The sequence below is a fragment of the Solanum lycopersicum genome, chromosome 2 (genome assembly GCF_036512215.1).
Source record: "Solanum lycopersicum chromosome 2, SLM_r2.1".
Classification (NCBI taxonomy): Eukaryota; Viridiplantae; Streptophyta; class Magnoliopsida; order Solanales; family Solanaceae; genus Solanum; species Solanum lycopersicum.
The window spans coordinates 64,786,229-64,925,416 of record NC_090801.1 but is presented as its reverse complement, the minus strand read 5'-3'; the positions used below and the strand labels follow the sequence as shown (position 1 = coordinate 64,925,416).

The window sequence follows — 139,188 nt, the reverse complement described above, 5'->3', positions numbered from 1 at the left end:
CCTCTTCAACTTCGAAAAGTTTCCATCCTACTGTAGTTTTTGAAGTTAAATTTTATTAGCAAAAGTAGCACAAGAAGGGGACAGGTACTCATATGGAGCTTAGGAAGTGAAGTAAAGTAGCAGTCATATACAATCTTCATATAAACCCCCTAAAGCTAAAATACTTGGACAGTGTATTTTAGTCTATGAACAGCTGCCGACTCATCTTCAAACACCTAAAACCCCTTCCTTCCTTCCCACCCAGCCCACAGAATACATGCTGGCACAGTGATCCACAGAATAAACTGTTATTTATTCTGTTTTAAGAAAGTTCAGAATAGGACCCCTCAGTGGTACTAATGCATTTTCACTTTAATTGTATCTCTTTAATTAATTGAAGTTTGAACTCCTTATTTTTGGTCTTTCTAATATGGTAAACTGCAGTCCACAAATGCGCTACTCAGGAGCCCAGTAGTGGTCCTTTCTCACTTGCTCCCTTGATTAATTAAATCCCAAATTAGAGGTTCAGGGTCTTTACCACAAGGTAATGCTCCCTGGTCTACCATATCCCAAATCCTTTGCAATACTTGTATGCTTTTCCTTTGAGTTGCACTTAACATTTCCAAATACTTACAATCCATGTGATAATAGATCCATATTAACATAGGTAAATCATGCAAATCACAGTCCATAAAAATTACACAATAAACACCTTCACAGATGCATGAATACAAAATAATGTCTAGGAGGAAGATTTGAAGGAGTAGGGTCCTAGAGACAGCAAGAGAGTCAAGAAAGTAGACAAGTACATACTCGGATATATGATGTAGGGTTCAAATTACAGCGGTTTATGAAAGCATCTACAGCTGCAGCATCTTGGCCAGGGAGAATATGAAGAACATCACCAACCTCGTACTGAATACTCTGAGATCACAAAGGAAATCATCAAAAGGATCATATGAGGTGAAAGGAGTAAAAGAGAGATTAGAATGTACCAGCACTTACAGATGAAACAGCTTCAAATTCAAAATGGCGGACATCTTTCCCAGAGCCAGCCTTACTTAATGGATCATTTTTAACCTACATCAATAAGGTGAATAAAAAAAGAATATATCAATGCCTACATCACAACCATCACCTTTGAAGAGAGAGATATAGAGATAGATAGATACAGAGAGTTATATATTCAAACAAGTGTTGGCAACATCTTTTTAGTGGGTTTTTGGTGCCATATTTCTGCAATAAGGACTTCTCACAAGGAAAAACAGTGCATAGGTTAATGAAAAAAATAATATTCCTCAACTGAATGACACTAATTATGATATATTCAGGGATGATATCAATTATATGTCATTTCTGTTTGAGCTCAGAGATGCTCAGAATATATGCTACTCTTCTATAGAGACACTAACAATTTTTTACAATCACTTTTTCTAGGTAAAAATCACAAGTGAATCCACAACAAAAATCTCTGTTTCAGGAGCAGGAGCTATTCAACTTCCACATGCGACAGCTACAGTACATAGGTAAAAATCACAAGTGAATCCACAACAAAAATCTCAGTTTCAGGAGCAGGATCTATTCAACTTCCACATGCGACAGCTACAGTGCATACATTGACACATATCTAAGAAATGTATATAGAGATCGTGTACCATTTTTAAGAAGCACTCGGGACTGTACTTTCCAGAAAGTTTTCCTGGCAGTATGAAGCGCGTGCTCTCAATCTGCATTTCGAGAAGCTTGACATCTGCAAATTCACAGGTTTTACCACCACTACTTGTTGAAAGACCACTACAGAAGCCTTTAGGCCAAAAAATCCATACAACAAATAAGAAACACTCCAGCTTATTCAGAAAAACAATTAGCAAAAGCACAAGAAACAATAATTAGATGCACTCATGCATCAAGATAATAGAAAGAAAATGATTTTCCAAAGCTCATTAGTGAGAAGATAACAAGTAAAAAATTACTGATAGTCCTGAAGGTGCAGAACAAACTACAAAAACTTATGTATGAGTTCTACTTATCAAAAAAACAGAAAAAGTATGTATGAGTTCTCTTTTGTATCATTAAAGGGTTTTTTTTATATACTTTTCTTATAGGGGATAATTTCTCCATAAATCCAGGCTTATATATGCTTTCATGCACTGAAATTTTATTGACTGTCAGCCAGAACTCTGAACCTACAATGACCTGAAGTTTAAAGCAGATGTTGATTCCTCAAGTAAAATTTAGCAAGTTACCTGGGATGGATGAAAAGTTTGAAGTCCCTTCAGCAACATCATGATAAGTAATCTGCACTTTAGGTTGATCCATCAAACTCATATTTGAAGTCATCAATTCTGGACCTTTAGGAAATAATTTCGGATCTTTTTGGTATAATGCTTTCCACAAGGTGGACATCCAAGGATCCAGAGCACCTTCATACCTGCAAAAGGAAATTTGATGCATCAATTCAACCTTTGAATAGAACAGCGGCTAAATAACAAGACATTCTTTAGGGCACCGATGATAACCAGATGAATGACATGATAGAGTGAACACACATAAGGTGATAGACAAAGAGCAGTTCCTAAAATTCTTTTTTATGATAACTGAGAAATCCGGTCTGTTCATCTTTGAAACTCAGTGGATAATGAGCCTCCCCTCTACCCTCTTCAACATCCCTGCCCCTCTAACCTGAAATTCTGCTAGAGTATTTGAAAAAAATTCAGAAGGAACGAAGAAAGAGGAGCACTCAACATAAGCAGGTGAGCAGCCTCTCCGAAGCAGTAAAGCCATTGTATTCCTAAAGTAAAGAAGCTACAGCACATGTAATCAACTTCAATCACCTAGAGAGCAAAAACTTCTGCATTCTTAAATTCCATTACCTACAAAACTAGGAAGACTCAAGATCCTAACATGCAAATTCTTTTAGATCTGTCTCCTGAAGAGTTAGATTGAAGAAGTTTAATGCCATTCAATCCCTGTGATTTAGTTGAATAAATATTTAATCGACAAATAATCATCCTGTATATCACATTCGATTCTCCTTCTTAACAATTGCGAAAGATAATGAAACAACACGCTTGTTTCAACAGAAGGAAACAGAAAGGTGCTTTTGATTATTTCAAAAAAATTATTTTTCACCCTTCGGAATGGCCCAGTATTTGAGCTTGGGACTTCCATGTTGGAGGTCTCAAGTTCGAAACCCCTTGCCAGCGAAAGCAAGAGGTTTGCCTTCTGGGTCGAGCTGGTGCGGGTTACCTCTCATATGTAGTTTGCGAGCTATTACATAAGAGCAGGGTTTTACCCTGTGCGCACCCAAAAAGGGTAACGGCTGCGCGTTCCCTTGTCGTCAAAAAAAAAAAAATTATTTTTCAGTTCAACAAGGTGCTTTGAAGATACTGTTAACTCAATCCAAATGATCAAGTTTAATTGCATTTTTTTTAATTGTTACTGATTTTGTTTTACTTTTGGTGCAAGGAATTCATAGATGAGGCTGAATCATCACTGTTAGCATTTATGGAATTGGAATTCCTACAGGAGTAGAAGGGAATACTTTTGCCTTCTGCTATACCTGTAAAGAATTGTTATCACCGTCTTAGGGAAGTACATTTTAATCCTTACATTCTCCACACAAAAGAGGCAAAAGAAGAGCAAAAAAAACAAAAGATGATGAAACAGCAGAAGAAAAGAACAAGCTAAACAGGATACGTGATGAAATTCAGACCCTATTTCATTATGAGTGGTTTCCTGATTCAACCAATCTACAACAAAACATGTGCATTATCAGTGCAGAAGGCCAGATCTTGATGCAGGAATCGCGCAGATGATCAGGCAAAATAAATCTACTATTCCTCTACAAGATTAAAAGTTAACAATACCCTGAAGGGTGCTGATCATCTCCCAGACCTCTTTCCACCACTGCTGTCGCACCAAGATCTGAAAGTCTTTTGTCAAGTTTCTTTGCAACGAACTGCAGCAATAAAATCCATACATCGCCACTCAAAGATGGAATACATAATTTCATAAAGCTAAGTTTTCTAGATTAAATATTTGCTAGGGCAACAAATCAGTTGACAAGCAATAAAGTCATCTAGAAACACAAAGCACAGATATTGACCGAATCACTACCTGTCTTTGTTATAAAGGGAATGAATATATCTTATGGAAAGACAAAGTTGAAAAGTAATTTCAATAACATATCTGATGAGCCTAAAACACCATAAGACAGGCCAGATTATACTCCCTTCGTCCGGTATTGTTTTTCATGTTGCGCTTTTTGAAAGTCAACTTGACTAATTTTCAAAGTTGAATTAGATCACATTAATTTGATATTTTAAACAAAAAAATTAGATATTCTAAAACTACATGAAAAGTACTATAACTTGCAATTTTTTGCATATTAATATGATTGAAAAAATACATCTTAAAATGTTAGTTAAAGTTTTTATAGTTTGACCCTAAAAATAGAAACCATGACAAACAATACCGGACTGAGGGAGTATTTCAGAAAAAGCGAAAAAGCTGGAGGAGTAAAAAGAGTTGCAAAAAGAAAAGTAGGAAGATTAAACCTTAAGGGTTTTCTTTCTGCTATTACCATTTCTCCTCAGAGTACCATTCTCTTTCCACAGTTCTGGGGCTGTTCTGTCAGTACAGTTGACGTCTCCTAATATCATGTTTTCTTTTTCTTTTTCCCCAATTCCCCCTTTTGTCAACATAAACTAGTGGTGCACAGTTAAATAAGAACTGTCAAGAAGGATATTCATTCTTAGAAGAAACAATGACACCTCTAAGTGTCTTAAAGCACATTAAAGTTCTTGCATATCTGACGATAGGCTTCCTTTGTCGCAAGGGTGATCAAGAGTGATATCCATATTTCCCTCCGGTATGTTTTTTTTTGGTTAACTATGAAAATTTCTAGATTTTCCTGTTTTGATGATTTGCTGGTTGGACTTGATGATATTCCTTGTTATGATGAATTTTGATGTTCGAAATACACGTGTGGGCTTAAATCCCAAGTGGGGGATAATTACCTATTTCCATAAGGTCTTTATATGATTATATGTAGCCATGGTTTTCTTTGAATGTTATGAAGGTGAGTAGACCTTGTTAGAATCGACCTAGTTGTATGGAGATGTCTCTTGAAAGCATATTCTTGTTGTATGCATGGGCATTGCAAATATTTAAAGGATGTAGATAGAAGATTACATACCCCTGTTCCTCCTATGTAGCAACAATGAAAGCATGTTAAAACATAAAAGCCTAGTCAATCTCTGACGAATCATTTTTGCGACTTCTCTGTTCCATACAGTGCTTTACCACTTTCTTCCATTATATTAGTTATGGATTTCAGCTGTTTGAAATGAATATATTGCTGGTGACAGTTCGTAATTTGGTGAAGGATTAAGATAGTAGTCATCAACCATTTCGCTGTTATAAATATTAGAATTAAATTATTCACCTTACATTAGTGCATAAAATTTGAACTCTTGTTAAGTCACAAAAGCTAATGACATTGGTCCTAGTCATAATCTTGTATTCTTTAAGAGAATGGTATAACTGCATATTGATTACATGATTCATTAAGAACCCATATCTGGACTTTGTGCTATGGGATACCTATCAAATTGAAATTATAGACATCAAGATTCTCTGGGCGAACTGAACCAGTCCAAATCTTCAAATCAGAATGAGTTGCTTTTGGAAAATCTTAAGCTAAAATAGCAGATAAACAATGAAAAGTAGTATTAGGTAGAGCGAGTGTGTACATTATATTTCTGGTAGCCTGAATCACCCAAACCAAACACAGCATAGTTGACTCTACTAAGCCAGGTCTGGGTAAGATTCCTTTGCAAGAGAAACTTCCAAAACACCTACAAGAAAAGGCAAGAAAAGAAAAAAAAAAAAAAGAAAAAAAATAACAATTATGTAAGTGTTACACCTACAAGAAAGACCAAGGAACTTATAAACATACAAGAAGGATAACAAACAAACCTTAATCGAGTCTGGGTTTTCCCCTTGACCTGTAGTTGAGACCACAAAGATCACAATTTCTTGGTCCGGTAGAGAACTCTAACAAAAAGAATGAAAAACTAATTAGACGTGTAATTGTTTCTGAAGCAATGAGAAGAGGAAAGGAGAATTACAGGGTCAAAATCATCAACAGAGAGCAACAAGACGGGGCATCCTCTACGCTCAGCTTCACGGCCAAGACGCTCAGCGGCGTCTATAGCATTACCAGTCTCAGATGCATATAAAATTAATAGCTTCTTTGGCTTCTCCTCCATCACCATTGATCAGTTACTGCAGTTGAAGGGTCTTTTGGAATTCAACAAGATACTAACGGAACGATAGTCGTAGTCTTTACGGGCGCTGCGCCGTCATATGCTCCGAGGAGCTATTGAATATTGGAAACCCCTTTTGTTTTTAATTTAATCATTGAACCCGCTTTAAACCGAATGAAACCTGGTCTATGTGAAATTTAAAAATTAAATTATTACTAAAAAAAGGAAATGAGTTTTTTTTTTTTTTTAAATAAACTAAAAAGCAAATAGGACATTCTTTTTTGAAATTGAGGGAATAATAATTTGTTGCTTTAATTTATTTTTACTTTATAAAATTCATTTAATTTTCTTTTCCGTGTCATATAATTTTTAAACGTTTTTTTTATTACGTCATAAACAATTATAGAAAAACACCATGTCAAAAATACTAACGCTGATTAATTTCCAAAAGAGCCACTGAAAGAAATTGGGTTTTCATTCAACTCCTAACCGAATAATGGTGTGTGCTGTTCTTACGTTTTTCAAAGTTTAAAGGCGAAATATCTAAGAAACAAAATGGCAATGAAGTAATAATTACGTCTTACGTTGATATTTTTTTTTAAAATTGCCTTAAACATAGAGGAAACAATCGTTGTGTTAAAAACATGGCTCTGTCAAATGACTTGATTGCATATGAAAATTTAATGATACATCTCTGATCTCTCTATCAAAAAATCATTAGCTGATACACAATATTAAGCACACTGCAGTACATTCATGGAGAAGAATATCTTTACAATTAAAAAACCTAAACGTCACGCAGCACTAAAATAGTTCTTCTAGGTTCAATAAATATTGCCAAACATTGTCAACAATTATACTAACTTTACATAAACCTTTGTGGAGACCTCTCCTGATTTTGGTGTCCCTGTATTTTAAACTTCAATATACAGCCTACTGGACCATTATAAGCTTCAACTGTTTCCTGCTAATCATTTTGGGTCAAAAGAGGCACTAGACTTTTGTAGGCAATTTTAACGTGGTCATCATTTTTCGTCTTCGTCACCTTCTAAATTTTTAGGAGACTGCTTGGCCAATTCTATATTACAACGCTGGTCTTTGTTCTCTGCATTTCTCTCTTTATGGTGATCAAGTGTAGTTTGTTCAAAATCTTTAGGTAACCGCTCAGACAAATCTGTATCGGAACATAGGTCTTCATTTTCTGTTTTTCTTTCCTCATGGTAATCCTTGGGGGAGGCCGGGTCTTTCATATCCTTCTCCGCATGCTGATCCTTGACCGAGGTTATATCTCTCATATCCTTATCCTCATGGTGATCATCAAGTGTAGTTTGTTCCAACTTTTTAGGAGACTGCTCAGACAAATCTATATTAGAACATTGATCTTCCTCATCTGTTTTTCTCTCCTCATGGTGATTCTTCAGCGAAGTTGTGTCTTTCAAATCCTTCTCCTCATGGTGATCCTCGAGTGAGGTTGTGTCTTTCAAATCCTTCTCCTCATGGTGATCCTCGAGTGAGGTTGTGTCTTTCAAATCCTTCCCTTCTTGGTGATCCTTGATTGAGGTGGTGTCTCTCATTTCCTCATCCTCATGGTGATCATCAAGTGTAGTTTGTTCTTTCATGTCTTCATTGCGGTCATCAAGTGGCATGCTTTGTATTTCAGAAGGTTGAAGATTAGGCAAAGTACCTTTATTTGTTTCACTAGATTCCTCTCTACTTCTCTGATGATCCTCATAAAAGGAACCATGTGCTTTTACATCTTCAGCATGTTCCCCCACTTCAGAAGACAAATTGCCGCCTGTTCTCTTTTGGACCTGCAGGTTTTCACATGTTTCAGGGCCTTCTCCTACCTCAGACTGAGAATCAGGCAAGATCACATCACTGTGGCGTAACACTGCTCTATCCTTCTCCATGTGGTGAGCATCAGATAACTTGTCATCACAGAAGCCATCTTTGGAACCATTAAGATCCTGTGTCTGGTTGCTGCTATCTGCATTGCCTGACAGAGTCTCATCATCACTAGCCATTTGATTTTTAGCAGTAATTTCTCCTACCTCATCCTCAGGTATTGAAATAGTTTCTCCCTTCAAGCCACCATCTGAAATTGTATCAGTAGTTTCTTCTACCTCATCCTGTGGTACAGAAATGGATTCTCCCTTAAAACCACCATCTGAAATTGTGTTTTCAATTGAGCGAGAATCTTGGAACTCAGTTTTAGTATGATCAACTTCATCAGTAGAAGGAAAAGACTGAAAAGTATCCCAATCGTCTTCTTCCTCTTCCTCGGAATTGTCCTCCACCTCTTCACTGCAAGGAGCTGAAACAATAATTTCCTCTTTTCTATTTTCCTCTATTTTAGCAGGCAGTTTGATAATAAAAGATGGTCCAGTGGAATTGACTTGTTTCTGGTTCTGGTCTTGCATCACAGAAGCACGTATTATATCCTGCAAGCATAACATTCATTACTATGAATAGCCTATTGGTTTCTGCTAACCAAAACTGTATTAACTCATATTGAGCCACTCAATACATGCATAAAACTATAAAATCCTTTAAAGCCATAGTTTACTGCCAGACTTTAGTGTTAAGAGAGGAAAATATCTCCAGCTAAAACCTTAATGCCAGATTTCGCAGTCAAAATCCCGAAAGAAAGGAAAGGGCTGGTGGACCCTGCATAAGAGAAGCACTCCCTTGTGACAATCTCTGTGCTACTACTGTTTTGAAACATCAGAAATTTTTTGATGCGCTTTCAAATATAACTGTATTCCAATCAAGTTCCAAATTCATTTAAGACAACAAATTAAACAATGATCAGAATTTTGTCCACCCAAAAAGAAACTAACCACAATATCATTTAATTAATACTAAAACAAGTTATGAAAGTAATACTCTCCCCTTTTCAAAAAGAATGTTCTAGTTTGACTTTGAACGAAGTTTAAGAAAGGAAAAAGAGACTTTTAAATCTTGTGGTTCTAAATTAATGTTATGTCAAATTTACTAAATTGACCTTTAATTTTGTGGTCTTAAACATGCCACTTTGAAAGTTCAAGTTAAAGTGCTGCTAAAAAAGAAAATGGGTCATTCTTTTTGAAACATATTAAAAAGGAAATGAGGTCTTTTTTTTTAAACGGAGGGAGTCCAAGGTTCTTAACCTCTACAGTTACCTTTACGTGTCAATGTTACACTATCAGAAGAACTTGAGAGCATCAAGAAAGACCACATATTTATAATAAAGTTATAACCTGCAATTGTTGTCTTCTGATCATTGGCATTGTCAGTAAAACCTCCTTGATACAAGCAGATGAGTCAGGGAGTTGAGCCAGTTGTGTAACCAATTTTATAGCTGTGATCTTTAAATCACGTGCTTCCTACAATGTAAACAAGAACAATCAGCCAGTGAAGAAGGCATTAAAACCTTCAAACATAAGTTTTATATATAGCAGAACCTGAGAAGAATTCTCTGACGTTGTAAAAAGGAGAACAGCTTCCAAAAACAGATTCATTAGGCATTTCTGACACTCATTAGTTCTTGAGAGTGTCTGGAGAAGCATTGAAACCTTCAAACACTCCCCAGCAATAGCCACCACTTCCCTGCTCATAGGTGTCTGCCATCCAATAGAAAAGTATCAGGTTATGCAAGAAAGCGAAATTCAAATCTATTGTCCACCCCAGCCCCTGGCGCCAAATACAAGAATTTAACTTTTACACGTGGAAAATACATAAAACTGAACTTTGTCTACCTTAAAGAGTTTCTGGATTACAGATCCAAGGTCTTCAACAAGTTCCCCAACAAAGAATATGAAGAATGAGTAAGACTCCGAATTGATTTTCCTTGTTAGCACACCTTTCAGTATTTGCAACCCAATTGCTTGGACCTGCAGTAGACAAATTATGTTCGCTAACCAGTGAACAAAAAGTATCATTTGAAACAAGATCTGCTTACCTGAATGTCAGGATCAGTAAGAGCACTCCTGAAGCACCGGGTGGCATTGCATATCATGGCATAAAATACTGGCTTACATCCTTGGTTTTCTTTGAGAAGTTGAATTTCAAAAGCTAATTTAGCAAATGAAGTAGTCTGTTCAAGAGAGAGAGCAAGCTTCAACAGCAGCAGTTTATGCAAGTTGGACCTCTTATTCTCAAGCTGATGAATTCCTTTAGTGCAATTCTCAGCCAAAATAACACTCGTAGTCAGACAAGTTCTTGTTATTGTCATCAAATAACCAATGCTGTCATTTCCAAGTTCAGAGATATCTGTATTTAAAGCAAATAACCATCACTCAAGTACGATAAATAAGTTATTGTGGACTACTTCAAGATTGGAAATTAATAAATGGAAAACTGCACTCTCTCTAGATTATGGAGCTCACAATCTGGCTCAAGAATATTTTTTTTTTCATGTTTCCAAGAATTTCCAGATTTGAAGGATCTCTAGTTTGGAGCCTAATTTCCATTAACTGACAAATTATTTAATGCTGGATTGACAAGAACCAGAATAGAGTGAAATGGATAGAGGAGTTGTATAGCCGACCCTGACCAATTTGAGATCAAGGCATATTTGATTGATTTTTTCATGGGAAAAGAAACACACATTAAATAAACTGACTCCATGCATTGGGGAAAGAGTTTATTTTGAGTACTAGACTGAACAAGATGCTAATTAAAACAAGCTCTAAAGCTTTCTTTGCAGCCTAATAATCTAAAGAGGAAGGACCTGAATTATGAGAATTGCTTACCAGTAACATATGTTTTCATTACAGAAGTTAGACACTGGACAAAATCATGAACTCTTGAAAGAGAAATTTCGGTTGAAGCCCTTTCAATGCACTTGTAACCAACCAAAAGAAAAGCCAAAATTGATTTCAAACCCATCTGCATGAAAACCATAGAAAAATGATTAATTATCAAGAGATAAAAAATTGAGACGTGGAAGCAGTAGAAGCTTAAAAGTATTTACTAGAGACCACAAGGAACCCTCTGTAAAACATGACACGCACCTTTGGCTCATATTGTTTTAAAAGTGTTGGTGCTGTGGTAAGTAAGGCAGAAACAGTATCGTCCCAGCTTAAATGGTATTGAGAAGTTGCACTGACAAAAAGAAAGCAAGTTAGTTCAAAATTACTTTTTGTTACTGTTCATGAATAAGGTAATTTGACTTCATTGAAAAGAAGTGGTACCTTGAGAAGGATTTAAAAAGAAGCGCCAAATAAAGTTCTGATACTAAATACACAAAACTTTCAGTCTTTAGGAAATCCAACGGACATTTCTGCGCAATCTATCAAACAAACCGAAAGAAATAAGAAGTTAAAAAGACAGATCTTTATGGGGCTCTTATGCACATATAAATAAGCAGTTGAAATAAGTGCCTGCATCTACTATAAGAAAATACATCCAAGTCAAACCATAAAAGAACTTTGCAATTAAGTCCTTTAGATTACACAAAAGAATATTTAAAATAACAACCAAAAGGCCGTAGATGAAAGGAAATCATACGCAATGCAGAAAGTTAAAGGCAACAAACATAAAACCAGGGTGCATATTAATTTCATTTAAATTGATGGAGAAACCCTTCATTAACTACATCTTGAATGTAATAGCATGATCATGACATGAAATGGGATGTTTTACCTGTGATAAAATAGAGATAGCAAAATTGTCCCACGTATCTTCAACAAAAATGGAGAAAAAGCAAACCTGCATCCAATTAAATTTTGAGCTTTGATTAAACTTCGCGAAAGGCACATCAAATGAGAATATCTAACCTAACACTTCCTACACCATCCCAGTGAAGAAACCAAAATGTTAATCCACCGATTTGCCTGCTCCTTTTTCACTAGAATAATAATTTAGCACTTCCCTAAGATTCTCCCACCCACCCACCCATCCATCCAAAGAACTGCATCAGAAAAGATAAGAAGGAAATGAAGTAGGATTTTGGGATACTAGAAGAATGGGTAACTTCCCTAATCTACTGTGCGAAATGCATACTCTAGCTTCATAAAATGGGTAACAGGAACTCCAAAATCATAGCTCTGGTGACTCCATATTACCATGTAACTAATTGGTTATAGCTTTCATTACTCATTACCAAGTAAGCAATTTGCACAAACCCACAAATAAAACACATGTCAGAAAATTTCAAGATTCAATCGCTAAAACTAGCATTTTAAGCTTGATGATAATCAAGGTTCAGAATTAGAATGTCAAAAGCTGAAGAATGACAACATTGCTATTCTCTAAGAAGGAATAAATTGATCATTGGCAATATCTATGTAAGGTTTTGCATAGTTGATTACTTATATGATGTCTACAGAACCTTAAAATGCACACCCAAGAAATATAACATCCATAATGTGAATCAGACAGAACAAACAAACAAACTACATTAGAGCGAGTTAGCATGAAGAACAAGACACTGAAAGTACCTGCAGCACTTCTTGACAGGAATCCATAGTGAGAAATCCTGCACTAAAGAATCTCTCCGCTAACAGGACTTGAAACACAGGCAGAGCAACTTCGCACAACTCCAAAGCAATTGACTTTACTTCATCACTAACACAGCGACCACTTAATATGGTATTGACAGAGCCAATATGCAGCCTAGATTCATCAAGAACCGAATCTTGCCCCTGAAATAGAAGAAGAAGAGCAAAGCCCCACAAAAATTGAAATTCTTCTGAACCCAACTCAACCATGTTATAACCCGAAATTAAGTCTGTAATAGACTGTTCTTCAGTTTCTGAGGATCCTTTTATGTAAGTGTTCAAAGGAACTGCATCTAATGCCACCGCTTGCACGATCAGTGGCCAAGCTTCTTCCAGACATGCCATCAACTTTGTTGATACTAGTGTAGACTGAATCCCATCAAGAAATGGTTTCCACTGCATGTAGTGCATATAGGAACATGGAAAAGAAATTGCCAGAATTAGAAGAGAGAGAGAAAGAAAGAGCAACTACTTTAAGGGCCATTTGGACATGCGATATGAAATCAATTATAAAAGACAAACATAAACCGAACTATGAGCTCACATTTTCTTTAGGAAATGATTGAGTCCTAATATAGCTGTAGTCCTTCAGAAGACAGAGCCAGTAAATTCCAAGAATTTTTGAACTCTCAGAGAAAAGAGGCAATAAAGCTAAATATTCATCAGTAATCTCCTTTTGTTGATTTTTCAAGAATGCAAAGGTGTAACATTTCAGAGAGGCATGTGCTGTAAGGAGTCTCACTTTGATCTGGAACATTTGATAAATATGTTAGAGAAAAGAGAAAACAGTTGTACGCAAATATTTTGGACGTGAAAGAACCAACCTTGCACGAGACCCATTCTGCAAAGGATGGATAGTAAAGGTCATTGAATTCATTTAGAGGACGTGAAATCAATGAAAATATCCGCTTTACAGCAAGTTGATCTCGACTAACAATTTTACATGTCAATATCTGCAATATTCACACATGATCCCGTTTAAACTTGCATCAATTAAATTACACCACTAGATGCATGTATCTAAGTATCAACAACCTTTGTGGCGAGCTGCAAGCCTGCTTCCAATAGGACAGGGCCAGAGGATGAGTCCAATGCAGTTCGAACTGCAGAAACCAATTGGGCCTGAATGGTAGTGATATAACTAGCTTAGTTGAGCTAATATCAGTAAGGATTTTGCGTCATTTTGAATTGTGCCGTTAAATTTAGTTATTTAAGATATTGAAGATAGTTGCTAAGCAGGATAAAACTAAAAAGAATGATCCAAGGACTTACCTGATACTGTTCCAGAAGAAGGTGACCAGGAAGCTCAGGGTCCAATGTTCCAAACTGAAATTTATAGTAACAGCACAAAGTTGATATGTGACAACAGATTGCAATTCAAATTTCTTTTAGAATCAAGTGTTTCATGAAAGAACCAAAAAAATAGAAGTATGTTATTTTATTTAGCCCCAAAAATCAGGTGCATAATGACTGGCTTCATCAACTCCAATGATCAATTCGTAGATGTTCGAATAAATCACTGTGAGTCCAGAATTAATTACATTTGGTGACAAGCTAGGAGCATATACAATATGTATGCTCCAACATGAAGACAAGCGTTAAGAACGTCAAAGAAGGAGGAGAGATGGAAGTTTGTCCAAACATGCATTTGGTGGACAATTTGGAAAGAGATGAACAATAGGAGCTTTCAGAATGTACAGAATAGCATTCAGAAGATAAGAATGAATTGCTTGGCTCATTTCTATTCTTGGTGTAAACAAGATATTTTAGCTAGACCAGAAGACGTCTTTGATGTACTAGGTTGTTTATAGGCATCAAATTCTGTAAGATGTAATACTTTTTTGAAGGGGTACTACACTTTTGCTTATAGTATACCTGTGGATATTTATAGACTAATGTTACCAGCCTAAAAGTAATGTTTATAATCCCTGTAATTGTATAATCAAGGATTAAGAGTTATTGTATTTTCCTTTTCCAGATCTCTTATAAAAAGTTAATTAAGGGGGTGTTTGGATTGGCTTTTTAAAAGTAGCTTATAAGTTAAAAGTTGAAAGTCATAAGTTCGTCATACCCAACTTTTGACATTTAACTTATTTTTGTACTTATTTGACCTAAATGTAAGTGCTTAAATGCACTTTGTCTTTCTGAAAACACCTCCAAAATTAAAAAAGAGCTTTGAAAGCCAAGAGCTACTTGAAATAAGCCAATTGATATACCTTCTTAGAGCCCGTTTGGATTGACTGAAAAAAGTACCCTATGTCCCAATTTATGTAACACTTTTCGTTTTTTCGAGAGTCAAACAATTTAAGTTTGACGGGGAATCTTCAATTTTTTTGAAATGAAATTTGTCTATTTGTAAACTACATAAAAAAAATATTATAAGTCACAATAGTTGATAATTTAAAATGTTTTAAAAATTTATGAAAAATTTATGGTCAAAGATAGACTTATTTGAATTTCGAAATCTGAAAAGTGCCACATAAAATGGAATGAGAGAGTAGGTTTTAAGTCAAAAAAATAAAATGTAGGGAGAGGGCTAACTTTTTTCAAGACATTTGAAACTTATTTTCAGTTATTTTTAACTTTGTCAAATACTCCCCAAGCTTATTTTAAGTTATTTTCATATTTGTCAAACACTTCATGACTTAAAAGTATGTTTGACCAAATTTTAAGTCAATACAAACACCTCTAAATCCTATCATGCTTGAGGAAATAATCAAGCGGGCATCTGATTTCTTTAAACTTAGGTGTTGTCCTGAATATTACTATAATTTGTTTAGCAATGGTCTATAAAATCTGAGCTATAGAGATAAAAAGGCATCACATTGTTGTAGTTCATATATATGGACTTACAAATGATAAAACTTGGACGCCAAACTTACAGTATTACCTAATAGATAATGCTACATCATTTGAAATGACCATAAGGGAAAAGTCTAACCGAATAACTGAATGAGTACCTTGTCAATAATTGTACTCAATAGAGTCACACCAACTGGCCGCATGTTCTCAAACTGAATTGTGCTGATCTGTAAGATGTAACAGGAGAGAACCAATTTATTTCCCACACCACAGCGGATTATTATAGCATAAGTGCAACAAGGGTTGACGTCAAGTATAGCACCTGATAAGCAAGGGAAACTAGTTCTTGCAATTGAAGAACCAGCCAGTCTCCAGAGCTCGATCCACTGGCAGGCTGCTGTCTAGCCAATGCTATATCAAAATGCACTGGATTCTTTCCAACTGCTGCAGGAAGATGACTCAAACACCTAAAATTCAGAGAAGATTATTCAGAAAGATACATAATGTCAGAGAATAACAAATAAAACAAATTTCTTAACAAGACAGTAGTTTGAAGATTAATGCGCATTAATATATAGGAAAAGATTCTCTCCAAGAGAGATAACAAAGCGAGAGCCAAAGAGAAGAACAAGTAGGGACTAGGGCAATATATTAAACTGGAACTAGGAGAGGATTCTATTTAACTGTAATTTTGAGAGCAGATAAGCTTGCGGATAAGGAGAACATTGTATGCAATTGCATCAATACACCAATCCAAGATCTTGATACACTCATTAAGTAAATGAGCAGAAGCAGTTCTGAAAGGCTAATTCGATGAAACACTTATTTGGTTAACTGAACTAGTTAACTACACTTATTCCTATTGCCTTTAACCTCATTTTGGTAGCAGCATAAAAATCTGGGGTATCAAGAGTTACAAGTCCAAACAGACTGCCTTTTTATTGTCAAACTCATAAAAGAAGTTGACATACAATATCACCTTTCTAGGGCTATTATTGCAGATTCTTGCTAGAAACCACCAAGACGAATACATATACATCTGGAGAGGGACTAACCAATGTGCAAATTTGAATGAAGGTCACAAAAATGAAGAAGAGCTGCTAGTTTGGGAAGATGCATTGAAGGATATGAAGTTTTTGCTCCTAGCAAATTTAAGCAATGTACCTTTTGAATGATTTCAGTTAAGTTCTTTCAAGTGTACCCAAAAAAAAATCATGTGCGCTACTTTTCCAAAAGAAAAGTAATAGCCATATATCCATCCAGACATGCAAGACAAAGGATGAGGTAATAACAAGGTACAGCAGGATGACATTAAAATTCGTGTAATCTTATCAAGGCGACAACAACTTCCATTGAAAAAAATACATTGAAGTGGGCACTGAACGTAAAGAACTTTAATACTATCTAACTAGCAACCTATAGTGGTAATATTGGACACCACAATAGCAGAAGATAGATGCCTTCAATATTCCATTTATTTCATTTCATCTGCTTCTTTGGCATTAATGATTTACTGTCTCTGTTCTTGGCATTTCATCGTCCTTTTGGAATTGTTTTATATTTGATCATGACAACTTTGTTGCCTGATTATGCGAGTTTGAATTGTGGGTTGCAGGGAACAAGGAAGATTGAGATGATGTCAGAAGAAAATGCTTACAAATGGCATACAGGATAGCTACAGTGCGAGAAAACTAAGAGGGGAGCATAAAACCAAAATTGCTCAGAGAGAGGGATAAGTGTAACATCAGTCACAATACATCAGGAAAGCAACACTCACTCTGCAGCAAAAACTCTTGTTCGATATCTGAGGTGCTTGTCCCTAGGAGGATAGACAATGGAGTGATTGTTTCCATAACCTTGAAAGTTTCGGTTTTGGGAGCTCGACACCATGTTCTCATCATCATCCCCAGTATTCAATCTAGTGTTACCATCCAGACCGCTTGAAGAATCATTTTGTGAACTGTCACTTGTGCTGATCACTCTTGAGGATGAAGAAAGAATCTACGCACAAACAAATAATTTAAGTGAAGCATTCTGATAAAGAACAAGAAAGGGGAAGCTTAACAAGCGATGTGACAGAAAACAAAAATGCTAGACAGGCAAGGTATAGATTGCACAGACCATAAATGCTTGACACAGACAAGCAGTCATATGATAACTGCTCTAACTTAATTTTAAAAAAGTAAAATGGTTTCATCTGATGACTGCACTCTTTTAATCTTTAGAATAGCTTAACTAGTTCTGGAAGATGCCAGCCAGATTGTGAATATCAGGGTGATACAGATAAAATATTACCATGTTGCGGCAAATTGATAGCCATTGTGATGGCTGTGATGGACATGACGCATAAAGCAATCTCATAACTGTTGTTCGTGCTAAGCTTCCAATCCTGCAAAAGTTCAAAGAATTCTAAGTAAGTGCAAGATTAGAACACAAAAATTTGAAAGCATCAACTAACAGGTAAATGGAAAAAGGTTAAGACAATTAAGCAAAAAGGTATAGCAAATAAAAAAACAAATGTAAATCTGTCCAGGTAGATTTGTATAGAGCACACAGACAGGCAAAGCTAGCAACAAAAAGAGAAATACAGCAAAAGCACTTTCATGGGGTAAAGACAGAAGATGCATGGTTATAAAAACTAGTCTAATTCAAATAGTTACTCCTTAATAACAGTTTATGATACTATCAATATTTTGGGAGTCAACTATTATTTCTTTGACTACAATTTTCTAAAAAATTACACCAGTAAAAAATTTGGAAGCTGGATATGTTGTCCTTGTATCTGAATCTATAACTCATATATCCTAAAAAAGAAAGCAATGCCAGATGCTAGACCTAAAAGTAATAAGCCAACCCAAACAAACAAAGAGAGAAGAAGCAATCACCAAATTAGAGAACAATCAAAGGGAGATAAGGTTTAGGACCAGCTTGTGTAGGTATAATAAACTTACTCAGCATCAGTTTCCTCATCCAGCATATGGAACAATGTATCTTCTATATGTTCATTCATAATGGACCCCTGCATATAATCAAGCACCTGTATTAAGATATAGTGCAAAGCAGACAAATCGGAACTAGGAACTGTAGGATTGAATTGAAAATAGATCTACTAAAATTTCTATATTTATTGTTTTCTTCATAAAGATCTCAAAAGCACAAATTATTTTTCTCATCTGAAGAGTGCATTCTTTGCAGTATGATTTTCACATGTTGTGTTTTCCATGTGGAAAGAATTATGGGAGCAGTGTTTTCTTGCCATTCGAATGTCGAACAATGAAGAAGTCATCAGAAGTACTCAACAAAGCCTCCCTAACAGGCACAGAAGGATTTCAACAAAAATTCAAAAGGTAGGAAGCATATTAACTTGGCTGATGATTTCAATGGGCTCTTCTAGATACAGGAATAGGTATGCGGAAATGACCAGGGAGAAGCAAGGAGGGGGCTGCCCTCAGATCCGAGGCAGGGAAAAAGTTTAAAGATTATGAGTTTGGAAGTGTGTGAGTGGGTGGGGGGTAGCGGAGGTTGTATTAGTAGAAAGAAGAGGAAGAAAGAAGGGCAGGTTGATGAGTTGATTTTTTTTTATCAGGTAAATATATTGGTAGAAACTTGGTCAAAATAGACGTATACAAGGGGTATACGAAAAGGTAAAGCATCTACAAAAAGATGTGATTTTTTACAAACATCCAATCATCTATACAACAGGGAACCCTCTGTGCGCACCAAAAGAAATTAAGGGAACAAAGACAGTCCTCAACTTGGAGAAACTCCACTCCACTCTCCTTCAAAAGCTCTGCTGTTTCTCTCTTTGGAATTGAGTTGATTGTATATAGACTAATCAGTTGAAATCTCTTATTGTTTACATGTCTTGAGGTAACTATTTATTTATTCACAGTCTTACTTGCTTTTGATAGGTCCTAGTAAAATAACACACTTGACTTAATTCCAGAAATGATCATGAATGAAAAAAAAAGACGAAGGAATGAAATAGCTCAGTGCAGCTGCATTGAAAGATTTCTGCAGCTGCGTAAGCAAAATAACACAAGTTCCAATGTTAGTGCAGCTGTGCTGCAAAAGTGTGAAGTTCTAAGGCTACGTCAAAACTACAGAATGACAATGAAACTGCACCAGAATATACCCAGAAGGTGCATAGAAGGCCAGCGCATATGTGCTAGTAACGGCCACACATGCACCATAGTTCAGCAGAAAAAGGTTTCTTCTGATTAAAATGTTCCTAATTCTGACGGATTCTTGGGGGGACTATTTAAGGACGCTAAGAGAATGCCAATGCATTCTTCCAGAGTCATATGCTGAGGAGAACGTAGAGGGTATCTCCAAAAGAGGAGATGGAAGTTTGAAGAAGATGATTAAACTTGTTAGATGCAAATGTTTTCATTCCTTTCACCTATTCTGGATTTAGTCAATGAATACTTGCAATCTCTTGCTGTTTATAGTTTCATAAATGGGATATATATTTTTAAATATGGCTTAAGGTATCTTCAAGTATTTAGATTTATAAAGAAGTATATTTTATTGCTTATACAACATTTTTCAGTTTAACATAGATTTTCACAGAGAAGTTGTGTTATAAGACTTTACACAATCAATTTGATTCATGAATAATAGCTTGTCTTGATTAGTATAAAGCAAGCTATTTAGTAAACAACAAAGAGGTTAAAAGCATAAAAACTGTTTTAGTTCTGTTCATACCCCTAATAACTTGCAAAACTAGCCTTAAGGCATCAAAATATCTAAAGCACAGGATGACACATACAGGTCACAGACAAGTACTTACTGGATCCTTTTCAATGAGATGTCTCAGAGTGGATAGAGCTAAACGTCGCAGTGTTGGCTGTTGAAAATGAAATTCAGATGCTTCAGTACTCAAAAGACTATCTAAGAAAGGAGTCGATCCCAGAACCACCCGCCCATTTTTTCCATGATAGAGAAAGCATTACCTGTCTTGAGGATAGAGTTGGGAGCAGTGTTTGCACATTATGATGCACAGTAACAGCTTGTGGTGCAAAAAGAACTAGCTGCTGAGTGAATCGAACATTCCTTCAAATTAACAAGTAAAATAAAATAAAATTCAAATACTCAAGAAAATCCATATGAATATTACAAAACAAGATGAAGCAGGTGTAGTCAAATGAACTTTCACGTGACCCTGAGACCTAAACCACACCGGCCTCAAAACCATTTCTTTTTATTTGGTTATAGATTCAAAAAGGGGACAAAATATATGGAAAAAAATGGCCATACTCATAAAGTGTTGCAGTCTCTTGCCGAGAGCTGACCTCTGCAATGACAGACTGAAGGAAAACACATGATTAGAATGAAACTGGAAAAGTAAATTAGAAATCTAGTAAACATAACAAGTACAAAAAAGATCTAGTGAACAAAAAAGCGATGCTACTACTGAAGTGAAAAAGCCACTTCAAAATATTGAAAGACGTATATGCTATAAACTCAGTAAGGAGTAGAAGATGCATTCCTTGCATGTGTTACCCATGGAAAATATTTTATACCTATTAGATAAATTGTTATGGATATCATGATAGTGATAGTGATCAGCGACATGAAAACACAGTTCCTAACCTTGTAATAAAAAACAAATTAAAGAGCTCTGTATGTTAAAAGAATGCATGATAATAGGTCATTTTGTCTAGTACTCCAACTTTTAGTAGATTTTCAATAACACAATGAAATATGCCAGAACATTACTGAAATTGTAAATATTGATTTCATAACAAATACTACATTATGAATCAGATATTTTTCTCCATTAAATTTGACTATGTATAGAGAAATTTCAGAAACATGATGAGTTTAACGAATGTCTGGAGACTTATGATGCAATTGTAACCACAATGTGATCCTTTCATTTATCAATGACATATACTTACTTGCACATATGAGACCATAAAAAGGTAGTATAGAAATGACGTATACGTTTCTTAATTCTAGAACCTTATTGATCTCAGAAAGTTCACTTAACACAAAACTAGCTTTCTAGCATATGCAAGTGAGTTTCAGGAAGTTACTTGCACTTTTGTTTCCTATAGGTATTGCTGGCGTCTTTTATATAGATCAGTAATACAGTTTTAAGCTTATAATTGAATTGGCTAACCTTACAGCGCGTGAAAAAAATGCTGCCAGGGGAAAGTTCAGGACCAAGGACAGCAACAATAGCATTTATAAGGCGGCCCACTGCCTGCTGCAGGTTAGTCGAACCAATCTCATTTGACAACAGAATATCCATGGCAAGGCTAAGTGTCGCCTGAAAGTAAATGAAGATCGTAACTTCAGGCTTAAACAAAAAGTTGAATTAGAATTTAGAACCTATAGGTGCCAAATAACAAATCTAGCCTTTCTTGCTTTTCACATCAGAGGGTAACCTCTCACTGCAATATGAACATCAAAAATCAAAACAGAAATAGCTAGTAAAAATGAAACTATAACATATCAGCAGAGAAGCTTTTAAAGGCCTAACAGTGAACTCAAGAAAATTGCTGAATCAAAATTCATCCTGATCAGACTTCAATAGGAGGAGCACAAGGAAGGATGATGATCACCCACTCACAAATCTCAAGATGACACAAAATGCTCTGGATAACATAGCAATAAATAGTAGAATGGGCAATAGATGCAGATTGATTGAAGGTAGCCAAGTAAATCTGAGAATATGGATACCTGAACATGAGAAACATAGGATAACCCAGCCGCCTCCACAGTCAACAGTAGACCATGCAAAGACCAAATTTGTAAGCCAGTGTTTGAACTTTTAGCCAGAGAAGGAAATGAATTAACAGTAGCAGGAACCAAGCTTGACAATGCAATCCCCCCTGCGCTGTAAGAAGGATTAATTGAATAAGGACTTCAATAACTAACAAGAAACAATTCAAACAGCATACTCAGACAATATAAGTGCAGGAAGATAATTTTAGTTTTGAGAATGCTTTATAATCATCAGACAATCAGCCATTGCCATTACACCTTTATTCACCTTAAATACTGCTTTGCACATCAATTTAATTTGCTGCTCATGGACAATCAGAATTATGGTGCATTTATAGTTGAAACATTCAGCATAATTACCAACATAAAAGATCTGTTCATTGGATGGAAGGGGAGAATGAAAGTATACAGTAGTTATATTCATGCAAGAAAGGTAAATACTAAGTTGCACCACCCAAGCTTACCTGCGATGGATGCAACCAAGTGACAGTGCAACCGAACCAGCATAGTATGAATCTACAGCTGAATTTATATCAGCAAGGAGAACTCTTGTCTGCAGTGATATGTAACAGTTAAAATGATGAAAAAAAGATGAACACTCATGGATAATTGAGGTTCTTAGGGATTCAATAACACTAGTTGTTGCATGACGCTACTAGATGCAACTCGGAAAGCTATCCTAGAACAAGGAGGTTATGAAAAATACAAAATGGAACCAACCAATCTGGCAGTAAACACATCATTTCCTAGACGAGCTAATAGACCAAGTCCTTCAGATGATGCCCTGCGTTGTGAAGCACAGATGTCACCCTCAGCCAGAATGTTCTGTCAAGATAAATATCTAAAGCTAAGAAACACTGAAAAATGTAAGGATATCAATAGCACCATAATAACATTAAATATGGTGAAGAACCTGAAAGATAGACTGTGCCAACCCAAGTACTTCCAGTGGTAAGGGTTCAGGACGTAAAGCAAGCAAGGCCTGTGAGGAAGGCAAGCACAAGAGACGCAGATGTAAGGAACGAATCTCCAGATAAGCCAGAAGAAATCTAAATATTTAGATCACCTTCAGGCCAGATAGCAGGCCCACACATATGTTTGTAACACTGGTACCATGCCAAGCTTGTTTCTTTCCAGCTCTCAGACACTGCTCAACCATTTCTAGAAGTGAGAGCATTCCCCCGACATCCTGAGTGGAACAATGACATACTAAGTTGCAAACTATCAATGCCTCCATATCTACTTGCCTAACATATCAAGCATATTCACTTACCTCAGAAGCAAATATGTTGCCAAAACAGAGGAGCTTCTGATTTACTAACATTTTGCTTATAGTCTCCGGCTTCATGATCAGTAACATGTATTAGTAATGGATATCAAACAGGGGGGGAGGGATTGGAACCTCTTCATGGCTTGTGAAGTTGTACGGCAAATCATATTTTTCCTAAAAAGTCAACCAATTCATGAAAGTTCTTTACCTTAGGAAAGCTCGGAAGCTCGTTAGCCCATACACATGGTACCAGACCATCTTTTCCACCTTGAAATGAGCGAAGTTCATCCTCAAACAAATCCCTAGTTGAACAATCAACAAGATGAATGACTAATTTGTACACTGACCTATAACTTCCAAGTCAGAAGGAGACAACATTTGGTATGATGTGCACATCATTAACCATATCATGATTGCGAAAATAAAGTTAATCCCCCAGAAATAATAAATGATCGATAGAAAGAAAGGAACAAGTGATTTTAGTCTAAGTACCTGCCAGGGTTCCAAGGACCCAGCCAAGCATCTCTTTTGTCTAACAGCATCCTCAAGCATGAACTTTCCTCACATTTGGAAGCTTCCCTGTCCCAAAAAGAAAAAAATAATGAAGTAGCTCTTCAGAAGAAATAAAAGAAAAGGGGAACATACATGCCCTTGTAGAAAAGAAATGGAATGACCCCACCAAGGAAGTACATAGCTGTGTCACAGCTGATGAGCTGAATCAAACATTCACCTATAAGGAGTTCCACATATCTGAATAAGACGGGCATGGTCTCTTCGATATATGGTTGGATCTGAAATTGACTGATAGGCTATTAGTGTCTTGATGATAAATATGTCTGATGCCTGTTTGACAGTCATTTGGTCTTTGGCTGCCAACAGCAATATATATGATAAAGCCCTGTGTTAGCAAATTCCACAAACATAAGTTGCAGCTTATCATGCAGAAAGCATATATAAGAAGATGCTTCTTTCACATGTATCATTACCTACTAAGGTATAGCAAAACTGGTTCAAGTAAGATCCCCTTGTTCACAGCACCAGCAGAGACAAAACTCTTTATGAATGCTGTCAATGCATCCACTGCAGCAGACCATACACTACCAAAAAAAATGATCTTCACAGAGTCATAAAACAGTCTGACTTAACAAAACTACATGAAGGTTTTTTTAATTAAATTTCACAGCACCACAAGTGATATTTGCTTGGACATATTTTTATGAAGTACACAATGCTGCAATGAAGAACAAAACGAGACTTAAGTATAGAAATTATATTAATGCATACCCAGTAGAGTGTCATATATTATCTGTTTTACTAACAATCAGATTTCAACAATAGAAATGCAACTACACCTCAACACAAAATAAGGTGGGCAAGATATATGAACCATCAACATCCATTTCATAGCATTTAGGTCACTACTCAATTGCCTTTAGGAACAGATTGGAGATTCTCTCAAAGTAGGATTCTTTGAATTCCACACCTATTCCTACAATGCAATACCATCTCCAGCCAAAATTGAAGACTCATGAATAATGCTAGTGTGTCAATAACATCCAAACCTAAGAAGCTAGTCGATATCAGCTCTACGGGTAATTAGATTACATAGTGTTCTTCGATTTGCTAAGTTTGCATGAATTCCAAGTAACTAAAAAATCCTTTTTGAAAACGGAAAAATCTCAAGGACCAGTGACAGACTCATTCACTCTTACAAGGAAGATTCACTGTATGGTATCTCCTACAAAACAAATATGAATTCTTCAATCTTGAAGTTCATTTGTTTATCATTATTTTCTGGCTAGTGGCATGCTTGACAGCAAAAGGCCTGGAAGATATATGCAGCACTTATAGATGTTAACGTGTCTCAAAAGAGCACTATAAATCACTCATAGTTATCGTATCCATCCGCCTAATGTGGGTTAGAGTTGTGAAACTTGCTCATGCAAAATGTAGGACCTACGCTGACTAAAATGATATTGAACAGTAGATGCACACAAGGTCACCGTTCCATTACTCAGACGTCATTTTTCCTAAATTCCTACCAAAATATTAGGAAATATTTCTGTAAAGCTTAACACATCTTTCCTGTTTTTTTTTTTGAGAGGTTAGATATGTTATTTACACATGGCAGATTAGGTATGTAAAATTAATATAATTGGACATGCCTAACATGCCATGTATACGCTCTTTTAAAATGGTAATAAATCATTTTCGATAAGTTTTACATATCTAACCTTATGTTAGATTGAAGATCTTTTGTTTCACTGATATGGCGTTCTGGACTTCCTTGGAATGCAGAAGCCCATAAAGAAAGAATATCAAAAACTTGATCCTCAAGTTCCTGCATCGAATGAAATAAGCACCATGAGAAACAAAAGAGGAGAAATTGTATTCTACCAACAAACCAATTACTGTACCTCTTTTGGCATGCACGCAAGCAATGAGGACAACAGCATCCAGCCAGCCTCCTTTTCAACAGCTGCTGCCATAGGATTCCGACTTGATTCCATTATCATTTTCTTAGACAGTTCAAGTACTGATCTGGGCAACCTGCACAAGAGTCCCAAAGAAAAAAACAGGATATAGATCTTTTGGAAAAAAGTATGAAAGGACATGAATAGATGATACTTCTACCAACTATAGAAAATGCATTTAACGGGAAAGATAAGGAAGCTGAGAAAATAGACCTAGCAACAGATATGATGATAAATGAAGGGAAAAATCTATCATCCTGTCAAATCCGTTTTCAGATACTATTTACCAGTAGTGTTGCTTCTGGTGCACAATACCAGAATGAAAGAAACAGGTTACTCATAGAGAAATGGATTTTGGGAATAAAAATACAGCAGAGAGAGGTTCAGGAAATAAACAGCTGAGTAACATTGTACAAGTAGGACAACCAAGACAATGATACAACTGTTATCTATTGCTCTTCAGATCAATAGCATGCCTCAACAAAGTAAATCTATGTATCTCAAATTTCAATAACAGCTAGATACAGATACAAATTGAAAAGGAGACCTCACTGAGGAATAAGTTAATCTACAGCCAAAATGTATGCTTAACATATTGTTACATATTGTTTTAAAAAGAAAAAAAAAAGCCAATCTGCTAAATATTGTTTTTTAATCAATTAAACGCATTTTCATTCGTAAACATAGCTAAAAATCTGGTTGTATACAAGGGATATACCAAAAGATCAAGAATCTAGAAAAAGAAATGATTGCCTATAAACTCCACCTGATCTTCTATACAACTCTATGGGTGAACCATAAGATAATAAAGGACCAGAGGCTCCTCCACAATGGAACAAACCTTAGACTCTACCACCGCAAAAGCCCTGCTAAATATTGTTTTCAGTAAAATTTCCAGCAATACAAAGATTTAAAGTATGCTCTCCAATAGGGGCTAAATGTTGTTTCCTGTCAAATAAAAATTTCCAGCAATACAAAGATTTAAAAAGTATGCTCTCTAATAGGTGCTAAATACTGTTTTCTGTCAAATAAATCTTCTCACTTATGCCATACAAAGCTATTATCGGCCTTAAACAAAAGTTCAGGTTTGAAATGACATAGTCCAATATATAGCATTATGTTTGCAATAACATCTTCTGAAGTGTTGTAATACTATCTCAAAATATTCCACTAATTAATAAAGATCGTGAACTCCAAAGTTCTCATATAAGGCCAGACTAGTTGTTCATTCTTGGATGACATAAAACCAAATAGCAATTCAAAGAGATACGGAGGAAAATATGAAGCCGACGCTTTAATAAGAAAAACTGTCCACACAAAAGAATCAGCTCAGCAGATGAGAAATGTTTAAAACTTCTCTCAGTTAAGTGCATTGGAGCATTCTAGGAGTTGGGACTAAACAAAATTTCCCAGGAATTATAAATGGGAAGCTCTCGTATTATAAAGACGAGACTAAGGTAGATATGCTAATAAGTAAGGAAACAAAGGCAAAACTTTCAGAGATTTTACAAACTGAAGAAATATACATAACTAAAACTAATCAATGGTCATAACTCGCATGGGAACTGTAAAAGGTTATGATCTTATTTTCTTTTTTCTTTTTTTTTTTTGTGTGTGTGTGTGTTTGGTGGGGGGGGAGGGGGAGGGGGGAGGGGGGGGAGTTGAGGGAGGGAGAGATAAAGCTTAGAAATAAAAAAAGGAAGTCATTACCGAGATGGATAACCAAGAGGCAAGCTTGGAGAAATAGACACCAAAGCTGCCAAAACTGCAGCCTGACCATCTAGACACTCCAGCTCATACTTTAGATTAGCTCCCTGTAAATCACACAGAAAAATAGTCCATTAAACCGATTAGTCCCTGCATAGAACGCAATGCACAACTGGGCTTCAGGAGGAGAGAAAATGTCAGGCATGGGGCTTAGCTCCTTTGAGAGAAAGGAATAGGCGAGCTTTTGAAGGAGCGGAAATGAATTACTGCAACTGAGGTTTTGTTTTGGTTTTTGGCCAACTTTTATGCACCTACGAGATTCTTAGTGCAGATGATGGGAGATCATTTGCATAACCATATTTTCCTACTAGGTCCTCCACTCTTTGTATAGTTTCACCACAAAAAGAGTAACAACAAAGGAGAGATGATGATGATGATAAACGAATCACTAGCACAAACAAATCTTCTACCACTCTTACAAAATAGAAGGAAAAAAAACCCGTTCTGGTATTTCGTTTTAATTGGAGAATTTATCTAGACTCTGAGCAGTGGAATCTTTTAGTTTAGCTAAACTAAGTAAAGAATTCCATTAGATTCACTGAGTTATAGGGAAAACCCTAATTCAAGATGGAGAAGAATGTAATATAAGAAATACAGACTCCTCAGCGACATAATCAAACAAAAAGTTTGCTCCCTAATATCACGACACACTTCAGCCCGCTTATCCTTGAGCAGGGAGAGATCCTTTAAGCAAAACATAGAGAATACAACCAAAGACAGTAAGACATCCAAAAAAAAGAGCAGCTAAATCTTACTAGACTTCTCAAAAAAAAAAAAACAAGGAGCTGACCCAAAAAATTTACCTCTTTAATACAACTAAAATCACAAAAAAAAAAGTACAAAAGTGGCAATTATTAATAACTGCCCAAATAGATTCCTGAGTTCAAATGTTTTTTCTTCTGAACAGTACTTCGGACTCGTAAGGTTGACACCATATATTCCCGTTATGCTTATGTTTTAATTCCAGACAGCAAGTGGTTGAATTATATGCTGAAAGGTTCATTCAATCCCAAATACATGTAAGTTTATATCTATGGTGTTACTACCTAGAATAAAACAATAATGACGACCATGTTGGGGTGGAATCTTAAGGGTCCATGCTTATGATGGTAAGAGAAGGAAGTGAATGGAAAACAATAAGCCAGAATTTCATAATCAGACTGAGAGATGTATTAACCTTCTTATTATTTTTCTTGTTTCCTTCTTATTCCTCAAACCAACCATCCAGACAGAGAACTATAACCTGGTCTTTATAATTACATTGGGTATGTTTTTGTTTATAATTAAGTGTGAAGGCACCACGATGCAGTTTCTGCATAGGATCTTGAATATGTAAAAATAGAGTAATACAGAGAACTGAAACCCATATAGGCTTAGTAACACTTCTAATAAACGTTGCCACTATTTTCATTTTCATTCAAAGATATTTGAATGGAAATAGAGTTCAAAATGTTAAATTGGCTTGCATATTCCATTAGAAGAATGGAAGAAAATATTAAAGTAATTTTTCTCAAGAATATATATATATATATATATATATAGAGAGAGAGAGAGAGAGAGGTATACACACTAAAGTAAAGATTAAAAAGTTAGATTGAGAAAATATGACCGTGAAAGTTTATAATTCAAATAATTAGATAAATCTGAATTCTAAAAGTAGCATAAACTAATATTACTGATAAATGTAAGAACATCTCAAAATAAAAACAATGTCATAAGAAATGAAGCAAGGGAAGTATACGCAGAATCACAATAATTAATAGGTGAACCAAGACTTCAGTACTAAGACAAGGAGGCAAACCAACCTAAGTTCCATTCCAGAGAATTCGAGACTAACATCTTTACATTTAGCAATTAGCGATGTGGTTGGCTGGCCTAGTGTATGGTCTATAATCACAGTTTGCAAGACATGCATTACCTATTTCCACCAAGGCATGCAGTTTGGAGTGATTGGTTAAAAATGTTTAACAGATACAAACATCGTGACAACCAAAAAAAACTGAGAAATGCAAAATTAAACACAACTGATAGAGACAGGACAAACTAAAGAATTGTGCACCATGTATTTATTTTGGCTTTACCTTTTCAAATGAAATATTATCTCTAACTGCTCCAAGCATTGTTATTGCATAAGAAATCAAACCACCAATACATGTAGGATCAACCTCAGTTAATGCACGCAAGGTCAAAGCAGCCTCAACACGCACCTAATAAAGCAATAATCAAGGGGTCAGAAGATGATTAGGCAGCTAGACCACCTATGAACTAAGTAAATGACGGATTCAATAAAAGACCTTGGGTGTTCCAACTTGGAAGTATATAAGCAAATATTACAAGTCCAAAGACATAAACAGGATCCCTTACATCCTTCACTTATGGACTAACTCAACCTCAGAGCTAGTCCGTGTCAAGAATATTGTAAATAGGTGAAATACCTAGATAGCCCCCCTAACATTGCCACCAACTACAAGAAAGAGATCTTAGTTTACCAAGTGACCAAATAGACACCTCTTTTTTTTTAAGAAAAAAATACACAAATATACGCCTTCGATTGCATATGTGTGCCTCGTACATACCCGGATCTAACCTAGTACCATGTGTGTGCTATCTTAGTGCTGGTTTTCTCAAGCAATAACATTTTTGTTTATTTGTCATCATAAGTTACACCTATTTAGCACCAAAATAGAAATAAAAGTCATTTCTGCAAAGTAAAAATAAATTGCATACTTTGTTAGACACAACTGGCTTATGGCACCTGATTTATACATTTTCTTTATGTATTTGTCCTTGAAAACTCAAGTCCTGAAACATGCTAGTATTTATTCCCATATCAAGGAAACCTCAACCTAGTAGAAGCTTACCAATGGTGCATGATGGGAAACTGCAGAAACAACTGTGTTATCAAGAACATCCTTAAATTCAGCAGGAACCTGCATAACGAGCATACCATTTACTAACCAATAACTATTTCTACAAAGCAATCTAAACAGACTAATCATAGACCAAAAGCTTCTTCAGGGAAAAAACGTATGCAGAGGCAAATATGAATTTCGCTAAGTGAAGCAATAAGCTCAAATCAATTCATCCTAGAAGCAGATAACTCAAAGACCTAACACCTCCCTGCTTCAACCCTGTTGAAGAAGTATATAGGTGAATATCAGCCAAGCAAAGATGAGTAATAACATCAGCAGGCAGATTCTTGCTCAACATATTATAGTTTTCAAGCATGGGTAGGTTAAGATGAAATTCCCACTCTCACATAGAAAAATCAAACCTCCCAATGCTAAAGAACTTAATTAACTATCTGATAAACCTCATGGAATAGCTAATGTGGAACGTAAAATACATTACCCTTCAAATTCATTTTCTTAATTTCCATGAGACCCTCCAGCAGTTTTTTGTGAAAACTGTTTACGTTTCCCTGGACTCTAGCAGTATTTGTTAAAGCAACAATCTGGTAAAAATCTATCGAGTATCAAATAATTCATAAAGTGATAAAACATAACAGGCACACTTTGAGCATAAATCAGGTGTACAATAGGTCATAGGTTTCTAGATGAAAATCCGGACAAGTTCACAGGTTAGTCTATGTATTCAGACTTGTATTGAAAAGTATACAGAGATTAACTTGATGTCTCATTAATTTTTTAATTCAGTAAATTAATGTTAACATTTGTACATAAGCTGCCATGCACCTCTATTCATTTGGATTGAGCACAGCTGTTGAAATGGACATTAACATCTTGAACGAGAAAAGCTACTAATACATATAAAAAGTTCATCCACTCTGATTGTGCGTATAAACAGATGCAAGAAAAGCAACTCTGTCCACAATTTCCTCAGTTTAATTCTTGGATATCGTCATCAATCCCAACCTCGCTGTGAGCTTACTGACCCATATAATATTGACCACAGCGAGATATATTCCACAAACAGCATATTGTGGTGAACTCAGGAATCTAGTTGTGTTCAATTAAGTACAGTTGAGACTTGAGATGAAGGATTAAAGGTTCCTGATATGAAAGATTGGCTAAAGTTTTTTTTTGGTGAAGTGAAAGATTGGCTAAAGTATTGATGTACAGTACATGTTATTGGTAAAAAGAAACATGTGTAAATAGATGCACTAGAAATAAGAAACAGCATTGATGAATGCTCCCAGGAATATTGATTTATACATGAAGGGCATTCCCTACCTTGTGCTGTCAGATAATACAACACGATGCCAACGAGATCCAATAGTTCTTGAAGGAGAAGAGGGATCAAAAGTATGCAATTGCAAATGACTTTGGAGGTTTTCACGTAGACTACACATGACACTCACTTGTAGATGATTGTGAAGCGCGTAAAAACAATCTTCTCTCAGTAAAACTAGTGTACAACTTGTAAACATGATTTCTCATTTTCTGGCAAAAAAAGGTTTCATTACTTATCAGTAAGAAATGATCCCATGAGTGCAAAAATGTCAAAAGGCCATAGGTGGTACAAGTTTCCAGTCTTGAATAAACCAATCAAAATCAGGCTGCATAGAATCCCCAACCAGAGATAGTAAGTAGACCAAGCAAATAGTCCATGTGTTAATAAAGTGGCAAATAACAGATGAACATATGCAAAGCAGAGAAAACTGTCCTTCACCTCCCCTAGAGTTTTCAAAGCATATGACATGGTCCGCAAAGCAGCAACTCGCATGGAAGGAGTAGCATCAGGAGATTGAAGCTGCAGAAAGCAACTGTCAGAGTATATCAGGTGACAACACACTGCAGAAGATCCATCTAAATTACCACCAAGAACTTCAACAAAAAAAATTCAGAAAACAATTCACAAGGGACAACCTGTTTGCCCAAAATAACCAACAGGCCTCTCTGAGTAGGTTCGCTCATTTGATCAGTTATGCCCACTCGAAGGATGTATAAAATGCAGGCCTTCAGTTAATCAATTAAATTGGTGAGGACATTGAGTCAAAATCTTGAAATCGAAAAACATATATTACAAAGCAATGAAGATGACAAAACACTGCAATAATATTTAATGTAAAGACCAAGTGGATACGAGTTGAATAGACACCAATCTCAGATTTTGGCATTTTGAGATGAGAATTTAGGAACTTACCTTTTGGTGGTCGTACCACACTTCCCTTCAGCTTTTTTTAACAAACAAGACATCATGCTTCAAAGTTCATTAGCTATTGGGAGTTGGTGAGTCCACACTAGAGCAAAGTTGGTATGAGCAACTTTGTACATAAAAACATGATTTTTAAGAGATAATATGTAGTAACATAGCATAGATTTTTTATTCTGTTTACAAATCAAATTAGAATGTCCATGGAAATCATAAGCATTTTGATTGATGTTTATATCCATCAAATTCAAGTTCCACAAATAGCATGCAAAATGATCAGATTTCCAGAATTATCAACTGAAATCTAGGCTTCAGTCAAGTATCTTACAGATGTAAATTTTATTTTATATACTGACATCCATAAGACATTTTCAGAAGCTACGAAGAAATTGTTGATCTTAAGCATTCTTAGCTCATTTGACGTAATGATGAGAATTCTCTCATTCAGAAACAGCACAAACGCGTTTTATGGAATAGTAATCTAGTGCAAATAAATAAAAACGGGTGAGGGCCTGAGGGGAGGGCTATAACCAAGATTAGTTGTACATTAGCAATTAGAAATTGAACGCTTCATCATTTGCTTCCTGGAGTGGAACGAACAATCTCCTTCACTTCAGCAGCAGTTAAAAGGAAAATATAGCAAGGAGACAAGTTGACCAACTAGTTAAATAAATATGCCGAAATTGAATGAAAATTGTGGAGTAAGAATGCACTACATACCAATGCTTGAGCATCAAACGAACTATCAGCACGAAGCATGTCCATTACTAGAAAGATGTACTTTTCAAGCTCAGTATCAGGGTGAAGATACTTCAGGCGGATTGCCTGAAAAGAGGAACTTATCAATGGTATGTTCTGCTTACATATTTTGCATTAAATTCTTCTTGTTTTTGGTTTGGACGGAAAGGGGCTGTAATAAAAGATTCTATCATATAGATTGCACCAAGGAGCTGAGATATTAAAAGAAAAATAAGCACATCAACAGACAACTTTTGTTTTTCTAGACAAAAGATCCAAAGACAGTCTCTATATTTGATAAAATACAATGTCAATATATTATATATGCACAAAACTTTCATAAGACAAATTTGTCCTCCTTTTCCCAGCTCCAGTTATCGAGGAGGTGGGACATTAAACCCTTTTTATATCAAAAGAGGACAATGACTTCCTTGATGACTACAAAAATATGCACATAAAAAAACATGCACAGACATCCACGTGCATATGTTAATTTGATATTCCAAAACAGTATAAATTGTTTATCCACTATCCCAGGGGGGAGGCAAGGGAAAGAAAGTTCAATATAATAGAGGATTTATTGATTCATTGTACCTGGAGAAAAGAAACCCACGACAAGGTTAGGCCAACTCGCAGAACTTTCGCCCGAGGCCCACTAGCTGCAATTTATCAACTTACAGAGACTGAGATATCACTGAAAAATCTACCCAAGATTTTCATGCAAAAGGAATACAAGCACTGAAACAAAGAATCATGAAGCATGATAATTGTGTGGGAAGGAGAAGGACAAACACATGTCAAGTTACAGTTTGCAAACATAAGACCAAGAAAGATATCAATCATGGAATATTTTAAATCTGACTTTTCAATGAAAATTACTTTATTTATCAGACAGTTAAAAAAGATGTTTCAAAGAAAGCTAAAAAAGATGTTTCAAAAACAATGGATTGGTCCAAGAAGGGATCTCCTTTGGTTGTGGATTTGTATCTAATAAGGATACTGTTGTTTGACCTAGACAGATCCCCTCATCATTACAATGGAGGAGCAGGACAATCAACTTTGCCATTGCTCAATTATTATTATTTATGACAGATGAGCAAACTGAGAACTGCAACGAGAAAGAAGCTCTCTATTTCTTGTTTGAAATTGGATACTAGTAGACTTTTTTACTAAAACATGACTAAAACTAGTTGTGTTCCTATAAGACAATGAATTCCCTCAGGGAAAGATGCATCGGAAAATGAGACACCAGTATATATTGCGACTAATGCTCTAAATCAGGAGCACATGCCACCTTTCCACATTCTGATCCCAATGATTGATGCGTTTAAGACCTAAGTTCACTGCAATGACTTTTCGGACAATTGAAATATATATATTACAGCTTAACTGAAAAAGATAAGGGGATGATGTTATATGTACCTTTTACAAATGGAAAAGTTAAGTGTCTCTCTAAACCCCCATCAAGTTTCTTGGGAGTAAAGTGACTTTTTCCCCTTGGTTGTACCTAATGAGCATAAGCAAAGTGAGAACAAGCAATATAGATCTTTTAAAAACACTTACGCTATATTTATCTCCTTCTCCATTTTTTGCCCAGATTTTGTTTCCTTTCTTTTTCTAGGTTCCCTTGTCTTGGTACATTTCTCTATCTATTACATCATTTTACTTCTTTTAATGAGATCATGTTATTTTATCAAAAGCACTAACAACCTGTGCATCAGGATTCAGCCCAAGACCAAGCAATGCTCCCAAAGCTTCGGCGAATGCATCCCTTATGGACGATATAGGATCTTCAAGGGCCTGCAAAATACAGAGTTAGAGATTCAGTTTTTACTTCCAATAGGGTGAGAAGAAGCATCCCAATTAAAATGGAAAATTCAAAGGAGAAGAGAAATTCACCAACCTTGACGCAAGAAGAACAAGCATTATCAAGTTCTCCAACCCCTAATCCTGGCCCTCCGATGCTCGCCAATGCTTTTAGACATCTAGCTGCAGCTACTCTAACAATAGATGATTTGTCCACGACCCCAGTTCGCATAATGATACGAAATGCATCAGTATATGCTGAGGCAGCAGCACCTCCACCAGAGCCTTCTAAAGCATTTTGAAGCATCTGTAAAGCTTCTTCTCTAACAAAGTCCTGAATGAGCAAGTTGTAATATAATATAATACCAAGTTTGAAAAGCTAAACCGCTTTCTTTTCATAAGTTCTTTTTTTTTCTAAGTCAAATAAACATTTGAAAAAGCTAACATGAGCTTAAAAAAGAATAGAAGATTTTGTGCAACATATGGACAGACCTTCAGAGGTTCCAGCCAGAAACTCTATAGTGTGTCAATTCAATTGTTATTCAAAAAACATTGATAATATCAACTGATTTAAAAAGTAAAGAGACATACAAAGACCTATTATGCACCAATGCAAAATACTCAATAGTTCTCCATGAATCAACCAAACTCTTTTCAGCTCCCTTAGCCTATAATGACAGCTCACATATCTCAATCTCCCACAAGTGCACCAGTCACCAGTCCTAAAACTAATCCTAGGTTGGACATTTTGATGTGCATCATAGCCATAACCTAAGGATCTATTACATTCTTTTTTGCTTGAGAAGGAGAAATGGTGTATTTAAGTGATCCATGCAGATCATAGCATTGAGGATGTAGTAAGGCTTCAAAGTACTCATAACCACAGGCTCTTTTTCTTTTTCTTTTTTTTGAAAATTTTATAAAGAGCCCAAAGTAGAACACATGGGGCAAATAAAATAAAACTTTAAATAGAATCTGCAACATTACTGGACTTCATAATCTAGTGCATTTGTTACACATGTTGATAACAGAAAATGGCAATTTGTTGATAAAATACCCATAGATGCACAAAATGTCCACTGATGTCAACTCCAGAAAACCATAGAAGCTCGTCTACTGCGTAATCATATCTGATCAACTCATGTCTCAGTCCTATTACAGTAGTAGTATATACTAACTTTCAGCTACTCATTTACTCAATTATCTGCAACGGGAGTTATAATTTGGTTGAGGCTGGATTTATCAAAAGCAAAAAACAACTTTCAGGAGGTGGTCATCTTTTCTTTGGTACCCAATTGCTTTAAAGGGATAGCAATTTAAGAACCCAATTTCACCAGTATCCCTCTGAAAGGACCCAAATCAAGTTACACAACCAACAGAACAGCATTAACTAAAATGCCTTCCTGACTCACACAATCTGAGGAAGTTAACTAGATTGTATTGACAGAATAAGCTCGCAATTTCTATTCCTAAACAAAGAGATTCATGCATGAACGTACTTTGGATGGGTAATGAATGATAAGGAAATCTCAGTACCTCATTGAACTTCAGTAGTTTTGTGACAATCGTGGTTGTTTCAAGTAAGCCTGAAGTGATTCGTCTCCCAAAATAGCGATACAATTCTCCCAAGCACTCGGCAGCACCTAAAATACAGTGACTCGGTATAGCAACTCTTATATACTGAAGGATATCTCATAATGCATATCAAGCAAAATAACATCACAAGGCATAGATCCTACATATCAATTAAAACGAAGAAAACAAGATGTAACCTGAAAACAAAGACACGGAAAAATTGATCCTACTTCCATATAAGATAGTTATTGGCTTGTCAACTTATAAAGCTCAACTTCTCCAGCAAAAGATAACATGGGCATATTTGGGTGACTAATTACAACAAAACTAATATGGAATTCTAGATAAATGATTCAATTATATGAAGCTACAACAACTAGATAAAAACTAAAAAGGAAATTTATCATGCAATAAATGATCCCAAGTTCTAAGTGCAACTATTAATGAGCTAAAGCATAAACAACAGAAATCAATTTTTTAGTGATTATCGACGTACCCGCGATTCGTTGAGGCTCGCTCTTCTTTCCATCAGAGAGAAATCCCTGCAAACTGCTAGCCCTGGAGTATATTGAAATACTGTCACCTTTTTGTATAACCCTTGCCATTGCCTCTGAGGCCAAATGACGCACCGGTTTCCTTGCGCCTAGCACAAGTAGAGAATAAAGTGCATCCTCACATTTCCTTTGACACAGCAGTATAGAATCCTGAAATTTAACAACTTTAGGTATCCACTAATTCAACTCCCCCAGCCCACACACACACGCCCCATCTCACAAAACCAAATCTATATCATGTTAAACTGGATCAAAGACGATTCAGATAAATTTTGAAATTAATTAAAGAATGAAGTTCAAATTAGACAAAATTATGCATTCATTACATCTAAATTTGAGCGGAAAATCAAGAAGAAACCCATTCCCGCCATATTGGTCAACAGAAAGAAGAGTGAGTTCTACTGTGAATACACAATGTCCGAGTGTATTCCAAGAACTGAGAGTATTCCAAGAAGTTAAAATTTTGCATGTCAATCAAGATCTAGAGGCGAAGTGAGAAAGAGAGTGACCTTAGACTCTTCAGCAATGGCGGATATGAGATCCGAAAGAAGATCAAAACAGAGGAGAGCGTCAGGAGACTTGTGAGACGCTGATGCCACTATTGATTCCAACTGCGCCACCAAGACTCCAAATCTTGATAGTGGGACGTCATCTCTAACGAAATTCTTCGCCATTGTAACCAAATGTTTAGGGTTTTAGTAAGCAGACAGTATTCTTCATTTGAATCGGAAAAATTAGTCGCAGAGAGAATGATAGGGAAAGGCTATGGCGCAGGAAGTAGTGTACGATTTCAAGAGCAGTCGGCCCGACTCGATGCTAATTTATACGTATTTTACTTTCCAAATATAACATTCTCTATTTTTTATTCAAAAATTTCTCATTATTAATTATTATATTATTATTTTGATTTCATTGTTACCTTTTATTTCAATTTTTTTTTCTTTTTTCCAAATAATCATCCTGTATAATTTGCATATAATATAAAATTTAAGTTTTTTAACTTTTTAATTTAATATTAAGTTATTTTAAATTTCTATAAAAACAACTAAGAGTAATTGAAAAAAAGAAATTAACAAGCATAACTGTAATTATAACTAGAACTTCTCCAAATCATATGTAAATTTCTTTTTCAAATATTGTTAAATCTCCAAATGACCTACCACATTACTTAATTATTGTTGTGATTTTTAAAATTATTATTTTATATATTGTATTGTATTATTATCTTGTATTTAAATTATTATATTATGTGTTTTTTAATGAAAATTTTTATCTTAGCATTTAAGTTTTATATATCTTTCGTAATGAAAATTAATATTAACGTTAAACTGTATCACAAGCGAAGAAAATTAAAAAAAATCAAAGTATTATCAATTCGAGATGAAAGTAGTATATATAAAATAAAATATTATTCAAAATGTTATATTACATTTTATAAGAAGAATCATTAATACTAAAGATTTAATTCATAGTCTTATATGACTGATAATATGATAATTACAAAATAATAGAAATAATAATATAATATCTAAAGTAAAATAGAGAGGATGAATAGTAATTGAAGAGTAAATGGTAAAATAGGGAGTGGTTAGAGAGATCATTCTCTATGTTACTTTTGAAAGATAGAAAATGGAGAGTAAAATAAAATAGGGTTGAAGATGATCTTAGTGATTCACCCGTACGCGATAATTTATAGTGTTTTATATATATGCAGATACTTATTTCAGACTTCATACGCGCTAATTTTATAGTACTTTATCCATACGCAATAATTTATAGAATGTTTCATTCACACTCGGTAATTTGTAAAGTTTTATTCGTACACAGTAATTTATTATAGAGTGCTTCAAGTAATTTATAAAGTGCTTTGTCTATGCACAATAATTTATAAAATGTTTATTCTGTAATTTATAGAGTGCTTTATATATATGTGGTAAGTTATAGAGCGTTTTATCCACACACAATATTTATAGTGTTTCACGCATACACAGTAATCTATAGAGTGTTTTATTCATACGCAATAATTTATAAAGTATTGCTCCATCCATATGCGGTAATTTATAGAGTGCATCATCATACGTGGTGTTTTATACATATGCAATAATTTATTATAATTTATATTATTTTATTCATACGCAATAATTTATAGTGTTTTATGTTCTTTATCATATTAGATATTTATCAAGTTTATCAAATATTTTTTATGTTTATTCTTGTAAGAACTTATTTTGATTTTTCTAATATCTTTGATTGAAACCTTCTCATGAAAATATTGTCAAGGATTAAACCCATTCTAAAAATCAATTCTTATGAAACGGGCTAAATTATTTGATTACAAGCTTAACACAAATGGATGCCCTAAGGGTAATGTCTAAGAGGTCATAACATATTGAGAATTTGGTCATGGCTATCATGGCTTTTAGATCATTTTTGGGAAATTATATCAACAATTTTGGAGAAATTTCAGCTATATAGATAATAATTCATATAAATTAGTACATCAATAATGGAAATTTGAACGTGATTATCAAATATAATTTTATGATTGTGATCAACAAGAAAATGACTTTTTATCGGTAAAGTAGGAGCAATATAAAAAAGATTGAATGCATATTTCTCATTTATTGGGGTGAATAAGTGAGAGATAAAAGCCTGATAATTTATAAAATACTTTGTCCATATGAAAATATTTATGAAAATATGCGTAATTTATAGAATATTTTATTCATACATAAATATTTATGAAAATATATAGTAATTTATAAAATGTTTTATCTATATACATATATTTTGAAAATACATGATAATTTATAGAATGTTTTATTTATAGGCAGATATTTATGAAAATACAGGGTAATTTATAAATTGATTTATCCATATGCCAATATGGATATTGTAATTTCTTTTTTTATTATTATTTTTTGTTTGCTTTTTTGTCTTTTTTTTTTTTTTGGTTTTATCTCTTTTTGTTTTCGATGCTATAAATGGATTCAGTTTTTGTTTAATTTTCTTTTTTCTCCTTTGCTCTAATTTTATTTGGTTAGCTTTTTTTTCCTGTATAGATGTAAGCCTATTACTAAAAAAATTATATATTTATTTTCTTTTTAAGATAATATAAGTTATGTCTTAAAAAAAAAATTGATTGAAGACTTTTGATTTAGGAGAAATTTTCATCCACAATTTAGGTGATATCAAATATCTAAACACAAAAATACTGTAAGTTTAAGTGATCATATAAATTCTTTAAAATTAATTTATAATTTAAACAAATCTTTTGTTGTTAAATATCCACCTTTATGGATATGATGATGAAAGAAAATCATGATCTTCACTTTATCTTGACTTGATATTTTATTTTTTTATTTGTATTATCTTCAAGATTTTTAACGTCAAATAGAATTTCAAAAATATCTATAATAAATAATTCTTATAAGTAATATCAAATGCTACAAATTCAAACTTTAATAAGTTAAACATGATAAAAACTTAGAATAAAAATTACTATATCCAAAGAAAATTAGAATCTAACTAGTAATTATGATATAACATGGAGTACTAAACTTAAAACATCAAAAGATGCTTAGTTGAGTACAGAGCATGAAGTTTTTTCGTCCACTTCTCATGTCATTCTTACTGCATTAAAGGGTAGTTATCACTCAAAATATATTCCCATTTAATCATGTGATATGAAATTATAAAATAAAATTAAAGTTTTATTTATAATTATAATTTAGAATTTTTATATTGTGTATTTTTTATAAATATGAAATTTTTATAATTAGTTGTAAAATTATTAAAATTATCTTAATATTTATACAATTCTATCAAATAAGCATAAGTTTATAAAAATCACATAACACACTATCGCAAAGTTATTCTTAAAAAATACAAGATTTATCGCTCAAATCTTAGTTCAATACAAAAAATAAATTTGAAATTTCTTTTTTTATTGATTCGATATAATCTTACCACAATAGTTAGTCTTGTTCACTCAATATAATGATAAAAAAATATATTTTTTTACTATACATTTTTTTTATTTATTTTTTTTATTTTATTTTTTTGAATGAAGTAGTAATAAATTTAATTGGGTAAATAAATTGAATAAAAAAATGAATTTGGTGATTATAGATGGTAAAATATGAAATGATTTGAAGTAATAATAAACTTTATATTGATGAGAATAATTGGTACATGAGAATGGTTTAAAAAATGTTGATATAATTTACTTTATTTATATATGAAATAAATTAATGGCTAGTAGATATAATTATTTTTTACAAAATATAAATTTATAAATTAATTTTTGTATTTAAAAAATTTTTAAATTATAATATAATACACCCTTTATTTAAAAAAGAATGTTCCTATTTCATTTTTAGTTTGTCTCGAAAAATAATATGAGATGAAATCAGTGCGAGTGGGACCATATTCTTGGATACAAACTACAAAGTTTGTTCATTTTTTTGGACATTGAGGATGCATCAACACCCATTTTACAAAGTTGTTTCACTTGTCCTTGTTGTCATAAAAGAATGAGAAAAATCGCTTTACTATAGAATTTGATCAAAATAATAAAATAAATATATATTTTAAATTATGTTATTTTATTTTTAAAATATTTTTACGTTTTAGCTTTAATATTTTTTAATTAAAAAATGAAAAAAAATAAGTTTATTTTAAAATATATAAAAAAATTAATAGACTTTTTAATGTTCTGGCTAAATTTTTTAGCATTTAACATTATAAAAATTATTTTTTTAGAAAAAAAGGTAAAAACGTAATTATGTGTCTTGATAGTATAACTTTTTCTCATTCATAATTTAAGTTAGATAACAAAATTAAATTTTGAATAAATATTGTTATTATTTTCTTTATCTATAATTACTTGTTCATTTACAAAATTGATATATTCATTAAAAAAATAATGTCTGACATAGTAAAATTATCAATTTATTCCTATTAATTATAAAGTAAATAAATTAAAATTTTCAAATTATTTTTATCTTTTTAAAAATATATTAATTGAGATATAATAGGTTATAGAGTAGTGAATAGAGACGCACCAAATATATTTTCATTATGCATAATAATCTTATTTTTTTACTAAAAAGTATCCTATTTATATATTACAAAGAGTTGGAATTACTGGAAAATATTACTATTTTCTTAATCAATAGCTACTAAGTGAAGAAATTAACCATCATTCATACCGAGTCGCTACCTCATCATGTTATAGAAACTTGAATAAACATCAAACACCAAAAAAGAGTTACCTTGAAACCTAGATAAAAATATAAATATGTCACTCTAGTATACATATTATTCCACAACATTAATTTTCAGACTATATATAATAAAAATAATTAGATCATTCAACATATCCAATCAATACTTACTTAACTTATTGATTATTATTATTATAGATAAAAGCCTTGAGATGTGTCATCATATCTTGAGTTCTTGGTTGAGAGAGTGGTGAATTATGTAGAATATGAAATGCATGTCCTACACCATTATAAACATGTTTTTCCACTTTAATTCCAGCTTCCCCCAATACGTTACACATTTCCAAATTTCTATCTCTGAGTATGTCCATCTCCGATATACAGATCAACACAGATGGAAGTTTTATGTTATTAGTATCACTCAATCTCGGGTTACACCATGGATGATCACGATTCGAGCCTACTGGCAACGCGATACGCCAATAAGTATCGGAAGCAGATAAATTCAAAGCAGAGTACGGAGGTTGAACTGAATATTTTTCTGAATAAGTCCGCGATTCGCCTCCGAAAAATGGTTGGATTAAAATAACCCCTTTTAGACATAAAGGCTTGATATTATTATTATTATTATTATTGTTGAGCCTAATGGCTACGTGATAAGCAATGTTAGCACCAGCACTGTCACCACCAATGAACATATTTGAAAAATTGCATTTACTAGACCACCAATTTTGTTCCTTGGGATTTAGTATAGCTTGATTTTTTAGCCACGTTATAGCGTGGAACCCATCGTCGTAAGCAGCAGGAAGACGATTTTCGGGTGCTAATTGATAGTTAACAGATACAATTACAGCTCCGATTTTTGAAGCAAGAGTTGATAAAAAATCATGGTAACATTTCCATGCAGCGGAGCCTAGTGAAAAACCGCCTCCGTGAAAATAAACGAGTAAAGGTAATTTCTTATTATTGGTAGGAGGATTAGGGAGGTAAATTCGTGACCATAAATTGTGAAAAATGATATCTTTTGATGTAAGATGAGGGAGGGAATTATTAGGTGGGACATTTGGGATAATAGGTGGTCTTTCAATGTGGCCATTGTTGTAAACTTTAATGAGACCTTCAATTTCTTCAACAACAACTATGTCATGGTCAATTTTTCTTACGTTGTTGGGATTTTGTCTAGGATCGTATGAAATGGTAGTAACCATTTTTATTTTTGGTTTTTTGAGAGGATGATGGTATATGTTTGTAGTGAGTAATTTGGTGATCTTTGTTGAGGTTTGGTGTCCTTTTTTATAGAGAGGTTTGATACCCCAAAACGCCCAACTAAGTAAAAAGTGATAGATCCTATGGCACAATATAGAATCTTTTTGGTCAAATATAGTTAATATATATATAAAAGGTTTGAATATGTATCAAACTCTTAGAAAAAAAGTTATAAAAGTTTCCTTCATTTTCTTTCGAGTCAAGTTTGATTCATCTATGTTAAAGAAAAAATTCATTCATGTTATTTTTTTAATTTGGATTTTGCAAAATCACATTTACATATCAAACAACCATTAACGCTTTTTCAGTTAAAATTTTTAGATCAAATATAATCTTTTGTTTTTCGTTCTTTAAGAAAACCAAGAAAGAACACACAAAGAACATTTTCAATTTTCAAATTTCAAAGTTCTAAAAATTTTGATGAGATATTTGAGTTTTTTCACTTTTTAAAACACTAGCATAAATTTTCATTATATTTGATTTTACAGCTCAATTGTTCAAACTTGCCTGCCTTGTATATTGAAATTACTCGATTTTCGTTACGTTAATTATCAAAATGCACGGGCTGTAAGTATTCATTTAGTTAGTTAGAGTTATCGAGTTTGAATTCAAAGAATAGAATGAAATTGTTTTTCGTAAAGAGTATTTTATCTCTTAGTAGAATTTTTCAATATAAATTTAAATTAATCGATTCCTAAAACGAATATCAAATACTGAAAAAAGAAATTTCTTATTAAACACCATTAGAATAAGTGTGATAACAAGCACTCCTTCCATTTCATATTAGATGAACAATTTCTACTTGACACTGTGATTAATAAATTAGTACTAGATTGATCAATTTTTCTATTTTGCTCTATGATCATATTAATTAGTTTCATGACTAAAAAAATTCTTAGATCTTCAAATTTTGTATAAACTCCCAAAAGTCATATAAATTATAGGGATAAAATAAAAAAAATTTATTCTATGCTGATTTAGTAAATGATCAAATAATATAAACGAGTCAATTATTTTTTATAAAATGTACATCTATTATGGAAAAAACAATAATAATAACTATTTAGAACAAGCATATTTGATAAACACAAAGTTAAGTAGTTGCTATGACAAATTAAATTGCAAAAATATAAATAAATATATATATATACAGGAGAAAAATATGATAATATTTTTCTTTGGTCGGAGATACGGAATAAATACCATGGGTAAATTACTGTGCGCCCAAAGAATGTCGGCATGTAGATATATATACACACATATATTCTTCTGTTTTGTATCTCAATTCTAAAGGCTTAATTAAAGTTATTCCTAAAACGTGGACTAATTTCTGCTTAACAGATTTTCTTAAAAAATAAATGGAATAATCACACACTTTATTATGATAATGACTAATTAAGTAGGTGCATCATATTAATTTATCAAATTAAGATTGGAAAATGAAAAGTTATATATACACCACTTGAGAGTAGGTACAATATATATATATATATATATATATATATATATATATATATATATATATATATATATATATATAATTCTTTTTTAAATTTATATTTTCGACTTTTTTTATTGTGAATAATATATATTGTTTATAGTATTTCATTTTTCTAGTACTAATTGTTTTTTTCTTTTGAGATTTGGAACTATCTTTTCTTCACTTAATGATTATTTGTAAAAGATGATGAATAATATTTTTCATAAAACAAAAATAACTCACCGGAACAAAAACGTTTTCTAATCCAAATTGAAGTTAAATTAAAAAAAAAAGATAAATAAAATAAAATGAAAATTGGAAAAGAAAAAGAATGTCGAGAACCTTCCATTTAACACCTCCAGGGCCACCCAAAGAGAAAAAGGAAAGAAAACAACAAAAGGAAAGCCTATCTGTTTCAAAATTCCCCACTTGCATATAGACTTAGATCTTAACCATAACATTAATCCGTAAAAAAAATTAATTTTGGATCTAACTCAATTTAAAAAAATTAGTTCATGACAGAAGGATTGCATAAATTAAAAAAAATATTCATATTTTTACAAATTAGTAAACCGAAAGGAAAGAAGAGCACTTAAGTTTTAGGCACATATAATGCATAATTCACTACTAGCTTAATTTGATTTACGATAACAAATAACCTTTCATAATAAATTTGATCATATGGTAACTAAAATAAATAAATAAATAACAATATTCTAATTGGAAAAAGGTCTAAAATATCCTTAAAGTATTGGAAATGATACAAAATTACCTTCCATCCACCTATGGCTCCAAAATACCATTCTCACCCACCTATGGGTCAAAAATACCCTTGTCATCCACCTTTTGGTTCAAAATTGACCACTTATTTAACGGTTTTATATTTAAACTATTTAAATATTTTTCTAAAAATACGTGGTGCTCAACTATATATTATAATTTAACTTATTAGTATAATTTATAAATCAATCCACTACCCATCCCATTAATAATTAAATCTCTCTAAATTAATGAACCCGTCACATTATTAATGCAAGCTATTGCCAATTGAGTGTTTAAAAATTATAGAAGTAAATTATCATACATTCAAGTGGCTAAATAAAAATCACCAATAAACTTAAAAGTTTGACTATGTTTATCTTAATTATTTTTACGTCTCAATTATGTGATGTTACTTCATACGTAACTTTTTTTCAAAATAATATATTAAAGTTTTAAAACAAATAATAAATATTTATAAAATTATATTTAAAAAAAGTGCATGAATCAATTCGGGATGTATTACTTCTTTACCTTTAATCATAAATTTTTAATTCTATTCTAAAAGAAAGTGGCCTCCTAAATAAGCGGCTCAACCTAAATTTAATTAGGGCTCCGAATCGGACTCGAATAATTTTGAATGTCATTTTCAGAAATCTATAATTTCATCGTGTTTTAGTAGTGTTTATGACGATTTTGATATTATAATTGGATTATTAATTGGGTGAGGTTTAGTTAGTAATGAGTGTGTAGTGGGTTGGTTTATAAATTGTATTAATAAATTATAATTATAATCAATAATTGAACGCCAAGTATTTTAAAAAATATTTAAAGAGTTTTATTTTAAAACAATTAAAAAAGTGGTCAATTTTGAACACAAAAGTGGATGACAAGGGTATTTTGGAGCCAATAGGTGGATGAAAAAGGCATTTTGGAGCCAATAGGTGGATGAATGGTAATTTTGTATCATTTTCAATACTTTAAGGGTATTTTAGGCCCTCGTCCGTATTCTAATATGATATATCCAACCAATTAAATTACGATAAGATTATAAATTGTAGCGTATACAAAAAGCGTGACAAACGATTAATAAGCTAAAGAAAGACTAAAAAGAAACCTTATTTATCCTTAGAGATACAAGCATGCAACTATGCAATTGGGACAAGTGATGAGTTAGTCAAAAAGACAAAAAAGTTGCAAATATTTTAAGATATATATATCGTAAAGATTGATACATTCTCAAAGGTCAACTGAAAATTAATACGTGAAATTCTAAAATTCTGTGTCCTTTATGCTCGTAAAAAGTTTTTTATTTTCAAGATTTGAAATTTATCGAATTGAAAAAAATGAAATAAAGAGTACCGTAAAAAGTGGAAAAGGTGTGTGTTTGATAGTTGAATTGTACTTTATTGATGCATCGCATAACCGCACACGGCACATCCTGTAAGTCTTTGTGATTCTAGCAGCAGCCCACATTACATCCATAGTAGAATAAAATCTTCAGCTTGGACCTACTAAATTTTTTTAAAGGTTATTTGGTACAAGCCAATTTTTATATTTTGTGAGTGCCAATTTGGCAACACTATTTACGGTAGATAAGAGGTAAGCTTTGTTTTTGGCGTTGTCAAATGTGGAATTGGGTGGTTCAAAAAAATTATTCTGCCAAGTGCGAATATACGTACATCATATTTTGGAACTTATCCCATTTCAAATATATAGATAGATATGGGCTAATAATCCTACAATGTCAACGTTGACTATCCATCCTTTTCAAATCTCATATACCTTTCAATAAGATTTTTTATTTTTGGCTAAAGACAAAAGGGTTGACAAATCCATTTACTCCACCTCTTACGCAGGGGAACAAATGCGCATTTTATCTTCGTCTGATTGGAGGTATTAGACAGTCCTGAGATTATTTATCCCACTATTTTATACCTTAGTTAGAATCAATAGGTCTTCAAATTGTTCATTTGAAAAAATTGAAACCCTTCTTAGTAATGCAAACTTAGCCCAAGATATGCCTGATTGGTTTAGAGTATAATAATGAAGTATACTACCTCTACCTATATTAAATCCAAAATTATTTTCTTTTAACACTGACTTGCAATACATGAATTACATCCAACATTAATTATCCATGGTTTTTGGAGTGCCTTCATCAGTTATAAATTTATAGAGAATAGAATACAAACACTGACTAGTAAGACATTGATTAAACATTAAATTGACAACACAAACCTAGATATTAGTAAACAAACTTCTATTTTGCTACCTATGCATGACTATCTAAAGTCTAAACCATACAATCTTCAACTGTTTAACCAAAATGTCAACGTCCCTAGAAGACGACAAAAGGATCAAATGTACAATCAATACCCATTAACGATTTTACGTTCATCTTGAGAAGCACTCAGCACATACATCCACTGAATGAATTTATGATCAAATGCTTGGTCACAGAATGAATAAGGACTCACACAACTACTAATTTGAGATTGAAAAAGAGTTTAGTAGGATAAATACAAGTACTGAAGATGTTGGATATAAATTATAATAATGGTTCTAGTTGTGGAATACAAGACATGCTAAATAGGCAACTGATAAACAAAATCCTCCACCATGAAAATGAAATTCAAAACTCTTAATACGTTTGACCTGCAGTGGAGATAACGCTCACTTCTCAGACAACCACCAACTACACCCATCCGGCCTGTCCATCTTTTTAATTTCATTCTTTCACCAAGAAACACCAAATGAACACCATGAGAAAAGGAAAAGGGAAATCACTGTCCTACGGATATTAGATGTACATGAAAGAAAGCTAAGTTGGTTTCCGCATATTACGTCCTGCGCGAATTACTTCGTCAACAAGTAGCAGCTGAGATGCTATGACAGGGCTGCAAAGGAAAAATAGATTATTGATCAGGTGCAATACAACGAAACTCGCCTATTGTAGGGTTGGCGAATTCAAAGAGGAAAAGGGAAAAGAATACCAAAAGCAAGTAACAACAAATATCAAGCTCCCGTTCTCACAGAAAAGAAGATTTCACAAAGAGTATAGATATTGAAACATGAATCACCACATGCTCATACAGCAGAATGTTACAAGTAATAAGTAAATTCCACATACCCAGAATTCACAATCTGACGCTTAACAGCATAATTGTCAAATATCCCTTCCATCTGGGGATCTATAGGTTCACCAGTGTGCTGATTTAGTCCAACAATGTTTCCCTTGTCATGTTCTCCCTGCAAAAAGATGAGCTGTCAAGATGATAGTTGAATTAACTATTGTTGCATTCATGAACATGGAGCAAGAGACTAATTCAGATACCGTCAGCGCTATAATCACATCTTGAGTATCAAGGCCTGAGTTCTCAGCAAGTGTTTTAGGTATCACAAGGAGGGCATTAGCAAAAGCTTCCACACCAAGTTGGGCACGCTGAACAGATAATTCGTCGCAGGCCAAAGTATGTCAGAAGATGTACACAAATATACAACACCTGAATATATCTTGCAGAGGGAAGTATTTAGGCAGCAATAAACTGTGGACATACCCCTTTAACAGTTTTCTTCACTTCGTTGATCAGGTATTGTCGAGCTGCAACTTCAAAGGCCCCAGCACCCTTAAAAATGATCACACAAGAATATACCTCAGGAACAGGAGATGCGTTACTTCGTTCTCATGATATAAGGAGAATACACTACTTTAGAACAAATAAATGCTCAAACTTCATTACCAAATATAGGCACATGCAAAGCATCATAATTCTATGTACATAAATTTCGGCCCAAAGATAGATACGACAGTCAAAATAATACGCAATCAAAGAAAAAGCCATCAAGTGAGGGCACTTCTACATGGAAATCACACAAAATATTCATTTTCTACAGTTCCAGGTATCAATGGACTAACATACCAGTATAACTGCTTCATCTTCAATGGTATTTTTGACTGCTCTCAGTCCATCACGAACAGCATCTTTAATTTGTGCTATTGTATGGTCATTTGGCCCTAAATAGAAAACAACGGAGTTTAACAGAACAATTCCTCAAACAGTGACATTACTGGACCACCACAGCAAAACAATAGAGTTCACATGAAAAAACATAAAACAAAAACCAAAATAAGTCAAAATACCTTTTATAAGAATAGTGCAGGAATGAGGATTTTTGACATTTTCTACAAATGTATACTTCTCTTCGCCAAGAACATGCTCATACACCAGACCGGCCCAGCCAAGGCACTCAGGAGTAAGGTCATCAACAGAGTTAACTGCATCACCACCACATGCCAAAACCAAGCGTTCCATGTTTCTTCTCTTCGCTCTTCGAAGAGCAATTATCTAGAACATGAAATGAAAATGATACTCCATTCAATGGAAGATGAAAATAAGATTCTTCTAGGCCACCGATCATTCAAATGAAATGTTTATGTCACAAAATCTTAATTTTGGAATCTCAAATGCTATTATGAATGACAATGCATTAACATTTATTAAATATAAAATGAGAATTGCATAAAAAGAAAATGGGGGAGAAACGTTAAAAGGGATGCAATTGTATTTAGGCTGTCAACTTAGGACAAAAAAACTTTATGAACTTATAACAGGATGTTCAAAGTTTATAAGCTTTACTTAGAATTTAATGGACTGACTTCTATGAAATTCACTATCTTTCATAGAGCACCGTTTTTTGTAAAGATTTTAAATGGTGTTTGCATTTTTTTCATGATCATTCTCTAATTTTTGACACTGTAAGTCATATATAGGAGTATGGTAAGTTTCAAATTGTAAAAAGTAGTTAAGAACCATATCAGTCTTACAGGATCATAATTTTTTTTTTTACTTTTTTGCATTATATAATGGTTTGTTATTGTTTTATATAACAAATCAAACACTCGAATAATAGTGTAACTTTAAGATGAAGCTCAAGAAGATTACCTAGCTGTTCTGTATTCCATACCGATATCAAAGAAAAAACGTAATGATTGGGACAGTTTTGAAAAGTTTAAATTTGATTATGCGCACTAGAATAACCAAAAAATTGATATTGATATGGTACAATTATTTTAAGATACCCGACCCAAGTCATACCATTGACACCCCTAATTGTATTCAGGCTTACAGTGACCGACCTTGGTCTACTTGGGACAAAGAAACTTCCGGTAAACAGTCAAATATGAGAATACAACACCCTAATATTTCTATCGACACCAATCCTTGCATATATGTGGGATGGCAAAAGCATCCATGCATATGTTCATCCCCATCATAGCTGCTCCATTTTTAAGTTAGAAATTCATACAAATGAATTTTTAATGACCAAGAACAGTTGCACAGAAGTTCCAACATGGCAACAGAAGGAACCAGTGTGTTTCTAGGTAGAGAAAAAATGCAAAACCAACTTGAAGAAGCCACATGCTTTCAACAACAAAATAACTCAGCTTGATAATTTATTAAAAACTGAATACACAAGAGCGAAAACAACTTACTCCTTCCCGAGCGAGAAGGTCAAGGGATGTTGGATCAATCCCTTTCTGATTGATAACAACAAAGTTGTTGTCATTCCCTGAACAAACCTACAACAGAATAAAGGCTGAAATAAATATTTCATAAAATTAACACATACATGGCAAATACTCCTAATTAAAGTGCAGACCTTGTTTTTAAGATCAATGATCTTTTGCACTCTCTCATCAACTGAGCGCCTTTCGGCAGCAACCATTGCCTCCCTCTGCTCCGCATTCGAGTAGAAAAACCCTGCATTTACTTCACTGAGAAAGAGAAGTATGTCAACTATGTGAACTCAATAAGTTCAAGCAATACATGTAATATGAAGCTGTGATGAACAACAATCACCTCTTCTCATATTCCAATGATACATTACAAGTCATAATGTAACAATTCTCAGCTCGTCTTTTCATGTCTGGATGTCTTGAACCGTGGTCGAGCACAAGACCCTCAACCTGAAAGCAGAATGAAAACATGAGTACAGCAACATGTTTGATCTGTACTCGCTAAGTTCAATTTTCAGTTTTCACTGTCCAGAACGGACGGGTCTGTAGTTGGCACATTTCTAAAGGAAACTGTCCTAGGTTGGGCTTTAATAGGCTGACTAATTGGAACAACACCAATTTGGTACTCTTCCAACTTCCCTCATAGATTGCTTGTTCTCTGTTATTTTCCTTCCATTTCCCTTTATTTTTCTGCTGCAGATATTCTAGAATTCAAGATAATTCTTTCAGGCATTCAAAATTAAAATTAAACAAATGGTTAGTAAGCAAAGAATGAATTGAACTTTGTATCTTTTGGATTTTCAGGAATGATATTCCTGTTGCAAGTAGACTTGGCATTTCAGTTGGAATTTATCATTATAAGTATAACGATGACAATTAAACATGTGTTTAGATAATGGGTCAAAGTGTCAAATGATATTCCTGGTTGACTGGCAAAAATTGTGAAAAAATGAGAGGAAAGGGTCAAAGCAGTTACTGGATGCAGTAACAAATAAGAATGTTCAATTACCGAGGGAGAAGGAAAATTTACAGTGTAGCCATTTCTTGAAGTTACATGCCTCCTAAGGAGATCATACGATTAAATTCATGTATTATCATTTTATCAGTATCATACTCTTTAATCTAATGCCAAACAATGTAACACACGAATTACTCTGTAAGAATCAACAACAAACATTCAGAAGTTATAAGTAGCATTTTACATACCAAACGAGTGTCAACATCAAACTTATGGCGCATGTGCATTATTTCAACCATAAAAAGATCAATAGCTTCTTCAGGCTTGCGGATGCAGAGCACCTGTCACACAAGTTGCAGGAATTCTAATAAATCATCAGGAGACGGGAGAACTCCCGGAGTAATACAACAACAAAAGAACGCCAACTTCATAAAGATGGAGAGACAGATAACAAGTAAGCAAAAGCAAATTCACAAACATGTTGTATGTTCCCATTGTTCTTTTCTTTTCTTTTTTTAAAACAAATTGGTCTAGATAAAGTAATAGCAAACTCCCTCTGTCAGAACCATAAATCACTTTCTAAAATGATATTATCAGCCTCACTTGATCCTTCCCTTCAGGATCATGTCCAAATGGAACAAACAAGGATAAATAAGGACCAAATAGTCTAAATAGAAATCTATAAATGCCTAGAAGCAAAGAGTAGCACTCACAGAGTTCGCAACAATGTCTGTCAGTTGATCAGCCAGAGATTCATACAACTGTGCAAGACAATAAATTGGTATAAGCTCTAACAATACAGAAAGGGCATTTACGCAGAAGGATTGTAATTTACATCACATTCAAAGTGCAAAAGAAACCTTTGTTCTCAATGTTGTTCTTGCAACCATCTTCAATATCTCTTTATCTGGCTCGTCACCCATCACTACAGGAGTCTTAAATTTTTCAAGAAATTGTAGTGTTGCTCTTTTTGCAATTTCAAAACCATCAACTAGCACACGAGGATGCATCCCTGCAAAAAAGTTTCAAGCACTCACAACCTAAATTAACTAAAGGATACATTTGAGGAGGAGACTGCAACAGTCATCTTTGGCAGGGGCAGGTGTTAAGTGGGTGGGTTAGGTAGAATTCAGGCAGGTCAAAATGACCTGAGTTAATAAATGGACGGTTTATTGATCTGTCCAAAAGCTACTTGGGCTGAAACGAAATGGGCTAAAAAAGGGATCAAAACCCAACTCGACCAATTTTTACTAAGTTCTGATTACTTGGTGTTCCTTTAATAATTTTTTAGCACCTAATAAAGTTATTATTTTTCTTTATCATGGTTATATATAACATATCAAAGAAAAAAATGTTTTTTAGAAAATATTCGACAAGATTTCTCATAGATCAATTTGGACTAGATATCAACCCAAATTTAGATGGGCTGAAATAGGCCGAGCTAATAAATGGGCAGGTCCAGACCAAACTTGAGGGGTTGGCAGGATTATGATTTCATGGGCTAATTTTGTCACATCTAGGCACAACAAAGAAATGACCTGAATATGATAACTTAACAGATCACCCAAATATTTTTCAATAAAGTTAAAGTTAACAGATCACCCAAATATTATCATTTCCCAGATCATGAGTATGAACAGACGAGCAAAATGTAATCATGAAATAGTTAGCTGCAATATTTGGGTGACGTTTTATAATCAGATGAATGCTGAGCTTTTCTTAATAGTATCTCTTATATATCACCAATGCCAAAAGAAAATGCAAAAAGTTGCTGGGAAAGAAATATATGGCAAACCTTCATCGATGCAACGCTCAGATTGTTTCATGAGCTCCCCAATGAAAAGCACAGTAGATGTTGTTCCGTCACCACTTGTATCATCTTGAGCAACAGCAGTCCTAGCAATCATTACTGCAGTTGGGTTTTGTATTTGCTGCAATTTTATAAGCAGAAAATTACCCATACATCATCAAATTCATCAGAACCAATCGTTTTAGTAGTTTAAAATTAACATCATCAAATTAATATTCTACATATAGCTACATAAAATGAACAGCGAAGATTGTCCACATAATCAAGACCAGCTTCCATCCTAAAATTTTGTAATTGTAATACATTGCGCAGTTTCAACTTCCATTAGAGCTCTAACAGATGAACCACAAAGAAAGATGTTCAATGTAAACAGGACAATCTTAAACATGTGCTATCATCAAATGTAAAGGTGATATGCATTAGCATTTCTGATTTTCAGTGTGAACAGCTAGTCTCAGAAATTGCCCAGTACTTTTGCATTGTGGACAAGTAAGATTAATAGATTATTATCTGGTTTATCCTCCATCATAACAATAAACTGAATATCCTACTAATGTGCCAGCCCTATCCCACCTTCCTCTTCCAATCGCATTTAGTGAGTTGTCGTAACTCTTTTGGACTTCTTTTAGAGAACTGGTAACATTAGCTCTTTTGGACTTATATATGCAGCACATATTCAGACATCAGTTTCTTCACTTTTTCTGGATTAAATTTGACAAATTTATAGAGTACTTTACAAAATATCATCAATCACAATCTTTATAGTTATAGATTTTTCTATATGGGTCCTAATCTCTAAAGTTATCGATATTTGAAAATGTTTAGGCAAAGTACTATAGTCCTCTGGAACGAATAATAGTTCCGTGATTTTTTGCTATAGAGGGAGTAGCATTCATCTTGTTACTGGATCGATTTCCATCAACAAACTTAATTCTACATCTCAATACCATCCACACCAATATCAAGTAATCTTAAGGACACTTCAAGTACAACATAGACTGCAATGTGTAAATTATACAGCAAAATATCTAAAAAAAAAAAAGTACTCCACCGAATATAGCTGAAAAAAGATAGAGTAGTACAACAAGGAGAACTCACCATCTCCTTCAGCAATGTATTTCCATCCTTGGTAAGTTTAATGTCACCGGCACCACCAACAAGCCTAGCAATTACAAGTACACAAATCTCTATAAAATGACCTATACTAAACCAACATACAAAACTCAGAAAAATAAAAAGTGCAACTCACATTTTAATGGTGCCCTTAGGGCCGAGATTGGTCTTGAGAACATCCTGCAAACCCTTGGCGGCATTAATGTTCATGTGAAGCGCGGCTGATTTGTTGAGTACCTCCGCATTTGGATTCAAAACCTTTACAGACATCTTCACTTACTGCTATGGAGTTTTGGAGGCTAAGCAGATCGCTGTAAGAATGAGAGAGAAGCGTGGGGGCTGGGTTGGGTTTTGAGGCCTTTCTGGAAGGGTTTTGTTTTCTTCTTTCAAACTGAACCGGTCCGGTTTACACATGCACAACAAAAATATATATGTATATATAATTAAATAAAATGAAACAAATCATAAACACTAGTCCACTATCCTAACCCTTATATACCTAAAATAAAACCTCAAACAACTAAACTCTAAACTTCGAATTTTAAGCTCGTAATGGTTAAAAAAAAAAAATTAAACTCATAATGGTAAGCTTATTCTACGAACCCTAATCCTTAAATCTGAATTCCACAATTCAAAACTTTAACCACAAACCTTATTACACAAGAGTCTCCCCTTATTTTATGTTTTTTTCTAGATAAAGGAGTCATCGCTTTTTAATTGCATAGTATATCTAGGTTTTCTCGAATGAGTAGGTTATCCTTAATAGGACAAACTTATGAACCACAGTAGAATCTGAGGTAAGGTTTATGTTTCTCGTCTTATATTTTGCTTATGAGGTAAGATTTATGTCGCCCTCTTTGTATTTTTGCTTGTTTTATTTATGCCAAGATCTAAGGGGGTTGCTCAGCCTTTAACCCTCTCATAATTGTTTTTTTTTTTTTTAAACAACAACTTAACCTTAAACTAAAAACTCAAACACTGAGCCTTAAACTTCAAACACAAAACCCTTAATCCTATTCTACGAACCCTAACTCTTAACTTTAAACTTCGAACCTCAAGAACTAAACTCTAAACCCTAAGTCTCAAACTTCAACCCCTAAGCCCTATTCCACAATCTCAGTCCTCTTAACTCTATACGTGAACATGTAATCCTAAACCTTAAACTTTAAATACTTAACACTAAATTCCAAACCTCCAAACTCAACCCTAAACCCTATTACATATAAATATAACACCAGCTAGGGTACTTCTGTTCCTTTTTTATATACATGATCAAATTTTTTTTTATAATTTTTAATTTTCAGTTTTTTATTTATTTTTTCTTTTGGGTATTAAATATCCTTCCATAAAACTAGTTAAGTAAATTTTTATTTTCATGATCAACAATATGGTCATTAAAAAGATGAAGTTCAAACTTTGAAATTTTAAGAAAAGAAGAGAAAAGGACTTAATCTTATAGTCAAACACGCTTGGCCTTAAACTTCAAGAGCTAAACTCTTAATTCTATTCACCGAATTCTAAATCTTAGCCCTAAATTTTAAACCTCATGGTACGAACTTTTAGCCCTTAACCCTAAATCTCAAACCTCAACCTTAAACCATATTCCACAATCCTAATCCTCCAACCTTAAACCATATTCCACGATCCTAATCCTAAACCTTAAACTTTAAATTCTTAACCCTAAATCTCAAACCGCCAAACTCAACTCTACCCCCCCTACTATATAACTATAGTACTAGCTAGGGTACTTATGTTCCATTTTTTATAGAATCGAATCTTACTTATAGTCTTTGATTTTCAGTTTTCTATTTGCTTTTCTTTTGGACATTAAACATCATATTGACTCATTTAAAACTAGTTACTATATATTTATTCTTACTTTCATGATCAACAATATGCTCATTCAAAAGACGAACTTCTAATTTAAAAATTAATTTCTTTCTCCGTAGTTTCATACTGTCTTCATTGATGCATGAACTCTTTTATATACCTCAATTTATGTGATTATACAAAATACGTTATTATTGTGTTTATCTTATAAAAGTAAATGAAATTGTGTACAATATCCGATAATAAATATATTACTAAAATAATCAATATATTTTTGTGTTTACATTACCATCACATTTTACTTGTTTGAACACAAATTTATTTTAACTTTAATAAAAATAACAGTACAATTGAAATTGAAAAAAAATCAAAATGACTTAATAAAAGAAATGAGTCAATTTTTTTTTTTAAATTTATACGATTAAAATTGAGAAAATTAAAATGACTAAATAAATGAAATGAATTAATCTTGTTTAAAATTTATTTGGATTGAAATATGTTAAATCAAAATTGATGAAATATATACTAAATCATAATCCAACACACCTATAGAGGAGTTGATTTCATCTTTTTGATGGTATTGATGCATTGCAGTGTAACTGGTTTGTGAAGCAGTATCTCCTTTGATTTGAAGATGCCAATACGGTCTATAGGATTGTAAATTATTTTGATATATTTAATATTTTTTATTTTTTAAGAAAATGATTTAATTCATAATTTTTTTTTTTAAAGGAATGGAGTATATCTATCAGTACCAAATAAACATCCTTAATTATCCTATATTAGGCAGAATATTTATTGATGAACTTTATTATTATTATCACAAATCATAACCCTATATTATACACATATAAGTTAGACACAAGAAATTATCATTTATAATGAATTAGATAACACATTATCCTAAAATCACAATGCATATTTTAGTAACAATTATTTATAATTCAATTATATTATACACTACAGTTTGTTAAATTACCATTAGTTATAAAGATTCATAAATATAAAAATATTTAAAATAGATTAATAAATTCTTATGCGGAGTGAAATCTTTTGAAATATAAATAAATTCTATGACAAAATATATATCTAAAATTCAAGTCCCTATTTGGATTTCATCTTTGTTTCACTACAATATTTCTTAAAATATTCACTAGTGCTTTTTGATTAAACAAAAGGATATGAGAAGGATAGAGGAGCAAATAAGCAAATAGGTCACTCAATAATTAGATAATTAAAATAAATCGTTCTTTAAACTATATTAAATACTATATGTAGTAAAATAAAATATTAAAATATAAAGTTGAGTCCCCCAAGCAGCAATAATTAGAGAATGCATCATAATAATTTATATATTAGGGGCGCCTCCACTGTCCTCTCCACTCAACCAGTCCACAATATACAGATTACAGAAGAAGCCACCATTTTTACCGATTCTTGAAAATCAAGACGGGAAGCTCTAAAATATTCAGAATTAGCTCTTCAGCAAACAGAAAACTGAAAGCAGTCAGCCATAAGTATATATGGCTTCTAGAAACGCCGTCATCGCTTGGTACAACAGCTGAAACTTTTCTCACTAGTAATTATTATGTTTAATTTATTGTATATATGTGTTTAATATTCAGGGGCTCTGGAGAAGATGGTCAATTGGGTATTGGAAACAATGAAGAGAAAGAGTGGGTTTGTTCAATTAAAGCTCTAGAATCTGAAAAAGTTTCGTCTGTTGTTGCTGGAAGTAGAAACTCTCTTGCCATTTGTGAAGATGGCCGAGTATGTTCTCAATTACTCTTTCACTCTAGATTGGATTATTAGTTTATTACCCTTTCTTCTTTTTATTGATTAATTTTTCTTTTTTTTTGGGTGTGATTTTGGTTTGTGGGTGTGTTGAATAAGCAGTTGTTTACGTGGGGTTGGAATCAAAGAGGGACATTGGGACACCCACCTGAGACAAAAACTGAGAACATTCCTAGTCAGGTTAAAGCTCTTGCCAATGTGAAAATTGTTCAGGTAATATTATTAGTATGCCAGCTTTAAATTTTATTTGTGCAAGAGAATTGCTGGAGTTTATTGGTGTAGGTTTTATTGGATTTCTCTGATTGCAGGCGGCAATTGGTGGCTGGCATTGTTTGGCTGTTGATGATCAAGGCAAGGCTTATGCTTGGGGTATGCCATTGCTTTATTTCATCTTTATCCACCATTTTGTCTCTAGAACAAGAGGGGTTACAAAAGTATTATTGTATTCCAAATTTATCAGTTTGCACGACTTTTCTTTTTCAATAAAGAATACTAAAAAGAAAGGATACGTTTCATTTTTTTTTTAACTTTGCTAGATTATATTCACACAAAGTTAACATCTTTGAACTTTGTGCTTTAGTAGGTTAAGACAACAAGGTCTCACCATCAAACTACTAGTTAGGATTGACTTGTATGATCCTCCACACACATTTTGCCTCTAGTTTACCAGTCTGCTTTAATAGTTTAGTTTTCAAAATACTGGATTCTGGTGGTTTGGAGCAGTTATTTATTTTTTCAAGTTCATGATCCTTGCAGGTGGTAATGAATACGGACAATGTGGTGAAGAACCAGAAAGGAAAGATGACACTGGAAGGCCTGTAAAGAGAGATATTGTGATCCCTAAGCGTTGTGCCTCTAAGCTTTCTGTTCGTCAGGTGACATTCTCGTACTGTTGATTCATTTCATTTGAGGAGCCGGACGCGTGGAGTTACTTTCCTTGTTTTGTTGGTTGATGATTCTGCAAAGACTTTTCCTTTTTTCCTTGTTGCTTTTGGTTCTGTATCCTGATAAATGCTCACCGAATAATGGAGATGCAGGCCTATTAACTGCTTTTTCACTCCGTATATTTATATTATTTGCAGCAATGTTTAATCTGTTGCCTTTTTTGCCAACTAACTCCTAATTTCTTTACATAACAGGTAGCTGCTGGTGGTACACACTCTGTTGTTCTTACAAGGGAAGGACAAGTATGGACATGGGGTCAACCATGGCCTCCTGGTGACATGTATGCTCTATTCTTATCATTGGTCTCTAGCAACCATGATATGTATAATAAGTTATTTTCTTGTTTAAGAATTTCACTAGTGCTGCACTAAACCTTGCAGAAAGCAAATTTCTACTCCTGTCCGTGTACAAGGTCTTGCAAGTGTGAGGTTGATTGCAGTAGGGGCCTTTCATAACTTGGCTCTTCTTGATGACGGAGTTCTAATGGCATGGGGTAATAATGAGTATGGGCAACTTGGAACTGGGGATACCCAGCCAAGATCACAACCCATTGCCATTCAAGGGTTATCTGGTCTCACTTTGGTTTGTATTAATCTGTTCTTCTTGTCATTTTGATTATGATTTTGTTTGTAAGATGATTTGTTCTTGATCATTTTGGTCCAACTTCTTCTCCTTATATTTCTCTTCATTTTCTCAATAAGTATTTCTGTGCGTTGAACAGTTGTTCATCATGTTAAAGGACCAGTTGTTCAGTCCAGTTTCTTTGGATATATCGCCTTACCAACTAACTTACTACATGAAAAATACAAGCCCCTAACCAATTCTAAATGAAACTGGCCAAAGAGTTATAATGAGTATATAAGATGTATTAATAAAAGAAGTATGTTAGATATTTCTATTTTCATGTCCAGGTTGATATCGCTGCTGGAGGATGGCATTCTGCAGCTTTGACAAATGAGGGGGAGGTATGTCTTGTGTTTTAATGTTTTATATTAGTTCTGCATAATATCTTTTGCTTTGTGTCTCATGTACTTTTTTAACGGCAATCAGTATATATGTTCCTTCAAGATAAAATACACCTCCATCTGAACGTTTTGCATCTGACCATATGTCATTGTTATGGTATCCGATCAAAAGATCTACTGATCCCTTTTTTCTGGCTTCCGTCAAACCAAAGTGAAAATACTTTGATTATGGTGCTTTTCTCCCCCTTCTATAAATCTTTTTAGTTTTTACATTCTAATAATATAGTTCTATGAAGTTGCATATAGTAGGCAATATGCATTTGTTGATTAGAATACATCAGCTTTTTCTCTTACTTTCTTGGATTGCAGAGGAGGTGGTCAGTATTCTAACAAATAACCATCTCGTCCACAATACATTACACTATTTTTCCACTTGAAAAAAATTGATATTATTGGGTTGTATGGCGGGTTCCGATGTGAAAGGCCGGTTTCACTCCAAAGCTCTTGAGATGTGAAATGTTAAAGCCTGCTTTCTTTAAAATTGTTATGTTTGTTATTTATTATCTGCCAAATGATCGAATGTATGATCATTGTGCTTGGTTAGCAAAAAGGTCCAATATGAGGTCTATTTGGCAGATGAGTTGTTGTCAAACTTTAGTTCCGTACTTTCTCATTGCCATCATGTCGGAAAGATTGCTTATGGAAGGAGTTCATTTTGATCACTGTGCAGACCTGGCAACACATTCTCCCAGTTTGCTATCTTGTGCCTTGGAAGAACCTCTATACAGAATCATATTCTCATGATCTTTTGTAGTCAACAACCTCTGTCAACTGTGTGTTAACTCTGCTTACTGCAGGTTTATGGCTGGGGAAGAGGAGAACATGGTAGACTTGGATTTGGGGATGACAAGAGTAGTAAAATGGTGCCGCAAAAGGTTCAACTTTTAGCTGGGGAGAACATTGTTCAGGTTAGTTGTTTGTACCCTTCATTATTAGTAGGTTTCTTTCCTGCTCATCACTATGGAAGTAACCGCCCTGTGCTTCATCCACTCTCTTTGTATAGCTGATAAAATTGCAAAGCCATGGAATATAACTTGTATGTCCAGAAAAATGAAAACTTACACTCATGTTCATTATTTTTAGACTGATTTTTTTTTTTTTTTGATAAAAGTTTATTTTGGACTGAATAAGAGGGGTCTGCCTTTGCCAGAATCTTATTTGAGACTGAAATATTAGCTCATCATCTAATTGACACAAATGTGGCAAGAAGTTTCTAGAATTAAAGGGACGCTACTTGATACAAAATTATGTGTAGGTTAAAATATTCAGAAAATATTGCAAGGAGTATTCATAACTGTCAAAGAAATGCAAATGAGAAACGCGGCCAACTTAAAGGCTGAAATAAAAGACTCAGACTTGGACTGAAAAAAAAAAACGTAAAAAGACCAGAACTCTGAGAAAGAACACAAGTAAATCAGGGCTTATAAAAGTGGAACAATGCTCTTTTCTTCATCAAATTCAGCTATTTCTTCTTCTTCTGATGTTTGAGTAAGAATTGTATATTTTCCATGTAACTCCCCCAGTGGAAAGGTAGGGGAGCCTTAGCAATTTGTTAGGCACTTAAGGTTACAGTTTATGGAGTAATAGTTTTCATTCATTACATCGCCGCCCCAGTATGTCTCGTCAATTTTGGGGCATACTTGGTATGCATTTAGCATTCTATATTTAACACTTGTGACCAAACCGATGGGCACAGCCAACAGATCAAGGAAACGCGTGCCTTAAAAATAAAAAAATGCAGGAAATCAAAATAAAATGTTCTGAAACATGGCAGGTTGTATGACCAATTGGTGTCTGATTCCGGAATGCAACACTTAGTATCTGTGCTTGTTGGTTCATCAAAGAGTGTGGAATTAGACTAATCTGATTGTGAATGCTCATGCTCATGCTCGCGACACAAATCTGTTTGAATATATGCGATCTTTATCCACCCTTCTCTCTGTAGTTTTTGGATGTGAGTTCTCTTTCTAATGATGCAGGTTTCATGTGGGGGAACACACTCTGTTGCATTAGCGCATGATGGTCGAATGTTTTCTGTGAGTTCAGCCCCTATTTTCCTTCTAATCGTTCAAGTTTGCATAAGTTAGCGTCATGCTAAAGCCCATTTTTGACTTGTTTATAATCTTCAACTAATACATGTAATTGTCTTGTCCTAAACTTTTTCGCCTATTTGTTAAAGCAACAAGCATTTGAATAACATTCTTGTGGGCAACCCGCAATCTCTTTTTAAGCTTTCGGAAAAAAGTTGAAATGTGAGTGTGTTGAACAGTAGACCCCATATTTCAATTTTGGAACATCCATGATCCATTTCCAAGGGACAAGTATATTAGAAAATTATTCTAAACGTTAGATAAACTGATTGGATATACAGGCGTTTGGTGTAATGGTAGACTAACTACATCATGGATAATTATTCTGTATTACTGTGTCGGAGATAAAATAACAGCTGACTAGCTATTTGTAATGTGGCAGTTTGGGCGGGGAGACCATGGACGACTAGGATATGGTAGAAAGTCGACGACTGGTCATCCATCGGAAGTTCCAATAAATATTCCGCCTCCAAGTGATGTCAGTAGCGCAGAAGGAGGGCGTTGGTGCGCTAAACTGGTCGCTTGTGGTGGCCGCCATACTTTGGCGAGTATTGAGTGGCAGACATTTGAGTCTGAGTAGTTGCACTTTTTAAGTCTCTTCTGATTCAGCGGCGTCACTGTTGTATGAGGTGATTAACTTTTGTATTACTATTACTCATTGAGCAGTCTATGCAACTGAGGTGGAAAATCCAGAATTTTCTTTTTCTGGTTGGGTTAGAGATTTACTATCTGCTTCTGTTTATCTACTGGCACTACGTTGTGAATAGCCTAATTATGCCGCCTTCTTTGTTGCTTATTTCCAGTGCCAGTAGCACCAAACACACTTCCGATAATTTAGTTTGTGAACTCAGCTTTTGTTCTCATCTAGTAAACACAACATTTCAATACAGGAATTATAAAAATGTTCCAAATTTACCATGAACCATCTGAACCAAGAACCCAGATTTCATGTACAGCTATTTCTTACTGCTGACAGACGGTCGATGAAAATTGAACACTTGAAAAGCTCAAGTATCTGTACTGTACAAGTTTGAGTCTTGATCAATTCACAGCGGCCCTGGATGTATTTATCTGGTAGGAGCAATTTCAGAGCTGGACCGAGTTGAGCAATTTAGTGCTGAGGTCCATAGGAACCATAAACAGGGCCATACCTGCTGTGAAAAATCCCAGCGTGCAACAGTAGTATATAGAGTAATTGAGTCACCATAGCTATGGTGATCAACGCTTCCAAAGTTTGCTGTCCATTTTACAAAAGTAGTAGGAAATGAAGTCCGAACATCATTTTTGTAGCTAAATATGAAATGATAGTAACAGAGACATTTACCAGGCGTTTTCCTCGGTGACCTCCCATTATTATCTGCTTGCAAACTAAACTGCATCATCAGTTCATCAGACACATAAATCAGCTATTTAGTCCTCTAATTATGACCCATATCATCTGGGTCTTTTTCAGGTTTTAATTTATATACAAATTGAGTTTGCAAATGAAAAGGGACTGGAACTGGAAGCAGTAGTAATAGGAGTACCCAAAAGCAAGAGCAGTAATGGCCCAAGAGATTATAGCTGAAGAAGCAGCACTAGCCAAACTGTGACTAGTCCATTTTCGGAGATGGAAAAACCCAGCTAGCATAGAGGAAGCACCCATTCCTCCCCCAATCAATGCAAAAATCAACATAAAACTTGTTGATGGATTCCCACCTAAATCTGTTTCAACCCATTTCACAAACACCAGCAATACAATTAAACAAAACTCAAAACACATTTTTATTTTATGAAGAAAGAAATTTGAAAGAGATGAGGTGATATACGAGGATGATTCTGTTCACCATCAATGTATTTGTCAAGTGACCAGCCAGCAAGTCCTAGTACAATTAAACAAACTACCAAGTTTATGACCAACAATGGCCCCATAAGGGTTCTGCCGCCTCTTCCCACCGCCATTAATCTGCTGCTCAGTATCATAGTTTCCACCAATTTTGTAATAGATGTTCTTTTTTTGGTCGAGATACGTGGTTGCTTCACGAGGACTCCATTGTCACCCTCTACAGGTGTCACAAAATTTGAATTCCCAACGATTACGCTGGCGGGCTTCCATTTTATGAATTAAAGCCCATTTTACTGTCTCTCTCCAAGCCCATCGTTCCTTTATGAACCCGGGTCTCTCTCAAAGTTTTCGCATATCAGATAAAATTATCGCACTTATTAATTCTTTTTTGCAATTCATGGAATTTCTCCTCTTTTTTTTTTCATTAACTTTAATATTTAAGATAAGCTATTTATGTTTATTAAGAGTAAAGAGTAGTCCTTCCGAAACGCTAAGTCATTTAAAAATAATTTGCAAATATTAATTAAGCTATATATATAAATATAAACTTGTATCCAATAAAAAAGTTCTTTGTTTCCACTTAAATAAATTAAAGAAACAGAAAATGGGTGAAAAACTGCAAATAACATATTTATTCAAAACCTGTATATATTTTTGTAAAGCTTATTTATTCAAAACCTGTTATATATATAACACGCCTATGCATAAAGTATTAGAGTTTTAATCACCCTGTTTCAGCTTATATAGAACTTGTCTCCAGCTCCTGCTATTGCGTTGAGAGGAGGTTCTATTATCAAAAGCAAAGAAGCAAACAGGATAATGAAGACTGAGAAGGAAATAAGGGATTTACAAGGATCTGAATATTGTTTAACTAGTCTCATTCCTTCTTTTTGACCACTTTCTGGAGATGCAATATTTTCCACTTGAGCACTTGGACATACAAGATAACCATATGCTATTCCCATCAATGTGGCTCCAAAATGTGCCCTGCATACGAATCGAATATGAGTTGATCGCAACTCAACTCATATTTTAAATGGGTAAATATGAGTACCCAGTAGAATTTGTTTTTTTTTTGTATAGTAAATTTATACTAACCAGTCATCTATAGGCCCAAAGTTGCTTAGCACAAAGCTGATAGCAGTTGCTATTATCGCCTTATCCATCATGCTTTTAGCAGCTTCTTTTCCTAGCATGTCTTTGTTCTGGACTTGATAGATGAGCCAAGCTCCTATTAGAGCAAAAGCAGGTCCCTGATAATGCGACAGAATTGGTCAAATAACTCTATGTTACTATGATATCTACATGATTCAACTCCAAAATTTAATGGCAATACAACTTACAGTTCCTCCAACAGTTGGCTCCGCGGTGTGAAGAAAACTGATGAGGTTACCAGAAATTCCTCCAAGAACATATATCAGGACAAATGGAAATGAACCATATGCTTTACATACTTGAGGCCCAAAACATAGAAGCACCCAACATCCAAGGGCTATGTGAAGGACTCCTGAGTGCTGCAACATAACAGATCAACAATCAAATGAATTGGATTTGCTTATATCCGTTTACATTGACATTATCAACGTAATTTAACAAGCTATCAAGTATTACTTAATTGGACTGTCAGTATATAGACTTAAACGGCTTACTAATATATACCATACAACAATCTTAATTGTATTTCCATACAATTCCAGGGCAACTAATCATGTAAGGACGAACCAATTTTCAATCTTGTACCAGAAACATCGGTGTTAAAAGCCTCCACCATTCACCAAGTAGGATCAAATGATTTATCTTCGCGCCATATACCATTGGTAGTGACAACATCCCTACTTCCGAGTTCCTGACTGGACTAGCTGTCTCAAAGAGGAATACTGCAATGTTAATAGAAGCCAGTACTCCTCTGCATCAAACACAGGCAAAAAGCATTAGAAATGTTCATTACTGAAGAAGGCAGTTGTAAAATTTCAATGGGAGGTTGATTCTTACATCAAGTAAAAACTAGATGATTCTTCGTTCGAACTCTCAATATCCTTAGCTTTTAACTTCATGTACTGTTCTAGTTTCTTAGCCTTGCCACCTCTGTTGATCATTTTCATGGAAAAATAGGATGCTTCTTCAATTGTATTCTCATCAGAAGATGAAAATGTGTGGAATTTTGGCTCTACACCAGCATTTAAAAGATCACAACAAATAAACTGATAGAAAGTTAATTAGTCCATCAACTAGCAGTTCTTGCATTCTAATCTTCATTACCTTTTCCACGAAAGTAATCCAATGATCGTAGTGCCTTCTCTGCTTTAGGCCGATGATTTTTTCCTGTTAGTTTTTCTATCTCAATCGAAGATGAAGCTCCCGTGCTATCATGAAGCTTTTGGAAGTAAGAATCTAAGGCTCTCAGTTGCTTCTCCTGATTACTCAATGAAGATTTCACTGTCCAAAATAATCTTCTCAGAGAAGTACGCGAAAGCTGGGGTACGAGTGGAAACAATCTGTTATCCTCCCTATATACATGGCTTAATATAGGCACAACCTTTTGCGGAATGCATCCCATGCTATGAACTTTCCCTAATGATACTGTAGTACAGACCATTATGCTTTATTCAGCACTTTACCGACTGCTTTACGCACTTCATGGTCGTTCCTGCTAGTGAACTTGAATATATCTTTGTTAATTGAGGAAACATCAACTTTTAACACATTTTAAACAAGCTGAAATATATACTTCTGCAACAATAATAAGAGTTCTGTCAGGTTTGTTCTGCTATAGTATCACATAGTAATTTGTCCTTCCAGAGGCTATAAAGTTACTATATAACTTTGTTCTCTTCCATATATCTATTGAAGTCTCTTCCAGTATTCGATCACTGAACTAAATCTCTTGCACGTGGAAACATTCTATAATCATTGGCATGCAACTGAGTTTATTCAGTGGCGGATGGAAAAAAATATGTGTTAACAATGAGATTCGAACCTTGGTACAACAAGGTTAAAAGAGTCTTAAATATCCATTCTAGAACCATTGGATCAACTATATGACTTATTCATTGGGTGCTCTATGTTAATTTTATACAAATACCTATCGATTTCTACATAGGTATATATATTTCGTAACGAAGTTAATGGGTGCTCGAGCACCCGGCGAACACCATGTAGGTCCGCCCTAGAGTTCATTACATACATATTGTTGAATATATACTGACAATTTAAAGAATTTTTACACTATCAACGTATTAGAGCAGGGTGTGCGCCTTATTTTGACCTGTTGTTACGACGTACACAACTATATATCACAACGAAACATGGTTAATATAGAACAAACAAAAATAGATCATTAAATCCATCAAAACTACACCACTTACAATAACTTATTCAATATGATCTCATATGTAGTGTTTGTGGAGGATAGAATGTAGACAGAATTTAGCCCTAGACCGTTTTCATAAATAATGAATCATGAATGTGTTTGTTGGAGTGTATAATTAATTAAACAAGACAGTTATATAACGTATATGATCTTAATAGAAGAACGGGAAGAGCTAAATACGTACCAGCGGTCTCAGTTCCATTTAATGCTGAGATTATTTAGTTAGAAGATAAAATTGTCTCTAAATTAAAGATAAGAAGTACAAATTAAAGAATTAGAAAGATCCAAATGAAATTGTACCTTATCTGAATTGTCCCACTAAAACTTTGCCAAGTGTAGTTAAAAACTTCCAATATCCACTAATTGGCCCTTGGATGGGCCCCACTAAATCTAGTAAAAGGGCCACAAAATCAAATAGAATATCTTCAAAGACCAATAAAGGTTTCTTAGGTCAATCGAGGCTGCGAATATAACATTTTGTTTTCTAAAAAAATTTAGTTGCATCAAATATTTACACTAAGCTAATGCAATTATAATTATTATATTATTTAATAAAGCAAAATAAACAATAAATTTAAATACATGGTATACATTAAGCCTATATAATTTTGATAAAGTATGAATGAATATAAACACTTGGGCAAGTTTTACCCCTTTCTTCTCCTTTTCTTTTGGGGTTCTCAATTTCATATATAAGATTTTTTAAAGTTTTTTTTAATAAAATGTTAATATTTATAAATTATGTAGAAGTATTTCAAGATATTTTTAAGATATATAAAAAAATCTCAATTAGTTTTTTTTGGGACTTTTGAAATCCAAGAAATATCACATAGACTTGAATATATGTTTCGATCAATTTGCATTGTATAAGAGAGGTAGATTTAAATATGCTGACCTTAATATCTTTTATCTTTACGGAAATGGGAAATAAAATTATATTTGCTATAAACCCTTTGACTTAAAATAAAAAAAAATAGCTTTTTCAACATAGACATTCTAAAATCAAGGCCTTTTTTCTCTTTCAAAATATACGACTGTTGCAAGCAATAATATCATGTTTCACAATATTACTGAGGAAGCGTACAATTTTGGACATGCTTGGTAAAGTTTCCAACTGTATATATATGTTCTAAAAACAAATTATATCTATATATTGATTTTGAAACTCTTCGATATAAAATTAGAGGCTGACTTAGTTTTTTTTTTTTTGAACTCCCTTAATGGAAATCCAGGATCAGCCTTAAGTAGATTGACAACGTGATATTCAAGTGTACTGTTCATCGGCTCAAAATATTTTGGTTTACATATAAGCGTACTACTGTTCTTGTCTTAAATTGATTGTACGTGAAATATATCATAATGTCATTTTATATTGTGGTTTTAATTAACCTGTCAAGTAAACAATTGAAATTTATAGTTGCTCTAGAAAATCGAAAGAGACATTTTCTTTAAACGAACTAATTTTTTTTAGGATAAACAGATTCAAACAGATGAATAAAGTGTTACAAGGAATATATATATAACATAGCTACAACTAGAACGCAAAAGAATCTTTAGAGAACAGATATATATATTGAGTTCTGATTGCACTTAAATTTCTCTCATATATAGCTAGATTTTGTTGTACTATCTTCTAAGAAAGAAGAGAGAAATATATTAAACAATATAAGATTTAGCATCCATTTATATCATGGCAAAAAAAGATGTTCTTCTTCTTCTTCTTTATTGATTTACTATGTTTTTTCTCTTTCTGCTTTTGTCTCATGCACAATCTTGACAAACATCCTTGCCTGCTGCATTTAGTACTCTTCTGCTCCTGCTTATTATTATTATTATTTCTCTCACCCTCCAGTTCCAGCTGTTCCTCATTTCTTTTTGTGTCTTCTTTCCCTCTTGTTTCTTTCACTTCCACCTATTAAATATATATAAACAATATTTAATGTTATACACGAATTTAAAATTTCTAAAATATGAGTGTACCATTGGCTATTCGTGTAGTATGAGTGTCATCAGATGATTTAATAAAATGTATACATAAAATATCTATTTTTACGAAGAGACTACCATTTCACGTGCTATCCATAAGTTATCAGGTACTTGAAAATAGAATGCATATTTAGTAAAATCCAATTTGAAGATGGAGGTGTTGATATGGAAGTAAAAAGAAACTATTATTGAGATGTAGCAGTTGAGAATATGACAATTCCTAAACAACATATATAGCATTTTTGGCTTCCTAAAGTGACTTTCTTCCCCTACTACCACAATTTGTATAACCATTTCTAGTAAAAATGGAACTACCAAAAAACATAAAAATGTAGGGGTGGGTAGTGAAAGCTAGTACGTGTCAGTCAGTTGCAAGAAGTGACCACAAAATGATATGATTTCTGCATGTGCATGGGGTACTTAATGCTTTTGGGACCAATTGTATTACTATTGCATTTCGTATTATACGTCTTAGTTTAATTTGATATAAAATTTCAAAAAAATATTTTTAAATATATAATTTAAAAATGAATCATAGTGTTTATGTAGCTATAAATTAAAACAAATATATTAAAATTAAATTGTTAAGTATTAAATAAACTAATTTCTGTTTTTTTTAATAGAAAGTCCTTTCACCTACCTAGTAGAATTAGTACTTCATGTATAGCACTTCATGCGACCTAGTCAACCTTTACAATCTAGCACTCATGCTACAATAACTGATATTATCAGTCTACTATAATTAATAGACTTGCATCATGAACGTATAACTTAGTAAAAATTCTGACTCTGCCACTGATGCGTAATCTTTAACATCATAATAACTAGTGGAAAAAGGATTTACCTTTTCCTGAGATTTGAGTTCAGGAGTAGTCATGGGTGAATCATCAGCTACACAACGTTTTGTTGCTCTTTCCTCGATGGATGGAGTACGAGCAGGACTTGGACTCTTTGAACTTAAGTAATTAGCTGGAGTACTACTCTGTGTTCCCACATCTCTTGTAATGCTAACCTTCTCTAAATTCATAAAAATATGTACAAGTCATGACAATGTGAGATGAAAATAATCGCGACTTGAGTTATATATATTGTCAGTATTATAAAAAGAGTTTACGCTATGAGCATGCATATATACCTTTGGTTGGAATTTGGATTTGTAATTCACGTTTTGTAGGAGGTTTTGGACGGAATTGTGAAGGATAGATCAAAGGTGCAGACATGGTGATTTTATTCGTTAATTGTCGAAACGATCTTCCACTTAGTGTTTTTGCTGATAAACATTCTAATGGAACTTCCCCTGATAAAGGATTGCATATATATTTCTCAGCTTCATTCCATTTCGAGTTTAAACACAATCCATCTGGTGACATGTATTCCCAACTATATGTTGTTTTTGCCTGCAATGCTACACTCAAAAAATAAGTCAGTTATATTGAAAATGCAATTTTTATTCGAACCTACTGACTCTACGTTCTGAATTCGCTTGAACTTACCTTTAAGGGCAGTGGTAAAAGAATAAGTTGATGGATCTATTTCATCTGTAAAAAAAAAAAAGAATTATGAGAAATTAAAAATAGTAATAAAACAGAAAAATTGGGAGAAGTAGTTTTATTACCTCTTAAGGTGATGTAGCCAGGGGAAGAAGCAGTACTAGAAATGGAAATGTTTGATCTAAAAGATTTTGCATCTTCTCTAAAACTTGTAATATAAGAAGCTGAAAATCTTCTTGAATTTGTGTTTTCTCTGCTAATTTTGGCCTTAAGAGTCCATTCTCTAAGGTTAAAATCGCAATCGTCGCTGCGCCTTGTTGAATTTCCAATAGGGGATTTTGCCATACTAGTTTCTATTTTCATGATTGAAGAAGTTTTGGTCTGGACTTGAAAAGTTGGTTCACTTTTTAAATAGAAGGAAGTTATAAAGGTAGATAGTTAAATTTCAATAGCCTTTTGCCTGCAGAATCAGCAAAAAAAAAAAAGAGCAGCTGCTCATCAAGTAACTTCCAAAAAACTAAAGCCTCAGAGATTTCAAATTTAAATTTTCCTGTATTTGACAGCAACCCACACCCCTTATTTTAAAAACAAAATTTTGATAAATAAAACAAGAAAAAATTATGAGCTAAAAAAAGTGGGCCAGATAAACATTTTTGTGGTTTATTTGCAAATAGAAGTCAAGTGGAATGTCTAATCTAATATTGTGTTTTACATAAAAAAAAATAAAAATGGAAGAGATGTTTGGTGAGTTAGTGCAACAGAGTAGGTAAATTTGGGTATATAGTGATAAAATTGTTCAATTTCCAATTAAGGGGTTGTGAAATTGAACATGCTATGTCATCTCTTCAATTTGGAAACTTTTGTTTCATAATAATGCTATACAACGTGAAATTACACTGAGTATAATATCAGCCAGCCGATTAAAAAAAAAAAGGTTAATGTTAAATTCATGATAATAACTACTTGGGTAAGCTTTGTTTTGTTAATAGAAGCAGCCAACACTGAAAGAGACAGACGGATACCCCGCCTTGCTACATTCAAAAGTTCAAAAAACGAAAGAATTTGATCTTTATTATGCAAAAAAAATAATCATAACAATGAAAATTTGCATTCAAATAAGGACATGTGTTGGTAAGGTAATCCAATGTATGACCATACATATCCTTGCTGATTTTTGAGACTGTTGGGTTATTTTCATTGGGGGGTTTAATTTGATTCCACGGTCCTTTATAAATTTTGTATCACATTTTTTCTCCGCACATATCTTTTTTCTTTTTTGTATAAGTGGTAATAAAAAAGTAAAAATAGTTAAAAATTGAAATATGGAAATGGGATGTCAAGATCATCGTCGTAATAATTATGGGGTATGTAGGTCCATCATCTCGTGGGCATATAGTCACCGTCAGTTTTTGTCTCAACTGTATATGCAATGTAGGTTTCATTATCAGTTTTAGGATAAAAATTCAGTTTTTCTTTCATCCTTTAACAAATATGTGACTTGTCGCACTTTTTTTCATTTGGTAATGAATGTATACATAAATAATTATTAGTGCCAGTCAAAGGAAATGAGTAATTTATTTGACGCTCCATAATCTTGAGAGAGTGGAAATGGGAATCCAACTTTTATATTTTCTGTCCCTAATTTTACCCAAACTTGTTCAGTTGTTTATGCCCAAAAGACAGACAAGGAATTGATGTTTAAAGAATCTTTGCTGGGCTATTCAACCGGACCACAATTCAAACAGTAGCAAACGGATAAAAAAAAATTACTTTTTCTTCATTGTAAAGGGGTAAGTAAACCCCACATGAAGGATAGTTACAGTTTAAGCTTCATTTTCTCTGCAGTGAAATCTACAAAGTTTTTGTTATTCACATACATAACATGTTTCAACTAATGCCCCTCACCTCAACCCCAAAAGCCAAACTTCAACTTTCAAAAACTGTTTGAAAGACGACGAATCAAGCTTAAAAAGTTTTTATTGAAATACTATACGACACCAGTAAATCTGAATTAAGTTGCAAACGAGTAGGACAGCAGTGAAGACGGTGAAAATAAAATCTTATAATTCAACAGCATCTATATCACTCTAGAGAGCCAGATAATCGCAGTAAATAGTTCCACACTGACTTAACATCCTTGAGATAATTCTCGATTACAATCAATAGTGAAAAAGGCTAAAGACTTCTTATTACATAATCTATGTTCTGGTAACGAGGGGTTAATCTCACGGAGTATGACAGCTTAAGTTCGCACAACTATCAGAAAACCATAACCTCATCTCCAACATAAGCATAATCCTACCAAGCTTATTACAGACAGGAAGCTAAATTCCCAAAAACAAGCCAATATTAGACCAATATAATGGCAGAAGCCCTCTTACCACACGTCTTAACATGGATGCTTGGTCTCGTACCCCCTCATCAATGTTGAGAATTCCAGCAGCAACGACCAAGAACACATGCGGCTTCAATGGTTACAATACACTTTGATCTCTGGCGGTTATGGAAGTCATGCAGCAGAGCGGGCATCAATTGCTGAAAGAGTTGACCTCGCCCAACAGCCACTAGTCAGATCCTCCAAATAGCTTCACTGCCAATAAAAACACGATATAAGATATTATGTTTCTTACACAACCTACTTCTGTTGCATTAATTATTTGGTGTGTCAAATAATATTTAAGAAATTAAAATAAGAGACCAAATGACTAAAATTCTAGTCCACAGTTGAAGATCTTATTGAAATCGCACAATTTATTCACCCTTTTCAGAAGTTATCCAAGAAATAATGAAATCTAAACCAGATTACATCCACCATAAAAAAATTAGTAATTCTTTGGCACCGTTCAATCCATCACTCGTACCACCACACACACACATACTTCACAAACAATGCATTTATCAATTTCAAAGTGCACTCAATCGCGCTATACATTCCAACGCAATCAATTTTTTGTCAAAACTTTAAATAGTTATACTAACATTCCGAGGGGAACATAGAGTATGTTACACGGTGCACCCTCTGAAAGATCCAGTTTCTCAATTGGTCTTCAACAAAATTCTTCTGAACACTAAAAACTTAGGCAAACTTTTTACTATATCTCTCTCTGATACTAATAATTTTATCATCTAGTAGAAATAATGAGAAAAAGATCAAGATCCTTACTCCAAGAGCTCAGCCTCCTTCACTTGTTATGAACCACTTGATAGATATTGACAACTGCAGCACAAAGATTGTTCAATACCCACAAAAGAAGTACAATAACCAGGTGCGACAAATGAACATGACCGGGTTCTAAAATTTGAAGAAGGAACGTTTAAAGTATACAAATCGCTCATATACTTACTCCTCCCACAAGAGAACTCAACCAAAACCACCCAATTGCCATTACTTGTCTATCCAAATGTGAAACATGATGACCTGCAATGCAGCAAAAAAAAGGGGGAGGGTGGACGGGGGGAAGAGAAAAGGTTTACTTTCCATACATTCAAAAGACGAAGGGTGTATAAATTTAATGTTTAAAGCACAATAAGCCACTGAAAATCATGAAATTGAGTATTTTGATGCAGAGCGGAAGATAAGCGGGGCCAGGTAGGAACCTGAGATGCACATCGAGAAATTGCTTATGGAGATTTTGTCATGAAGATCAAGCCTTGTGAAGAAGGGTCATCAGTGTCAAGTATGGACAGGAGGGTCATTGGTGCACCAGAGAGTCACAACAGCTTGTGGTGCTATGTTTGGAAAATAATCAGGACGACACTGGCCAAGTTTCGCTACTACTAATAACTACAAGGTTGGGAGTGGAAGGAAAATGTCTTTCTGGAGTGACAAATGGGTTGGTTCACAAACATTAAGAAAAAACATCCTGACCGCTTAGTCCTGACGCCTGATGCAACTATCCATGAAGTCTGGGACAGCAGGAATGCAACTTAAACTTCAGAAGACTACTCCATGACTAGAAAATGAATGGGGTTGCTTTTGTGATTATTAAGGTATAGGAGCAGTTTCAGGGTATAACAGCAAATGAAAAATGCATATGGTCCTCAAAACATATCTGGAGGGTTAAAGCTTAAAAGATCATATAAGGTAGCCAGTTTGTATGTATGGTTGTTAGAGAGGCATGCCTGACACAGAGAAATGTGAAAAGGAGGGGTTAATTTTTATTATTTTTTTAATCTTTTTTTTTTTTTGAAAAGGAGGGGTTAATAGTAATGCTCTAGATGCTTTTTTATGTGAGAAGGAATCTGAGGCCATCAATCATATTGTCATTCGCTATGAAGTCTTCATTCACTGTGAAGTCACTGATGTGGCAATTGTTTCAGTATGAAAGGAATTAAATGAGCTATGCCAAAGTACACTTATAGATCTCCTAGAGTGCTAGAACAACATAGGAGGAACAGCGAAGCAGAAGAGACATTGGAGTTCAATCCAAGCATACAAAGGAAGTCAAGGTGTTTTGACAGAAAACACAGCCTTAGACAGAAAGTAAAGGTGATCATTGAATCCTTATAAGAAAATCAAGGATTTCTTTTGTTTTACTATTGATTTGTAAATATGGCTCCAACGCAACCTTTGTGCCGGAAGGGCTTCCAATAATATACTCTTACTGTTTTCAGACGAAGAAAAAGCATGAAATATTTCTTCCCGCGAGGAAACAAAATAATTTGATATTGATGTGAAAAGATGCTCATCTAAAATATCTTGCTGAAAGAATCAATATAAAAAATTTCTGGCTGACACCCATAAGAAATTTACTTGTCAGAGAATCCGATGTATGTAGAACAAAATGTTAATGAAGGGGAGGACTCACTGACCACAAAAAAGCACTCAGCATCTCTAGGAAATTGCATATGCAAACATGCTTCCTGCAAATAACAGAGGGTGCGATCAAAAGAGGTTTCCTAAATTAAAAAAAATAATTATTATTTTCCAACAATGACTGCAATCAATCCAGCATTGTGACTCAACAATTTATACAGTGGGTTGTGATCAACTAATATTTGAAAAGGTCTCAAGATAAATGACCAGCAGTTTGCATACGTGAACAAATTACCTTGTCTTGGATGACTTCAAACACGTTACTTACTTTAACTTCGAAATTGACACTACACTCCTTTTATAAGCATGCTAACTAACTTGATTAAACTTTGACTCTTCCCGTTAGCAGGATAAGACAAAGGGATGGATGCATGATCCATATAGAATTTTAGTTGTGCATACCTTGTCCAAGAAGCAATATTGTATTCGCAGACAAAGCTGCAATTTCTTGGACCTTTTCACTGGAAAATATTGCTTGCACAACTACATAAATGTAAAAGAAGAAAAAAATTACTTAAATTGCCTAATAACTCCAATGTCACAGATGAAGATCAGAAGTAATATAATAATATAATAATGGGTTCCTAATAACTCCAATGTTACAGATGATGATCAGAAGTGATATAATAATATAATAAAGGGTTAAATTAACAGGAGCGGCTGCGGGTTTCCCTTGTCATCAAAAGAAAAAAAAAGTTATAAATGGGAAAACAAAGGAGCTGATAGTACAAGAATGACAATCGTAAAATAAACAAATGAATGTTCTTCCTTGATACATATTATCATACAAGCAAAAAAATCGTCTGAAGTTTCAACTCAGAGCATATTAAGATTTACATGTGGTCATTTTAAGGGGTGACTGAAACAGAAATATTTCAAGCATTATTCATGATATTAAATGTTTCTCCTAACTTAGAACCATACTATTAATACATGGAAAACATTACCTGAAGTCTGTACAAGCTTCTCTGCAGGATCCTTGCTGTCAGTTTTATTGACAGAAGATGCATCCATGTCAGTCACCGCAATCATGTGTACAGTATGAAGTGCATCTGTTGTCCAAACAGTTTGTGTTCCTGAAAAGGACAGCCAATGGCATAACAAAACAGAGAAAGCTGATATTCTATGACATCAACTTTTTATACACATTTCTGAAGCAAGATATCAGTAAATTAACACGGCATTATGTCCTTAAAAAAATAAATGAACACAACATTATTAAATTTGAAAGGATGGAAATATACTTGTAGAAGAATCCGGAAGAACAGTGAGCTTTCGAACTTTCATGTTGTGAGTTAACTGTTTCATGCTATAAGGAGTCTCTGATCCATGAACAGAAGTTGCAGGGAACAAGAGGTGAAGATTTCCTTCAGAGTCCAAGATCAGAAACCTGGTTGAAGATAAGGCCTGAATGCCAATAGCTTTTGCTGACTTAACCGGTATCTTGATCGACTCAAAATTATCATCCTTGTTCTTGAATGCCACGAAGTTTGCAATACCCTCTCTGGAATCTTGTCTGAGTCTCACAGACCTTAACTTTGCTGCAAGTTAGAATGCACAATTAGCAGCTGTAGGAAACAACAACAGAATTGGAGCTTCTAGATCTTAACATGATGGCGAAATCAAAGAAAACTTAAATGATGTCAAACTACATTTTTACAATAGCAAAAACAACCAAAGTATCACTGTAATAAGATTAAGGAACAAGGCACAAGTACCACCCCAAACTATACCCTAAATTCGAGCGACACACCTAAAACCAGTGTTTTGGACGGCGAGAGGCGACAAGGGCCTGCCTCGCCACGCGGCGAGGCGCTCGCCTTTTTTAATCGAGGCACCAATTAATACAAAAAATTAACAACATTTAATTGCACATATAATATTCAAAATTTCAATAGCAATTACATATATTACAAATACTATAATAATTACTATAGAAGAATTAATTTTTTTTCAAAAAAATAATGGACAACAGTCACAGCACAGTGAAAGCAAAAAGCATTTTACAGTAATCCGGGACAAAACAGAGAGTGAAGAAAACAGAGGGAAAAAAAGAGTAGTGAAGGCAAGGAGCAGTGAAGAGTGAAAGAGAAAGAGACGAATGGAGCAGCAACTCGAGGAAAAGAGACGAAGAAGAGAGCAGCGACTGAGGAAGAGAAGAAGAGAGTAGCGACTGAGGAAGAGAAGAAGCAGCAGCGACTCGAGGAAGAGAAGAAGAGGAATACACGAAAGTCTAATGAAAGTTTGAGAATAGAAAAAAAAACCTAATATTATTAAGTTAAAACTTTTTTTTAAAAAAAAGATCAAAATGGCGACGCCATTTACGTCGCCATTGGGTCGCCTCGGGTCGCCTATTTGAGGTCGCCTCGCCTCAGTGGATAATGGCGACACAGCCTCGCCTCGCCTCGCCTCGCCATTTGCCAAAGGCGCTATGGCGAGCGCCTTTTACAACACTGCCTAAACCTTACAAGGGTCCCTATTCCCCACGACCCCACCCCCACCCCTAAAAAAACTCATTTTTTAGGTATTTTGTGCTCCTTTTGTGCTGACATGGAACCACGCGTGAATACACTAATCTGAGGCGCATGGGAACATTAGTACAATAGCTCTAATCAATAGGAATTGGCGAAGTGTAATTGCGAAAGTTGAAAAAGAAAACTCTTTCTTCAAAAGCTGATTCTTTTCATCTTCAATTTACCCTTTCTTCATTCTCCATTAGGGTGGCTCCAAATTAATACACTTCTTGAAATTTCTCCTTGAATAAAAAAGGTAAGCTTATTTTGTGTAAATTCCTTTTCTTTACCCCTCTTTCATGTCAAATTATTAGTCCTGATTTTAGAAGTTTCATTTTTTCTCCTCCTGATAAAATCAATACCTCATTTTTTTCTCCTCCTAATGAAATCAATACCTCATTTTCTCCTCCTGAAGAAATCAAACACTAAATACCAAAATGGAACCTACATATCAAGTACCAGAATGAAAATCATGGTTTAGGTCGAGGCTCAAAAAAGTGAGAGATTTGAACTTATTTGTTATTGGAAAATTAAAAGGTTTTTGGTAAAGTAATGGAGTGGGACCCTTTTTGTGTAATAAAAGCACAAGTATACACCGCACGTCATTTACCTGGACAATGGTGACACGTGTACAAAAGGAACACAAAAATTCATTAAAAAATGAGTTCAAAGGGGGGTATATTAGGACCCTCGTAAAGCTAAAGAGTGTCGTTGGGATTTCGGGTAAAGTTCAGAGTGGTACTTCTGCCTTATTCCTAAGATTAAAGACAAAAACCACCCCAAAATAGCCAGACAGGAAAATGAGTAGCAACTAAGGACACTTTTCCTGGAAATAAATATAGCAATCTCCTAGAAGCCTTGTCGAACATTCATATCTTTGAGAAGGCAAAAGATACAGAGTAAAGAGGAAAAAAGGACAAGAAATGGAGTGCCAAGTGTTCTGAGCCAAAACTCAAAGAACGGAATTAGTGCTAAAGTTTGCAATTTAGTCATTAGCTTAACTAGTTCACACCGCATTCTATGTCTTTAAACGCAAGTGTAATATTTGTGTTGTAGTATTTTTCTTTAAGAGGGATCTGACATAGGATGGGGGATAAGAGCAAATATGCAAACTGGCTAGGCTTGTTGGTTGATTTTTTAAAACATATTAACTCTCGCCACCCAAAATACTTGACCTACCCTCTTTTTTCATCCTTCTAAGAGAATACGAGTAATATTATTCAATGGAGTTTTCTGCATAGTAATTCCTACAATTGAAGCAGATATAACTAACACTAGTTCACATTATCTCAAGGTCGATTTAACATCTTTCAAAATAACTACTTCTATCTTTCATCACTTCCAAAAATATATAACATTAAAAGTCTATGCAACTTAGTGCTCATGCAGCCTATAGGTAAACAGTAAAATCAGATTAAACCATCACCATCATACACAACATAAATATGCTAATCCAAGACTATAACCCAATCAAATTGTTTCCACGAAAGCTCTACTTCATTTAGATTCTGCACTTCCAATGATACCTTTCTTAATTCTGACCAAGGATGAACTTAGAGTTCAAGACAATAACCTTATATCTTGGAGAGTGGGAAAAATAGAGATATCAACAATGGAAGAAGAGGGAGGAAGTGTATCACGTATAAAGAAATCACGACATACATTAAAGCCATATCTTTGATAAGCCAAACAAAATACTGCCACATTTATGACTGCCAATAAATTGCCTCTCAATCCCAAATTATTTGGGGTCTGCTATAAAAAAAAAATATTCTGTCACCTATAAAGTAAGTAGTGATGGCATCAAGAGACGTGGTAGATACAAAAGAGAAAATTAGCTTTATACATTATTGATTTCAAACATATATCAGGAAGCCAAGAAAACCAGAAAATGATCAATACTTGTTATTTGCAGAAGACAAGTTACTCCTGAAAAATGGATTGTTGAGAAGACATTTAACGATAAGAATCCACTTCATCCATTCTGCTCTGTTCAGGTTCATTTCATTTTAATACAAATTAAAAATTTTCTAAATCTAGGCATCGTCTCAACCTAACTCTTATCCATAAAAGGATATACAAGTACCTAGATTAAGATGAGTCATTCACGAACACCTGGCATGATGCAAGTATAGCAACTAAATAAAAATTAGTTGGTATACTTTCATAAAGATATATGTATTTATCTTTATGTCTTAGCTAAATCTGTTTCAATCGATCCATTGGATATCAAGCCAACCTTTCTCCATTTGGTCTTAGATCTACTTTGTCCTCTTTTATCATTTCTAATCACAATATTATTGCAACTATGTGCATATAGAGATCCCGTACAACATAACTAAACTATTTTAGATAACCTCTTATTTTATCATGTACGGTTGTTATTTGTGCTCTCAAACAGATGTGATAATCTCTAATTTTGACAACTTCAGTATATCTGCACAGCCATCTTAACATCCAAATTTGTACAAGACTAGGACATGAATCTTAAATCTTAAAGATGATCACTCACGACATTGTTGGTATCAGACTTTTCTAATGGGATGTCATTTACTTAACATACTAGAACACACTGTTTTGGAGACAATCTAGCATCTCAAACCCCACCATTTGTGGAGTTATGGGTCTTCCCTACCGTGAGGGGAGGTAGCTAAAGTTGCCAGATAAATAACTAATGCCTATCCTTTTACTCGATCTTTCTAAGGAGTTATTTCTACTTAGAAACTGATCCCGAAAATCCAACCAGAGTTTTGTTATTATGCAGCATACATAGACATCCTGAAGCAAACACAGTATAAATGTGAGTAACATAATAGATACATGTACAGATCCCATATTCAGGATCGAGTGATTCATATCTTTTTGCTATTAACAGTACTACATTTACCACCAGAAACATAATTGCAATATAAAAGCAATGGAACAGTTCAAAAAAAAAAAGAAACTTGGATTCTCAATGCCAAGCTTCTAAAATAGCTATGGATGGACAGCAAAGTCAGAAAGTATTCCAGCACCTGATTCAGTGCGGTTCTCGACCATACCATTGGAAGTAAACTTCAGTTCCATCAATTTACTACCATCAGCAGCACTAATCTCAGCATTCATGCCATGTATCATCCCATTTCGTAAAGGTAGCTTTTTTATCTCCATTTTATCTTTTTCTAACCCACCATTCAAACTTTTCTTATTGGTAGCCCTCTCTTTCTTAACTCTTCCTTTGACCAATGGCCGCAGGGGGAAAACCCTGACTCCATTATCTTCCCCCAAAATCAGGACCCCAAAAGATACACTAATGGAAAACACGGGCAGAGAACAATCAATCACGGCATACTTCATTAATTTCAGCTCCTCACCCCCCAGGTGTTTCACAGCAAAAACCCAAACTCTACTATTCGAAATAGAGTACAACGCAAATACATTAACATCGGCAACCAATTTCAGGGAAACCCCATGAGAAACCCCAAAAACCACCCCGAATTTACTCTCATCAAACTTGAAATCAGTGTGATTACATACAACTTTGGCCGGAGTAAAAGACTTCCTAGCAGAATTAAGGATATAGAAACGGAAGAGAACTGCGGAGCCTCCGTAAATAGGAGATGAGATGAGAAAGAGGGTGATCGGATTAGGGTTCCGTAGGAGGAGGAAAGCGGCGGCGGAGATGGGGGGATGGAGAGTGGTTTGGGGAGGAGGAAAGGAAGCGATAGAGAAAGGAGAGAAAGAAGAGTAGAGAGAGATAGAAGAATCGGAATGGAAGAGAGCTAAAGAGAGAGAAGAAGGGTGAAAAAGGAAAGAAGAAAAATGGGGTGGTGGAGAAGGGAAAGAAGGAGAAGAGAAAGGGGGTTTTGGAAGAAAAAGCTGATGAGCTTCAACTACCATTGTTAATGTCAATTTCTGATGAACAATGGGTTTCAGTTTCAGACAAATTGGATTTTTGTGGCAACGTTCATGTGTTTGGAGAAGAAGAACATAACTAATTCCTTTTATCAATAGTAAAGTAAATAATGAATTGGTTTTGGTTTGGGGGTGAATAATCAATAATGTTGTAAGTTGTAACGTACATGAATGGTTAAAACCAGATATTATCAATAATGAGATGAGTAAATGTTTCATATTGAATAGTACTCTGTGTCCGATGTACTTGTTCACTGTTAATTTTATACTTTTTAATGTTATAAAATTATAATAGAAAATGATTATAATTAATAATAACGATAACAATTAGAAATAGAATATAAATTTGCGTAATTTTCACATATAGCAAACAAAAAAATATATATATCTGTATGCTATAGAAAAATTTGCATAATTGCGTTCCATAGCAAATATATAAATGTATAATTTGTTATACATTCGCTGGCCTATTTCACTGTAATTATTTAATTCACTAGTCTATTTCGCTGCAATTGTATAATTCACTGGCCTATTTCACTGCATCATCATCTGTATAAAATTTGCATTTGTATACAATTTAATTGAAGTAAAATATTTGTATATTATATGATTAAGTGTATAGCACGAATATATATGTTTTTGCATGTGCATATACAATTTTCTCTCGTTTTATACAAAACAGAAACACAATTTATACATGTATGTTCTATAAAGCGAGAGAGGCAAGTAGAGCGAGAGTGGCAAGCGAGAATGAGAGAGTGACGAGCAGAAAGAGAGACGACTAACAAACGTTTGCTATGAGGCACAATTAAATCAAACAGTAGCTACTCCATTTATTTTAGATTATTAGTTTGCTATTCTGTACAATTATCCCTATAAATTATCTATTGATTTTATAAGGTAAACAAGTATTTGTTGGACGAAAAGGGTATTTATTTAGAGTAAATTTTAGGAATAACAAACATAAAAATCATATTAGCACTTTATACCTACATTTTTTATATTTGCGCTCTATAGCAATCAATGTTTGTTATGAAGCATTTGATTTATATAAATTGAGTATCAGCGTATATGAAAAGTTGCTTGTATATGTATATGTTATTTGTGTTAGGCTAAAGTGACGAGCGAGATTAGGATAGAAGGAGTGGAGCGAGCAAGAGATGACAGAGAGTGAAGAGGTGAATTATATATGTGTATCGATTAGACAATTGTATGTATATATGTAACTACTATGTATATGTATCTATGATGGTGTTTGTATAAATGTTGAATTTGTATACAATTGAATCAAGTTAAAACATTTTTATTTGTCTATCAAATTTTTCTCGCTTTATACAAAATTAATTATACCTACAATTGTATTAACCGAGAGAGAGAAAGGAAAAAGAGAACTCGGAAGGGAACAATTTGTATTAGTATAATTATAAGTATACACAAGGGAGAGATATGTATTTGTATTTGTATATATAATCTCTCTCGCTATATACAAACATAAACACAACTTATAGATTTGTGTGTTTTATAAAGTGAGAGAGACGAAAGAGATAATTGAGTTTGACGACCAAGATTCAGGGGAGAAGCAAATGTCAACGTGTTTGTTGCGAATTCGAATTAAATAAAGCTACAATTTATAATATTTATTTTGAATAATAATTTGTTATAATACGTAATTTTCCTTATTTAATAATAAGGAAAAACTTAATACAAAAACATTAATTATCTTTTAATTTTGCAAATTAAATAAATATATTAAATAACTATTTTCAATAATGTAAATCACAGGAGGAAGGCAGTACATCTAAGAGGAAAATAGCAAACATCAATTTTCGACTCGTTTTTAGAGTATACATTTAAAAAATAATAATTAAATAACAGAAATGTTACTCCCTTTTTTATAAACAGAACAATTCAAATAGGCCAGGCAGGCACTCTCTTTTTATAAGCTTATTAAAAACGAGTACTTAAATCTGTCAGTAGATGAAACTTCAATTTTTAAATCACTATTCATAGTACAAATCTTCTTTATGTTTGTGATCTTCCTTTGCTAAAAGTATTTCCTTCATTTTAAAAAAAATAATATAGTTTGATTTAGCACGAAATTGAAAAAAAAATTTAGATTAAAGTTATGTTAAATATATAAAATTATTTTTAATTTTGTGATTTTAAATATGTCAGGTGAAAAATTACTGCAAATTTTTTTTTATCATTTTTTAAACAAACTAAAGAAAGAAGATCATTTTTTTTAAACAGAGAGTATATATTCAGACCATCTTTAATTCCACTTTATTCTCTCTATTCACCTCTTTTTTTCATTTTTTTTTCTTATTTTATTATTATTTTGTAGTTAACATATTATTTTTCATATAAAACCATTAATTATATCTCTAATATTAGTAATTTATTTTAAATGTAATATAATATTTTTAAAAATATATTATTTAATATATACGACTTAATTTTGAATTAATAATGTTTCAATTTTTTATTTTTTATCACTTTAATATAGCTTGATATCGTTATTAGTTTTTACTATGAAGAATGCACAAATTAAAATAATAAGATAAAAAAGAATAATTTAAAAATACGATACATGACACAATAATTTAAACACGACATGACAATATTATAACATAACAATTTATCACAACGATAATTTAGTAATTTGGTAGGTCATTTTTCAGATTAACAATATTTGGAAAAAAAATAGTGTACGATCCATATAATTAGTGGAGCTGTGATTGCGATTGTGCTTATTGATTTCTTTTTTCAATTGTTCTTAGTTGTTTTGTTGAATGAAAATCTCCGATTTGAATAATTTTTAGCTAGACATAAAATGATTTAAGGATAAAAATGCTCATTTTGAACTCAATAAAACATTATTAAAGCATTATGGAAGCAATATGATAATCTTGAAAATAGAGTATTTATTTAATTATATTTCACCAATAATTTTACTTTTATTTGAATTGTCCATTAATTTGTATATCACATAATATTAATTTGCAATTTATGTTATTTATAAATTTAGGAAAAATAATATAATTCTATATTAAGTAAAGAATTTTTAAAATAAATTTTTATATTGCATTAATATTGTATAAAGTGATTATTTGGAAAAAAGGGAAATAAAGGATCTGTATCATGAAATAAGAAAATAAAATGATATAAAAATAATTTTACGATATTGAGGAGGGAGAAAATGATTTATTTTTAGAGAATAAAATGGAAAATTGAGTTAGATTTGAATGTTTGAAAAAATAAAAAAATCTTTATTTAAAAAATAAAATAGAGATTAAGGTCGGAGATGATTTAGTCCTCATTTTGTTATTGTAAATCTATGTAATTGGATTTCTTCTTCTTAAAAAATAAGATCTTCATATCTTGAATTACTAGTAATAAATAAGCCCATCAAGTGCATGAGCTCCATAAATAAAATTAATCTAACTTACTTAGGGGCATCCAATATCCCAAAATCCAACTAATTATATTATAAATCACGTGTTAATGAATACAGATTATAAAAATACTCCACCTTGTAATTTTATATTATTATCAATTTTAAAAGAAGACAAATTATCTGTAAATCACATGTTATGGACTTTTGGATCGTATTAGTGTTCTATACATGGCTGTTTTTGTATTTCTAATTAATTAAAAAAAATGTTAGTTGCTATTATTCTCCTCATTTTGTTTGTTAAGGAAAGTGAGAGGAAATACATTTATGCTAAAGAAAGTTTAAAGAATTTTTATTCGTGGACTTTTTTCTTTTTTATAAGTACATTTAAACTTTGTGTGATCTGTAAAATATTATCATGTTAAATAAAATAGAGAAAATATATCACGGCATATATTAACTAGTATATAAAAAAATTTCTGATAAAATTATAACATAATTGTTTTTTAAGTACTAATGTCAATAATTGTTATGGTTGTAAGAATATCCGATACTTAACTAAAATTTGCACTCGACTTGTGGCAATGATAAATTGAAAATTAAGAAGTAAAAGTTTATAATAAAGAGAGATAATAATCACATACACTTTTGAATGATTCTTTTCTAAAAAAATTAACACACGAATACTCATTCATTTTTCAATACAAACTATATGTTATCGCCTATCTGTTTAAAATAAAACTTATTGAATAAACGATGATGTTTCAAATAAAAAATAATAAAAATGGATATGGAGAATCAACTATCAAACTCTAATAAATATATAATGGTCCAATGGTCATAATGATGAAAGGAACAATTGAATACACCTACTATCACACAACATAAAGCACTTCAAACTGAAAACAACTTGAACTTGTGAGCACTACCAACATATAAAAAAGTTTCATTTTCAAGTTCAATCATTGAGAACCCCAACGAGGGTTGCGGTGAGGTCTTGGATTCAAGCCCTTCAGAGCATAGTGGTCTCAATTTCGATCTCTTTGGATATGAAATCTCCTTTGTAAGGGAGAACTCTATGGTTCAAATAGTTATCGAACAAATACGTCCTTGAATTCATTACCAAATAATTTTTTCATTTTTATCTTTTTCTGGACTTTATAATAAAGATGGAACGTATCACATAGGGATACAATTCAGATAATAGGCATACATACAAAGTACTAACAAAACAGTTAAACTTTTACCCAACAAAACGACAAATAACATACCAAAAATTGCAAAATAAAAGGACGTTGATGTTACTTTTTTTTTTAATTCTAGAGCACGTAGTTATTGATTATTTCAGAACGACCCCAACAAAAGTTGTGATTTGCACATCAACACCCCCACTTAATTAGTGTAATTTTTCAGTGCGGCCCCTTCCTCACAAGCTTTAGCTTCAGGTGTTGGCTCCACCGTCGGCGACGGAGGAACCGCCGTACACAACAATTCAGATGGCAGACCGGGGATCCCCTTCAAGTAAAAAGTGTAAAATAGCTTGAAAGGGAAAATGAGTTGCTGCAATTTCACTTGACCGGAAACCCCTGCAAATATGCCGGATCCACCGGTGACGGCTAGGTAAGTTTCTTCATAGGTTAAGTACGCTCCCTGAACGGCGATATGACCGTAATCGCCGAAGTAGAAGCTGTAAACAGCTTCATAGCGATCTCCTTTCTTCTCTTCTTCGTGCTTGATCAGAATGCAGAGTCCTGCTGTTATTCCAATTCTCTTCTTTAGATCTGCAGTATATAGCTGCAACATACCAAGAATCAGCATACGAATTAAAAAGACTCGTTCTAGGTTCTGGTATCTTGATTGCAAAGAGAAAGTTACCTTGTTGCTAAAGGGGACAAGATCTCCGAGTGAATTAACAGTCTTTTGGCTCAATCGAAGATAAGCAGGGCTTCCACGATCACGTTCATTGATCTCATAGACACTAAGTTCTTGAACTTCAGCTGAAATCAAGAAAATTTTTGAGTATTCACAGATTGAACATAAGGTGTTTGATAAAAAAAATGTGATAAAGAAGTTAACTTTTCTTACTGTTAGTTGAATCTGTTGAGGTGCTCTGGCTCTTGCAGGAAAATGATCTGGAAGCAGTAGTAGAGGTGGTAGTAAGTTTATGATTCTGAGAAATGAGAGGGTTAGGTAGTTTAAAAGATTGGATCTTTTTAGTTTGGAAGGCAGAAGATAGCTTGGATGAGGAAGAAGAAATGGTTCTAAGAGCAGCAGAGGCTGAGGAAACAGTGGCCATTGCTGAACAATTTGTTGGTTCTAGCGGTCAAAAAAGAAGACTTAAATGAGGTTGTTGTTGATACTGATGAAACGATTCTAAGTGGGGGTGATGCATTATATAGAGTGGTGAGGGGGTCCAATTTCCATGTGTAACAAATGTGAATTGATAAACTATTACAATAAGTACTGTCAAATATTTTTTCAATTCGGTGACCGTTACCTGCTTTGGAGTCTAATTATTCTGAATTTATATTGTATAAGTATTAAAGAAGTGACATCTGAATCTAATTCAATTTTAATGTATAATTATTTTTAATTATATTGTATAAGTGTTAAAATATGATATTTGAACCTAACTCAATCTCAAAAGCTAACTCATTTTTCAAATCAATGAATACTTATAAATGAAAATATGTGTGTCTAACTCCAACGAAGCCAATAACTTGACTTTGATAAAATATTAAAATATTATATCTGAATTTAACGCAACTTCAAAAATTAGCTTTTAAAATTTTCTATCGCTCTAGGTCATTTTAACAAATAAGGTTTCATTAAAAGAGGACGGTGTTAGATGTGATGATGGTAGTTTGTGTGTTTTCACAAGTTGAATAGTCAAAGATAGTTTGGAGTTGTCCAAGAATGTAATAGCCAATGTGAGAAAAAGTGGCAACACGTGTTTCTCCTGCGCAGGCCGCAGCTATTGATTGGTGGTCTCTGCGGCTCAGCCTACATTGAATGTTGTGACTTCAACCCTTCGAATACTAATTCACACATCTCCGTCCAATTCTCTTTAATGTGTTCTTTTTATTTTTACTAAATTAGTTTCTGAAAACGTAATTTAAATTAATGAGTATATTATTTTTTTTAAAGAAAAATATTGATAAAATATGATTTTGAGTTTTTTTTTTGTCTTATTATTAATTGTTACATTTCAATTTTATGACCATGAAATAAATGAATCAAAATAATAATATAAGAAGTCAATAAAATAAATTATACATATAAGCTTGTGAAGCAAAGAGAAAAAAATAACAATTATTTAAATGAAATTGCTCGATATTTTTAATAGTTTTTTTTATTGATAAAATAATCTTAGAAGATCAAAAGATTACATGAATTAATCTTTTGGAAGTCTGTGCTGCAACTTAATATTTCTTCAATTAAAAGTTCGACAAAGATTATTTACTTTTTGTACTAAAAATGAGATAAGATTAACTTTGAGGGAAGGAAAATAAAATCTTTTAATTTTTTTACTTTGCCTTTTGAATCTCATAATTATAAGAAATGTGTTTAAAATATTATGTTAAATTTTATTCATGAGCACTTTAAACTAATTGGTTAATTACAAATATTTAAAAAACTAAGGTGTAGAAAAGGTCTTATTATTTATATTTGGGAAAATACAGAATTATCTCCTCAACTTATGTTTGAAATTTCAGAAACACACTTATACTATATTAAGATCTTATTATTCCTGAATTTATTTTATAAGTAATTGTCTATGCCGTTTCGATCTACGTGACACTAACTTAAAAAAGAAAGTCAACCAATGTTGAGCTCAAAAAATAGTGCCACGCAAAAATAGATAGAAAATTATTAATAAATAAGTTTAGGGGAATAATATAACCTTGATAAAATATAAGTGTGTTTCTGAGATTAATTCAAAAATATGTAGGTTATTGGCTCGCGTAGAAGTTACTTGGTTTGATATTAACTAGATAACAATAATCGACTTTTTTCAATTCTAATTTCTAACCAAGTTTTAGTTAGTTTTTTTTTAATTGAAGTAATTTGTTTAGTTGCTAAATATTTTTTTGTCTCTAATTATTTGTCTACTTTTAAATTGACATCATTTATTACGAAAATAATGATTGAGATAGTGAATTTATCATTTTACCCTTAGTAATTATGAAGTGGATAAATTAAAAAAACTTAAAAGTTTAAAAAATTATATTATGTAAAAGAAATTATCCTTTCTTGATTTATCAAAATAGACAAGTAATTAAAAATTATTAAATAAAAAAAAAGAACAACTAATTAGAAAAAGAGGAAGTGAAACTTTAGTTAGAGGGATCTCTAAATGTTGCATGTAGTGGGGTGTCATCTTCAAAACTTCAATACTTCACTTGCAATATTCCAAGAAGGCATAATATATATATTAGACTTCAAAATTTAACTTCAAATTTTAATTTTGATCTTCAACTTTCATAGTACATAAATACGCACTTTAATTATCCTACTATTTAATAAATAAGCACGTGATTTTTATCTGTCAAAACGCGTGAAAATCACGTATTCTACGCGCGTGAGGAGTAATTTTTTAAGCTCACAACAGAAAAAAATGCTGAAATGACAATTCTACCACCCCGGATTCCGTCCAATCTCCGACAACCCAAAAAACCCATTCATTTTGCCCAACCGTTCTTCTTCTTCCTCCACACCGAAGCACAACCCATGAAGCGAACGAACTTCAAACTCGCTGAACCCACCAAATACTTGACCCCAAACCCATCAGATTTGTCGTCTCCGGCGAGAATCATCACCAAACTGCTGCAACCAGCAGCTCGAACAAGACACAAAACAGCAGCCAAATGACCCCCAAAATCCCATGAAGACAGACCCAACAACCACAAATACCTAAACCAAGAAGCCAGCCATCAACAAACCTCTAAGCTCTGTCAAAGAATGAGCTCCGAGCTCTAAAACCATAAATTAAAATTAATTTTAATTTTTTCTAGTTCTAAAATTGACGTGTAAAATATTTAACTAGTTGACAGATACGTTGGAGCGTTTGCCTTTCACGCTCTTTGACTTTACAAATCGTGTGTTTATTTATTTAAATGTAAGATAGTTAAAATGTCTATTTGTGCTTGTGCACTATAAAAATTAGAGGTCAAAATTAAAATTTGATGCCAAATTTAGGGTCCAATAAATGTATTATACCTTACAAGAATATCTCATTTTCCTCCCAATTTAGCAAATCATTTGCAGTTTTTCCATTTAATTTGCTCTGGTCCAAGATATATGCCCAAATGCAAGACAAATCAGTTAGCAATATGTGTTTGTGTCTAAATTATAGTGATCACTATTTTTTCATTACAATCGAGTCTAAGCAAGAGAATTTAGTGAAGTTCATACCTGTTAAAGAATGACAAAAGTCCACATCAGTGGTTAATGAGATGAGGTGGACTCCTTACAAGACTTAGGCAATCCTCCTTCAGCATAAGACCTAATTTCAACCATACCTAAGAGGATACTCAGCCATATATTTCATAATAATGATTATTGCAGCATTAACCGCCCTAGCAATATCAGACTCGTTCAAAAATTGTTGTTGCTCATTTGTGGCGGCGTGGATCATCTCATGAGACAAAATGCCATCTGGTGCAGCAATTTTATTCACAAAGCAATATAAGTATAAGAACACCAAGCTTATCAACAAATCACAAAACCACTGCAAATGCACAATATTCATTACTTTGATTGATAAAGCTAAAACAGAAAGAGAAATACTTGAACTATTTGTAGCAACTTCAAAACCTTATTGAAGCTTCCATTCCCTATTGAATCAACAAGCAGTCGTTGTAGTATAGTGGTAAGTATTCCCGCCTGTCGTGCGGGTGACCCGGGTTTGATCCCCGACAACAGCGTCAAACTTTTTGGTTGTAGCACATATTCATTTTTGCCGATGAAGAAGAAAATCTGTCATAGCAAGAAGTGGAGCTGCCTTCTCTGGAGCAAAACCAACAAGCTGCTCCTTGGCCTCCTTGCTAAGTTTTTGAGCATATTCTTTGGACTTGTCAATGCCAATCATCTTTGGGTACGTCAATTTGTTGGCCAACAAATCGTTCCCCGCTGTCTTTCCTAGTTGCTCAGAGGATTTAGTAACATCAAGAATATCATCCACAACCTGATACATCAGTCCAAAACACTGCGAGAATTTCCTAACTCTATTAATCTCCTCCTCAGATGCACCACCAAGCAATGCTCCTACAATAGCCGCGGCTTCTGTAAAATCTGCTGTCTTGTGACTATGAATATACTTAAGCTCTTCCAATCCAGTATCACATTTATCTCCACACAGCATGTCAACCACCTGGCCAGCCACTGCCCCCTCTGGTCCAATCAACCTTGCTACTTCTCCAACAGCACGAACCATTGTTTTTGGGTGCACCCCTTTAGTGGTTGTTGCCATATGCTCAAATGCTAAGGCAACAAGTGAATAACCAGCTAGAACAGTGACATTTTCGCCAAAAACCTTGTGATTTGACAGCTTTCCTCGACGGAGATCACCATTGTCCATGCACGGAAGGTCGTCGTGCATCAGACACATAGAGATTATCATCTCCATTCCGCAAGCAGCAGGCATCACCGTTGATTCTTGCCCACCAACAAGCTCACAGGCGGCTATGCAGAGTACAGGGCAAACCCGCTTGCCTTCAGAAAGGAGTGAGTATCTCATTGCTTCGTGGAACTTGATAGGCTCTTTGATTGGAACAGCAGCATCTAAGGCTTGATTGACAGATTTGACCTTTTGGAGCATGTAACTTTTCAAATCAAAGACACTTCTTGTTGTCTTACCAGATTCTCTGCATATATTTTCATGTTTGATAACTTTGGATTCATTCTTGGAAAGATCTGTGCTATTACAAAAGGATCTTGCTTTTGGGAGGAATATAACTTCTGTTGTTTCCTCTGAAGAAAGAAGCAACTTTGTTCCTGCAGATCTGAATCTTTTTGGAGTACCTCTTGTACTAAGTCTTGCAAGATTGTGGATTACACCTTTTCGCATAGACATGACTCTTAACTTGAGAAGTCTGCCAATCTTTTTCCCTGATCTAGTGAATTACTATCCAGTCTGGAACCCTCAAGCCAAAAACTTTATGGGACCTTGCTATAACTCATGAGTTGACTATTTGGTATTTTGCTAATACCTAAAGAGGATGATGAAAATGGTAAGATCTTTGTTTGATGGCTATGAACTATCCAGATATATCACTTGCACTAACTTGATTCTAATTAATAATGGTATTTGGGGAGTCTCATTTACATGGTGTATAGAATTATCTCTAATAATTGGTATTCCATTTTGATCAATGGGCAACCATGTAGTTTTTTAAAAAAAGGAGTAAAACTAGGTGATCCTCTTCTCTATCACCAACTCTATTCATTTTGGCCTCAGAATGCATGCCAAGGGCATTAAGTGCATCACTCTCAGAGCACAGATTTGCTGGATTTGGCATAGTCCAGAGATAAACCATCTGGCTTATACTGATGACACTATCATATTTGCCTCTGCTAATGAAGAATCACTAATATTGATCATGAATACTATCTCAATATATGAAAAAGATAAGTGTTCAGAAAATGAACAAAGGCAAGATTGCAATCTTTCTTGATCACAATGCAAGTCAAGAAGTAGAAGCTGAAGTGTCTGAGATTACCAGAATTCATAGAAAAGATTTCCCCTTAACATATTTGAAAGTACCAATTTACAATGGGAAGACACACTATAAAGAGATCACAGACAAGGTGTTTAATAGATTCAATTAATGAACAGGGAAGCTCCATTCTATCCATGGGAGGGTAAAACTCATTAAATTTGTGCTACAGAGTATGCCTACACACTTACTGTTTTCCCTAACTTACGGATCAGATCACGCAAGAGATGAAAAGCTGGACTGAAAGATGGAAGGAGGCCCTGTTTATCATGAACAAATAAAATTCCCTATTGGGAGGAGAAATGAAACAAACTTTTAACTAATTTGGTTTCTTTGGTTGCTTGTAGATCTTCAAGGAAGACAAAGACCAACAGCACAAACATGCACACAAATATAAATTATAAACAGTACAGAAACAAACTGGCGTAATTTTTCCTGGATTGGCTCAGTACAATAAACCTGTAAATGGAATGGCTCAGTAGAGAGGAAACATACTTAGCTATAGGAACTCAAGAACCAATGCAGACACCAATACATCAATAAGAAGGAAAGAGAAAAGGTATGAAGCATCTACAAGAACCAAATGGGCTAGCAACATGCAGAACAAATCCGATACCTAATCTTGATTTTACTATTAGGGTTGGATGCTCATGCAATTGTTTTGAACAAATCTTTTTCAGTACAAAATCAAAAAAAAGGGCGACATCAATCACACAGTTTCAGACCGGAAAACAAAAAAGAAGATAGAAGCTCACTTTACAAAGCATCGCAAAGAGCACAACATCACATCTACCCTATACAACTAGTTTTCTTGAATAGTAACAAAGGCTGTAGCTCTAACAAGCAGTCGTTGTAGTATAGTGGTAAGTATTCCCGCCTGTCACGCGGGTGACCCGGGTTTGATCCCCGGCAACGGCGTGTGTATAAAAGAAAGATTAAATAATAGGTATGATCATCATTTTTGCCGATGAAGAACGAAATCTGCCATAGCAAGTAATGGAGCTGACTTTTCTGGATCAAATCCGACAAGTTGTTCCTTGGCCTCCTTGTTAAGTTTTTGGGCGTATTCTTTGGACTTGTCAATGCCAATCATCTTTGGGTACGTCAATTTGTTAGCCAACAAATCCTTCCCCGCTGTCTTTCCTAATTGCTCAGAGGATTTAGTCACATCAAGAATGTCATCCACAACCTGAAACAGCAGTCCAAGACACTTGGAGAATTTTTCAAGTCTATTAATCTCCTTCTCGGACGCACCACCAATCATTGCTCCTACAACGGCCGCAGCCTCTGCAAAGTCTGCAGTTTTGTGACGATGAATATACTCGAGCTCTTCTAATCCAGTATCAGAGTTACCTCCACACAGCAAGTCAAGCACCTGGCCAGCCGCTGCCCCCTCTGGACCTATCAATCTTGCTAGTTCTCCAACAGCACGAGCCATTGTTTTCGGGTGTACACCTTTAGTGGCTGTTGTCATATGCTGAAATGCTAAGGCAACAAGGGAATAACCAGCTAAAACAGTGACATTTTCGCCATAAACCTTGTGATGTGACAGTTTTCCTCGACGGAGATCATCGTTGTCCATGCAGGGAAGGTCGTCGTGCATCATACACATAGCATGTATCATCTCCATTCCACAAGCAGCAGGCATTGCTGTTGATTCTTGGCCACCAACAAGCTCACAGGCGGCTATACAGAGTACAGGACAAATCCGCTTGCCTTCAGAAAGGAGTGAGTATCTCATTGCTTCATGGAACTTGATAGGCTCACTGATTGGAACAGCAGCATCTAAGGCTTGATTGATGGATTTGATCTTTTGAACCATGTAACTTTTGAAATCAAAGACACTTGTTGTTTTTCCAGCTTCTCCGAGTATGTCTTCATGGTTGATAACTTCACTTTCATTCTTGGAAAAACCTGTGCTATTACAAAAGGCTCTTGCTTTTGGCCGGAATATAACCTCTGCCGTTTCCTCTGAAGAAAGAAGCAACTTTGTTCCTGCAGATCTGGATCTATTTGGAGTGCCTCTTGTACTCAGTTTCACAAGATTGTAGATTACTCTTTTTAGCATAGACATGACTCTTAAAGTGTGGATTACTCCCTGATTTGGTGATTTCCTATTTGACTTACTGAGGAACAAGCATTCAAGCGAAAGCAGCAAGGTAGAAGCTATCTCATAATAAAGTCAAACATCACTCTTTTTTGTATTACTAATATAAAAAATAGGGTTAGAATGAGTTCCTAATTTACAGACTGGTCCCAAGCCCAAAAATATATGGCAATTTGCAATAACTGAGTTGGCTCTTTGGTATTTTCTTCATACCTTTTGAGGATGAGTGGAAGATGTAATCCACATAATGGTCTATCTGGCAGGACTTTTAAGAGAAATTGATTTTCAAAGTGAAAGCCACTAAAGAAAATTATGAACATTAACTGGCAGATCCAGTTGGGAAGTAACTCAAAATTATTCGGGATATCCAATAATTGATAGAAGTCCAAGTTTGAATGAAAACTATACTAATTACATATGACAAAAATGCAGAAATGTTTGAATGAAGAATCTTTACGGAAGAGTAGAGAAATGTTGTGACTTAAAGAATGGGAATGTCTCAGGTCATAGAAGTGCTGCAACAGCCAAAGGAAAGAAATAAAAGACAGTAGAATAAGCTGCATATAAGACTTCATATAGAAGCTAGAAATAGACTTTAACAAAAAAAATGGCCAAATACATCCACAGAATGAGATATCAGTTGAAGAGTATCATAAGGAGAAGAAGAATAGAAACGTGTATGGGCCATTATTTCATTCAAGATGTTAGAAGTTTGAATCTTTAAATGTACACACTCATGTCCTTGCCTTGTACTTACTTCTTAAACTTTAAATATACAAATTGGTTGACCAAAAATTCATATATTCATTGTTTAATACTATCAGGAATCACTGAGAATTCTGTTGTTACAATTTAATTCTCTCTGTAAGCAATATAATTTGCAAGAGCAAACAATGGAGCTGCTTTCTCTTGATCAAATCCAACAAGCTGAGCTTTCGCTTCTTTGTTTAACTCCTCAGCAAACTCCCTAGATTTCTCAATACCTATCAGTTTGGGATAAGTTACCTTATCAGCAACCAAGTCCTTCCCAGCTGTTTTCCCCAATTGCTGAGAAGACTTTGTGACATCAAGAATATCATCCACAACTTGAAATAACAAACCAATACATCTTGCAAATTTTCTTAGCTTTTCCACATCTTCATCTGGTGCACCTCCTAATATAGCCCCTAGCACCACTGACCCTTCTAACAAAGCTGCAGTCTTGTGCAGATGAATGAACTCTAAATGCTTCAAATCAACATCAGAAATGCCTTCTGAAATTATATCTACAACCTGACCAGCTACAAGTCCCTCTGCCCCAATACACTTCGCCAACTCACCAATCACCCTCACAATTCTATCAGAAGAAACCCCTTTTGTATGAGTAGCAATGTGCTCAAAGGCTAATGCAAGAAGTGCATCCCCTGCTAAAACAGCCACATCCTCCCCATAAATCTTGTGATTTGTAGGTTTCCCTCTTCTAAGATCATCATTATCCATACAAGGAAGGTCATCATGAATCAAAGACATGGTGTGAATCATTTCAACAGCACAAGCTGCTGGCATGGCTGTGGACTCAACCCCACCAACAAGCTCACAAGCAGCTATACACAACATGGGTCTAATTCTTTTCCCACCAGCAAGAAGAGAGTACCTCATGGACTCATGAATCATGACCGGTTCCTTGATAGAGACTGCAGATTCCAAAGCCTTGTTGACAGAAACAGCCTTTTCAAGAACGTATTCTTTAAACTCCATTGCTTGTTTCTTGCTCTTGCTTTCTTGCTCCTTTGTAAGAAGAGCTGAGACAGAAAGAGAAGAAGGGTTAGTGAAGAATTTCATCTTCAGATGAGGCATGAATCCTGGAGAGCGAAATCTGGATCTGCCTTTATTTCCAACGTCAGAAAAGGGATGATGGGTGTATCCCCAAGTTGTAATTGTTGTTGAAAGACTCATTCTTTCGACCTAATTTCTCAGTTAATTAGGTTTCGCAAAGATAGATGAAGAAGAAGGAGATTGCAAGTTTAGGATATCCGAAGCTGTACAGAAGTTTCAACATTAAGGGTCCACTACTGGATAGTGAAGAGACGCAACTGCATATATATAAAAATAAATATTCTTCAAGGTTGGCCAGTAGAATGCCTAAATAATGTGTGATCTCATACTCTTCGATCGAGTTAATTCCCTAAATTAAATTGCTTTTGAAACATTATTTATATTTTATTTACGTTTACAATATTACTCAGTTATCGTTATTTTCCTTCAAACACTTTAAAAACATTTACTCTCTCTTTTAGTTGGCATATGTCATTAAAATTTTTTTTTAATAAATAGACTAATTTAATTCATCAAACTCATTTAACTAAAATAATGATTATATTATTTTTAATTTTTTTATTAATTTATTAAGAATAAATTTTCATACTTAAAATCTTTGTTACACAACTTATAATTAATTATAAATTAGCATTCATGAGTGATTTGTGTATTAATTTATTTTTGAATTTAAGTGTTTATAAGTATTCAAAATTGATAAAACTATAGTACATAATTTAAATGAATTATTCATAACATAAAAAAATAAAAAGTTTAATTATGATAAAAGATTATAAGCATAAAAATTTATTCTTCATAAATTAATAAAAAAATTAAAAAATAATATGATTATTTTTTAGTTAAATAAGTTTAATGAATTAAATTAGTCTATTATTAAAAAATAAATTTAATGACATGTCATGCCAACTAAGAAAAAGGGATGATTTTGAATTGTCAAGTATATTTGGAGGAAAATAGTAATAGTTGAGTGATATTTTCATCTTGAATGAAACATAAATGATATTTCAAGACAATTCTCTTTACTTGGTTGACCATTAGATAAGGAAAAATAAGTAAACTAGTCAAAATAAATAACATATTTAGTAAAAATATTCATACTTTATAAATATTAGCAATAATGTCAAAAATGTCATTATTTTAGAAAATTTATGTGTCTCAATTTTCTTCCTATTTTATCTCTTTTTTTCAATTAATTCTATATATCTTTTTTTTTTAAAAAAAAGTCATTCTCTCTTATATTTATCTTTTCAAATTGTTAATTCTCTCTCCCATTTAATTTTTTTTCTCTCTCATGATTATCTTTTCTGATTTTCCTCCAACATTCAAGTTGCAAATATTTTTTTGCCATATATTTTGGTTGTTTTTTTAATCCAAAATTGAATCAACAAGAATCCCTTTAATTAAGATATCTATAATCTTTATCCTATTTTCAGATTTCTTTTCTAATTTTATTTTTGTTTAAATCTTAAAAAAATGTTGTTTGTATTTTTCAATTTCTGTTATGATTTACTCTCCAATGGCTGAATCCAAGAGGCTTACTAGAGGTATTCATCTTAATCAACCAATTTGTGGTGATTTTTCATCCTTTAATTTATTTATTACTTAATAAATAGTGTATAATGTATGATCCGCTGCTAAAATGAGGGAAGAAAGAGGGTATGAACATTTACAAGACTCATTGGTGTGCAAAACCTTCCTCAAATTCAGAACGCAAATGTAGAATCTTTGTCTACTCGTGAGGATCTTGAAAAAGACGACGAAGATCGAATAGTTGTCGAACAATTTTCTATTAGTTTGTTTTGTATTTATAGTTCTTTTTTAGAATTTGGTATGCTTTATTAATTTGTATTCAAATCACTATGTTATCAATATTTGTATTTATTAAAAATTTCATGTTGCATGGTTTATGAATCTTGTATTTGTCCCTAATTTATATTCATCCAAATGTATGTCAACTAGTTATATATTTATTTATAAGAAGACAACTTCTATTAGTTTATTTGTATTCGAATACAAATAAAAATAATAGACATATTGGAATGAATACGACTTAGAAAAGGAAACAAGATTTTGAAAAGAAAAATAAATACACAGTGAAAAATATATACGAAATGTATTTCTTAAATAGCTACATTTTATTTGACATACATATTGGAATGAATACAAACTAATAAAGGTATGTCAACTGAATTTGACATTTTTTTCTATTTTGTATTTATTCTAAAGGTATGTCAACTAGTTATGTATTTTATTTAAGAATGAGTACACCAAATATTCAATTATTTCTTTTCAATTTTATATTTCATTCACTTTTTCATCATACTAATTTTTTGTATTTTATATATTATTATACAAAATTCTAAATAAAAACTAGAATAAATAGAAATACAAATAAAATACATATTGAAATGAATACATACAGGATTTTTGAAGAAAAAATAACTATATAGGGAAAAAATATATGAAAAACAAATATATTTCTTAAATGACTATATAGATAAATTCGGCATACCTATTGGAATGAATACAAACTAATAAAAAACTATAATAAATATAAATAGAATATATTCTGGAATGAATATAATTTTTAAAAGGTAAAAATTCTAGAGAAAAAAAAAACAAAATTTAAATTTTATTTGAAAATGGAACTGATGAAAAAATTAAGGATGCTTGCCTTTTTTTTGAAATATTTCCTCCCTTAATTTTCTCCTTTTTGTTATTAAATAATTATATTCTTTAAATAAAAATAAATAATAAAAACATAAATAAGATACATAACAAACTAAAATGACATTTTTACTAAATATTAAAATTGTTGTTAATGGGTACTCTTAAATGTTAAAATATTGACATTTTGAAAAATTTCCCTTAAGATAATTGTAAGAAACTTTAAAAAAAAAAAAAATCCGACTAAATTTAAATTAGGTTGAAAAGTCTCATATTAGGGTAAACAGTTGCCTAACATAAGCAATTTCACATTAAGAATAAATCGTTGCCTTGCCAAACATAGGCGACTTTGTACCCTAGAGGGACTTGAACCAGATGTCACAAAAGCAACTCCGTACTCTAACTCCAATTGAGATATAAGAATAAAAAGTATTTGTCACTCAACTAAAATCACATTTGTAAAAAACTATTTTAATAGTAATATAATTTTAAAAATATATTTTTGAGAAAAACAAGTTTGTTAAGAATATTTAAAAATAGAGATATACATTTTGCAAATAGTATTTTATTTCTCTTCATTCTCTTACAAGTCTCATTCATTATACATTTCCTTAATTTGTCTCAATTATATTTATAAATTCTTTCAAAATAGTGTTTTTTTTTAAAATAACAAACATAATAGGTATAATAAATATTTCTAATTTTAACATAATTAAATTTTAGTCTTAGGCACATGAATTAAGAAAATAACTTTATTTTATTCTTAAAAGTTACGATGGAATTTCGACTAAATACAGTTAATTCTGATGTTTTATTTTTAGGTTGTTAATATAGTACGTCATTAAATTTGTACATTAAATTTAAATTAGGGATGTGTTGAGGATAAATTTGAGGAGAGGAATTAAATAGCTTTTGACTATATAGAACATTTATTTTAGATCAAAATTCAAGGTTATTTAATATTCAATAATATTTGTCTTATATATTAAAAATATTATCTAATAATATTTATTTAATTTAGAAAATTAAGAGATAATTTATTTTTTCTCTATTTTTAATTATTTGTCTATTTTTTTAAAAAATATTTTTAATTACTTATTCATTCTGATAAATTAAGAAATAACATATTTTTTTTTTACATACTCTCAATGAATTATTTTGAAAAAAATGTTGAACTACTTAAAAATATTAAAGGATTGTTTGGTTACTGGATAAGGGCAAAGCTAATACATGTATAGATTATAACATGTTTGGTTTACAGATAGAATTAAAGTTATTCATGTATACATTTTATACCATGTTTTGTTAATGTGTCTCCGAATGTTGTATAAAAGTTATTCATTCATTGATGCTATATAATGTTTAATTGTATTTTTTTTAAATCTACACAACTAATATTCACATAATTTATGAGAAAATTTATGTATAATTTTATCGGAAAATGAATTAAATTATAAGGATATTATATATATATATATATATATATATATATATATATATATATATATGCGCGCACACATATATATATTAAAATAATAGAATCTCTATTTACCCTTGATTTGTTTAGTGAATTATTTGTTTGTAAATAATATACATTATTATTAGTTTTGGAGAAGTAAATTTTAAAAGACTTGGACTATTTCTACACCTCAACTTTAGTTTCATTATTTTTTAGAGCCCCCAGACTCTTGCATTTTATTATTTGTGTGCATCATAGTTTATTATCCATCCACCCGTTGCATTCCGCTGTTATTTGAATGTGTATAGGATAAAATTTTTATTTTTACACTAATAATTCATAAATTATATAGAAAATATAATTTGTATTAAGTAATTTTGAAAATATGAGCTCGATTCAAAAGACAATTTTTTTATTTTTTAAGAAATTTTAAAATTAAAACCTTCAACATGAAAGTTCCAAGTCTAAATTACTGGGTCTCCCTCAAAGGGTAATCCTGTGACATTTTATTATGGATAATACATGTTTACAAGCATGAATTTTATACTTGCAGATTTTTTTAAGAGTATAACAATTTAATATCAGATAAATAATAATTTATCTATTATAATTTCTGCATAACTAATAACTGTGTAATTAATACCTACATAACATACCTTCATAACTAATATTTGCATAACTATTATCAGCATAACTATACCAAGTAACCAAATAACCCCTTTATTTATACTAATATACTAAATTGCATATTTATTAGTATTCCAATAATATATATATTATAACATATGTAAATATTTAGGTCAATATACTATCAAATATTGTATTGAATACAAAAAATAAAATCATATACTATATCAAATACTATCATAATACTAAGGAGTCGTTTGGTAGAGTGTATTAGAGAAAATAATGCATGTATTAGCTTGATGTATTAGTAGTACCTCGTTTGGTACACTTTTTTAATCTATGCATAATTAATATTTGTATTAGCAATACACTCTATTGTGTATTAAAGAGTGTATTACTAATACCATCTATTTCTATGCATTAGTAATGCAATGGATTCTAATGCATGCTCTAACATTATAAAAGACACAATTGCCGTTAAAAACTTTTTTAATATCCTTTCCACCATATTTGTGGAGGGTATTTTTTAAAAATAATTTTTTTTCTAAAAATATTATACAATGCATTATATTTAAAACTTGCATTAGATTAAATAATTACAAAACTACCCTCAAAGCCTTTTTGAAACATTTCCTAACATTTTCTTTTCTTTTAATTTTCTTTGTTGTCGTGTGTTTTTAAATTCATTTATTTTTCTCTGTCTTTTAATTTGTTGGTGTTTTAATAGACTTTATAGCCTCTTAAATATAATTTTTGTAAAAAATAATAATCTAATTTCAACATAATTTAATAAGAAAAATTATTATTGTGGCGATAAATTTGATTAAAAAAAATTCTTTTCCAACTTTTCACAAAAGTATTTTGATCCAAATATTATAACTATTTAATATTATTTTTGAAAAAAAGAAAGAAAGAAGAAGAAGAAGAAGAGGAGGAGGAGTTGATGATGCTTTAACAAATGACTTTGTTGCAACTTGCAAGAAAGTGTAAAAATAAAAAAAGTATGAAGGGTATTTTTGTAAACATATATTTTCAAATAGAAATTATGCAAGATTTATTATTTCTTATACATCAAAACAAACAATGTATAAGAAATAATGCTTGCATAACAAATGCAAGTACTACTAATGCAAGCATTACTAATATACCATATTTTGCATTATTCTTATACACTCTACCAAACGACCCCTAAAAGTATGATATTAAAAAATTCAGTGTGATATGATAGTTCGGTGTGTACCATAAATGTCCACCCCTATTTTGGCTCTCTGGTCCTACCATTGGCTTATTGCTTCTTCCATTTTCTCCACTTGTACGTGTATAATTACCATTTTCCTTTTTCTTGTTTTACATTTCATTTTTCAAGTAAATTAAGTTTGATTTATCGATGATTTCTTAAAGTTGATACAATATTTTACGTAAACAGTTTAATTAGACAATATTTATTTTAGATATTTGATGTAGCATCCTATTATTGTGTATTTTAATACTTTTGACTTAACTGACATAATGAATGTAATACATACATTAATTAGTGCGTGAAATAGCCTTTTGATTAATCTTTCATTATCCTTTTTCTTCTTCCTCCTCCTATTTTTAGTCACCATTTTAAAGGTAAATTTCATCCATTAAAGATGAAGGTTTGACAAAAATAACAAAAAATATTGTTAAAATCTAAAAATAAATCCAATAATAAAAATTTTCTTGAAAGAATTTAATATTAATTTTTTTAAACTAAGCTATTTCTTTTTTTTTTTAGATAATGATGGTTTGGGGCTATTTGGAGGTTGGGTTTTGGAGCCTTTAGAGAAAATGATTTTGTGGGTGGAGGGGAGGGTGAATTCTTTTATTTATTTATTTTTAAAATTATTTGAATAAAAAATATAATGTGTTATTAATTTATTGGCCAATTTTTTTTAATTTAAAATTAATTAATCTTTTTATACAAATAACATATGACATTATTTAATTTGTCACTTTATTTGCAAGTGTAACACACATCTTATGTATTTTTGCTGATATTAAAAAAAGTGTTAATATAACAAAATAAAATTTTACATCATGTATCTAAAATAAATATTGTCTAATCAAAATATCTAAGTAAAATATCGTATCAACTTTAAGGGATCACTGATAGGATTATCCCAATAAATTATGATGGATGATACCTAACCCATTTATTCTTACGACACGTTCGATTTCTTACCAGCAAAATGCAAATGAAGTTGGCAGAGATAACATTAAATATTTGAGTAAAAACAAAAGGAACTAAGTTACACGCTCTGATTTTTCTGTTATACCTAATTATAATAGTGGTGCTGGTCGAATCAAATCTATGTATTATAATAATGATCACATCCTTAATGAAGAAGTCGTTATTAACCTGGTTTGTGCTACACATTTCATCCCTTCATCAAAAGTTTTGGATTTAAATCTTAGATATAAATTTTTTTTATTGAAAGCATCGAACGAATTTTATAATGTATGATTTGAATTTTGTAAAAATTTCAATAAAAGCTCCGTACATCACATGAGAAACCAAAAAAAAAAAGAGAAGATGTCGTCTTACAAAATACACATTCTATTTCATGTTATTCGGCGTTTAGTGACTTGATTAGTAACTCAAACTACAATTTTAAATTGAAATTAAGGAGTTCTTGTTATGCGGGCAATTACTTTTTGTTCAAAGCTATAAAACTATAAACTTGGAAACTATTATTATATGTATTTTTATCTAATCGTATGCTTTTAAACTTGAACCGTATTATTTTTATTTGTCATGTTATACTTTTCTAAAGTCAAATTAACTAATTTTAAAATTCAATTATATTATATTAATTTAACATTTTAAACAAAAAATCTAGATATTAAAAAAATACTATAAATAATAATTTTCTATTATCAATATAATGAAAAAATATATCATAAAAAGTTACTCAATAAATTTGAGTTCTATTTTTCAGCCATTTTGATTTCGATAATATGGGTTTTCAAACTTTACTTTGCAAAATATAGAAATATACATATCCATTGTATACATTTTTTTTTTGTTAAATTTCTATTTTCGACCCAAACACAACTTTAACAGCATTTACGTGCTTTCTTAAATTTGTTTGCTCATTAATATAGAATCTTTATAGAAATAGTGGAACAGATTTATTTTTTGATTGATATACAAAGATATACTATAATTTATATTATGCAAAATTTTATAGGATTTTTTGATGAACTTAATATTTGTTTGAATATTTGGAAGCTATTCTATCTTAAATTTTAGTATCCATAATAGAAGACACATACATTTCTTTAAAAAGTCCATCTCAAAAAATCAAATAAATTCTTAAAATATTTATAAAGAGATCAAGACATCAAACTCTATATTTATTAAAGTCGCTATTCGACTTCCATGCAATCAATCCATTGCAAGGAGATCAAAATTATTGTATATTTGAGAAATACATTATTAATAGCCTTCGAATTGTAGTATTTTTTTTTTAATTCTACAAAGTTTTATATTTTTTTCAAAAAAGATCAAATGTTTTCGTAATACTATAAATATAATCTTAAAAATTTCAGATTAAATCGATGAAATTATAAAAAATATAGTGTCATTCTTAAAATAACATCCAATATAATAACGTTGAAGGAACAATTGACTTTTCCATTTACGAGCCACACAAATCCGCAAGTTAAAATCACAAATTAAAATTTCAAATGCAAGATTTAGAGAACTTTTAAATATCAATAATCTTTCAACTTTTAAAAATTCTCAAATAATGTAAAATAATATATATATTTTATTTTTTTTAAATCTTAATAACTTATTATTATTACAACGAAAAAGGCTCAAAATACCCCTAAATTATTCGAAATAGTTAATATATACCCTTAAACTTTATTTCGACTCAAAACTACCCTTCCCGTTATATTATTGGGTCGAAAATACCCTTCTTATTAACGGAAGTTGTTAAATGTCATGTGGATGCAATATGTATGCCACATTGCACGCCGATAGGATTTCATTGCCACGTAGACAAAAATAGAAAGCGTCAACGATACCCCTAAACTATCCAAAATAACTCATATTTACCCTTAAACTATATTTCGGCTCAAAACTGCCCTTCCCGTCAAACTATTGAATACAAAATACCTTTCTTATCAACAGAATTTGTTAAATGTCATGTGGATGCCATATTGCATGCCAATAACGTTTCACTGCCACATAGACTAAATCCCTAAATCCTAATTACTTCCTTCCTCATTTCATTATTTCAGAAATGATATATTCACCCGTTCTCCCTCATTTCGCTGCTAGGGTTTCATACTTTTCTTCGTGGTTGGGTTTCAAAGTGGATATTCGTGCTTGTAGGCTAGTAAATATTTTTTCTTATTTTATTATGTTTTTTATTTCAAAGCATGATAGTTAGGATTTCACAACTTTCCCTTAATTTCGCAGCTAAGGCTTCGTAGCTTTCTTTTGGGTTGAGTTTCAAAGTGGATATTCATAATTGTAGGTTAGTAAATATTTTTTCTTATTTTATTACGTTTACGATTTCAAAGTATGATAGTTAGAATTTCACAACTTTCCCTTCATTTCGCGGCCAAGGTTTCATAACTTTCTTCGGAGCTGAGTTTCAAATTGGATTTTCGTGGTTGTAAACACAATAAAATAAGAAAAAAGTTTACTAACCTATAACCACAAATATCCACTTTGAAACCCAGCGACGAAGAAAACTGTGAAACCTTAGCCGCGAATTGAGGGAGAAGGGGTGAAATCGTTTTTTGAAAATAATGAAATGAGGAGAAAATGTGTAATTAAGATTTTAGTGATTTAGTCAATGTGATACACGTGCAATTTAACAACTTCCACCAATAAGAAGGTCACTTTTGACCCAATAATTTGATGGGAAGGATAGTTTTGAGCCGAAATATAGTTTAAGGGTAAATATAAACTATTTTAAATAGTTTAAGGGTATTTTAAACCCTTTTCCTTTTAGTTTACGAGGAAGTGAAAATCTATTAGGGTGCCATGTGGTATTCATGTGGCATCCTCGTGACATTTAATATTTTTTGTTAATTAGAAGCACACTTTTAACTCAATAATTTGACGAAAAGCATAATTTTAAGTCAAAATATAATTTAAGGATAAATCTAAACTATTTCAGATAGTTTAAATATATTTTAAAACTTTTCTGTTATTACAATTACTAATTAGAATAGAACTCAAAAAAGCCCATTCATGGTATGTTATGCAAACCCCTGCTTTCTCTCACACAGTATATATACAAACAACTTTTCCAGCCTTTTGTCTCCGTTGAAGGTTTTCTTCATTCAATTCTCTCCTGAAGAATCAAAAAGGTACCATCACCCGAATTTGTCATCCTACTATTGACTTTCGGATTTATGGTTTCTGTATACTTGTTTTCACCATTGCCGTTTCTTGAACAACTCGAATTTTCTTTGCATGTACTAATTTTGCTGTTGGGTTTTGTTATTTATTTTCTTGGTCTAAAAGATCAAGTTTTTGGTAGGTTTCTTGAATTCTTTCTCTTTGTTTTCCGCCACCCTTTGGGGTTAGTTTTCTTTCTTGGATAGTTGACTACAACATACCCTTATTTAGGACTCTAGTAATGGTATTGTTGATACCTACATTGATCTTTACAATGTGAGTTATTGAAATTTTGAGAATAATTTAACCTTGATTTCTAAAGAAAGTTAAGAGATTTGCTGTTGTGTTTGTTATTTAGGTTGAAGTTCAGTTAGGTTTCTTGAATTATTTTTTTTTCGCAACCCTTTTCGTTGTACATGCTTTTTGTTGGTGTTAATTTCTTTCTTGGATAATTGACTGCAACAATTGGTTTCTTGGATAATTGATTGATACTGAATATTGGGGATATTTATAGGAAAAAGTTTGGGTTTCTGTAGTGGTTCTGTGTTTTATGTTGTTGACATTAGATGGAATTTTTATTTGTATATGTTCTTGTTCTAATAGATTGAAGTTTGGTTAGGTTTCTTGAATTCTTTCTCTTTTTTTCCGGCCACCCTTGTGGTTAGTTTCTTTATTGTCTAGTTGTCTACAACAACTATGACATAACTAGAGTATACAGAGACATTATTTAGGACTCTAGTAATGGTTTTGTTGATACCTTCATTGATCTTTACTCTATGAGTTATTGAAATTTTGAGAAAAATTTAACCTTGATTTCTAAAGAAAGTTAAGAGATTGCTGTTGTGTTTTGTTATTTATGTTCTTGTTCTAAAAGATTGAATTTCAGTTAGATTTCTTGAATTCTTTTTTTTTCTGCCACCCTTTACGTTATATATACATGCTTTTTTTTTTTGGTGTGTGTTTTGGGATTTGGGGTTAGTTTCTTTCTTGGATAATTGACTACAACAACTGGTTACTTGGATAGCTGATTGACACTTAATATTGGTTAGGAAAAAGTTTTGGTTTCCGTACTGGTTCTTTGTTTTATGTTGCTGACATTAGATTGGATTTTTATTTATCTGTTTATTTGTAATGGCTTTTACACATAATTTAGGACTCTAGTAATGGTTTTTTTTATGATACCTACATTGATCTTTATGTTGAGTTATTGAAATTTTGAGACAAAAATTAACGTTGATTTCTAAAGAAAGTTTAAGAGTTTTGCTCTAATAAGAATGTACATACTGAAATATGTTGTACGAGTCTTCCCAATCATATACAAAACCATGAACTTGCTTAGAAGTACATTGCTCTTTATGTAGGAGATTTCGACAGGTTATTTACATTGATCTTCATGACTGGTACAGATATCCTAGTTTGCCCAAATAGAGCTGTGGACTACACAAAATTGAATCATCTTTAACTTTCATCATTGCTGTTGGTTAATGATCCTTCGTAGAAATACACTGTCTGCATCTTGTGAACTCTGTTTCACTTTTCAAGTTATTTCTGGACAAATATACTCATGACTTGTAATTTGTTTTAGGAAAAAATGATTAAATTATTCAAAGTAAAAGAGAAGCAAAGAGAGGATACTGAGAATGGCAATGCTAGGGGCCCTTATAACAAGCAGACTGCTGGGGAACTGCGTCTACGCAAAGGTTTTGATCACATTATCTTTTTGCATGGTCTTTAACTCCTGTATGTTGTTTCTGCAACATCTTTTGCAATGTTATTTGGAGTATTTTATTTGATCATCATGTATTTGTTCGTTTGAAAATATAAAATCAGCTATCAGAGCAACATGTCCTTTGATGCAGTAATCAGCATGGAAATATCTAGTAAATGGATGATATTATCATGAATATAAGGATGAAAGAACATATAAATGAATTCGAAATTTTTCTCATTGTAGAAAGGAACTCCATAAATCACTTAGTTGGAGAACTCATGACAATTGATAGTTTAATCTCTAAACCTAGTCTAGAGATACTAAAGCAGACAATAGAAGCACCCTATTGGAAGATTTGCTAGATTCTCTATTAGCTGGTACATAGTGCTTGAAATCATCGAGGCAACTTTTATGTAGTTTGGTCTATAATGTCAAATCTAGGCCTCCAGTCCCAGGAGGATGAAAATATATTGTAGATTAAGTGCTGCTGGATGTGAAGCATCAGCAAACTGATGTCAATTATGGAAATTATCTGTCTGTGAACATGTAGTGTTAGTGATTTCCAGCATTAATAAAAGAAAGGGAAGATGCTGATGATCTTATTACTTTACGCATTCCAAGAAGGATATTATTGAGATTTATGAGCAGTGTTATTATTTTACATACTTAAAAAGCTATCTTCCATATTTGGAAATAGTTTTGGAGCCTGTTCTCTTTCAAGTACGAATACATTGTGTGATTGATCAAGAATGTTGTTTTTCTCATTTTGTACTTTTTTGTTTTTGGGTGTCTGAATTTGTTTGAGAATGCTAGACTGTGAGTGCAGTATTCCATTGTATTATTCTTTTCGTGGTCTATCGGTTGTTTCATATGAAACTTCCTTTCAGTCTTTGTTATGGTGAAACACTCTCACCTGAGACTTACCCCCTTCCAACTCACTTTTTGCAGACATTACCGAGCTGAACCTGCCCCGTTCTTGTACAATATCATTTCCAGATGGAAAGGATAAGTTGATGAGCTTTGAGATAAAAATTCAGCCTGGTGGTGGATATTATGCGTAAGTAATTCCTACTGCACAACTGATTACTACTCCCCCGCTCCACTTAATATAGAGTTCAGGACTTGTATATAGAGCATAGTTGTTCATGTAGCTGCATTCTGGTTTTCTGCCCTCTCAGTTTTCAGTTAATGTAATGACTGCACAATCGTGTCGATTCTCATCCAAACAAACCTGGTTTTGTTGTTGCAGTGGAGGAAAATTTTTGTTCTCTTTCCAGGTTCCATCAATCTATCCACATGAACCACCAAAAGTCAAGTGCAAGACCAAGGTACAGCTGTTTTTCCTTCTTTTCCACTTGTATATATTCTGGCATGCACCAGAGAAAATGATTCTCATTAGCTTTCTGTGTGAGATGCAGGTATATCATCCTAATATTGATTTGGAGGGTAATGTATGCCTCAACGTACTTAGAGAAGATTGGAAACCTGTTCTCAACATTAACACAATTATCTATGGATTATATCTTCTTTTCGAGGTACAGTATGGTTCTCTGCAGCATCTTAGTTTGTCACACATATATATATACACACAACGAGTATACAGTCACTTCATCCACCTGTGCAGGAACCAAACCATGAGGATCCCCTTAATCTCGAGGCTGCTTCTGTGTTGAGAGATAATCCCCAGTTGTTTAAATCAAATGTGAAGAAGGCTATGCTTGGTGGAACTGTGGCCAATGTAAGCTTCACGCGGTGCCTGTAGCCTGTCCTCTGATGCTGGCAATAAGTGTTTCCGATCAGATGCTGTATCATATGGTGTCTGCAAACTTGCAATGCCTTCATTTTTATGGAGTATATAAATTTTAGCGAATATTTATTTTGTATAAATATCATCAATTAGGTATTTGGAAAATATTGATCTCCTTTATTTTCTCTTTCTTGGGGTCTGCTTCTTGTTTGAATGATAAAAGAAATTATACACATCTTGGTTGAAACCGATATCAATGAAGTGTGCAGGTTGCTTCGGAGACTACTGTCATTCAGATACAGATGTCTTGCACAAACAAAAAAACTGTATGATACCACTAACTTTAAGGTTCTTTGTACGATTCATATATAAATTGAAACAGAAAAAAAATCAATGATCATAAAGAAAATACTACTTTGCGGTTTTACTTGTCATTGGAGTCATAAGGCAGCTATGAGACTTTTGCCTAAGTTCTATATTTTTTTTAAAGAAATCTTTTAGTATGTATGACACATTAATTTATAATGTCACAACTTATGATTAGAATTTTGAATCATAAATTTTACATTCTAAATCGATCTATAAAATTGCACAAAAAAAGTGTTTTAAGTCATATACTATGATAATAAATTTCACATTATTAATAATATATATAATTTAATATATTACGTTAGTATTAGGGGTACCATCTCATAGTATATGTTTAAATTTCAAAATAAAAATTAACTATCGTTAAAATTTTGCAATAGACAAACCAGAATCTTTATAAACGATATCAAATAAAAATATTATAATACATTGATTCTTTTTTTTAATAAAAATATTAATTAATAAACACGGGTTCTTAAATAATGTATTATTAAAAAAAGTTGATTTATATTTTAAAAAGAGTTGAGATTTTTCCGCGTGTATAAATACACGTACTATCTTCTCCTTATTTCAAATTACAGAAGACCGGGGAACTTCATACGCTACTCTGCTGAAGTTGTACGCTACCGGCCCTTAACACTCCGGTGACGATGTACGATCAAAACTATTCAATACCAGCGCTTAACTTTCCAGTGACGGCGATAATACCTACTGCCAAGATTCGCTACTCTTATCTTGGTAAATTCCTGAACTTGGAATTCTTGATTTAAGAAAAAAATCAAGAAATTGGTTTCTTTTTGAAGTTACTACATTGTTCATATGTTGAGGAATTAAAGAAATCGAATTTTTCAAGAATATGTTAGCATTGTAAATATCAAGAAAAATCAAAGAAAAGTTTTTTTAGCTTTTAGGGATGTGGGTAGCATTAAGAAAATTGCATCATTCTGCAGAAGCTATCTGGTCGGAGCTTCCACGGCAATCATCACATCAATGTGATCAATTTTTCACCCCAGGTGATGTAAGGTAAAGTTATCAAAATTTTTGAGAGGGTTAAGTCTCTTTATGATATTATCTCAATCAAATATATTAGTTACTGGCACAACCTGATGTTTCTCTTTTCAGGCCAAGTGTGAAAATGAATCTTGTTAACAGCTAAAAGAGCAAATTACAAGGTCAAGGGAAGTGCACAAGTACATGTGATGGGGAGTCAAAAGAAGGTAAACCATTCCTGCCCCTGTTCCTGACCTGAATAAGAGCTGAGTCTTTTCAGTTATCCTACTTTTCAAGATAATCTTAGAATGCATTCGTATTAATCATGATAGTATTAGAGATTACAATGCCTCTTTTTGTCTTGGTAAAATGGAGGAGCTGAATGACTTCTTCTGCTTTTTCTTCTTCCTTAAAAAAATCAATCTGTTTTACCTTGATTACAAGCATCAATACATTTACGCGAGTCCCCATCCACCCTAGAGGAAAGCATAGCTCTTGGTTGCAAATAATTCTTAAGATTCTCTTCACCATGAGAATGCATGTGTCAGAATGTCCTTGGTTAATGAAGATTTTTCTGAATCTCCTGACGAATCTTGACCTCTGCAATGTCTTGCTCTGAGTTTTTCACCTGGAGAAGTTCTCAAAATAACCTTTGATATAAGACCCGGTTAACATCATCAGCTACTTCAAATTTAACTCTATATTCATCTTCAAGGCTATTTTGTTTTTTTCTGTAGTACTTTTTAAAACTTAATACGTACATCACTATTAATAGATGATCCATCATGAGGATGGTGGAGGTTTTGTCTTCCGTGGAATTTCAATAAAACTTGTTTTCTGTGGAGCCTGATTAAACAGTTGGTTAGCACGGCACCTCGGGTGGTGGGTCTATGAGATTTTGGAATGAAATTTCCATATCATGGTGTTTCTTCTCAGCTCATAAGGTTAACTGATGCATGCAGCCACAACGGATTTCAATGCTTTTGGTGAAATTAGACATGACCTTCCACTTATTTTTATTGCTCTTTGTTTTAACTCAAAATGGCAGTCAAACATGTTGTCTGTTGAGTTGTAAACCTGTTGCTTGTTTGGCACTTCAAGTGGGTCTGTGAGATTTTGGAGAAAGTTCCATTTCATGGTGTTCCTTCTCTGTCTCATAAGGCTAACTGATGCTTGAAGCCATGACAGGTTCCTATGCTTTTGAGTTGATTCATGTTTTGAAAACTTTAGTTTCTTTCCCACCCCTCATCGAACTCCCTTTTTTCGTGATATTACAAAGGTAATCCCTGTTTTTTTATTCTTATTACTCACTCTCTCTGTTTTATACACAATGAAGATTTGGAGGTTTTCATTTATTGATGTTCAATCAAACATGTTGCCTCTTTCCTGTCAAGCTAAAGAACTGTTGCTTGGCACGGCACTTCATTTGGGTTTATGAGATTTTGGGAGAAGTTTCATTTTTTGGTCTTTCTTTTCTGTTCCCTAGGCATACCTTGCAGCCATGCTGGGTTTCCAAGCTTTTGAGCTGATCGTTTTTGGCATTGCAAAGTTCAATTTTTTTTTTGTCACTAAATCACTGTTTTGGTGAAACTATACGACTTCCTACTTTTCTTGTTCTTATTACTCTCTCCGGTATAACTCAAAAATCAATTTAACATGTTCTGTCTTGAGCTGAATTTTTTGCTTGGCGTGGCACCTCAGGTGGGAATATGAGATTTAAGAGAAAGTTTCATTTCATGATGCATCTTCTCTGTCTCATAAGGCTAACTGATGCTTGCAGCGATGACAGATTTCTAACCTTGTGAGCTGATTCGTGTCTTGGCTTAAAGTTCGGTTTCCTTTCCCCCTTCAGCAAACCATCCTTTTCGTGAAATTACACATGACCTTCCTCTTTTCTTGTTCTTATTACTCTCTCTGCTCCTTTTTAAAAAACCATGACGATTTGTAGGTTCTCTTCCTTGGAAGTTCAATAAAAATTTGTATGATTTCACAAGGGTTGTTGAGAACTTGGTTTCAAACAGCTTTGATGCAGGTACCTCCACGGTGTACTAATTTACTCTTTCAAAGTTTCAATATTTCTTTATAATTTTACTATGTATGTAGAATTATTTTGATTAGTTATTGTAGCTGAAGTTGAGTTGGAACATACATATTGGTGCCTCGATACTTATAGCCCAGCTTATGGAGACAATAAATGTGTCTGCTTCTTTTGTCTTCTGTTATGCTTCCTTTTCATCGCCATTTTAACTGTGGTTTCATATGCTTTCTTTACACCTGTGACATCAAAAAATTTTGTATGACTAATTGTGAATTTTTAGCGATGCAAAATTGGTACTGCCATTCAGATGATATGCATGCCTTCCCAGCAAGCTTTGGCCTTACACAAGAGGCTCTGAGCCCTATTTCTGATGTTTCTTTGTAGGAATTGTTACCATGGGAGGCCAAATGGATATTGTAAGGTTTAGGAGGTAAAGTTCTTTTGAGTTTTTGTAAGAAGTATCCATTAGGATAGGCATACAACTACTAACCTGGTCTTTGTTTTGGCCATTGTTTACAGGACAACAAGTGTTTTGTACGTTGAATTGATGATTGGTACAAAAGGTAATTTTGTATAAGCCTACATGAGTTGTTTGTTGTTTGCAAATAAGAGAATTTCTTGGGTTTTTGTTTTTTTGCAGTAATTGTTCATGATATATTTTACGACTAACCAGTTCGAAGGAAGCAAATGCACTCCGAACACTTCTAGTTTCCTCAAAATCAAACAAGTAGAAAGTAATGATTTACATATTTCTACTTCTAAAGTTGTACTTTGATATGATTGATCTTTTGGTTTGCTTATATAATTTTGAAGTCCAAGTATAGGGTCTCGCATTCTCCGAAAGATCTCTACTAAGAATTTCTCTTGCGCATCGTTTTGTGTCCTGCAAAATTGTTGATATTGAAAGGTTCATCTTTGATACACTAGCTAATTTAAGGATATTTCCTGTCTGGTTTCTTAGATTTTGTTCATTTGCATGCAGTGAGGATGACCTGCTTTGCACACGTGCTTCTCCTTGTCCTTGCTGCTGTTGTCCAGTGGGTTTGGGATTCATCTGGGTTCCCTTAAAAATTGAATCCAAGCGCTGGTTCATTCAAGTTTTCAGGATGCCTCTCAGGTCCTGATGTTTACACAATGAGGGTATACATGCCCAAATTGATGGATAAAGAGATGTGATAAGTCATCTTTTCTACACGTTGTTTCCCTAACAACCACGGATTAATTTGCAGGTCCTTCAGTATTTCATTATCCACTTATTTTAGTATGTTGTCAAGGAAACAGAAACCTAATCTTTGGTTAATATTCACTATACTGGATGCTTGTTTTTTGTACGATGTCTTTGTTTTCCTTGACCTCCGTAATGCAAATATCAATTCAAGATTTGTTTCCAAAGGACCAATAAATAAATTACTTAACAACATAGCTATGAGTTTTGGCAGTGCATCTGACATTGAGAAGCAAAATAGATCTCAGATATATCCACTGTTTTTGGAGCCTTCAAAGACATTTGTGGAATTTAAGGTGAGATTTTTTGTTGGGATTTATGTTTTAATATGGTTTGGGGTTGGGAAACGAATGTGGGTCTTTGGATATGTTTTTATAGAATTGTTTGTGTTAGGGTTTGTTTTGTGAGAATTGGTTTGGGATGTTTTCTGGAAAAAAAATAATTGAAAATATTTCATCATTTTTTTCTGGAACTTCAATGTGGATGAAATTAATAGGTTAAAACTGGCTACACGTCATTATTTATTACTAATCGTATAGGATTTCAAAGTATAAAGAGGACCCCTGACAAGGCAAGGCCCTTCCTCAACAGCTGTTCCCGGAGAACAATTAAATACCACGTTTCTAGCTTCTTTTGGTTGTGAAACCAAACAGTCCAATGTTAACAAGGACAGGCCAATGCTCTCAATTTTAATGCTTGTTCTAAAGATGATATGGAGAGTACAGGGGGACCTGATCTCTCTCTTGTTCTAACGAAATGAAGGAAATTCAAGAATTTGTTTAAGGATGTCCAAGTTCTTTTCTACGTTTTGTAGGGGAGATGGGGAGCAGCAGTGACAGGGGTTTACTAGTATTGACAACTCCGATCAAGACCCTAAACCCTAAACCCTAATTCAATTTTCTATCTATCTTGGTATTCTTCCATCCATTGAAAAAGAAAGAAAATTCATGAACTTGTTAGCTTTTTAAAGCTACTACATTGGTAATCAATTTGTTGGCATATTTTAATGAAATGAAAGAAATTCTTAAATTCAAGAAATATGTTCTTTTTTCTAAAAATTATGTTGTCATTCTTGCAGGATATGTTAAGGATGTTCAAACGGTTTTCAACAACCTTGAAGGCCCCACTCTCACAGCTTAAAAAAAAGTTTAATTATTAAGGTGTGTTTTATAGTAATTTGAATGAAGTAAGACAGACTTTCTCAAACGATCTCAGTGCCCTTAGATGGTCTAGTGTTTGACTTCGGTTGTTTCTTAAAAATGGAAAATTGTGCTAAGAGAAAAAAGGGGAATCTTTTCTGATTTTGTTAATGTTTTGATGATTAGTAGAGATTGGCTGCTGAGATCATCATAGTTAAATGACTTCTTTTCGTGTTTATTATTCTTATAAGTAGTGTACTCCTAGTTTGAACTTTAACCCAGTTTCCACCAGGTATCTGTTGCTATAGGCAATGGGACCTGCAAAGTTAAGGTGAATGATTTTGACATTGATCTAATGCATTTTGATGTGCAGAAAGTTCTGCTCAATTTATTATTTTACTTCATCTTCTGAGGCTGTACTTTTTTTCTCACGGAATGGACTGGTGTTGATGGGAGAAAGATATGGTAATGTTTTTGCAAAATGTTGGATTGACATCATCTTTTCTCTTGTATTCATACTGCTGTATATACGTTCTTTTGCCTGACAACTATGATGTTCATATCTTGGAATGGATGTTGTAGTCTATAGGATTGCATGCATTACAAAACTGATTGGCTGTTACAGTTTATGTTCATTAGTGTCCTTTTACAGATGTTCTTATATTTACTTTTCGTGGTTTTACTTGTAATTGGAAAAACTAGTATGATGATGACTACTGTATGTTGAGCTCTTTTGATTATTTTTGGATACATATATTGGTGCTTAGTGTACGTTTAGCCCAGCTTATGGAGACAGTATATGCTTCCTTTTGTTCTGTCCATTTTAACGATGGTTTTGTATGCTTGCTTTACACCAGCGACATCAAAATACAATAATTTTGATGATTTGCATGCTTTCCCAGCCATTCAAGAAATCTTTTTTAAAACACTGCGTTATTCTTGCAGTGTGTGTTGAGGATGTTTAAGAATTTGTTTTTACCTTTTGAGTGAGATGGGAAGCATTAAGTGAATGCCTGAGGCTTTGGAGCTCAATTCTGTCACAGGGGTTATCTTGTATTATTTCACAAGGGTTGTTGAGGAGTTGGTTTTCAGCAGCCCAGATGCTGGTGCCACCAAGGTACTAATTTACCCTTTCAAAGTTTCAATATTCCTTATGATCTTTCTAGGTATTGAATGGAAAGATGTGCAGTTGTTCTTGAAGACCTTACCTGCAAAACTCTAAAAATTTTTTAGTAGTTTAATTATAAGACGTTGTGATTTGTAGTATTTTGAAAGAAGACACTCGTTGGACAGATTTTCGTGAACGCGTGCACTGGCCATTTTTCCTTTACATGGGCTAGTCTTTTTTGACTTCGGTTGTTTCTTAAAAATGGAAAATCGTGCCATGTAAGAGAATGGAGAATTATACTGTTCATCTATTTTGATTTTGTTTATGTTCTGAGGATCAGTAAAGATGGACTGCTGAGAACATCATATGTTCCTTTGTTTGCTATTTCTGATGGCTAGGGCATATGCTTTATTTGAAATTTTTTATTCTCTTTCCAGGTTCCATCAATATATCCACGTGAACCACCAAAAGTCAAGTGCAAGACCAAGGCACAACTGTTTTTCCTTCTCTTCCACTTGCATATATTCTGACATGAGCCAGAGAAGATGACTCTCATTAGCTTTCTGTGTGAGATGCAGGTATATCATCCTAATATCGATTTGGAGAGTAATATATACCTCAACATACTAAGAGAAGGTTGAAACCCGTTCTCAGTATCAACACAATTAGCCATGGATTGTATCTTCGTTTCACGGTACATTATGGTTCTCAGCAACATATTAGTTTGTCACATACATATGTGCAATAAATATAAAGTCACTTTATCCCATTCTATACCTGTGCAGGAACCAAACCATGAGGATCCCCTTAATCTCGAGGCTGCTGCTGTTGAGAGATAATCCTGAGTTTAAATAAAATGTGAAAAGGGCTATGCATTGTGGAACTGTAGTGAATATAAGCTTCACGCAATGCATGTAACCTGTCCTCTGGTGCTGGTAATAGTGTTTCTGATTAGATGCTGTATCATTTTGAGGTGTGCTGGGTTGTATATGGTGTCCGCAAACTTGCAGTGCCATCTTATCTGAGTGTGTCATTTTAGCTTTAAGTTCTTTGACGTGTATCCATTGATGTATCTGTTATGCTGGCTGAACAGCATGTCATGAACATAAAGTAAACAAATGGAATGGTTATATATAGACGAAAGAGCATTGCCTAAGAAGAAACTCAACTATCTAAATTCCGTTTAAGAGAGTGGGATATTGACAAGATGTGGTGTTTGAGCTTTTCATTTATATCATAATCTTCAACTTCAATGTCAAATATAGTACCAGCATAATCGTGGTAAGAGGATGCTATGTTAAAGTTCTGCAGTTTTCTTGTTACTTCAAAAATGGCAGGATTTACATGTAAAAACATAGACAAACAGGTAACCCTGTCAGTGTGCCAATGCCGAAGCAACTACTTCAATGTTGGAGTGCCTGATGATGGCAGGCAACAGCAGCATCTATATGTTTGAATTTTGAGTATGATCTGTTAGATGATATAAGTGTAATGGAGACTTAATCTGCCGTCCTAGTGCTAACCACCAAATGAAATATCTGCAAAATTAGAAGGGAACAGTGTTGTTTTGGCCTACAGGCTGCAGCAGCATTTTCTCAGATGAGCCCAAAGATCCAAGAAGAATGAATAAACAAAGAACGTCATATCATCTCTGTTTCTTTTGCAGCAGCAAGTCTTGCATTCTCACGGTCCTGCTTGAATGTCCAATACAAAGGGGTGTAAAACAAGCAACATAAACCAAAAGGCACGGCCATCATTGAAAAGAGACCTTTTGACAGCGCTAAAGCCTCCCTAGGAGATCCTAATATCGGATCAACAGATTTGGCATCATAACCGTACATTTTCTCAGCAAGAATCCCTACAATTGGAGCAGCAAAAGAAGAAAATGAACCCTCAAACGCACGATCAAAAGCATAAATCATGGTGCGGTGCTTTGAAGGCACCACTTCTGCAAACATGGGACCATTTGTAGCAGTAGCACACCAGCTGATTGTGAGGCCCATTATGAATAAAGTCACAGCAAATGTGGAATAGCTGCTTATAGACGGAGAGATAATTCGAAGAAGGAACCATGAGAATGGGATGCCCATAAAAGAACTAAATTGAGCACACATGACACGTCCTGTATGGGGGTATATTCGAGACATTTTGTCTGCAACTACTCCACCAAAGAAGGATCCTAATGCGCATCCAGCAGCAAATAGACCGACAAGTGTGGCTGCACTATTATGATCAAAACCTGCATCAGAAGTTCATGATCACCGTTAATGCAGTTAACACTCAAACAAAATTTATATCAGCACAAGAAAACCCAACATGCTAATTCCTAAAAAAAGGGGCCACTTACCGATTAATTCAAACCATAATGTAAAGAAAACAATGGCTGTCCAAGGTAGGGATCCTACAAGACCCTGCAAAACAATGAACTGAAACGTTTGGAGTTTGATGACAGTTCTCATGGCTGTCCAGGACTCCATCCAAATTGACACTGTATTGATATTTGAGTGTCCTTTCTCTATCAATTCATCCCTAGCATGAGAAAGCATAAAAAATAACAACACCAAACAGTAGAAAACTCTCAACAGCATAGGAAATGGAACAACTGATGAACATAAAGGTGTATATACCTGTCAGACTGTTTTGAAATATCATGCTGGCCACTGCTTTTCTTCCTTGGGTCAACGACAAAAGAGAAGACAAGAAATCCTATGAAACAACTCAAAGTTGCCATCACGATGAAGGAAAAGCGCCATCCTGGTATGCCCCAGTATTCATGACCAGCCATAACTGTAGCTATAGCTCCACCTCCTATCCCACCCACAGTACCAATTAGATTAAGAAACCCAAATCCCGTCCCTCTGACTTCATCCTTGTAGCTATCAGCTATGAAGGACTGCAAAGCAGGTATCACAATTGCCAGACCGAAGCCATTTACAGCTCTCCAGAAGCCAACCTGCAGAAAATACTTGCTCGCACCCACTGCACCGGTTGATAGGGCCCAGAAGAGGATACCAATTGCAAGAACCGTGGGTCGGTCATAATTTAAAACTAAAATACCTGCCACTGGAGAAGCAATTCCCTGCACAAAGTTCCTAATGAATGTGAGAAACCCAAGATCAGATGGTCCTGCTGTAAAAGCTTCACTGACTTCTTTATAAACAGCTGGAAGGAGATTCTCATCAGCGCGCTCCATTATAGCGGCCATGTTGATGATGATTAGGGAAATAGAGATCCCAAAAATTGTCCTTGTTCTGTATTGGGGCAATATATTAAAATCAGAAGTAGAAATGCTACAGTAACACGTACTATCTTCTTCCAAAAATCAAATTAATTGAAATATACGGAATTGTACATTGTTAGGGCTAAACAGTTTTTCAAGTTGGATTGTAATCAGCATATATTAGGAACTGAAACAAAGGGGATTGCATTTTCTGTGGCAGGAAATATCAGCTTGTTGTACGATCAAAAATTTGATCAGCAGAAGGATAAGACTTGAATAAAGTTACAAAAAAATATTAATTTCTCAAAGAAAAGACTTGAACAAAGTGCTTCTTGCAGCTGATTGATGTAACATTGTACAAGCCCTATCTGAAGTCAAATAAAACAAGCGATAGAAACCGCAGCCTTCAAATTGTGAGTTGCAAGCTGCTATCAACATGACACAGGACAACACTGCTTAATTGATCGGATATGGTGGCTATCAACATGTTCTCTAAAAAGTTGGAGTTTTCAGGAGGGTGTTCAAACAAGAACGACAACTTAGACACGAAGTAAGAGAACATTCAAGCTAAAAATATTTTTCAAAGCAACAAACAGGAAAATGTATGATAATTAAGTAGCGTGTCAAACTGACATACAAATGAGTGATTAATAAGAGGTCCAGATTCAAAGTTTCAGCTAGTATCAAGAGGATCCATTTTTCTCCATCTCAGTGAGGTTCAAAATGAGACTAATGATGCTTTCTATAACAGCACTCGAAGTGAATGTCGATCAGTCCCATAAATTCCATCAAATGAGCAGTTTCATTGACTACTAATTGACAAAACATCAAATCTTGCTGCGCAGTACGACATGTTCTACTCTGAGGAGGAGAGGTGTGAAAGCTTATAACATTGAAGAAACAGGAAAGACACACGGTGACAAACTAAACGCTGAAATAGGTTCCCTTGCTCAAGGTAAATTTTTTAAAACTCAAAAGGTCTTGTAATTTGACAAGTTCGTCAAAATTTCATAAATTAAATCTCTTTTTGCACTTAGGTCATTCATTTGCATCAACTTCAACTCAACTTTTTGCAGGTAAACTGAAGTAAGAGATCAATGTAAGTCTTTTAAACTTGAAAATATTCTAGCCCTGTAAAGTCAACACCAAAAGCTGTAAGGTTGATATATAAATTGAAACAGGGAATCCTAAAACCCATAAAGAAAATACTAATAATTGAAGCTGCAATAAAAGTGAAACCTGACCTCATGGTGGAAAGGTGGCTGGGAAGCAGAGATTTAGGTCGAAAAACAGAAGAAGGTAATCTTGAAGCTCTAGCGCTTAACCCCATCAATCCCAAAGGAATAAAGGTCAACCTTTTGCTGGCCCTTCTCCTTCTGGGGCACTAACTCGCCATTCATTCAACGTGGCTCTGTTTATTTGCTGCAAGATTCCATTTTTAGACAACCCCAGATGAAGATTTGAGATCTACTTACCATACAATATACGTACAATCATCAAACGTAAAGAATATGTGATAAGATTCAGTACAATTTATGTTATTATGAGTACAAAATCTGGATAATAAGAAAGATGGAGGGATGTTTTGGTGGGTGATGAGTTTGGTAATAATGGATTAGAAATGGTAACGGATCAAACAGATAATGCAAGCAAATCCTTAATTAACCAAAAAAAAAAAATTGGATTCTAAGGCCAGACGTGTAATAGACTAAAGGGTGTCTACTTCTTATTTGACATTTGGGACATTCTATAACTGCACTCATTAAACCACATTTTAATAGACCATACGATTTAAATTAGTTAGGTTACATGGGATGAAGCACCAATTTATTTATTTATTTTGAAAATTATACTAGTTTTAAAAACTTTATATTCAATCAACCTAATTATATGTTTGTCATTGATGTTGGAAACACTTATTTGAAAAAAAAATTAAGTGGTTGGCAAACATGTAAAACTACTTTTAAATAGATACAGAAGCAATTTTTCTGCTTCTCGGAAAAAAATTAAAACTTTCGGTTTCTTTAAAAAATACTTTTTAATGGAAAAAAAGAGAAATATATCGTAAACGATATGTAGATACGCTTCGTTATATTTTTGAGACATTAATATAACTATAGTCTGAAATGTAGAGCATATATACCTTTTATACTTAATTTCTTTTGAGCTTGATACCAAACTCAATCTTTTTGAGCTCGAATCATGAATAATCCTTCGAGCAAGATATCAAAACTTAGGTTTTTTGAGCTTAAATTTAATCTAACTCAAAACTTCAATGGTAGAATTTTGTCAGCAACTTCAAATCATATGAGGTTTTGAACATAGACTCAGAAACACTAGGGGAATGGCAAAAACAACTACAAAAATACTAACCAAAGTAAAATTTTGAAACTTTGGCGTTGTTTCATTCTTTTGGAATATTTTTTTAAATAAGGTGAATTTCTTCTAATCTAAAGATGATTTTAGAATTTTTATTTTTTTAAAAAAAATTAATTAATAATGTAGCCGAAAATTGAAATGATTTCATGAAAAATTAAAAATGTTAAAAAATTGGGACTTGTTTATGTTCTTGATGTGTTTTTTAAGGAGGAGGAAGAAGAAAAAAGAGTACTTTGATCCAAAAAAACTTAAACCGAAAAGTGTTAAACTATGTTTAGGGGTGTAAAAATGGTTTTGCAAAATTGAAGCTAAAAAAAAAACATGAATAAGCTTTTTCTTTAACAAATTAATATCATAAATAAGATTATCTTTTTTAAAAGTTGGGTGACATATTTAAGTCTTTTACTTTATATCAATTAGAGCATGACTAACTGTTTTGCTGCATCAATTTAATCGAGCCTACAACAACAAAAAATATGTAATGTAATTCTACATATAAGTATATTACTAAAATTGCTATTGATTTCAAACATATCCTTCAAAATAATGCATCCTTCCATATTTGATGCATTGTGCAGATCACTCTCTTATTTCATTATCAAAGTCTATTGGCTATGGGGGGATAACAAATAAAATTTACAAAGTAAAGATTTTTTGTTTTCTATATTTTGCAGATAAGGAGTTTAAAAGTTGAAAATGTGAACACAGAAATTGCAGCTAAGTATAAGATTAATGTTAACATGCTAACTTTTAAACTCGTTTTATCATGCCTTTCTTCCTACTTTAATTAAACTAACAACCTTAGAGGAAAATTGAACTCCATTGAATATACTAAACTAAAAACACTTCGAAAATTTTGTGGATTTTCAAAAAGTGAGAGAGAACTAAAATCAATTAAAAATCTAAAATGTTATCTTCTTTTCTTTTTCACTCTTGAGAGTCTATTCTATGTGTTCTAATTTATTTATATGATAGTTTGACACAATGTTTTAAAAGACCGTTGAAACTCGCTCTGGTAACACCACAAAGGTGATTATTTAGTACGTAATATTTCTTTTAAAAATACGTAGCGAAATTTACTTTTTCACTTATCATTGATCTTTATGATTTTGTCATGTCTCAAAATTATCATATTTTATTTAGTTATTTGAGTAATTTTCTTTTATTCATGGAGTGATGCTTTTACTATAGGGCAACTTTCACATGTAGCAAATATAAAATTCATATTTGTATGCTATAGCAAAGTTTGTATAATTGCACTCCGTAGCAAATATATATATGTTTAATTCGCTATGCATATAAAATTGAAACGAATTATATAAAACAAAGTGTATAAAACTAGAAAGAGAAAGAGACTTGGGCAGAGAATTGTATAAAACGAAGTATGTAAAACGACTTGTATAATTATAAGTGTATAGAACGATTATATACAATTTGAATTTGTATAAAATGAGAAAGAGAGAAAGACAAAAGAGACTTGGGCAGGGAATATACAATTGAATCGAATTGTATAAAACGAGAAAGAGATAAATTATATACAATTTGAATTTGTATAAAACGAGAAAGAGAGAAAGGCAAAAGAAACTGGGCAGGGGAGTATTTTTATTGTATAATTATAAGTATATAGGATGAAAATATATGTATTTGCATGTGTATATTCAATTTTCTCTCGCTTTATACAAACAGAAACACAATTTATACATTTCTTTTCTGTTTGTACAAGTGAGAGAGGCGAGGCTGGAGAGCGATATTAGGGAGAGTTGCGAGCGAGATCTGGGAGATGGGGAGAGAGGGGAACAAAAATATATGTATTTATATAATTTCCTCTCGCTTCATACAAATTTTATCCACTTGTGTTTAAATAAAAGTGAGAGAAAGCGAGCGAGAGAGGAGAGTGGCGAGCGAGAGTTTGAGGGAGAGAGGTGACTGACAAACAATTTGCTAGGGAGCACAATTAAATCAAAGGGTGGTTAAAGCAATTAATTAGATTTATTAGTATGTCATTATATACAATTTTTCCTTTATTATAATAGTAGTAAGTTTTATTGATTATTTTCTTCTAGGGGGTAAATTGTATAGTATGATAAATTTTTGTTATTAGAAATAATGACTCTTTTATTATTAGAAAGTCAAGATATTAGATTATTGGGAAAATGCATAAGTACCCCCTCAACCTATGCCCGAAATCTCAGAGACACACTTATACTATACTAAGGTCCTATTATTCCCCTGAACTTATTTTATAAGTAATTTTCTACCCCTTTTTAGCCTACGTGGCACTAGTTTGAAAAAAAAAGTCAACCATCGTTGGGCCCACCAGATAGTGCCACGTAGGCTAAAAAGGGGTAAAAGATTATGAATAAAATAAGTTCAGGGGGGCAATAGGACCTTAGTATAGTATAAGTGTGTCTCTGAGATTTCGGGCATAGGTTGAGGGGGTACTTGGACATTATCCCTAGATTATTTATATTTGTACAATCATGTTAGAAGTTTTATTTATGAGTTTTCTTAGTCATTGTTTGTAATTATTTTCAAACAATTGATGTATTTTTATATTTTTTGTTATTGTATTATCATACTAGCTTGTAAATTAAAAATTTAGAGATTCACAGGGCTCACGCCCCATGTTTTGAGGCTTACACATCGTCCTGTACTAAGTAAAACGCTCCGCTTCACGTCCCATCTTTTAAAGCGCTGATTTGACATGACACAAATTTTTTTTTGAAAAATCTATGAATCTTGTAATCTTAAAATCTAAAAATCTTTATTGGATAAATGTTTCTGTTGGTCTATAACATTAATGTGAACTATAAATTTTAGAAAGTTTTAAACGATTTATCTTTAAATATTAAATTAAAACATATTATTTTTAAAATATTAACTTATAAAAAAGAATTTTCTAGTAAATTAAAATGTACGGAAATACTAAAATATTCAGTAAAAAATTAAACAATTTTAATGTTGGTACCCAAATGGGTAAGACCTAAAACACACGTTTTACCCTTTAGACTGCCATGTCAAAATTATATAATTTTCACAAAAAAAAGAAAAAAGAAAAAAAAATAACAACTCTTTATTGGGCATCGTATAACATCTTGCAAGTGTTATTAGTTTGAGTCAAAACTCTCCTCCGTCTTAATTAATAGAAATTTTTGTTTCTTGGGGAAATCGAAGACATTGTTGGATGTTTTAAATTAATTTGAGACATTAGTTTAAGACATAAGCACTTATGTCATTAAGTTGATGACTAATGTGCATATGTCATAAAGTTAACCACCAAAGTGAAGTAAGATTTAGCTAATTTTCAAACATTCTCTTCACTTGCTCCGTCTGTTATTGTTTGTCATAATTTTTAATTTTTAAAGTCTAAAAACTTCGACTACCATTTTAAGATGCATTTTTTCATCATATTAATATGCAAAAAATAATAATTTATAATACTTTTCATATAGTTTTAGAATCTCTATTTTTTTTGTTTAAAATATCGAATCAATGTATTTAATTTACCTTTAAAAATTAATCAAATTGACTTTCGATAAGCGTAACATAACAAACATTTTTGGACGAAAGGAGTAGTATTTATATTTTATTGATTTCTGTATTCTCTAATTACTAGAAGAATGCTTGTTTAATCTTGGAGAAACATCTCTCTCTGTTGAAATAGTTTCTTAAAACAGTGCCTAACACGACTGAATTATTTGATATATATATATATATATATATATATCCTAATTCTTGTAGTAGTATATCCTAATTCTTGTATTATTATTTTGATGTTATAATTTTACCATCTGTCATATATTTTGCAACAGCATTTGCTTAATTAATATATTTCCAAGTATGTTTCAAAATTTATGAAGTCGCATGTGACTATAACTTTTGCAAAGAATATCTGAAATATGTATATACTATAAATATTTTTCAAATTTGAAATACATCTTGAAAATGAAAAGTGAATTGAAAAACATGTTAAATATTTTTTTTTCAAATTTTAAATACAATTTTAAGATGACACTCATTTTTTAATCATAGAAATATTTTTTATGGCGAAATAGACATTTTGGCTTCATAGATTGAAACAATGAATTGTCGTTTTTTTAAAATTATATACAGTAATAAGTTAATAACTGTGAGTTGTGAATGAATAACCAAAAAAATAGTACACCTAAAGAGTACTTAAAAACAATGCAACTTTATGAGACATTAGGTGTTGTTAACTTCTTTCAAGGAACAAAAAATTGAATAAGAAGTACATTATGCATTAAAATATATCAAAACCACAGTAACCAATCACATGTCCCAAGTAAATACGTAAAGAAGTCATTAACAAGCATTTGCAAGTAAATACGTAAAGAAGTCATTAACAAACATTGCATGCTCTATAAATAAATATCTATCTATCTACTCAATTTCATTTTCATTACCTTCATCTCATTTTATTCTCTAATACCAAAATTGACAATCACTATGGGTAGCTCAAAACAACTACTTCATATTGGTGTACTCTCAAGTCCAGGCTTAGGCCACATTATCCCTGTACTAAACCTCGGCAACCGCCTCGCCACCGTCCATAACGTCTCTGTTACCGTTTTTGTTATCACCTCCGGCAGCTCTCTGGCCGAAACTGAAATTCTCAAATCCGCCCATAAATCAAAGATGATTGATGTAGTTGAAATACCAGCGGTAGATATCTCCAAACTTATTGATTCCAACACAAAAACGGTCACTCAACTTTGCATGCTTGTGCGTGAAACGTTGTGTGTTGTTAAGTCTGTGATATTTGCAATGAAGCATCTCCTGGACGCTCTCATTGTTGATATTTTCACTACTGAAGCGTTGTCAATTGCCAAAGAATTTGATTTACCTAATTATGTTTATATTCCGACAAATGCATGGTTTACTGCTTTGACTGTCTACTGTCCGGTACTTGACAAAGAAATTGAGGGTCAATATGTAGATCACAAGGAACCGTTGAAAATCCCAGGGTGCAAACCGGTTCGACCAGAAGACGTCAGCGATCCAATGCTGGACCGCAACAATCAGGATTATTGCGAGTACTTGAAGGTACTTGGGATCGGGTTCTGTTTGTCGGATGGGATCTTGATGAACACTTGGGAAGACGCGGAGGCCGGTTCACTCAAAGCGTTAAGAGAAAATGAAATATTAAAAGCTATAGTGAAGTCACCGGTTTATCCGGTTGGACCATTGATTAGACAAGAACAACAAATCATTGATGGAGATGATGATGGTAACAATTCTGTCCTAAATTGGTTGGATAAACAAATGCCTAATTCAGTGCTATACATATCTTTCGGGAGTGGTGGGACCCTCTCGTCAAAACAATTAACTGAGTTAGCTTTTGGGTTGGAGTTAAGTCATCAGAAGTTCATTTGGGTGGTGAGGCCACCGTCAGAAGATGGTGCAGACAAGTCATATTTCACAACTGGAGATCAGGGCAAGAACACTCCTGAGTACTTGCCAGAAGGTTTTCAAACACGGACCAAAGATTTTGGATTGGTGATTCAGATGTGGACGGATCAAACAAGAATCTTGAGCCACCCATCAGTCGGGGGATTTTTGACGCACTGTGGATGGAATTCTAGCATTGAGAGTATAACAAATGGTTTGCCAATGATTGCGTGGCCGTTATATGCTGAACAGAGACAAAATGCTACTATGCTCACGGAGGAACTTAGAGTGGCTGTTGGGCCAAAGGTATTGCCAACAAAGGAAGTGGTGGAAAGGGAAGAAATAGAGCAATTGGTGAGAATGGTAATGCAATATAAAGAAGGAAATGAATTGAAGGAAAATGTGAAGAAACTGAAGATGAGTGCAGAGAAAGCACTAAGTATAGGAGGCTCCTCTCATGATTCAATGTGTCAAGTCCTCAGAGACATTGAGAAGAGATCTATCCATGGTTGCAAGAACATTAAGGTGTGAGGAAACTATCTAAAAAGGGTAAGATAATGAGTGATTAGGGCTATATATACCCTAAAGTTGTCTATGTTATGTTGTTATTATGTGCTACTATAATTTACAGTATGCATGTTTCGAATAGAATTTACCACTATAATAAAGCAATATCATTCAGTGAAGTTATTCTCCTTTGCAAGCAATCTTGAGATCAGTTAAAAAGTGTATGCGTGGTTGAAGGAAAATACTGAATTAAGAATATGCACCAGCACAAGCTAAGCCACGTCAGTACAAGTTTTCTCCCCTTGTAAAACCCTAAATCCTACCGCTGGATATCAACTCAAAAAAGGTGACATTTTGTCCAAACCTCCATCAATTAACATTACTTAAGAAAACAGTTAAAACTGAATAACTGAGGTTGGTAGAACCAAGGTCGGTTCTTGCAATATTTTTTGCAAGCAAATCTTCCCAGCTATTTCAAGATGATTCATTAATAGGAATACGACTTTAGTCACATAGATAAGTATTTATTAAAATTTATGAAGTTGCGTTTGACAATAATTTCTGTTAAAAGCTAAGGACTTTAAATTAGATTCCAGCTGTATGTTTACCTTTAGAAACATTATGTACCGTTGTTTGGAGATTTTATTTCAGAGTGTTGTAATTGTTACCAATTAATGAAAGAGTTCAAAGATAATGGGAGCTGTATAGTGAGGGGAAGGAGATGAATAAATAAAACAAGCGAGCCCGCAAAAATGAGTTACGGTATTAACTCTGTCGAAACGCACCATAGACTTGTCGCATCTTCCTGATGTGCACCAACAGATCTCTCGAAATGTGCTGACCCCGTTTTGAATCGACAGATGCTATATCTTTCATCTCCACAAGGCAACAATAATATGGTAAAAATGCCTGCACACGTTAACGCAAATACATGATTTAACTACATATGATGAAGGGCTTAAGCTGGAAAAGGATCAGTAGCCTTTGATTAACCTCAACTCCAATCCCCTAACAAATGAGGCATGTCAAGCTGCAATGGGTTCGGTAGCCTTCTTCAGCCATTCCATCTCAGATGTATTCAGGTAAGGAGTAAGAATTTCCCTACATTTTGCATGGTATTCATTTAACCATTCAATCTCTTCAGGAATCAGAAGGTTCACGTCAATTAGTTTCCTCTGGTATGGTGCCTACATTAACAAACAAGATTCTTACCTTCATGACACATTACACTTCCAACCTATAGAATTAGGAAGTAAGTGATAATCCAAGTTTTAAAAAAAATACAAACAGAAAAGGACAGAGAATGTCTTGCTTCCTCTTGGACTGCAAAAGTGCAATCGCACCACACACTTGTACATCTAGAACATCAAGGTAGATGCATATCACATATGTAAATAGACATAAAACATGGTGTTTACAAACTTACCCAAGTTATATGCTCAAATGATAAGTAGCCCTTATTGCCAAAGTTGAACTTCGTATTGCCCTCCTTGACAATAAGAACATTCTCTATTCTTATACCAAAGTTCCCGTCTTCATAATAACCAGGTTCTGAAAAATATATACCATATGAATGTTCAAACTCTGAAAAGCTGAAACAAGAAAACTATAAAGATGTGCAGAAGCAACTAGAAAGGTAAAACTATTAGATTATTGAGCAAGCTGGACAACATGATGGTATGACGTGGTTTATCCTAACTTTATTGACAGGCCATTCTTTTACTAGTATAACTAGAAAAACGTTACATTTCCCCTGATCATATCAGTTCTGTAAGTTGTAGATCTCCAGTAAGCAAATTCAGGACCGACTATGTTAGGATAGGATATTTACTAATGCACATCCTTCGTAAAGAAGCATAACAAACCCACTAATCCATGTTAGGAGTGAAAATACATTCAAAAATGCAGAGGCATCAATCATGCTAAGGAAAAGTTTACTTTATAACTCGTAATGTAATAAGATGCTACCGACCATCTGTTACAGCCATTGAAACTTGTAGCGTCACATCCCGTGCAGATGGCCTGAAACTAATATTATGAGGTCCTGCCAAAAATAAATTAAATGTTAATATAAATTGCTCCTTACAAGTACCTCTATACTCATGATGGCAAGTTTACCTTCATGAACATTTAAGTAAGACCCGATCCCGTGTCCAGTACCATGCATATAGTCAAGACCATCTTTCCACAAAGGAATTCGAGCAAAAATTCAAGAGCTTGCCCTATCAAGAGTAGTCAAGCACAATGTTCTGATAAGCCAACTATCTTGGGCCACAGCATTTGAATGAAATGAAATGAAAATGGTAAGCATACGCCTCTGAATAATAGCCTATGGATATAGGCATTGGTACATCTAACCACGAAAGAAAATTTAGAAAATTACAGACATCGAGTATCAAATTCCACATAATCATACCATTGGTTCCGTTAGGAGACCTGGCAATTCCCAAAGATATACGTCCTTTAAGAACCTACATAAAATAAAGTAACCTTTTAGCCATTAATGCAGTATTGTGATAAGGAAAGAACAAAACTTTCCAGTATAAGATTTTAAAGAATCAATCACACAGAGTAAAACCAGCATAGAAGACAAACCTACATACATATATATATAAAAAAAATTGTTCGAAGTATAGCAATCATTATCCTTTCTCAGTCACCCCTAAAAAAAAAACAGAAAAGAAAACCTTAAGAATAACGAAGGCATTTTACAGAAAAGTTTTGACTTACTGTTGCTTTGTTTACTCATAAGACAATTTTTTTCTCTTCAATTTTTATGGATTTCAATCAACATTCATTGCAAAGAGAGAGAATTTCCCACAGGAAAGCATGTGTAATGCATGTATGTTAAGACTTGAATAAGAAGGATTACATAATACAAGCACTGGAATAAAAGAGCTAGAGATCTCTAGGAGAATAATGCCTCCAATAGCTTCTCTAATCAAGGCTTAAAATGGACTAATGCTTCTAGAATGATCTAAAGGAAGCATGACCAAGTGTGGAAGGAGACTGGACATAGATAAGATCATCAATAGTAATCTGAAATCAGAACTCTCATTATGAAATTTCACTCCATCGTGCATAGTCAGCAACACCATCATATATATAGAAAGATCACATGTTAAATATAGAAGTATGCAAAGTCCCGAATATATGCTCTCAGTTCTCACATACCTGTGCTCCAGAATCGAATAGGTAAATACAATCTGGATCGAGTTCAGCACATGTTTCTGCCTCAGGTTTATAGTGGATAATGGCTGCATTTGAGCCAACAGAAGAGGTAGTTGGGAAACTTAATCCTCTAAAATGCTGCAGATGTAGAGGAGCAACATTACCCCATTACGTTAAGATAATGCTATTGTTAAGAAAACAAGATTCTTAACAATTTTGCGAACTTCAAGAAAGATTACAACCATCAGAAAACAAACCAAGCTGCACTTGTTGGAATAGCTCAAGGCAAAAACTTCTAGTTAATTGAAGCAACTAAACATATTATCCCGAGGTATATTAGGTACTCCTGAATCCCGATACATGTTATTAACATTTGATAATACATACTCGTACTTTTTACCTTTTTTTTTTTTTGCCACCCCTTATACTTGTCTATTTTTAAATTTCACTACACTCACTTGCTATGTGGATACAATAGAAAAATGATATTATTGTTCTTGTAAATTTTAAAGAAAAAAGATAGAGAAAATATGCCAGCGTGTAACTGGACAGAGCTCGAGTCGAAATCAGCATATCATGTGGTTCTGGAAACAATAACATAGCAGTTAAACAGAAGCAACAAACTGGAAATAAACTCTAGAGTCATCATCAGCTCACAACCTAGATGACGATAACTCATACATAAATAGAGTGATAAAGAGTATAAGACAGCAGATTTCATGCTAGATTTTTCATCAGAATACAACCATTTACCTCCTTTGATGCACGGGACTCCTCCAGCTTATCACTCACAGAGACTTCTGTCAGTCTTTTAGTCCCCCTAACATAATGAATTATTACAAAAATAAGGTACAAAACATGGACCCACTACTAAGGAAAACAGTATAATATATCCCATGCTTCATGATAAGTTCCTCAATAAATCACTTAATTATTGACTGAAGATCAGTAACTTGCAGAAGCTTCCTTCAGAAAATCAAGGGCCACTAAAAGTCTTGCTCCATCTTAAGAAAACAAAGTCTTAAATTTTCAAATCCACACAGCCCACAAGAATAACCTTCTACACAGACAATAAATCAAGAAATCACTTCTAGAATAATGCATCTTTCTATCAACACAAGATGCCAGCTCTAATAGACTAATTCCTTTTTTCTTGGATCCTGAATTGCAGGGGGGGGGGGGGGGGGGCATAAGTTCTGAAGTAGCATCCTATAACAGATCAATTCTTAGAGTGTACCTAATCGCCAAAAACATGAAATAGTACAAAAAACCAGAAAAACATACAGTTGTTTCTTCTGTTTGGTACTTTCAGCCTCCATGAAATAACCAGATGCCCCATATATTTCCTGCATCTGGAAAATTGGAACAAGGTTGAAACTCATCTAGCCAAACTACTGAATCCATGAATAGCTTGAATCAAGTGTTTCTGCACCTAAAAAGCGAAGAGATCCCTGCTAAAAATATAAAGTCCACACTATTTGCAAAAAGGCATTGCAAATAGATATAACATCTTTCTCAGAGAGATACATTATCCTTCTTCTTTTTTAGTTTTGCATAGGACAGAATTTCTAACCCAACATATTTGGCTTTATCGGTATATACCAACTTACACTCGTCACACGTGTCACATTTGAATACGCCACTTCACAAATGACACGGCACCTCTCTTTTGAGCATATTGTTACATGTTTTATGAACTTAGGTCGGAAAAGGATATACTTTATGCAGTGAAACTACATCAAGCTCTCCTCATTTGGTGGAGCTACATATTACTCGCCAGGAATTCAGTTTCTGTCCGAACATGGCCAAATCAATCTTGAATACATTGATGCTGTGCATTGATCAAATCAAATCAAAGAGTAGAACTTATTTGAAAATATTCTAGTAACTGGGACAAACAAGTTGAAATGAATGGAGTGAAATCAAATCAAAGAGCAGAACTTAATTGAAAATATTCTAGTAATTGAGACAAACAAGTTGAAATGAATGGAGTGACATTGGTGGGTAAGTGATGGTGGCTTTGTGTATTAAATGTTTCATGCTAAACCACCAGTTAATGTTGTGAGTAAAATGTCGGTGATATGGCGACATATTCAACAAATGTTATTCATGAGGGAGAGAACAAAGCAACGGATCAACAGGACATTCAGTAAAGCTCTATTACAAACATCATGTAAAGCTCTATATTAACTTCATAAAGGTCATAATAAACAATGGGAGGTCCCAAGTTAGAACTCACATCTTTATGATAAACAAGAGAATGATCTAAAAGCCTTCTAATTAATGGAAATGAGTATAAACACTTCAAGCTAACAAAATCGTCTGAAAACATCCACCTACTAAGTCAAACTAGTCTTATTGGACTCTATTATCAGGGGCTTCAGCTTTAGCCAAACCAAGCTCCTTCTCTAGCTTGGTCCAAGCTTTTACCAAGTTAGGAGGGAACTTCTTCTTCACAGTCCTACTCATCCCTTTTGCATCTTTCAACTTTGATTTCTTCACCAACCCTTCCACCAAATACGTGAGTGTATCAAAATCCGGGATCTTTTGAACTTTCACACTCTCCTTGAACACCTTGTAACCAGTCTCATACCTTCCCTTCTTACACAAATAAAAGATTAAAGTCCTAAAAGTTGCAGCATTTGGATTACACCCATTTTTCTCCAGATCATCATAAACCATCTGTGCCTCATCCATCAATTCATTCTTACAATAACAAGTCATCAAGTAATTGTAGCTAATCGTATCAGGTTTCAATCCAGCATCGTTCATTTCCTCAATTAAAGCTTTCACGCCCTCCAGATCACCCCCCTGAATGTTCATAATCTTCACATTGTATGCACCAACATCTGGACCACACCCTCTGTTCACCATCTCGTTCCATACCTTCTCCGCCTCATCACTCTTCCCTTTCTTGTAGAATGAATGAAGTATAGTAGTGAAAGTAACCGTTGTAATCTCCACACTTTTCTCCTCCATCACCTTGAGTATTTCCATTGCCATTTCCGGCGACCCCGTTTCACAATATGACCTAATCAGTATACCGTACGACACTTTATCAGGTAAAAATCCATACTTCACTGGAATTTCATCAAACAGCTGGGGGACACGATCATATAGTTTTGAGCGCACGCAAGCTGATAAAAGCACATTGAAGGAAATAGCTGATCTGGGGGTGCCTAAATCATCCATCTGATGATAAATTTTGAGTGCGTGATCAAACATGCCGGCGACACCATAAGAACGGATTATGGATGAAAGAAAAGGCTCTTGGGTAATTTTGGGGCTATTCTTGTGAGACTCGAGGAAATTTTCGATGTCGGAGAAACGGTGTGACTTAGCGAGGCGCTTGACTGTGAATTCTTGTGCATAGCGGGAGGACAGAGGGGAAACGTAACGATCAGAAACGGAGGAGTAAATCTCTAAGGCTTTATCAGGGTCGTGCTCGGCTTTGAGCTTTGATTTTGCTTTAGAGATAGAGATGGTGATGGTGGAAGGTGACGAGGCGGCGGCAACGGCAGCGGCGGTGGTTGTGAGGTGGCGTGCCTGGCGCAAAGCAATGGAAGAAGACATTTCTTCTAGGGTTTAGAGATAGCTTGAAATGAAGTAGGGTTTAAGGAAATTCACTTTGACAGTGAAAGGACGTTTTCCAATGGTTTCCATTCGCGAAAATTACCAAAATCATTTCTTTCTTTATCTTTGTTTTAATCGGTTTTTTTTAAAATGTATTTAAGTTAAAGTATTTTTATTTTAAAATGTTTAGATAAGTTGAAAAAACATTTAATTTGAAATTAAAATAAATCAAATTGAGAAGTTCAAATTTTTAATTTATGATTTTTAGTTTATAAATCAAAAGACAAAAAATAATTTAAACTCTTATATTATATTATTATACGTTGTTTTCTTTAAATTTAATTTCTAATAATGTTTTACTTTTGATTTATTGCTGAGACTAGAGAGTACTTTATATGTTGAATATATTGATTATTGTGACATCTTTTTGATTTTATTCATGACAATAAAAAATTTAAAATAAATGTTGAACAGCTAACAAATGTTAGAAAATCAGTAAAAATGTATAAATATTTTTTTTTAAAAAAAAAAAGATTAATGTTTAATTGAAAGAAGAAAAATGATTACACTTTCAAAATTTTCTAAGAGTTTTTCACATCTTCTTAAACTCCTCCATCACTTCCTTAACCTTCAAGCACCCAATAGAAATTGAAATGTTTAGAGTAATTGACCACAATAATCATAATTTTATTTTGTCTTTTAAATAATTAATTTTCATAGTCATTTATTTTTGCCTAAATAATTTTCACAGTCTCTTCAGTCAAAAATTTAGTTTATGTTTACATTTAATGATGATGAAAACATTTACAATTCTTTTGAAAAGAAATATTAAGAAAACTATAATTATTTAGGACTCAACCTATCCTTAATCCGACCCAATTTTAAACTCAACCCTTATAATTCTGATTTTACTTCATTACTTTAATTTTCCTTGTGGGTTATAATGCTCTAATATAATCATGTCTCTTATTAAATAGTTCTTTTAACCTAAGCTCTTGTTTAATCAGACGGTAAAACAGACCCACAAAGCTGTTAAATCATCAGCTCCAACTAATAAACCCTAAACCCTTCCTCCACCATTATTACTTGGAGTTGAAGTTTCACTTTTCCATCCAGAAAATTGCAGAGATGGATTTGGACTTCGACAGTCCAAGTAAAGTCCCGAGCAGGCAAGCTCGTTTTGCTCCCAAGAACACCAAATTAAAGCCCCAACCCAAAAGTGAAACACTGCCATTGAAGGTAGATTCAGATATTCCCACTAAAAAGGAAAAATTTGTATCACAACCTGTTAGTATCCATAGTTGATCACTGTGAAGAAGGTAGAAGATTTTGTGGCTATTGTGATAAACAGAAGTGATTACTAAAATTGCAAATAGGCTATGATGCAAATGGTCTTCATCATACTATCAGTTTTTGGGATTCAGATATTATTGGGCCTTCTTTGGTGTTTGGGCTAGTACGCTAGTCCCCTTTCAAGAATCTGTACATAGAATTATTAGGTTACAATATTTCTTTGTTGTTTGTATTTATTTTCCTTGTCATTATCTCATAATTTGTTACAAGAAAACCAATTAGATATAGACAGCTGGCGAGTTAGTTACTGGTAGATTCTTTATTGTTTGTATAAATACAACACGTTTGTACAGAGGAATTCATCGAGAAATAGAATAAGGAATTTTCTACATTGCTTTTCTTAGTTTTTCATGGTGTCAGAGCAGTTGTAATTTTTCTATCCTCGTCTAATTTTTTTTAAACTCTTTTGTGTTTTCTGAAATGGATGTTTTGGACGAAACCAATACTCTTCCTGCTGTCACCTCTGAGAATTGCTGCAACTAATGCAGTGGATTCTTCACATGCCTTCTATATTCACCCTTCTGATTATCCAGGCATGAATCTTGTCTCTACTATCTCTGATGGTAAAAGCTATGGTGGCTGGAGAAGGTCTGTTGTTTTAACACTTTCAGCTAAGAACAAACTAGGATTCATTGATGGATCCCTAGCTTATCCTAATGCTAACATAATTCACTAGAGGGGTTCAAAAAATAAAAATGTAGTACTTGAGATTTGAACTTGGAACCTTATGGTGAATTTTGAACCCCCTCAGCCAACCTAATCTTATATTTAGAAGGTTCAAAATCTACAAA

The 139,188-nt window shown here is 33.4% G+C and overlaps 18 protein-coding genes, 1 long non-coding RNA gene and 1 other non-coding gene across 50 annotated transcripts in view; 5 read left to right on the top strand and 15 right to left on the bottom strand.

The window, feature by feature from the left end:
* LOC101246585 (NADPH-dependent diflavin oxidoreductase 1) overlaps positions 1-6,423 on the bottom strand; it is a 9,439-nt gene extending 3,016 nt beyond the window's left edge. Inside the window, exons 1-8 of one of the 5 annotated variants that reach the window (XM_004232322.5) lie at positions 6,114-6,423; positions 5,962-6,039; positions 5,736-5,840; positions 3,849-3,940; positions 2,226-2,410; positions 1,635-1,729; positions 985-1,059; positions 793-903 (exon numbers count right to left, since the gene is read on the bottom strand). In XM_004232322.5, the coding sequence (XP_004232370.1) occupies positions 793-903; positions 985-1,059; positions 1,635-1,729; positions 2,226-2,410; positions 3,849-3,940; positions 5,736-5,840; positions 5,962-6,039; positions 6,114-6,260 (888 nt within the window). In that variant the 5' untranslated portion in view covers positions 6,261-6,423. Of the gene's footprint in view, positions 1-792; positions 904-984; positions 1,060-1,634; positions 1,784-2,225; positions 2,411-3,848; positions 3,941-5,735; positions 5,841-5,961; positions 6,040-6,113 lie in introns of all 5 variants that reach the window. The other 4 variants (XM_004232321.5, XM_069294529.1, XM_026029537.2 and 1 more) reach the window with 4 other exon arrangements.
* A 528-nt stretch (positions 6,424-6,951) lies between these two features.
* On the bottom strand, positions 6,952-38,382 carry LOC101247084 (protein SWEETIE). 3 transcript variants are annotated; one of them, XM_004232323.5, is made up of 48 exons: positions 38,079-38,382; positions 37,512-37,719; positions 36,977-37,083; positions 35,538-35,774; positions 35,345-35,434; positions 35,057-35,141; positions 34,229-34,293; positions 33,617-33,721; positions 32,611-32,700; positions 32,414-32,494; positions 30,643-30,711; positions 29,863-29,988; positions 27,725-27,828; positions 25,958-26,090; positions 25,775-25,881; positions 24,527-24,637; positions 24,271-24,438; positions 24,033-24,119; positions 23,749-23,842; positions 23,544-23,612; positions 23,337-23,459; positions 23,184-23,252; positions 22,991-23,095; positions 22,735-22,823; positions 22,226-22,382; positions 21,663-21,812; positions 20,795-20,844; positions 20,491-20,590; positions 20,328-20,384; positions 18,487-18,554; positions 17,831-17,924; positions 17,313-17,536; positions 15,858-16,002; positions 15,694-15,762; positions 14,006-14,059; positions 13,769-13,855; positions 13,558-13,686; positions 13,278-13,481; positions 12,674-13,129; positions 11,877-11,942; positions 11,426-11,523; positions 11,246-11,336; positions 10,985-11,120; positions 10,192-10,502; positions 9,989-10,123; positions 9,695-9,853; positions 9,491-9,616; positions 6,952-8,692 (listed from the first exon to the last, which is right to left on the bottom strand). In XM_004232323.5, the coding sequence occupies exons 1-48, from the start codon at positions 38,241-38,243 to the stop codon at positions 7,277-7,279; spliced, it is 7,269 nt and encodes a 2,422-aa protein (XP_004232371.1). In that variant the 5' UTR covers positions 38,244-38,382; the 3' UTR covers positions 6,952-7,276. The 3 variants fall into 3 exon arrangements, with proteins under 3 accessions (XP_004232371.1, XP_010316338.1, XP_019067956.1); XM_010318036.3 differs by having other exon boundaries at positions 32,414-32,507; positions 38,079-38,361; XM_019212411.3 differs by lacking the exons at positions 32,414-32,494; positions 32,611-32,700; positions 33,617-33,721; ... (5 more) ...; positions 37,512-37,719; positions 38,079-38,382 and adding an exon at positions 31,975-32,050.
* Positions 38,383-42,973: 4,591 nt separating this feature from the next.
* Positions 42,974-44,005, bottom strand: LOC101255267 (probable carboxylesterase 17). Its single transcript, XM_004233665.4, has one exon. It carries the CDS (start codon positions 44,003-44,005, stop codon positions 42,974-42,976), a length of 1,032 nt encoding a protein of 343 aa, XP_004233713.1.
* Positions 44,006-48,778: 4,773 nt separating this feature from the next.
* On the bottom strand, positions 48,779-56,170 carry LOC101247383 (T-complex protein 1 subunit zeta 1). The gene is made up of 15 exons (XM_004232324.5): positions 55,841-56,170; positions 55,690-55,753; positions 54,577-54,712; positions 53,642-53,793; positions 53,495-53,542; positions 53,030-53,122; positions 52,167-52,273; positions 51,967-52,081; positions 51,800-51,886; positions 50,447-50,651; positions 50,226-50,320; positions 49,863-49,931; positions 49,640-49,747; positions 49,436-49,554; positions 48,779-49,202 (listed from the first exon to the last, which is right to left on the bottom strand). The coding sequence occupies exons 1-15, from the start codon at positions 55,972-55,974 to the stop codon at positions 49,127-49,129; spliced, it is 1,608 nt and encodes a 535-aa protein (XP_004232372.1). The 5' UTR covers positions 55,975-56,170; the 3' UTR covers positions 48,779-49,126.
* A 2,653-nt stretch (positions 56,171-58,823) lies between these two features.
* LOC101247678 (ultraviolet-B receptor UVR8) lies at positions 58,824-64,113 on the top strand. Its single transcript, XM_004232325.5, has 11 exons — positions 58,824-59,086; positions 59,160-59,304; positions 59,431-59,541; positions 59,637-59,697; positions 60,085-60,203; positions 60,468-60,553; positions 60,654-60,855; positions 61,185-61,238; positions 62,096-62,206; positions 63,278-63,334; positions 63,771-64,113. Exons 1-11 carry the CDS (start codon positions 59,058-59,060, stop codon positions 63,966-63,968), a joined length of 1,173 nt encoding a protein of 390 aa, XP_004232373.1. The 5' UTR covers positions 58,824-59,057; the 3' UTR covers positions 63,969-64,113.
* Positions 63,771-65,501, bottom strand: LOC138342241 (membrane protein PM19L-like). 2 transcript variants are annotated; one of them, XM_069294527.1, is made up of 5 exons: positions 65,197-65,501; positions 64,915-65,092; positions 64,713-64,761; positions 64,540-64,625; positions 63,771-64,459 (listed from the first exon to the last, which is right to left on the bottom strand). In XM_069294527.1, exons 1-5 carry the CDS (start codon positions 65,348-65,350, stop codon positions 64,456-64,458), a joined length of 471 nt encoding a protein of 156 aa, XP_069150628.1. In that variant the 5' UTR covers positions 65,351-65,501; the 3' UTR covers positions 63,771-64,455. The 2 variants fall into 2 exon arrangements, with proteins under 2 accessions (XP_069150628.1, XP_069150627.1); XM_069294526.1 differs by having other exon boundaries at positions 63,771-64,625.
* A 342-nt stretch (positions 65,502-65,843) lies between these two features.
* Positions 65,844-68,895, bottom strand: LOC101248255 (RHOMBOID-like protein 9, chloroplastic). 8 transcript variants are annotated; one of them, XM_010318041.4, is made up of 7 exons: positions 68,768-68,895; positions 67,473-67,860; positions 67,206-67,380; positions 66,954-67,119; positions 66,557-66,727; positions 66,312-66,466; positions 65,844-66,200 (listed from the first exon to the last, which is right to left on the bottom strand). In XM_010318041.4, the coding sequence occupies exons 2-7, from the start codon at positions 67,807-67,809 to the stop codon at positions 65,948-65,950; spliced, it is 1,257 nt and encodes a 418-aa protein (XP_010316343.1). In that variant the 5' UTR covers positions 67,810-67,860; positions 68,768-68,895; the 3' UTR covers positions 65,844-65,947. The 8 variants fall into 8 exon arrangements, with proteins under 8 accessions (XP_010316343.1, XP_010316342.1, XP_010316340.1 ...); XM_010318040.4 differs by having other exon boundaries at positions 67,473-67,863; positions 68,768-68,890; XM_010318038.4 differs by having other exon boundaries at positions 67,473-67,871; positions 68,768-68,876.
* Positions 68,896-70,135: 1,240 nt separating this feature from the next.
* LOC101255558 (uncharacterized) lies at positions 70,136-72,727 on the bottom strand. Its single transcript, XM_004233666.5, has 5 exons — positions 72,185-72,727; positions 72,063-72,107; positions 71,705-71,974; positions 71,414-71,586; positions 70,136-70,495 (listed from the first exon to the last, which is right to left on the bottom strand). Exons 1-5 carry the CDS (start codon positions 72,420-72,422, stop codon positions 70,256-70,258), a joined length of 966 nt encoding a protein of 321 aa, XP_004233714.2. The 5' UTR covers positions 72,423-72,727; the 3' UTR covers positions 70,136-70,255.
* Positions 72,728-74,097: 1,370 nt separating this feature from the next.
* Positions 74,098-83,496, bottom strand: LOC101248829 (uncharacterized). 10 transcript variants are annotated; one of them, XM_069294519.1, is made up of 8 exons: positions 82,430-83,496; positions 78,120-78,416; positions 77,823-77,951; positions 77,278-77,358; positions 76,868-76,922; positions 75,404-75,477; positions 75,223-75,276; positions 74,098-74,649 (listed from the first exon to the last, which is right to left on the bottom strand). In XM_069294519.1, the coding sequence occupies exons 1-5, from the start codon at positions 83,265-83,267 to the stop codon at positions 76,894-76,896; spliced, it is 1,374 nt and encodes a 457-aa protein (XP_069150620.1). In that variant the 5' UTR covers positions 83,268-83,496; the 3' UTR covers positions 74,098-74,649; positions 75,223-75,276; positions 75,404-75,477; positions 76,868-76,893. The 10 variants fall into 10 exon arrangements, with proteins under 10 accessions (XP_069150620.1, XP_010316345.1, XP_010316344.1 ...); XM_010318043.4 differs by having other exon boundaries at positions 76,872-76,922; XM_010318042.4 differs by having other exon boundaries at positions 76,872-76,922; positions 82,403-83,470.
* A 4,287-nt stretch (positions 83,497-87,783) lies between these two features.
* Positions 87,784-89,266, bottom strand: AOC (allene oxide cyclase). 2 transcript variants are annotated; one of them, NM_001247090.2, is made up of 3 exons: positions 88,762-89,039; positions 88,552-88,673; positions 87,784-88,470 (listed from the first exon to the last, which is right to left on the bottom strand). In NM_001247090.2, the coding sequence occupies exons 1-3, from the start codon at positions 88,970-88,972 to the stop codon at positions 88,069-88,071; spliced, it is 735 nt and encodes a 244-aa protein (NP_001234019.1). In that variant the 5' UTR covers positions 88,973-89,039; the 3' UTR covers positions 87,784-88,068. The 2 variants fall into 2 exon arrangements, with proteins under 2 accessions (NP_001234019.1, XP_019067523.1); XM_019211978.3 differs by having other exon boundaries at positions 87,792-88,470; positions 88,753-89,266.
* Positions 89,267-91,087: 1,821 nt separating this feature from the next.
* LOC101249319 (geranylfarnesyl diphosphate synthase, chloroplastic-like) lies at positions 91,088-94,821 on the bottom strand. 5 transcript variants are annotated; one of them, XM_069294514.1, is made up of 4 exons: positions 92,467-94,511; positions 92,092-92,334; positions 91,897-91,963; positions 91,088-91,590 (listed from the first exon to the last, which is right to left on the bottom strand). In XM_069294514.1, exon 1 carries the CDS (start codon positions 93,749-93,751, stop codon positions 92,630-92,632), a length of 1,122 nt encoding a protein of 373 aa, XP_069150615.1. In that variant the 5' UTR covers positions 93,752-94,511; the 3' UTR covers positions 91,088-91,590; positions 91,897-91,963; positions 92,092-92,334; positions 92,467-92,629. The 5 variants fall into 5 exon arrangements, with proteins under 5 accessions (XP_069150615.1, XP_069150616.1, XP_069150617.1 ...); XM_069294515.1 differs by lacking the exon at positions 91,897-91,963 and having other exon boundaries at positions 92,467-94,821; XM_069294516.1 differs by lacking the exon at positions 91,897-91,963 and having other exon boundaries at positions 91,088-91,652; positions 92,467-94,443.
* A 229-nt stretch (positions 94,822-95,050) lies between these two features.
* Positions 95,051-96,468, bottom strand: LOC112940944 (geranylgeranyl pyrophosphate synthase, chloroplastic-like). The gene has a single exon (XM_026029534.2). It carries the CDS (start codon positions 96,466-96,468, stop codon positions 95,350-95,352), a length of 1,119 nt encoding a protein of 372 aa, XP_025885319.1. The 3' UTR covers positions 95,051-95,349.
* TRNAD-GUC (transfer RNA aspartic acid (anticodon GUC)) lies at positions 95,241-95,312 on the top strand. Its single transcript has one exon. It is a non-coding gene; the product is annotated as a tRNA-Asp (tRNA).
* Positions 96,469-97,054: 586 nt separating the features above from the next.
* On the bottom strand, positions 97,055-98,553 carry LOC100037490 (geranylgeranyl pyrophosphate synthetase-like protein). Its single transcript, NM_001247339.2, has one exon. It carries the CDS (start codon positions 98,434-98,436, stop codon positions 97,354-97,356), a length of 1,083 nt encoding a protein of 360 aa, NP_001234268.2. The 5' UTR covers positions 98,437-98,553; the 3' UTR covers positions 97,055-97,353.
* Positions 98,554-108,313: 9,760 nt separating this feature from the next.
* On the top strand, positions 108,314-112,189 carry LOC101249877 (ubiquitin-conjugating enzyme family protein). Its single transcript, NM_001346822.1, has 6 exons — positions 108,314-108,427; positions 110,044-110,158; positions 111,118-111,226; positions 111,419-111,497; positions 111,588-111,704; positions 111,794-112,189. The coding sequence occupies exons 2-6, from the start codon at positions 110,050-110,052 to the stop codon at positions 111,929-111,931; spliced, it is 552 nt and encodes a 183-aa protein (NP_001333751.1). The 5' UTR covers positions 108,314-108,427; positions 110,044-110,049; the 3' UTR covers positions 111,932-112,189.
* A 668-nt stretch (positions 112,190-112,857) lies between these two features.
* Positions 112,858-119,948, top strand: LOC101255857 (uncharacterized). 3 transcript variants are annotated; one of them, XR_011215065.1, is made up of 18 exons: positions 112,858-113,023; positions 113,236-113,308; positions 113,408-113,502; positions 114,977-115,103; positions 115,224-115,307; positions 115,698-115,743; positions 115,833-115,876; positions 115,954-116,047; positions 116,127-116,220; positions 116,296-116,542; positions 116,753-116,834; positions 117,617-117,698; positions 118,051-118,142; positions 118,623-118,794; positions 118,942-119,063; positions 119,223-119,273; positions 119,364-119,479; positions 119,571-119,948. It is a non-coding gene; the product is annotated as an uncharacterized lncRNA (long non-coding RNA). The 3 variants fall into 3 exon arrangements; XR_011215063.1 differs by lacking the exon at positions 118,942-119,063 and having other exon boundaries at positions 116,138-116,220; XR_011215064.1 differs by lacking the exons at positions 114,977-115,103; positions 115,224-115,307; positions 115,954-116,047; positions 116,127-116,220; positions 118,942-119,063.
* Positions 119,949-119,984: 36 nt separating this feature from the next.
* LOC101250178 (uncharacterized) lies at positions 119,985-123,809 on the bottom strand. Its single transcript, XM_004232331.5, has 4 exons — positions 123,250-123,809; positions 121,413-122,036; positions 121,133-121,314; positions 119,985-121,024 (listed from the first exon to the last, which is right to left on the bottom strand). The coding sequence occupies exons 1-4, from the start codon at positions 123,333-123,335 to the stop codon at positions 120,426-120,428; spliced, it is 1,491 nt and encodes a 496-aa protein (XP_004232379.1). The 5' UTR covers positions 123,336-123,809; the 3' UTR covers positions 119,985-120,425.
* Positions 123,810-128,762: 4,953 nt separating this feature from the next.
* On the top strand, positions 128,763-130,479 carry LOC101256157 (anthocyanidin 3-O-glucosyltransferase 5). Its single transcript, XM_004233667.5, has one exon. The coding sequence runs from the start codon at positions 128,852-128,854 to the stop codon at positions 130,322-130,324; it is 1,473 nt and encodes a 490-aa protein (XP_004233715.1). The 5' UTR covers positions 128,763-128,851; the 3' UTR covers positions 130,325-130,479.
* A 779-nt stretch (positions 130,480-131,258) lies between these two features.
* LOC101251052 (aminopeptidase P1-like) lies at positions 131,259-134,931 on the bottom strand. The gene is made up of 8 exons (XM_069294407.1): positions 134,756-134,931; positions 134,225-134,291; positions 133,475-133,609; positions 132,717-132,771; positions 132,419-132,508; positions 132,273-132,344; positions 131,727-131,851; positions 131,259-131,487 (listed from the first exon to the last, which is right to left on the bottom strand). Exons 1-8 carry the CDS (start codon positions 134,851-134,853, stop codon positions 131,326-131,328), a joined length of 804 nt encoding a protein of 267 aa, XP_069150508.1. The 5' UTR covers positions 134,854-134,931; the 3' UTR covers positions 131,259-131,325.
* Positions 134,932-135,629: 698 nt separating this feature from the next.
* Positions 135,630-137,158, bottom strand: LOC101250761 (small ribosomal subunit protein mL103 (rPPR7)-like). Its single transcript, XM_004232332.5, has one exon. It carries the CDS (start codon positions 137,042-137,044, stop codon positions 135,827-135,829), a length of 1,218 nt encoding a protein of 405 aa, XP_004232380.1. The 5' UTR covers positions 137,045-137,158; the 3' UTR covers positions 135,630-135,826.
* Positions 137,159-139,188: the final 2,030 nt, after the last annotated feature.

Excerpts from the sequence above, each read along its gene's own strand:
- LOC101250178 (XM_004232331.5), bottom strand. The coding sequence starts at position 123,335 with ATGGGGTTAAGCGCTAGAGCTTCAAGATTACCTTCTTCTGTTTTTCGA. Across the intron at positions 122,037-123,249 it reads AGCCACCTTTCCACCATGAG|AACAAGGACAATTTTTGGGA; the intron begins GTCAGGTTTCAC and ends GCCCCAATACAG. Across the intron at positions 121,025-121,132 it reads ATTATGGTTTGAATTAATCG|GTTTTGATCATAATAGTGCA; the intron begins GTAAGTGGCCCC and ends CTTCTGATGCAG.
- LOC112940944 (XM_026029534.2), bottom strand. The coding sequence starts at position 96,468 with ATGTCTATGCTAAAAAGAGTAATCTACAATCTTGTGAAACTGAGTACA.
- LOC101255558 (XM_004233666.5), bottom strand. The coding sequence starts at position 72,422 with ATGAAAATAGAAACTAGTATGGCAAAATCCCCTATTGGAAATTCAACA. Across the intron at positions 72,108-72,184 it reads TGGCTACATCACCTTAAGAG|ATGAAATAGATCCATCAACT; the intron begins GTAATAAAACTA and ends TTTTTTTTACAG. Across the intron at positions 71,587-71,704 it reads AATCCAAATTCCAACCAAAG|AGAAGGTTAGCATTACAAGA; the intron begins GTATATATGCAT and ends TTATGAATTTAG.
- LOC101255267 (XM_004233665.4), bottom strand. The coding sequence starts at position 44,005 with ATGGTTACTACCATTTCATACGATCCTAGACAAAATCCCAACAACGTA.
- LOC101249319 (XM_069294515.1), bottom strand. The coding sequence starts at position 93,751 with ATGTCTATGCGAAAAGGTGTAATCCACAATCTTGCAAGACTTAGTACA.
- LOC101250761 (XM_004232332.5), bottom strand. The coding sequence starts at position 137,044 with ATGTCTTCTTCCATTGCTTTGCGCCAGGCACGCCACCTCACAACCACC.
- LOC101251052 (XM_069294407.1), bottom strand. The coding sequence starts at position 134,853 with ATGAGTTTCAACCTTGTTCCAATTTTCCAGATGCAGGAAATATATGGG. Across the intron at positions 132,509-132,716 it reads GTCTCCTAACGGAACCAATG|TTTTTGCTCGAATTCCTTTG; the intron begins GTATGATTATGT and ends CAAGCTCTTGAA. Across the intron at positions 131,488-131,726 it reads CATTTGAGCATATAACTTGG|GCACCATACCAGAGGAAACT; the intron begins GTAAGTTTGTAA and ends TTGTTAATGTAG.
- LOC101249877 (NM_001346822.1), top strand. The coding sequence starts at position 110,050 with ATGATTAAATTATTCAAAGTAAAAGAGAAGCAAAGAGAGGATACTGAG. Across the intron at positions 111,227-111,418 it reads CCTGGTGGTGGATATTATGC|TGGAGGAAAATTTTTGTTCT; the intron begins GTAAGTAATTCC and ends TTGTTGTTGCAG. Across the intron at positions 111,498-111,587 it reads AAGTCAAGTGCAAGACCAAG|GTATATCATCCTAATATTGA; the intron begins GTACAGCTGTTT and ends TGTGAGATGCAG.
- LOC100037490 (NM_001247339.2), bottom strand. The coding sequence starts at position 98,436 with ATGAGTCTTTCAACAACAATTACAACTTGGGGATACACCCATCATCCC.
- LOC101247084 (XM_004232323.5), bottom strand. The coding sequence starts at position 38,243 with ATGGCGAAGAATTTCGTTAGAGATGACGTCCCACTATCAAGATTTGGA. Across the intron at positions 32,495-32,610 it reads TGGTTATTTTGGGCAAACAG|CTTCAATCTCCTGATGCTAC; the intron begins GTTGTCCCTTGT and ends TGCTTTCTGCAG. Across the intron at positions 20,845-21,662 it reads TTTTTTTCACGCGCTGTAAG|TCTGTCATTGCAGAGGTCAG; the intron begins GTTAGCCAATTC and ends GTTTTCCTTCAG.
- LOC101247678 (XM_004232325.5), top strand. The coding sequence starts at position 59,058 with ATGGCTTCTAGAAACGCCGTCATCGCTTG. Across the intron at positions 59,087-59,159 it reads AGAAACGCCGTCATCGCTTG|GGGCTCTGGAGAAGATGGTC; the intron begins GTACAACAGCTG and ends TTTAATATTCAG. Across the intron at positions 59,305-59,430 it reads CCATTTGTGAAGATGGCCGA|TTGTTTACGTGGGGTTGGAA; the intron begins GTATGTTCTCAA and ends TTGAATAAGCAG.
- LOC101248829 (XM_010318042.4), bottom strand. The coding sequence starts at position 83,267 with ATGGTAGTTGAAGCTCATCAGCTTTTTCTTCCAAAACCCCCTTTCTCT. Across the intron at positions 78,417-82,402 it reads CGAGAACCGCACTGAATCAG|CAAAGTTAAGGTCTGTGAGA; the intron begins GTGCTGGAATAC and ends TCTAACTTGCAG. Across the intron at positions 77,359-77,822 it reads GAAGCTTGTACAGACTTCAG|TTGTGCAAGCAATATTTTCC; the intron begins GTAATGTTTTCC and ends ACATTTATGTAG.
- AOC (XM_019211978.3), bottom strand. The coding sequence starts at position 88,972 with ATGGCCACTGTTTCCTCAGCCTCTGCTGCTCTTAGAACCATTTCTTCT. Across the intron at positions 88,674-88,752 it reads TTCAACTAACAGTAAGAAAA|CTGAAGTTCAAGAACTTAGT; the intron begins GTTAACTTCTTT and ends TCTTGATTTCAG. Across the intron at positions 88,471-88,551 it reads TTGTCCCCTTTAGCAACAAG|CTATATACTGCAGATCTAAA; the intron begins GTAACTTTCTCT and ends GGTATGTTGCAG.
- LOC101247383 (XM_004232324.5), bottom strand. The coding sequence starts at position 55,974 with ATGTCTGTAAAGGTTTTGAATCCAAATGCGGAGGTACTCAACAAATCA. Across the intron at positions 52,082-52,166 it reads TCATTGGAATATGAGAAGAG|TGAAGTAAATGCAGGGTTTT; the intron begins GTGATTGTTGTT and ends TCTCTTTCTCAG. Across the intron at positions 49,748-49,862 it reads TGAAGAAAACTGTTAAAGGG|CGTGCCCAACTTGGTGTGGA; the intron begins GTATGTCCACAG and ends TTATCTGTTCAG.
- LOC101248255 (XM_010318041.4), bottom strand. The coding sequence starts at position 67,809 with ATGGTCTGTACTACAGTATCATTAGGGAAAGTTCATAGCATGGGATGC. Across the intron at positions 66,728-66,953 it reads TTTTAACACCGATGTTTCTG|CACTCAGGAGTCCTTCACAT; the intron begins GTACAAGATTGA and ends GTTATGTTGCAG. Across the intron at positions 66,201-66,311 it reads TTTGGGCCTATAGATGACTG|GGCACATTTTGGAGCCACAT; the intron begins GTTAGTATAAAT and ends ATTCGTATGCAG.
- LOC138342241 (XM_069294526.1), bottom strand. The coding sequence starts at position 65,350 with ATGATACTGAGCAGCAGATTAATGGCGGTGGGAAGAGGCGGCAGAACC. Across the intron at positions 65,093-65,196 it reads TGGTGAACAGAATCATCCTC|ATTTAGGTGGGAATCCATCA; the intron begins GTATATCACCTC and ends GGGTTGAAACAG. Across the intron at positions 64,626-64,712 it reads GTCACCGAGGAAAACGCCTG|CAAACTTTGGAAGCGTTGAT; the intron begins GTAAATGTCTCT and ends TAAAATGGACAG.
- LOC101256157 (XM_004233667.5), top strand. The coding sequence starts at position 128,852 with ATGGGTAGCTCAAAACAACTACTTCATATTGGTGTACTCTCAAGTCCA.